Raw genomic sequence first — 144,179 nt, 5'->3', positions numbered from 1 at the left:
AAGCTTTATACAATTCACGGCTTTTGTTCAATACTGAGAGATTGTGTATTTAAATAGTACTGGATACTGGAGGTTGAAATAAAATAAGAGTAAGGGTAAAAGGACCGAATTTAAGGATACAATCGTTTTTATTTAATTAAAAGGAAAAGGCAAGGTGGGTGGTGAATAAAAAATGTGTGGGCTATTTGACTTAAAGACACGTACGTGGCCATAAGCCCATTATAGAAGTGGCCATATTTGGTATTAGGTGAGCATATGCTGAGGGAGGGCGATGAATTTCACATAACTAACTACTGTACAATCAACTGGGTACAGACCATGTAACAGATGCAAGGCTGTTGAGCCAGTTGGTAGTTCTGCAGTAGGAAGATAGATCCCTTTGAGAACAATGTGGCTAGGGTCTGACAAAAGGAAACAAAGCACTGGAGTAATTCAGCAGGTCAGGCTGCATGTCTAGAGAACATGGATAGGTGACGTTTCGGGTCGGGACGTTACCCATCCATGCTCTCCAGAGATGCTGCCTAACCTGATGAGTTACTCCAGCACTTTGTGCCCTTATGTGTACTAACCAGCATCTGCAGTTCCTTCTTTTTACAAAGTGTCTGCCAGCTCCTTCACGTTTTGCAGTTTGTTGAGTTTTACCCCTTTGTATCCCATACATATCACAATACACAACCACATCAAACAGTACAATCTCAATTCTAAGCTGCACCACGTACAATTATTATAACTAGACAGTCTTCTTCAGATTTGGCCAGGGCTCGAGCAGAGGTTTGCAGATACTGTTGAGAAAAATCACATGGAGGGAAAGCATGGAGCACACCTGTGTGGTCCTTCTCTTTGCTGCCTCCAACAGGCAGGCTGATGACTCCAGCAGCCTGCTTTTGTTTTAGGTAGGACACCAAGTTCCTCAGTGGTCGCTGTGGTGAAGTGGCTTGCTCTAGGCCAGAGGACATTCCTTCCACATTTTCCATGCTGTTTAAAGCTGGTACGGCCAATAGCACACAATAACCATTGGTGCCAGATGCTTTGATGCGTCTTGTTACCTCATCCAATTTAGGCTGATCCAGTCGTAAGCGCTGAGTGATTTTTAACTGTGCTACCTTTCCACCAGTCGAGACATCCACTAATAAGTTGGTTGCAACGCTCAGATCACCCTCGAGAAAGTGCATGTTTGTGGAGAACGAACTATTTTTCAGAACCAGCATTCCGTGCCAGGCTACGTTCAGTTTGCGATCATGTTCCTGAAAGTTGTCAGATGCTTTGGCATTGAGATCGGACTTTGATTTGCTCCTCAGGGGGCTCACGCACTCAATAGTTCTATGCTTGCGATCTTTTTCCTTTTCCAGTAAGCTTGTGGCTTTGGCCTCATGTTTGCCACAAGAGACTTTTTCTGTGCTGTTACGCCGGTCTCTGCTGGGTGAATACCGCTCGTTCTTTGCATCACGGTCAGAGTCACTGTGACGCCCACCATCTCGGCTGCTATTGCCCGGGCTGCGATCTGGTGAAATACAACGACGCTTTCTGGACCTATCGTTACTGGGTGAGCAATCAGTCGGGCGCACATCCACAGGTCCTCTCCTTTTCCTTCTTTGGTCCCAAGTCTGCAAGATATGTTCACGGTCACGGTCAAGAGACCAGCTATCCCGGACTTCGCGATCAATGTGCTCGAACGGTTCATGGCTAGTTCGATTCCTTTCCCGAACAGACAGGACATGCCAATCATTGCCTGGAAAAAGGTCCCTTTCTCGAAAATGCATTGGGGGAGAGTTCCTTTCCCTACCCCTCAGACACTCTGCACCACGAGGAAGGAGGCCATCTCCAAGTAAATCAAAATGGGGAAGAGGCAAGGCCTGTAGATACTGTTGAGGGTATCGATGCTCAGTGTCAGCAAAGTCAACTCTTAGCCGCCGATCTGGTCCACCCAAGGGAAAGCCGCGCATCTGAGTGCAAGCAGCTTGAGCTGCATCCAGGCTTTCATACTGAATGTAAGCCCAGCTGTCTCCTTTTCTGTAGTCAATCGATCTGATGGTGCCAAAGCGGTCAAATTCCCTTGCAAGACCAGCTACAGGAACCCAGGCACCTAATCCACCAACCCACAAGCGAGTAGTGGGAGTTGCTTTCCCATAACCAATCTTAATGGGATTTCTTCCAATCACCTTGCCAGACATTGCAATCTTAGCTCTGTGAGCCATGTCTAAATTTTCAAATTTCAAGAAGCCATACGAGTTTCCTTGACCTCGAGGAGGCCTTTTGATATCCACCTCCAAGATAACTCCAAACCTCTCAAATGCGAGCAAAAGATCATTTTGTGAAACAGAAGGATCCAGGTTTCCAATAAACAATGTCCTATTTGCTCGCTTGTCATCTTCTGGCAAGATGTCATCTTCCCTGAACGCAGTTCTCTCAAGTGCATAGGCAGCTCGCCCACGGCCTTCATAAAAGGCATAATCACGTTCTCTCTCCAAGTCTCTCTGGGGAGGTGGTGGTGGTGGTGGAGGTGGTGGTGGAGGTGGCGGCACGATTTGCCGGCCCAAAGAACTACGCTGTTGAGCTCGATGTTCTCTGTACCCAAGCGCGGCTGGTGATAGAGATCTCTGTCTATGACGATTGGCCTGGACACTGGGTGCAGAATACCCATCCAACTCGGGCGAGTAACTTCTTCCCTTTGGTGGAGGATAAACTGTTTCAATTTTTAGAGGACGATCGTGTAGCACCAATCTGCCCTTGGCATGCCTGGCAGCCTTTGCATCCTCAGAGTGCCTGAAATTCACCAGAGCCACCCTTTCATCCCCATCCCTGGATATTTTCACACTAACATCCCCAAACTTCTTGAACTCATGGAAAAGACCATCCTCGATGGCACCATCGCTCAACTGGGAACCCAAATTGCTGATCTTCAAAGTTTTGTATTCACCAGGTTGTCTCTCATTTCTACTAGTCCTTGAAGAAGCAGAAGACAGGCTCAAGTTATTAGCAGTCCGGTTGGGGGCATAGACCTCGTAATCTCGGTTATTGGTCCTTTTGCCGCTGATATTACGAGTCCTCTTGGCATTGCCATGGTTCTTGTTGTTCCTGTTGATGCTGTTGTGGTTATTCCCCATTTTCCTGGGCTGCTGGTGGTGGCCTCCTCGCCTTTCCTCCCCTCGTTTGCCACCAGCTTTGGGCGAGACGTCTTTTTCCTTCATATTCCTTCGGGGTCGCAGTTTAAATCCCGGCCGAGGCGGATAGCGGGCTGAGATCCTGTGTGTGCGGGGATGTGGGGAGCAGAGAGCACTGCGTGGTGCCGCCGTGGCCGTGGCTCCTGCCGGGCCGCCCGTCCTTCCTTCCTTCACTGAAGCGGCTTCATGGCCTTCGGTCTAGGGGCGGGCGGGGTGGCGGGCGGGCGAGGGGGCTGGAGCTAACGCGGGCACAGATACAGACCACAGGTACAGACGATGCCGCCGCCGGCCCTCCCTCCCCGGGGTGAGCGGCCGCCCGATGGCCGACAGAGCTTGGTGTTTACGCGGTATTTTCGGTGCAGATGTTGAGCGACGCCGCGGATCCACTCAGCTCGCGGCCGCCATCTTGTCCATGTCCCGCCCCTTTCCCCCGCGCGCTGATTGGTCCCCGCGCCCGTCACTCACCCGCACAATGGCGGCGGGAACAGGTTTTATTTCTGATTACGCCGCGCGGGCTCGAGTGGGCTTCACATTACGGCTCTCGTTGCAGCAACACCAACAAATAATATATGTGCGACTTGGGCCGAACTAAACAAGTTGCTCGGCTCGTCCCGCCCACACCGCCTGGCCATTGGCCCGGCCCTATGGCGGCCTGGTCTATGACTGGCTGCCTCACACGTCAATCAGACCGCAACCACGCCCCCTCCTTATATAACCCCATTTATGGCACTTTTACCCAAAGACGTGATCTTTGCTTTTACCACATCCTAATCCGCTGTCAATGGAGATGCATCTGTGTCTACTTTGGCCATCCAGCCAATTGCTCACATTCTCATTGTTCACAGGGCTGCATCACATTGAAACAAGCCCTTTGGATCCTACTTGGCATCTTGGGCTAGTCCCATTTGGCCCATATCTCCCTAAACCTTCAATGCAAAAAACTGCAGTAATTCAGAGTCTGGCTGAATTCCTTTTTGTGTCTATCTGCAGTTCCTTTGTACACATTCTTTCTAAACCCTGCCAGTCCATGTCCCTGCCCTTTTCAAAGTCAGAATTACAGACTTTGTAACTTATGTTGAATAATTTCTGCCACTTGTCAAGTCTTGGAAGGTGGGACTAGTGTAGATGGAACCTCTTGGACAACAAGGGCTAGTTTGAATTTCTGAATTTCTTTATCCAGAGGGTGGTGAATCTGTAGAATTCACTGCCACAGATGGCTGTGGAGGCCAAGTCATTGGGTATTTTGAAAGCTGAGATTGACAGATTCTTGATTAGGAAGGGTGGCAAAGGTTATGGGGAGAAGGCACAAGAATGGGGTTGAGAGGGAAAGATAGATCAGCCATGATTGAATGGTGGAGTAGACTCAATCAACCAAATGGCCTAATTCATCTCCTGTCACTTATGAACTTGGGCCAAAAGGGCCTTTCTCTGTACTGTCTGACTGTGACTCCATTTTGTTTCCTCTCCAGAATTACATAAGCTTCACATACTAGAGTAGACCATTAGTGCTGCCATGGTTCTCGTCTTAAATACATTTAGCATCTTGGGCCTTGCTGTATTCAGTGTTGGGTCACACCCCTTGTATGACCCCGTTGGGTCCCGTTGAGGGTTTAGTTTGTAGCGGGTTTTTAAATGTGTATGTGTGGGGGGTGGGTGGGGGAAACTTTTAAATCTCTTCCCTGCATGGAGACCCGACCTTTTACCTGTCGGGTCTCCGTTGCCGTTGGGGCCTAGCGCCGTGGAGCGGCCTCCAACCGGAACGACCTGGAGGCTCAAGTCATGGAGCCTGTGGAGCTGTGGAGCTGCGGACCTACCTTCGTGGAGTTAGCCAGCCTCGGAGCGTGGAGAGCTGCGGAACCCGCGGGTCCCCGGTGGGAGACTGCTTTGCGGGGCACCGGCAACGGCGACTTCTCCCGCTCGAATTGCGGTGTTCAGAGTGACCTGGAGCGGGGCCTTACAACGCCCGGCGCGGCTTTAAATTGCCGCGGACTTGCTAGCGCCCGCCGGGGGCTCCAACATCAAGACCCGGGGCAGGGCCTTACATCCCCCGGCATGGCTTTGAGTGGCCGCGGACTTGCTAGCGCCCGCCGGGGCCTTTGACTTCGAGGATGAGGATCCTCGACTTCCTCATCCACAGACCACAGTCTGTTCGTATTGGTGGAAATGTGTCAGCCTCGATAACAATCAGCACGGGAGCACCTCAAGGCTGCGTGCTCAGCCCCCTGCTGTACTCACTCTATACCCATGACTGCGTAGCGAACCACAGTGCGAACTCCATCATCAAGTTCGCTGACGACACCACTATTGTGGGGCGTATCACTGATGGGGATGAGTCAGAATACAGAAGAGAGATCGAGCAACTGTCCATATGATGCCAGCGCAATAACCTGGCCCTCAACACCAGCAAAACCAAGGAACTGATTGTGGACTTTGGAAGGAGTAGGAGAGGGACCCACAGCCCCATTTATATCAACGGGTCGATGGTTGAAAGGGTCAAGAACTTCAAATTCCTGGGCGTGCACATCTCTGAAGATCTTTCCTGGTCCGAGAACACTAACGCAATTATCAAAAAAGCTCATCAGCGCCTCTACTTCCTGAGAAGATTACGGAGAGTCGGATTGTCAAGGAAGACTCTCTCTAACTTCTACAGGTGCACAGTCGAGAGCATACTGACCGGTTGCATCGTGGCTTGGTTCGGCAATTTGAGCGCCCTGGAGAGGAAAAGACTACAAAAAGTAGTAAACACTGCCCAGTCCATCATCGGCTCTGACCTTCCTTCCATCGAGGGGATTTATCGCAGTCGCTGCCTCAAAAAGGCTGGCAGTATCATCAAAGACCCACACCATCCTGGCCACACACTCATCTCCCTGCTACCTTCAGGTAGAAGGTACAGGAGACTGCAACAACCAGGTTCAGGAATAGCTACTTCCCCACAGCCATCAGGCTATTAAACCTGGCTCGGACAAAACTCTGATTATTAATAACCACTTTCTGTTATTTGCACTTTACCAGTTTATTTATTCATGTGTGTATATATTTATATCATGGTATATGGACACATTTATCTGTTTTGTAGTAAATGCCTACTATTTTCTGTGTGCTTAAGCAAAGCAAGAATTTCATTGTCCTATACAGGGACACATGACAATAAACTCACTTGAACTTGAACTTGAACTTGGACCTCGACTTCGGGAGAGGAATGGAGAGCAGGGGAGAGATAAGACTTTGCCTTCCATCACAGTGAGGAGGAGACTCACTGTGATGGATGTTTGTGAGAGTTGTGTTGGTGTGTGTCTTGGTTCTTTTCTTGTATGGCTGCAGAAACCAAATTTCGTTTGAACCTCATGTGAGGTTCAAATGACAAATAAAAGGTATTGTATTGTATTGTATTGTATTGTAGCGATGGAATTCCTTCTCATCTGACCCCTAAATATTCTGCCTCTTATTCTGAGATAAATGGGCCTGTCCCACTTATGGGCCTGTCCCACTTAGGTGACTGCAGGAGACTATGCAGTCTCCACATGTTCGCGGGTGGTTACCGGGTCGTCGCCTTCATGGTCGTGAGGAGTTCCCGCATTCTGGGAACTAGTCGCGGCCTCATTATGGTCGCCACAAATTTTTCAACATGTTGAAAAATTAGCGGCGACCAGAATAAAGCCGCCAAGGAGGGTAGCGAGAATTCTCACGCCGTAGGTGGGTTGCCAGGAGGTCCTCGTGGGTTGCCAGGAGGTTGAAGGTTCTCGTAGGTTGTAGCTAGTGCTGACCGGTGAAATTCATTGGCTCATTGGGAAAAAAACCCTTAAACAGTAGTTTTAAGAAACAAGGATTGCCGACCAGTAATATTAATGCCCGCCGAGCTTCACAAACGTGTATCTCTGGCTTCTTAAAAGTTGTCTCCACTCCTTCTTCCCCTTTCTACCCCCCTCTCCACCCTTTTAAAGGGCTTACGTGACCCTTCCCGTACACTGTGCTTTCACCGTCTTAATTACAGCGCCAACCGTCCTGTTCATTGCGGTGTGTGTATGTATCAGATTGGCTTTGCACCGTGTAAATTTCACTCAGCGCTTCCCCCACTTGCCCTGTCCTCCGCCTGCATAATGGGCTGATGAAGGAAGCTATGTGTGTGTGTGTTCCACTCTGACAGTCACCGTTCCAGTCGCTGGTTTTTCAGGCGACTGCCGGCGACTTGACAGTCGCCTGAAAAATCGCCAAAGTGGGACAGGCCCATAACACAGCATAGATACAACAGGCTAACCCATTCCTGTCTTTACAAAGGTTCAGCACAAGTACATTGTATATTTGTACGTGTAAAAAATGCTTGGGCAGGTACGTGGATGGGAAAGGATATGAACAAATGAGACTAGGTCAGTTTGGTAACTTGGTCAGCATGATTGAGTTGGGCCGAAGGCCTGTTAATGTGCTGTATAGCTGTTCCTCTTTGTAGTAGCACAAGAATGAGAGAAATTCATGCAGTGTTACTAATGGAATGAGTGCTAAAGGTGGTCCTGATAGCATTGTATTTCTTGTATATGCAATATCCTCTGCCCAGGGTATAAGGCTGCATCTGTTCGTTCATTTGTTTGTTTGTACACGGCAGCCAGCCAACAGTCGCTTGTCTTTTTTGTTTTTTTCTCACTTTTAATTTTAATTTCAAGTTTTTGTGTACCTTGTTGTGTGTTGTGACTGCAGACCAATTTCCCTCCGGGGATGAATAAAGTTGTATCATATCGTATATTCTTGAGGTTTATTGTTAGATGCACATGTACGGTGAGGTACAGTTACAATGAAAATCGTACTTGCAATGGAACTACAGGCACATAGACTCAGAGAACATCCAAAAACACACTGTGTACATCAATCTCACCAACAATTCTTTAAAAAAACTGCAAAAAACACATAATTGGTGCAAGAACAGAATTTTAAAATGACAGTTTCATGACAGTGCAAGAGATAGTCCTTAATGTTCCTTTGCTGAGGTAGCATTAGAGTTGTGCGGGTCGGGTTCAGAACATGACAGTGACAAGAAAGTAGTTGTTCCTGAACCTGGTGGTGTGGGACTTGAGGCCTCTGTATTACCTGCCCGACGGTGGTCATGGGAAGAGAGCACAGCCTAGATGGTGGGCTTCCTTGATGATAGATGCTGCCTTGAGGCTGCGCCTGGTGTCCATGCTTTTGATAGAGGGGAGGGCTGTGCCCATGATGGATCAGGCTGGGTCCACCACTCTTGCAGTCCTGTGTGTTAGAATTGCTGCACCAGACCCGATGCAATCAGTAAGTGTACTTTCCACTGTACATCTATAATAGTTTGCTAGTGTGTTTGAGACAAAGCAAATCTCTTTAAACATCTTTAAAGAGATGTTGGCAAGTCCTCATCATGTTTATATCCATGTGCTGGGCTATATGACATCTGAGATGCTAAGACCCAGAAATGTATAGCTGCTAGTATGAACTTAATGGACAGGATGGCCTCGGCTAGGCTGCAATGAGTCTATTCTGCATATTATGTTTGCTCTGCTTGGATTAGGCAGAGCTGATTGGAGATGGATGTCAGAGTCACATAAGACAGATACAGGCCCTTCAGCCCAACCTGTCCATGCTGGCCAAGATGCCCCATCTAAGCTAGTCCAATTTGCCCACATTTGGGCCTTATTCCCCCTAAACCTTTCCTATCCATGTTTAGTCATAATTACATAGTCATGTTAAAGTAACTAGGGAACAGACGTAGACCATAAAGCCATAAAGCACAGGAATAGCCCCTTTGGGCCGCAGTGTCCATGCCGAACATGATGCCTGCCAAGTTTAACGAATCTCCTCTGCACGCACATGATCTGTATCTCTGTATGAGCATTTCTGGTGGAAGATGTTTCAATGATTAGGGACACAGATTCACACCGAAGGGCAAGAGATACAGGCGGATCTGAGAAAGTTGTTTCACACAGAGATTGTTGTGATCTGGAACTCACTGCTCAAAAGCCTGAACGAATGCAACTTGCTTGCTTTTTTTTAATGTATTTTTATTGAAAGGAAAAAAATACAGCACATCTTTGGGGAGGGTGGGTAAGGGTTATTATTTTGTTATTATATATAAAAACCAAAATAATAACCCTTACCCACCCTCCCTAAACACCCCTTGGCAGCTAATGTGTTCACAATACAAACATATCACAAATACAAATGCACATTTTAACCATATAACAATTACAGCACGGAAACACGCCATCTCGGCCCTACAAGTCCGCGCCGAACACTTTTTTTCCCTTAGTCCCACCTGCCTGCACTCATACCATAACCCTCCATTCCCTTCTCATCCATATGCCTATCCAATTTATTCTTAAATGATACCAACGAACCTGCCGCCACCACTTCCACTGGAAGCTCATTCCACACCGCTACCACTCTCTGAGTAAAGAAGTTCCCCCTCATGTTACCCCTAAACTTCTGTCCCTTAATTCTGAAGTCATGTCCTCTTGTTTGAATCTTCCCTATTCTCAAAGGGAAAAGCTTGATCACATCAACTCTGTCTATCCCTCTCATCATTTTAAAGACCTCTATCAAGTCCCCCCTTAACCTTCTGCGCTCCAGAGAATAAAGACCTAACTTATTCAACCTATCTCTGTAACTTAGTTGTTGAAACCCAGGCAACATTCTAGTAAATCTCCTCTGTACTCTCTCTATTTTGTTGACATCCTTCCTATAATTGGGCGACCAAAATTGTACACCATACTCCAGATTTGGTCTCACCAATGCCTTGTACAATTTTTACATTACATCCCAGCTTCTATACTCAATGCTCTGATTTATAAAGGCTAGCATACCAAAAGCTTTCTTTACCACCCTATCTATATGAGATTCCACCTTCAAGGAACTATGCACGGTTATTCCCAGATCCCTCTGTTCAACTGTATTCTTCAATTCCCTACCATTTATCATGTACGTCCTATTTTGATTTGTCCTGCCAAGGTGTAACACCTCACATTTATCAGCATTAAACTCCATCTGCCATCTTTCAGCCCATTTTTCCAAATGGCCTAAATCACTCTGTAGACTTTGTAAATCCTCTTCATTATCCACAACACCCCCTATCTTGGTATCATCTGCATACTTACTAATCCAATTTACCACCCCTTCATCCAGATCATTGATGTACATGACAAACAACAAAGGACCCAACACAGATCCCTGAGGCACCCCACTAGTCACCTGCCTCCAACCCGACAAACAGCCATCCACCATTACCCTCTGGCTTCTCCCATTCAGCCACTGCTGAATCCATCTTGCTATTCCTGCATTTATACCCAACAGTTTAACCTTCTTAACCAACCCTCCATGAGGAACCTTGTCAAAGGCCTTACTAAAGTCCATATAGACAACATCCACTGCTTTACCCTCGTCAATTTCCCTAGTAACCTCTTCAAAAAATTCAAGAAGATTAGTCAAACATGACCTTCCAGGCACAAATCCATGTTGACTGTTCCTAATCAGACCCTGTTTATCCAGATGTTTATATATATTATCTTTAAGTATCTTTTCCATTAATTTGTCCACCACTGAAGTCAAACTAACAGGTCTATAATTGCTAGGTTTACTCTTAGAACCCTTTTTAAACACTGGAACAACATGCGCAGTACGCCAATCCTCGGGGACTATTCCCGTTTCTAATGACATTTGAAATATTTCTGTCATAGCCCCGGCTATTTCCACACTAACTTCCCTCAATGTCCTAGGGAATATCCTGTCAGGACCTGGAGACTTATCCACTTTTATATTTTTAAAAAGTGTCAGTACTTCTTTTACTTTGAAACTCATAGTATCCATAACTACTCTACTCGTTTCCCTCACCTCACATAATTCAATATCCTTCTCCTTGGTGAATACCGAAGAAAAGAAATTGTTCAATATCTCCCCCATCTCTTTTGGCTCTGCAGATAGCTGCCCACTCTGTTTCTCCAATGGACCAATTTTATCCCTCGTTATCCTTTTGCTATTAATATAGCTGTAGAAACCCTTTGGATTTACTTTCACCTTACTTGCCAAAGCAACCTCATATCTTCTTTTAGCTTTTCTAATTTCTTTCTTAAGATTCTTTTTACATTCCTTATACTCCTCAAGCACCTCATTTACTCCATGCTCCCTATAATTATTGTAGATCTCCCTCTTTTTCCGAACAAGATGCCCAATTTCCCTTGAAAACCAGGGCTCTTTCCAATTTTTACTGTTTCCTTTCAACCGAACAGGAACATAAAGATTCTGTACTCTTAAAATTTCCCCTTTAAATGTCCACCATTTCTCTTCTACATCTTTCCCATAAAACAAAACGTCCCAGTCCACTCCTTTTAAATCATCTCGCATCTCATCAAAGTTAGCCTTTCTCCAATCAAAAATCTCAACCCTAGGTCCAGTTCTGACCTTCTCCATAATTATATTGAAACTAATGGTATAGTGATCACTGGACCCGAAGTGCTCCCCAACGCATACCTCCGCCACCTGTCCCGTCTCATTTCCTAACAGTAGGTCCAGCACTGCCCCTCCTCTAGTAGGTACCTCTATGTATTGCTGCAAAAAACTATCCTGCACACATTTTACAAACTCCAAACCATCCAGCCCATTTACAGAATGTGTTTCCCAGTCTATGTGTGGAAAGTTGAAATCTCCCACAATCACTACCTTGTGCTTACTACTAATATCTGCTATCTCCTTACATATTTGCTCTTCCAATTCTCGTTCCCCATTTGGCGGTCTATAATACACCCCTATAAGTGATGCTACACCTTTCCCACTTCTCAGTTCCACCCAAATAGCGTCCCTAGATGAGCCCTCCAATCTATCCTGCCAAAGCACTGCTGTAATATCTTCCCTGACTAGCAATGCAACACCACCACCTCTTGCCCCTCCAATTCTATCACACCTGAAGCAACGAAATCCTGGAATATTTAGTTTCCAATCACAGCCCTCCTGCAACCATGTTTCACTGATCGCCACAACATCATACTTCCAGGTGTCTATCCAGACTCTAAGCTCATCCACCTTTCTTACAATGCTCCTAGCATTAAAATATGCACATTTAAGAAACCCCCCGTCTCTTCTTCTCTGTTTATTTCCTTTTTTTTCTTTCTCCTCTTGTGTCCGAGTGCTTCCCTTTTCTGCTTCCTGCCTCCCATTCTGTCTACTAGCTTTCTCTATTTGAGTCCCTCGCCCCAACCATTCTAGTTTAAAGTCTCCCCAGTGACCTTTGCAAATTTCCCCGCCAGGATGTTGGTCCCCCTCGGGTTCAAGTGCAACCCATCCTTTCTGTACAGGTCCCACCTTCCCCAAAAGAAGTCCCAATGATCCAGAAATTTGAATCCCTGCCCTCTGCACCAGTCTTTCAGCCACGCATTTATCCTCCACCTCGCTCCATTCCTACTCTCACTGTCGCGTGGTACAGGCAGTAATCCTGAGATTGTTACCTTTTTGGTCCTTTTCCTTAACTCTCCTCCCAACACCCTAAATCCTCCCTTCAAGACCTCTTCACTTTTTTTACCTATGTCATTTGTACCAATATGTACCACGACCTCAGGCTCCTCTCCCTCTGATTTCAGGATATCTTGGATGCGTTGAGACACGTCCGAGACCTTGGCACCAGGGAGGCAGACCACCATCCTGGTCTCCCGACTGCGTCCACAGAAACGCCTATCCGACCCCCTAACAATAGAGTCCCCAATTACTATTGCCCTCTTCTTTTTTTCCCTACCTTTCGGAGCAACAGGGCCGGTCTCTGTGCTGGAGGCCCGTCCGCTGTTGCTACCCCCGGGTAGGCTGTCATCCTCATCTGTACTCAAACAGGAGTACTTATTTGCAAGGTGTACCGACATTGGGGTACTCCCTCGTTCCTGCCTCTTCCCCTTGCCCTTCCTTAGCGTGACCCACATGTCTCTCTCCTGTGGTTTTGGAGTGACCACCTCCCTATAACTCCCCTCTATGACCTCGTCACTCTCCCTGACCAGACAGAGGTCATCGAGCTGCTGCTCCAGGAACCTAATACGGTCCCTTAGGAGCCCCATCTCTCTGCACCTGGTGCAGATGTGGACGTCTGGAGGGCCATCCGACACCATGACCTCCCACATCTGACATCCAGAACAGTACACTGCTCTGACTGTCATTCTCTCGCCTTACCCTGGATCCGATACCAGTATAATACAATAGAAACTGCTGGGAGAAATCAGCAGGTATCTGACTCACAACAGCTGCTCCCTCTTGCCCTTTAAACTGTACCTGAGGTTGCACCCAATCAGCTGCTTCCTCTAGTCTGCTTCCACCAATCAGCGGCTTCCACCAGAAACCCTCCCTGTGGAGTGTGGAACGTTACAGACTTTGGTAAAAGCCCTGACCCTCCTTCACTGTCTCCAACGGTCCCGGGCCTCTGTGAAAACAAGCCCCGTGCCCGATTTAAGTACTCACCGCCCTGACCCTCCTCCACTGTCTCCAACGGTCCCGGGCCTCTGTGAAAACAAGCCCCGTGCCCGATTTAAGTACTCACCGCCCTGACCCTCCTCCGCTGTCTCCAACGGTCCCGGTCCCGGGTAATAAAGTAACAAAACAGAATAAAGGTGGCACGCCACTTACTGTCAAATGCCCTCAGTCAATACGTAGTTCCTTTAGACCTTCAAAGTATGATTAAAAAAATGGTTCCCATTTCAAATAAAACTTTTTCACAGACCCCCTCAATGTCAATTTAATCTTTTCTAGCCTTAAAAAAAATCACGTCTTGCAGCCAAGCAGCAGCAGATGGAGGAGAGGTAGATTTCCAGACCAGCAAGATTCTCCTACAGGCCAAAAGTGATGTAAATGTAATGATATCAGACTGGGTTGTATTTAAACCCAAGGTTTTATCTGCTACACCAAATACAGCTACAAGCGGGCAAGGTCTCACTGTCATCCCAAGGACTTCACTGATGGTTTTAAAAACCACTGCCCAGTAGTTACCAAGTTTTGGGCAGGACCAGAATGCATGAGCTAGATTGGCTGGAGAGAAGGAGCACCTGTCACAGCCAGCACCTGTCCCTGGATATATGTCAGCAAGCCTGGCTTTGCTTAAATGAACCCTGTGTAAAACATTGAATTGTATGAGCCCCAATCTAGCACACGATGACGAGGAATGGACTCTTTTCAGTGCTTCTGTCCAGCATTCCTCAGACAGATCCATACCAAGGTCGTCCTCCCACCTAGCTTTAACTTTGTTCAGGTTTTGATCTCCTAAAGACATCAGTTGAGAATATACTATAGAGATCAGTCCTTTATTTGTAAAGGTAAGAGTGAGTTTATCTAACACTGTGACAGGCGGGAGATCAGGAAAAGAGGGAATTTTTTTCATGGCAAAGTGACGGATCTGAAGATATTTAAAGAAATGATTATGTGGGAGGCCATGTTTTCTGTGTAGGTTGTCGAAACTATCAAATATGTTGTTAGTGTATAAATCCTTAATGCACATAAGACCATTCAAACCCCACTGTCTAAAGGTTGAGTCGCGGGGGGGGGGATAAATGGTTACTATGAATGGGACCCAGAATTGAAGCTGATGTAAACTTATAATTGCAACGAAATTGATTAACATTTTTGATGGTGGATAGTACGACAGGGTTGGATGTAAATCGAGAGGGTTTCAATGGCAGGGAGGAATATACTAAAGCTGGGAGAGACAAGGAGTAACAAGACTGTGACTCAAGCAGACACCAGTCTGTATCTGGTCGGTGGAGCCAGAATAATATCTTTTGGATATTGGATGCCCAGTAATAATGAATAAAGCTAGGAAGGCCTAGTCCAGCTACTTCACGACCTCTTTGGAGAGTGCACATTGACCCTTGGAACCTTGTTGTCCCATATAAAGGAGGTTATAGATTGGTTAACTGAGTTAAAAAATGACTTGCATAGGAAGACCAACAAGCACTGGAACAAGTAAAGAAATCTGGGAAGTACAGTCATCTTCACCGACTGCACTCTCCCAGCCATAGTGAGAGGTAGACTACGCCATCTCTCAAAGTCAGCCTTCATTTGGCTAACGAGGCGTATAGTTAGCTGCAAACAGGGATGTGAAAGAGCGGGTAATGTGTATTCCTAGATATACAAAACCTTCTTGAGATATGGGAAAGGTCAGGGATTCCTGTCGGATCTGTAGGGCTAGGTTGATGGGAAAGCATTTGCTTTTTTGGAGGTTTAGTTTATAGCCAGAGAAAGTTCCAAACTGATCTAACAAGGCCACAATTGCAGGGCCGCTGGCTGTAGGGTCGCTCACATAAAGAAGGAGGTCGTCGGCATATAGAGACACACAATGTTCCCTGTTTCCTCTCCTAATGCCCTGGAATAATGTGGTTGACCTAAGTGCAATAGAGAGAGGCTCAATTGCAATCGCAAAAAGAAGCGGAGACATAGGGCAGTCTTGACGAGTGCCGCGTGTTAATGGAAAATAATCAGATCGCAAATAATTTGTCTGTATACATGCTAAAGGTGAATGATATAATAGCTTAACCCAGGCTACAAATGTTTTGCCGAATCCAAATCTCTCTGAGACGCTGAACAAATATGGCCACTCCACATGATCGAACGCCTTCTCCACGTCCAAGAGATAACAACCTCCGGACGCGGAGAAGCACCGGGCGAATAGACCACGCTGGCCAGTCAGCGGATATTAGAAAAGGAATGATGATTTTTAATAAAACCTGTTTGATCTTCTGAGATTATTTTGGGAAGTTGGCATTCTAAACGGCAAGCCAGCGCCTTTGCCAAAGTGTTTACATTTACATTCAAAAGTGAGATGGGGCGGTACGATCCACATTGAGTCGGATCCTTGTCTTTTTTAAGAAGAAGTGAAATAGATGCCTGTGAAAGGGTGGGGGGTAATTAACCATTTCCCAAAGATTCTTGAAACATTTCTAAAAGAACTGGTGTGAGCTTATCCTTAAATTTCTTATATAATTCTAATGGGTAGCCATCAGGGCCTGGGGTTTTACCACTCTGCATCGCCATAATGACATTATTAATCTCTTCCTGCCCAAGGGCCTGGTCTAGATCTTCTGCCTCTTCTAATTCCAGAGTGGGTATTATATTGGAATATGTAAAAATGTCACCGTTAGCGCGTCGTGTTTTATAGGCAAGGCAAGGCAACTTTATTTATATAGCACATTTCATACACGAGGCAGACTCAAAGTGCTTCACATAAAAACATGTCATACAATAAATGAAATAATAAAATGAAATAAAATAGAAGAACTAAAAGAAAAGAAAAGCAAAATTAAAAATGCATTATAAAAAGTGCAAAAGTTAAAAGTGCAATGTAGTTAAGATTTAGCTGAAAGCTAAAGTAGATGTGAATCACAGATAAACATAGAAACATAGAAAATAGGTGCAGGAGGTGGCCATTCATTGCGATCATGGCTGATCATCCCTTATCAATAACCCATGCCTGCCTTCTCCCCATATCCCTTGATTCCAGTAGCCCCTAGAGCTCTATCTAACTCTCTCTTAAATCCATCCAGTGACTTGGCCTCCACTGCCTTCTGTGGCAGGGAATTCCACAAATTCATAACTCTCTGCATGAAAAATGACACACACGCACACAAATAAATACACACACAAATACATCCACATCCAAGATCAGTTTTAATAGTTATAGGAAAGATAAGATTCTACGGAGGAAACACCTTGTGCTTTCGTCTCTATGGCATACAGCTAATCTAAGAGAGAGAGAGAGAGAGAGAGAGAGAGAGAGAGAGCACACCAGCAAACTTGTGGGTGGTAACCACCGGATCAGCAGTATGGGTGGAGAACCGGACTAGACTACATTAGATTAGATTCCTTTATTGTAATTTAGACCTTTCAGTCTAAACGAAATTATGTTGCCTGCAGTCATACACAGAACCAATAAAAACAAAACATACAATAAACACAAATTAAACATCCACCACAGTGAATTCACCAAGCACATCCTCACTGTGATGGAGGCAAAGTCTTAGTCTCCGTCTCTTCCCTCCTTGTTCTCCGTCTGCGCTGAGGCAATCGATCCAGGCCGGAGATGCCGCCCTCCAGTCCAGCGGACCACCGTGGTGATGTTGCCGCCGCCGCCGCCGGAATGTGCAGTATGCATAACCTGTGTGGTAATATATATATATATAGTATTGACACACTAACCTACATGATCCTATCAATGGTCATGTGGATCAACTGTCAATGCTGTCAATAGATACACACAAAAAGCTGTAGTTACTCAGCGGGACAGACAGCGTGTGACGTTTCGGGTTGATCCACTGTCAATACTGTCACTCAGCCTGTCACTCAACCTTCCTCACAGCAACCTCAGGGCATTGATTCCACCTGAAATGTAAACATGACAGTGAAGATTGGTTTACAAAACTCTAGCAGACTCTGATTCTGCCGGGCAAGTGGGCTGAGGAATGGTTAATGGAGTTTAATGCAGATGCAAGGTGTTGCAATTTGGGAGGTTAAAGCAGGGCAGGACGTTCACAATGAATGGCAGGGCCCTGGGGAGTGACGTAGAACAGAGGGATCTGGAAGTGCAGACAAATAGCTCCCTGAAAGTGGCATCACAGGGTGCAAAAGAAGTCTTTGGTACATTGACTTCATCCTTCTTGATATTGAGTGCAGAAGTTAGGATTTATGCTACAGTTGTGACATTAGTGAGGTCACATTGGGAATATTGTGTTCAGTTTTGGTCACGCTTGCTATGGGAAGAATGGAATTAAGCTGGAATGAATGCAGAGAAGATTAATGAGGATGATGCCGGGACTCGAGGGCCTGAGCTACAGGGCGAGTATGGGGTAGTCTAGGACTCTATTCCTTGGCGTGCATGAGACTGAGGGGTGATTTTATAGAGGTGTATAAGATCATGAGGGGAATAGATAGGGCAAATGTACAGTCCTTTACCCAGAGTTGGGGTATCAAGAACCAGAAGACATAGATTTAAGGTGAGAGCGGCAATAGAACCCGAGGGGCAACCTTTCCATGGTGAGTATATGGAGCAATCTGCCAGAGGAGGTAGTTGTGGCAGGTACTTTAACATTTAAAAGACATTTGGACAGGTACATGGATAGGAAAGGTTTAAATGGATATTGGCCAAACATGGAAAAATGGGACGAGCTTAGATGGGGCATCTTAGTCAGCATGGACAGGTTGGGCTGAATGGCCTGGTTCCATGCTGTATGACTATAGCTGTCTATCTCTTCCCAATCTCAATTTAATTAGCTAAAGAAATTACCCAAGATGATTGAGTTTATCTTAAGTATTGCCACTGATGTCTGCGAGCATCTCCCAATAATGTTGACAACCTTTCTAAAGTAATCGTGCAGATTTTAATACCGCCTTCCTCCACCTTTCAGATTAACCAGCTTTTTGAAATTAAACCTCATATGTTATAGGACTCCACATTTGTTTTTGATTGGGTTTTAACATTTCTTCTATTTATGTATTTGAACCTCTCGTTTATGTGTATTTGCTCTAATGTTCATCCTCTCAATCACATCACATTATCTTGTTGTAAAAGAACTGTTTATTTCAAAGTGTGAAATGAGCTCCAGCAGGACAAGGATACAATGCCCCACTAGATGTCAGTACATGCCAATGAAACACAGCTAGCAAAGGCTTTCGAGGGATATGGACCAAATGTGGGTTAATGGGATCTTGGATGACGTATCTTGGTCGGCATGGATGAGTTGGGCCAAAGGGCCTGTTTCTGTGCAGATTATAAATCAGGCTGGGCCTGTGTGACTAGCTTCAATAATGAGCAGATTGCTTTGCCCTTTCAGTTAAGGGTCAGTATTATCATTTACTTTGGGATTAGTAATGGTGTTACCTTTAGCTTGTAGTTTTCCTCTGCATTGGATATCTCTGGTTCTGAATAACCTGAAGTTGTTCTGGGGATTTATTTAGACTCTGGATGTCAGTTTGCTACAGTTAAGTTAATAGTTCGAGGCATGGGAGTGAATCATGTAAGAAACAAAGAAATAAAGTTCTTTGCCGGTTGGGTCTTAAAGAATATCCAGGCGGTTTTGACAATTGACAACATGGCACATTTGGTACGGTGGCCCGGACACACTTTCTGCTTTGAACGGCAAAAATGATTCCCATTTTTGGAAAACCTCTCAATATGTCTTACGTCCAATAAGACAGTCTCTGAAATCTGAAGAAGGGACCTACTGTGAAACATAGTAGGCTGAAGGATCCCGACCCGAAACGTCACCTTCCATCATCTCCACAGATGGTGCATGACCTTCGTGTTTTTTTTTGTAAACCAGCCTCAGCAGTTCCTCATGTCTACCTTTGACATGTGGTCACTGGCATAAGGCATAGCCTGCAGACCATTTATGAGCAGCAGCAGCATCCTGACTTTAAGCATCAACCGGTTTACTTTCATTAGTTGAAGGATAAACATTGCAAGAAAATTAAATTTCCAACACCCGCTGCACCTGTTTGAACTTCTTTTGATCGGGAAATTTGATTTTAATTTGTAAATTACTGTCTTGCACTGGTTGCAGTCGGCTGTGACAGATTCATAGAACTGTGAACAAAGCAATGCAGACCAGTAGCACGGTAATATTAGAGCATGGCATAACACAGCTTGGAGTGTAAAGTTACCAAACCATCGACCCACAAGCACACAAAACAGAAGGGGTCTTTACTTCAAAACAATGGCATTAATATTCTATAGAAATTACGATCACTGAACCATGATGCAACCATGGTGTGACAAGCAGTAATATTATGTAACCCTAGTAGCTTCTGGAGACAGATACGATCATAGCGTTTAAGAGGCTTTTGAATCAGCAAAATGGATATGCAGGGATTTGGATGCATGAATAGCACGAACATTGTGGGCCGAAGGGCCTGTTCCTGTGCTGTACGTTGTATATTCTTGTACATAATGAAACCATATTCACCACATCAAAGTAAGGATTTTGGAAGACCAAATGAAAACCAAGCCCACTCTTCCATCCTTCCAGACTGCTTGGTCTTTCGGCCTTGTTTAGTTTAGAGAAATAGCGTAGAAACAGGCCCTTCGGCCCACCGAGTCCATGCTGACCAGCGATCACCCCGCACATCAGCACTATCCTACACACTCGGGACAATTTACATTTTCTACCAAAGCCCAATTGACCTGCAAACCAGAACATCTTTGGAATGTGAGAGAAAATGAAAGCATCCGGGGAAAACCCACACTGTCACGGGGAGAACATACTTCCCCATGCAGACAGCATCTATAGTCAGGATCGAACCCTGGTCTGTGGCACTGTAAAGCAGCAACTCTACCGCTGTGTCACCATGCCACCAGATCCTTCGGTGTCCTTCCTCACACCTAATTGGCAATTTAAGGTTTCACATTCCTTCCAAGGCCTCAGAATTACCCTCTAGTTAACCTTTTTCCTAATGAGCCTGTCTCACTTAGGCGACTGCAGGAGACTATGCAGTCGCCACATGGTCACCACATGTTCGCGGGTGGTTGCCGGGGAGTCGCCTTCATGGTCGTGAGGAGTTCCCGCATTTGGGGAACTAGTTATGGTCGCCGCTTCATTATGGTCGCCGTGAATTTTTCAACATGTTGAAAAGTTAGCGGCGACTAGAATGAAGCCGCCATGTAGCGAGAATTCGCGGGCCGTGGGTGCGTCGCCAGGAAGTCCTAATGGGTTGCCAGGAGGTCGAAGGTTCTCTGAGCTTCTCGTAGGTTGTAGCTGGTGCTGACCGGTGAATTTCATGGCTCATTGGGGAAAAAAAAGGTAAGCAGTAGTTTTCAGAACCAAGGAAAAATGTGCATTCACTCTACCTATCCTCCTCATATTATACACCCCTATAAGATCACCCATCCGTCTCCTGCTCTGTTGGAACGCAGAAAGTTGCAGAAGAAGAATTCTAGACCAAGGAAACCCGACAACTAACTGCATGTTGGACCACCAACATGGTCATCGATTCAGCATGGAAACAGGCCCTTTGGCCCACTGACACTGTACTATCTAGTACCCAGGTAGACAATACTCCATTAATCCAATTATGTTTTCCTTGCATTCCCATCATCGAAGCTCACTTAAATATACTGGGACCAATCTACTTTGGTCAGTAACACATCTTTGGAACGCTAGAGGAAATATGGAAATTTGCTTAGTCGCAATGGAGAACATGCAAACTCCACACAGACAGCGCCCAAAGCCAGGATTGAACCGGTCACTGGTGCCGTGAAGCAGCACCAGCTGCGCCATTGTGACTAAGCCAAGAGACGAGGATCCAGGGACCTTGTTGCTGAAAGTGCAATTCTGAATTGTGTTCCCCAGATTAAAATGTTGATAATTCAGAAGGAAGTCCGCTGAAAACGGAAACACAATTGCAGAATGTTTTAAAATGAGAAATGTACATTCTATAAATATATTTCTGCAATCATTTGCAGCGTATCCGTGATCCTTCGGTATTGCAATCAAACTGCCCCAAGTCTCTTTGTACAAAATAAGAACAAATCCGGTTAAACGTGTTTTAAACTATGCAACGGAATCGCAGCTACATCTGAAAGGTCGTTAAGATAACAAAATGAAGACATTTCCAAACAGGGGCAGCAACTGTCCTTCGAGTGACCTTGAGACATCCCATCCCAAGTCTCCGGTGGCGAGAGCCATGTGTGTGGTGAATGGGCAGTAAAGTGCAGACAAGGGACTGCAGATGATGGTTTACAAAAAAAAAGACATAAAGTGCTGGAGTAACACAGTGGGCCCAGGCAGCATCTCTGGAGAGGAGAAATGGGTGACATTACAGGTCGAGATCCTACTTCAGAATTCAGTCTACGCAGAGATGATGCATGACCCGCTGAGTTACTCCAGCATATTGTGTCTATCTTCGGTTTAAACCAGCATCTGCAGTTCCCACCTACACGCCTCATGTTGAATGTAGTTCTTCTCCTGAAAGTGGAATCGCATGCAAAGCTGTTGGTGAAATCCTCTCTGATTCTGAGTGGAACTGGAAACAACGGGTTCGATGATGAAATATTGTGGTTTCTGGGCGAGGGGAGGGGTATTAACACAGGCTCTCCCCGAGTTACGAGTGCCCGAGTTACGGACATTCAGACTGATGAGCGTTCGGGAGAAGAGCGGAATGAATGGGAACAGGCGAGCCTGCTGCTGCAGGGCTGATGCACCGTCCACTAGGTGAGGAAGGGGCATTTCCCTCTCCCCCCCCCCCCCCCCCCCCCCCCCCCCCCCCACACACACACACACACACACACACACATACACAGCTACACAGCTACAGTCTGGGGCCGGGTGGAGCCGAGCAGAGTCAGGGGCGCTGTATGGACTCACTCACTGAGTTAGTGAGGACGAATCTGACCCGACCTGTCCATTCCCTCCACAGATGCTGCCGGCCTCGCTGATTAAACAACAAAGAGCAGGACAGCACAAGGACAGGCTCTTCGGCCCACAAAGTATTCAAGAGGGAGTTAGATATGGCTCTTAGGGCTAAGGGAATCAAGGGATATGGGGAGAAAGCAGGATTTTGGATGATCAGTTACTATAGTTACCCAAACAGATGCAACTAAATTTAAAATAGCTCTTTCTTCCCAATAACCCTTTCTGGCTTAAGTCCTCCCTCCACCACCTCCAGTTTAAATTCCATTTGGAATATTTTGGAGGACCAAGAAACCAAGAATCAGCCATGATCATATTGAATGGCTCGAAGGGCCGAATGGCCTACTACTGCACATATTTTCTATTTTTCTATCTGTGCCGAACATGATGCCAAGACCAACTCTACATCAAGATGAACTGTGAACATAGTCATAGATTTAGTTTTTGTTTATTGTCATCGTGTGCATTGTGTATCGAGGTACAGCGAAAAGCTTTGATTGCATGCAAACTAGCCAAAGGAAAGACAATACATGATTACAATAGAGCCATTCACAGTGTACAGATACATGATGAGGGAATCTGTAGGAGTAGAGATTTAACAGTGTGAAGCGATTGTAATGTGTGATTGTAGATCTGCTTCTGTGGCTAATATACAAATAGTCGCTGGGTTGGGCCAGGCACAGTGATGTAACTACTGCAATCAATTTCAGGAAAACCTAAACTGATTTGAATCTACAAGATTTATGATTTGCACATGTATCTTAGGTCCACACATTCTGTGCACATCCAACAAATAACACCAGCTCCAACTGGGCTGCACAGAGCACATAGAAACATAGAAAATAGGTGCAGGATGAGGCCATTCGGTCCTTCGAGCCAGCACCGCCATTCATTGTGATTATGGCTGATCGTCCCCTATCAATAACCCGTGCCTGCCTTCTCACCATATCCCTTGACTCCACTAGCCCCTAAACCTCTATCTAACTCTCTCTTAAATCCATCCAGTGACTTGGCCTCCACTGCCCTCTGAGGCAGGGAATTCCATAAATTCACAACTCGCTGGGTGAAAACGTTTTTTCTCACCTCAGTCTTAAATGACCTCTTTATTCTAAGACTGTGGCCCCTGGTTCTGGACTCGCCCAACATTGAGAACATTTTTCCTGCATCTAGCTTGTCCAGTCCTCTTATAATTTTATATGTTTCTATAAGATCCTCCTCATCCTTCTAAACTCCAGTGAATACAAGCCTAGTCTTTTCAATCTTTCCTCATATGACAGTCCCGCCATCCCAGGGATCAATCTCGTGAACCTACGCTGCAATGCCTCAATCACAAGGATGTCCTTCCTCAAATTAGGAGACCAAACCTGTACATAATACTCCAGATGTGGTCTCACCAGAGCCCTGTACAACTGCAGAAGAACCTCTTTACTCCTATACTGAAATCCTCTTGTTATGAAGGCCAACATTCCATTAGCTTTCTTCACTGCCTGCTGTGCCTGCACGCCAACTTTCAGTGACCGGTGTACAAAGACACCCAGGTCTTGCTGCACCTCCCCCTTACCTAACCTAACCCCATTGAGATAATAATCTGCCCCTTTGTTTTTGCCACCAAAGTGGATAACCTCACATTTATCTATATTATACTGCATCTGCCACGCATCTGCCCACTCACTCAACCTGTCCAGGTCACCCTGCAACCTCCTAACATCCTCTTCACAGTTCACACTGCCACCCAGCTTTGTGTCATCCGCAAACTTGCTAGTGTTGCTCCTAATTCCCTCTTCCAAATCATTAATATATATGGTAAACAGTTGCGGCCCCAACACTGAGCCTTGCGGCACTCCACTCGCCACTGCCTGCCATTCTGAAAAGGACCCGTTCACTCCTACTCGTTGCTCCCGGTCTGCCAACCAATTTTCTATCCATGTCAACACCCTACTCCCAATACCATGTCCTCTAATTTTAGTCACCAGTCTCCCGTGCGGGACCTTAGCAAAGGCTTTCTGAAAGTCTAGATACACTACATCCACAGGCTCCCCTTCATCCATTTTACTTGTCACATCCTCAAAAAATTCCAGAAGATTAGTCAAGCATGATTTCCCTTTCATAAATCCATGTTGACTTGGACTAATCCTTTTACTGCTATCCAAATGCCCCATTATTACCTCTTTAATAATTGACTCCAGCATCTTTCCCACCACCAAAGTCAGGCTAACTGGTCTGTAATTCCCCGTTTTCTCTCTCGCTCCTTTCTTGAAAAGTGGGATAACATCAGCTATCCTCCAATCCACAGGAACTGATCCTGAATCTATTGAACATTGGAAAATGATCACCAATGCACCCACTATTTCTAGAGCCACCTCCCTGAGGACCCTGGGATGCAGACCATCAGGTCCAGGGGATTTATCATCCTTCAGTCCCATTAGCCTACCCAATACTATTTCTCGCCTAATGAAAAATTCTTTCAGTTCCTCTACCCCCTTAGATCCACTGTCCTACAGTACATCTGAGAGATTGTTTGTGTCTTCTTTAGTGAAGACAGATCCGAAGTACCTATTCAACTCTTCTGCCATTTCCTTGTTGCCCATAATAATTTCACCGGTGGACTGACAGGGTTGGTGATCAGTTGCTTACAGATGCTGATCCATATAATCCGTATCGGTGACTATTCTTTGTGAAGAATGGTCTCGACCCGAAACGTCACATCCATCTTCTCCAGAGATGATGCCTGGCCCTCTGAATTACTCCAGCACTTTATGTCCTTTCCGATCCACGGTACATCATCATATGGGAAAGATCTCCATATTATCTCCCACTGAATCTGCTTTAGAAAGACAATTGGACAGATAAATGAAGGGTTCATAGAGCTACGGGCCAAATGCAAGCTAACAGGACTTGCCCAATATTCCAACTTGGTCGGCACGGATAAGGTGGGGCAAAGGGCCTGTTTCCATGCTCTACGATTTGTATTCACTGGGCCCTTGCCTCCTTAAGAGTGATGCCACCAGACACTTATCCAGAGTCAAAATATCTAAATATCCATCTATTTATTATCTTTAATCTCTATAAATCTGCATTAATCACACGCATGTTAAATGCGCTTACATTTAGCAATAGGTGTCTAATTTTAGAATATGGAAGAGCTAATGTGTGACATAGTGGAACTGCTGCCTTACATTATTGGCAGGGACCCGGACGAATGGGGTTGAGAGGGAAGATATATCAGCCATGATTGAATGGCGGAGTCGACGATGGGCTGTATGGCCTAATTCTGCTCCTATGACATGCGTTTAGTCATACAGCGTGGAAACAGCCCTTCAGCCCAACTTTCCCACATCGACCAACCAATCCCACGGCCATGTGTTTGAAACATGGGCAGCATCAAGTTGCAGCAGTAGAGTTGCTACCTTACAGCTCCAGAGACCCGGGCTCGATTCTGACTATGTGTGCTGTGTACAGAGTTCATACGTCCTCTCTGTAACCGCGTGGGTTTTCTCCAGGTGCTCCGGTTTCATCCCACACTCCAAAGACGTACAGGTTTGTAGGCGTAGGAAGGAACTGCAGATGCTGATTTAAACCGTAGACACAAAAAGCTGGAGTAACTCAGCAGGTCTCTGAAGAAAAAGGGATAGATGAAGTTTCGGGTTGACCACTTCTTCAGACTGAGAGTCAGGGGATCGGGAAACAAGAGATAGTGATATAGAACAAATGAATGAGAGCTACGCACTAAAAGAAACGACGATCAGGGAAAAGTGGAGCCCACAATGGTCCATTGTTGGCTGAGGGCTAGGTGATAACGCGTTATACAGATGACAGGACGACAGTGAAACTAGTACGACCACTAGGGTGGGAGAGGGATGAAAAGAGGGAAGAGCACGTGTACTTGAAGCTAGATAAATCAATATACATACACCTAGCGATTCATTAGCTTTGCTAAACAAATGTAAATTATCCCGTGTGTAGAATAGTATTGTACGCTGGTCGGCACGAACTCGGTGGGCCGAAGGGCCTGTTGCCGCGCTGCATATCGAGAGCCTAAACGGCTGTCGTCTAAAGACCAAAGCCGGAGTGATATGTGTAGGAAAGAACAGTAAATGCTGGTTTAAATCGAAGGTAGACACAAAATGCTGAAATAACTCACCCTACAGGAAGGCTTCTTTCTGTCAGTCTGTCCCGCTGAGTTACTCCAGCATTTTGTGTCGATCGGAGTGATGTGTATGTGGGTGATATTATATGGAGGGTTTGAGTAAAGTTCCGCTGGATGCTGACCTCTGCCAGCAGTTGTCTAATCGCTGCACGAACAGCAGCTTCTAGTTGACAGTGGTGACAGCAGCCGCCACCGCCCGCACAAAGCAGCAACCCATTCACTCAAACGTTTCTTTTCCTTCTGCATCGCCGACAATCCAGGACCGATTGAGAAAACCAAGAATAACTCATGGTTTGGGAGGTGCGACATATTCCCGCTTGGGGAGCTGCTTTCTAAATTGGCAACGAGCAAGATATCGATGCAATTATTATTGATCAGCCGATTGCCCGCGGGCTGACGAGGCCACTGTTTGGTGTTTAAACGTTTATTGTACATGATCGCTTCACACTGAGGATTGGGCAGTAGAAGGGAGAGCCGTCCACAGTCGCTCGCAGCTTCGCCGTTATCGTTACCGCGGACATTGTCCCAGACCGCTGTCCTTCAGATACGGAGCATCCTGACCTGCCCACCCGTGTCCCAGAGCCGGAACCCCGGCCGCCAACACACCCCATCACCCAGATACCTGCCCTTCAGACCGGGAGCGATCCTCAAGCTCCCCCCAGCGCTGAGTCCCGGCTGCCTCTCCTCTCTATCCCAGCCTGGGATCCACGTTGCCGGCCACACCCTTATCGCCAGACACCTGGCCACAGCTGCCGACAACTAGCCGGCGCCACAACCTCCTGTCGGCCGGGTGAGACGTCTGGCTGGGCGGCGAGAGCTGGATACACACTTGTTGGCTGCGAAGACGTACACGGGACGAAGCCCAGGCGAGCGAGCAGGAGGGGAGGGCTGGACAGGGCGGCCGCGTCTCAGCTCAGCCCAGCCCACACCGTGTCCTCGCCGCCACTCCAGCGCACCGCCTCGCCGAGAGAGCGCTCCAGCAAAGCCGAGCCTGCGCCCTCTCCCCGGAGACAGAGCCCGCAGTGTGTGTGTGTGTGTGGGGAGGGGGAGCAGTGAAGCAGTGCCTGACCACCCCAGGGAGAGAGCTAGCTCCAGGAGCCGTCCAACACCGCCTCCCAGCGCTGTGCATTAACAGGTTGTTGAGAGTGCGAGAGGCGACAGACAGCGAGCGTCCTTGTCCGAGTGTGAAGCCGAGCCCTCTCTCTGCGCCATCGACCCCGGCCAGCCCCGCTCCGGTAATGTGAGCCGGCTGTCAGTGACCCAGGGGACGGACGGGACGGGACGAGGCGGGGGCAGGGAGAGCGGGGAACTTTCCCTGGATCGCACTTTGTGGAGTTGGCGAGGAGAGAGGAGCCCGCATGTTAAGCTCGGTGTGTGTCTCATCTTACCGGGGACGTAAGTCGGGCAGTAAAGCTCCGTCCAAGCCATGTGTGAAGGGAGAGATACAGAGAGGCGAGCCGTGCGAGCGCATCACCATTAACGTTGGCGGCAGCCGGCATGAGACTTACCGCAGCACCCTGCGCACACTGCCCGGTACCCGGCTAGCTGGCCTGGCCGAGCCCGGCGCCGGCCGCGACCCGGGCTCCGGACACTTCTTCTTCGACCGCCACCCGGGCATCTTCTCCTACGTGTTGAACTACTACCGTACGGGCAAGCTGCACTGTCCGGCCGACGTGTGCGGGCCGCTGTTCGAGGACGAGCTGGCCTTCTGGGGACTGGACGAGACGGACGTGGAGCCGTGCTGCTGGATGGCTTACCGACAGCACCGTGACGCCGAGGAAGCTCTCGACATCTTCGAGCCGTCCGACGGGGCGGAGAGGGACCCGGAGTCCGGCCCTGACCCGGACTCTGAGCCCGGCTCCGGCCGCATGATGGGACTGGAAGCGCGGAGCTACAGGAGACCACCTCTCGCCGGCTGCTGGCGGCGCTGGCAGCCCAGATTGTGGGCACTGTGTGAAGACCCATACTCATCCCGGGCAGCACGGGTAAGGCGCGGCACACACACACACACACACCCGCTCACCGACACTTTCTCCAAAGTCTAAATACTCATCTCATAGAGCTGTACAACATCATGAGGGGATAGACAGGGTGGACACACGCAGTCTGATACTCGGGGTACGGGAATCAAGAATTAGTTTGGCTCACCCAACTATAGGAAGGATGTCATTCAATTGGAGAGAGTGCAGAGAAGATTTACAAGGATGTTGTCGGTACTCAGGGAGAGGTTGAGCAGGCTAGGACTTTGTTCCTTGCGATATCTAGCTACTAAATCTTAGCTGTTAGTTAAATTTTGTAAAACGGGAAGCGTTGGAGTAACTCAACAGGTCAGCAGCATGTGTGGGATGAATGGACAGGCGACGTTTCTGGTCAAGATCCTTTTTTAGATTGATGGCATCCAGCTTTCTGCACCGACTCCATCAGTCACCTGAAATGTCGCCTGCCCATTCCCTCCACAGATGCCGCATGACACGCTGAGTTCCTCCAGCACTTTGTGTTTTACTCAAGATGCGCATTTCCTTATGTTCTAAGTATTCATGGTTCCAAGTTGAACAGTATAAAACGAGGGCCTCGGGCTTTGAATCTCCCAGCAAATCAACAGGTGCATGTTCCCACACTCTGCAGAATGAGTCTAAATTGAAATAAAAATGATTTAACTTGCCCATAAATAACAACAATTTGTGCAGATGCCAGTCTATGTTTCGAGCGGTGGGGGGAAGGAGAGTGTGTGGGGGTCGGGGAAATCAATATTCATACCGTTGGGCTGTTCGCTGGCTAAACAAAATATACTGTTCCTTCAGTTTGTGTGTGGCCTCACTGACAGCAAAGGAAGCCCAGGCCAGAAAGGTCAGAGTATGAATGGAAATGGGAGTGAAAGTGTTGGGGGACCAGCAAACTGTTATTGGTGAAATGTGTGAAATGTTGCCGCTGGCCTGCATGGTTGCCACCAAAAGCCAAACCTTGGGCACTGGATGTCAGATCCTGTTGTTGAAATGTTTTCACCATTCATTTGGTCTGTACTGGTTGAGTGGGAGAAGGAGCAGATACACGGGTAAAACTGGTGCTCAACTACATACTGTACGTACACCAGGATGGACTTCATTTCATGGGGATGTGCACTGGACCCTCGTCCCGAACAACTGCTGTGGGAACGCGCTCTCCCTCTACTCTCCAACCTATTCCTCTGACCCCAAGCTTGTAAATGTTGTCCCAAATAATCTAAAATAATGGGGTTTAAAAAGTAGAATCAAAGGCAGCTAGAGGTCCACTGGATTCAGCCTATATTCCTCTAAACCCTTCCTATCCATATATCCGTTCCAATGTCTTTGAAAATATTTAATTGTGTCCAATTCCACAGCTTCCTCTGGCAGCTTATTCCAGATACTGACTACCCTCTAGGTAGAAGTACTTACTTTGAGTATTGTGTGCAGTTCTGGGCACCCAGCATTTGGAAAGGGTTCAGAAGAGATTCACCAGGATGTTACCTGGGCTTGTGGGCATGAGTTATGGGGAGAGGTTGGATAGGATGGGTGGCTATTCTATGGAGCGTAGGAGGCTGAGGGGTGACCTTATTGAGGTGTACAAGATCATGAGGGGCATGGATAAAGTGAATGCTCTGTATTCTTGCCGACTTGGAGATTTCTGAAACTGGAGGGCATCAGCTTAATGTGAGAGGGGAATGATTTAGGAGGGACCTCGGGGGCAACCTTTTCACTCGGAAGGTAGTTATTATCTGGAATGAGCTACAGAAGTGATATAATCACAACATTGAAAATACACTTGGGTAGATATATGGATAGGAAGGGTTCAGAGTGACATGGGCCAAATGGGACTAGCCTGGAATGCTAACTTTGTTGGCATGGACTAGGTGGGCCAAAAGGCCTGTTTCCATGCTATACAGTTCTATGACAGCTTGCTGTTACAGTTAATGTAGGGACAAGACCATATGTTTACCTGCAGTGTGCTTACATTATAACTCCAGTGATGCTGCCTCACCCACTGAGTTACTCCAGCATTTTGTGTCTACCTTCGATTTAAACCAGCATCTGCAGTTCTTTCTTACACATGAATTTAATCATTTTGAGCAACTACTAGACTAATGTTGTCTAAGGGGAATATTAATGAGTGCATTTTGGTTTGGTTTGAACTGTTTACAACCACTTAGTGTTGTTTTTGTCACACTGATGTGGTACTGGTGTAATTGGACTCCGGTTTGTGGGTGCGTATATGGGCACTTCATCCTGAAACTTATTAACCCTTGAATGTTGGCGGATCTTCTAACTGTCCACTGGGTTATGTGAAGGGGAAAGGAAGCAGTGCTCCTGTTCTTAATCATGTCTCCACGACCCCACCATGTTCGAGAGGACTGAAATTACCCCAAATCCCTACCCCAAATCGCTCTTGAGTGAATATATTTCTGCAAGCAAGTAAATCAACCAGCAACATGTTCAGTTCATACTTCTGAACACAGTTTGTGACTCTGGAAGGAGTGGAAATTAATAGTGTTGATGCTCATCCTTGGGTTAGAGAATGGAAATCAGCCAGAGTTCATGTCATGGACCATTGGCCCACTGACCCATTGGAGAGAGGATGCCAGCCAGGATTCCTGCCAGTGGCCACTATAAGTGGCAGCAGCTGAATGAGGAAACCAGTGATCAATCTTGGTTCATGCTACCGACTGATCCCTGGGATAGAGTCTCAGTAAATTAGCCTGGTTTCTGGCCCTCGATCAATGCTCAGCTAACCCTGGGATCAAGTTGGGCATCCCGCCACCACTCCCATTCATGATCATTGCCCAGACACTGATAGAGGAAAGCAGCCAGGACTCCAGCTTCTAATCACTATTTGCAGCTTTACATACATTTGCTTCAGCCAAAATTGGACAATTGTGTGTATTTCAGGCCATCCCATTACAGGAAGGATGCGGAGATCTTGGATAAGGTGCAGAATGCTATCAGTGTTTGAGGATATTAGCTATACGGAGAGGTTGGACAAAGTTGGATTGTTTTCTCTGCAATGCGAGGTTGAGGGGAGACCTGATAGAAGTATCTAACTTAAAGATAGTGGAGTCAGCGGATATGGGGAGAAGGCAGGAACGGGGTACTGATAGGGGATGATCAGCCATGATCACATTGAATGGCGGTGCTGGCTCGAAGGGCCGAATGGCCTACTCCTGCACCTATTGTCTATTGTCTATTATGAGGCATAGATGGAGTAGGCAGACAGCACCTTTTTCCACAGGGTATAAATGTGAAAGACTAGGGGGCATAGGTTTAAGATGAGAGGGGAAAAGTATAAAAGTGATGTGCGGGGCAAGATTTGTTTTAATTTTTTTTACACAGAATGGTGGGTGCCTGGAACACACTGAAGTTTAAAAGCTCAGGTCATTTCAAAAATATAAATTACAAAGTATGTGAGGGAAAAGGTAGTAGAAAGAGCGGGGGATGCAGTGGGTGGGGCATAACGTGTGTGTGTGTGAGAGGAGTGTGGACTGTGGGACATAGCCACCAACATGGATCAGCTGGGATGACAGCAAGAAACAAAGAGCTAGATTAACTCAGTAGACCAGGCAGCATCTGTGGAGGAAATCATTAGCTTGTTTAGTTTCTGTAGCGTTTAGTTTCGAGCCACCGAGTCCATGCCGAGCATGCATCGCCCGTTCACACTAGTGGTATGTTATCCCACTTTCTCATCCACTCCCTACACACTACATCAAACCTGGGTCTCTGGTGCTGTGAAGCCACTGTACCCCACTTGTTCAATACACCTCGGGGAGTATGGTCAGTGCTGTGGGACTGTGTTGAGAGGGAGCTAGGAAAATGGCTGGGTCCAAACTAAGAAGAGATGCTGGCAAGTAAATTGTCAGGTTTGAGATAAACGTACAATCTCCCACACATGCCAAAGGAACATACTGTAAAGGACAAAGGATAATTTAAAGCCTCCACTCAACCAGAACAAAATCCTTAGTGTTCATGAAATCACTCGAACCTCAGAAAATTATTCTGACTGCCTGTCCCTGAGCACCAGGCAGCTGAGATGGCAGAGGCAGGGTGCAGCTTCAGGCATGGGTACACCAGCACTTCATCGATGGCTGTGATTCTTCCACACTGACATTTACTCACACCTGCAACAGGCACAAGCACCAAGCAAGGCAGTCAAGCAGGCTCCTGGAACACCTTTAGTTGGAAACAATGCCCTAACCCAGGCAATGTGTAACAGGCATCAAGCCTATATTATACAGGTTTTAAATTTAAAAAAAGATATATTTTAAAATATAAATATTTTTAAGTCTAATCCTTCGGTTTATTTCGGGTGGAGGCAGATACGATAGTGACATTTAAGAACAGTGTGGATATGCAGGGAAAGGAGGGATATGGATTATGTGCAGACAGATAAGAGTTGGCCTTGGCATCGTGTTCTGCATGGACATTGTGGCCCAAAGGGCCTGTTCTGGTGCTGTACTGCCTGAAGAAGGGTCCCGACCCAAAACGTCACCTATCCATGGTCTCCAGAGATGCTGCGTGACCCGCTGAGTTACACCAATACTTTGTGTCTTTCCTCTGCGTTGTCAAGGCTGCCGACATTGGGTGAGAGTTGAGAGTGAGAAATTGCGGGAGACCAAGCCTGAAGGAGCGTAGCGGGAGGGGGGGGGAAGGGAAGGGTGTGGGGGAGGGGGGGGGGGTGTGTCCCCCCCCTCCCACGGTACGAAGCTTTTGCATTTTTAAGCTTGAAATTGTGCAATCTGGTGCATACTGTAGCGAGTCTTTTAACTAACACTTGAATGCAATATTTATGCTTTAAATTGGATTAGCTATGAATAAGGTTAGGCTAAATTACATTCCTCAGTAGAGCCAGCCTCTGATCAACAGGTGCAGCACATGAATGATCTTAGTGTATTCATGTATGGAAATCAGATTATAATCAAGCACTTGGCCCATGTTGACCAACTGGGTCTCACTGCACACCTGGTACTACTCCTGACCCTGACTCTAGTTGCATACCTTCTCTCATTCCTGACTCTGGGTCCAGCCTTGCATCTGTCCCCCTATTCTATCCTGATCATAGCTGCTCACCTGCTTAGGTTCACAGTGCTGAACACTCCCATTGTCCCAGCTTTGACTGCACACCTAGTACTATTCCAGACCTTGACTCTGGATGCACACTTGTCCTTGCTCCTAGCCCATCTGCATTGACAATATATCTGGCCCACACATAAAGCCCCATATCTGACCCCCTGGACTTAATCTATTACGTTCAAGTCCACAGGTGCTTAACTAATGCGGTAATCTTTTATGGGGCAATTCACGGACCATGTTGTATAACAATATTTGCTACATCTATTGGCTTCCTTGTTATTTAACATGCTAGTTACTTTGTCAAAGAAGTCATCAATTGGTTGAACTAAATTTCTCATCCATAAAATTATACTCACTCAGCTGTATAAGTATTCTGTTACCATTTTAGAAACGTATAAAATTATAAAAGGACTGGACAAGCTAGATGCAGGAAAAATGTTCCCGATGTTGGGCGAGTCCAGAACCAGTGGCCACAGTCTTAGAGTAAAGGGGAGGTCATTTAAGACTGAGGCGAGATAAAACATTTTCACCCAGAGAGTTGTGAATTTATGGAATTCCCTGCCACAGAGGGCAGTAGAGGCCAAGTCACTGGATGGATTTAAGAGAGAGTTAGATAGACCTCTAGGGGCTAGTGGAGTCAAGGGATATGGGGAGAAGGCAGGCACGGGTTATTGATAGGGGACGATCAGCCATGATCACAATGAATGGCGGTGCTGGCTCGAAGGGCCGAAAGGCCTCCTCCTGCACCTATTTTCTATGTTACTATTTCTTTCATTTTCCTAACAAACTGTGCTGAAGTCATTTTCATCCCCAATATTTTTAGTATTTTGCTGTCTTTCTCTCAGCTGGGACTTTTCTGAAATGCAAAGTCCAATAAAATTTAAGCAATAATATTCTTGAGAGTACATAATATTTTCTGTGATATTCATAACACAACAATGATAAAAAGATCTTTGTTTTGATTGCACCTACCAACATGCATACATTATTATATTACGGTTAATATGTACCGAGGGCAAATTTGTTCCAATGCTCCCCATTCCCAATTACTTTTCCATTGAAGTAATTGAAATCCAAGTGAACTTTAAATAGCATCAGAAAAATAAAACCTCCGGAATGGATGATATTCATTACGCAGTTGGTTGGAGTCAGTATCAGCATAATTACTATATTAAACTTTGAATCTTCAGATGTCCTGGTTCAAGCTAAAACTAAAGACAAATAATAACCTCCTCACACATTCCCCTGCAAGTATCTTTGTCACTCCTTTAAAATATGCTCCCTTCTTTGAACAAGCTCTTAAACATCGCATTTGAATCAGTTTCCATCTGATTATACTCCTTGAGGATGCTCATCTATGTGTTCAATTAATAAAACAACGAGATTGAGGACATTTCTATGCAACCTATCAAAGGAATTTGGGGGGGGGGGGGGTATGGTTAGAAGTAGTCAGTGAGGTAAACAAACATAAAAGTTGAGTGGCAAATGCCAAAAGTGCTACCTTCCCAATATTTAACTGAAGGAAATAATGGGTTATCGGGGCTGTATGTTGTGACAGACAGCCTGACACCTCGCATGTCATTTTAATATTACACTATCCCATCCCCCTGGATATTCCGGATTAATAAATTAAGGTTTTGTCAACTAATTACAAATCAGGCTAATTACAAATCAATTACATTAGCCAACTCCGAAACAGGAAGCGCTGAGCATTGGGATCCTGATATCACGGACAACTGGCCTCAGTTCCCCGCTCACATCTGGCAGTGTTCTCCGTCTGAACCAGGGGCCACAGAACGTTTTTGAAAGTGTGGGGGCTGAGCGATCATTGATCACTGGCATTAGGGGTATCCGATGAGGGTGGAGTGACCTGAGTGGGGGACTTTTGAAATTTGATGTATTAAAATCATGTTTTAGTGCATTGTAGAAATATGATTTCAATGTTTTTTGTTTGAAGTATTTTTAAGAGGTAACTTTTTCCACACAAAGGGTGGTAGGTGTGTGGAACAAGCTGCCAGAGGAGGTAGTTGAGGCAGGGACTATGCCAACATTTAAGAAACAGTTAGACTGATACATTAATAGGACAGGTTTGGAGGGATATGGACCAAAAGCAGGAAGTGTAGCTGGGACATGTTGGCGGGTGTGGGCAAGTTGGGCCGAAGGGCCTGTTTTCACACTGTCTCACTATGACTACATTATACCTCCACCATGCATGAATGCTTCAAAATCAAGTGGTCGAGTTTTATTGCCATATACTCAAGCATAGAAAATAGGTGCAGGAATAGGCCATTCGGCCCTTCGAGCCAGCACTGCCATTCAATATGATCATGGCTGTTCATCTAAAATCAGTACCTCTTTCCTGCTTTTCCCCCATATGCCTTGATTTCATTAGCACCAAGAGCTAAATGTAACTCTCTAGAAAACATCCAGTGAATTGGCCTCCACTGCCTTCTGTGGCAGAGAATTCCACATATTCACAACTCTGGGTGAAAAATGTTTCTCATCTCAGTTCTAAATGGCCTACCCCTTATTCTTAAACTGTGACCCCTGGTTCTGAACTGCCCCAACATCGGGAACATTTTTCCTGCAGTTACAGTAAGTGTAAATCCAGCAGGTAAGCAGGATGCTTTCTCCAACCACCCCATTTGAAGGCCACTATCTTCCACGCCTTCGTCCCAGTGCTTGATACCTACTTCCAGCAGCCATTGGTTGTCCTCCAGGATGCACCGAGCTGCAGCCTGGTCCATGCCGGTCACCAGGGCGAATTGGGTGCAGAGACTCTCACGGCAGCGGGGCAACGCTTCCGACGGTCCGGGACTCTTGCACTGAGGATGCTCCAAGCCAGAGCTGCAGCGAGCGACTCGCCAGCCCGGCAAACACTCGCCAGCCCCGGCTCCCCGTCCGCATCTGCCGCTGCTTCTGCTTCCCTCCCTCCCTCCCTCCCTCCCTCCCTCCTCCCTCCCTCCCTCCCTCCCTCCCTCCCTCCCTCCCTCCCTCCCTCCCTCCCTCCCTCCCTCCCTCCCACCCACGACCAGGTTGCTCAGAGCTCAGCAGCGCCTTGTTCAAAGCCGAAGACATTGAAACATGTCTAGCCAAAAATGTTGGCCCCAGACCCCCCGGTTCCGCGCCAATGTACCTCTCCCCTGCCGCTCGCCGGCCTCGCTCATGTCAGCCGCTTCCCGCAAATCCTTAAATTCCAACTGCCGCCTGGAGCAGGACATGGCCTTACTTTCTGCGCTGGGTGACACTCATTCACTGCCGTGTCTTTCAATGTAAATTTGCATGGGGACAAGGTGTGTGACGGTTCGGTCAAGTGAGAATAACAGAGAATATGAATGCTGCTGTCTTGTCAACAGACGCGCACACAAGCAGTTGATATCAATTTTGAAATACTCGGTGATCACAGAATTTCTCACTACAGAGCGTGAGAAATTTGTGATCAGCGTGCAAGCGTGAGAATTGGACAAAATGCGTGAGAGTTGGCAGCTCTGGCGGTAGTTCTAAACCATGGTGAAGTTAGGCAGATACTGGATGCTGGTGATGGAGGATGGCGAGAGGAATGTCTCAGACCAAGGTTCTGGACAAGAAAGAGATGCCTGGATATAAACGTGGACCAGAGGTTTCAGCTTAGGAAGAGAAGCCAAAGGTCCAAGAGGGAAGTAGAGATTGTAATGGAGTCAGGTTTGGGGGTACAGATGAGAAAGGGGCTCAGGCAGGGCGCCGTGAGACCACTGATTCCTGTCCTAATACTTGAACCTTTGTTGAATGCAGGCGTGGATCACAGCCCACGGGGACTGAGCTAATGTGTGATTGCACTCAGTGGATCTGTGCCAAATCACAGAATTAGTGTTCATTATCTGAGAGAGCTGTACATATGTGCACAAAGTGCGAAGATTGTGCCTATCGGAAAGAAACGGACATTAATTGTATCTCACTATCCAGCAATTAGCAGCATTTTTCCTGCTCAGGATCCTACACTGGGTTAAATCCCAAGCTCCTATGGAACTGATTCTCTGGAGAATGAGCTGTTCTGGACCACAACAGTAGCTGTGTGTAAGAAGGAACTGCAGATGCTGGTTTAAACCGAAGATGGACACAAAAAGCTGGTGTAACTCAGCGGGATAGGCAGCATCTTTGGAGAGAAGGAATTGGTGATGTTTCAGGTTGAGATTCTTCTGTTGCGTTCTCATTATCCCTTTTATCGTCCTGTTTGCCTCCACAATGCACTATGCTTCTTATTCTGACCAGACAACAATTGTAATTTTGGGACTGCCACTCTTTTAAATCCAAACTACAGTATTCACCTACAGTACTTTTAAGTTGCCTCTCACTGCTGCTTTTTAACAAGTAATGTCCTCAATGTGGGCAGAGCAAACAATGGCAACTGTTTTTACCCATCCCTGAGATTGGGGGAGGCATCTAGTTGGAAAATATGCCCATGACCAGGCCATGAAAACTGCTGAGATAGCGTCATAAGTAATAGGAGCAGAATTAGGCCATTCAGCCCATCAAGTCTACTCCACCACTCAATCATGGCAATCACCTCTCCCTCCTAACCCCATTCTCCTCCCCTTCTCTCCATAACCCCTGACACCCGTAGAGCCTATATTACACGCAGGTTTAAAATATATTACTAAATATATTTTTTACTATCAATATTTTAACTCCTTTAGTTCACTATCTGCCTGAGATTGCCCATCACCATGATCTCGAAGGGGGGGGGGGGGGGGAGGTAGGGGGGGGGGGGGGGGGGGGAGTGATGGGCACCTGCTGTCTCGTAGCGGCTGGCCTGCTTCACCACTGCGAGGAAGTATGGACTGTTCGATTAACATTAGTAACTTTGTTGGCACCTGAAACTTGGTGATTTTTGGAGTACTACCTTGGTGAGGTCTGCTGTATGATCTTACCGGGTTGTATGCAAACCAAAGCGTTTCACTGAACCTATGTACATGTGACAATAAAGTATCATTGAGTGCTTGAGGAAGTGCTAGTTGGCCGTTTTCGTGCATCTCGGCAGTGTTTCCGTCTTTCAGTGCCTCAGGACTGGAGCCAACAGCAAGTGGGTCACTGGGGACTTGACTGTGAAGTGGATAAGAGTTTCTGCCATTTCATCTCTGGTTGAGGGTAGACTAAGAGGAAAGGAATTAATTATTAAAAAAGGACACACAGTGCTGGAGATCAGGCAGCATCTCTGCAGGAAACGGCGAGGTGCAAGAAATTAGTTATACTGTATTTTACTGGCCTTGAATTGTAGTGGACGGGACACACTGGTGTAATTTTGCCCAGTGATGGGTGGATGTCAGGGACTGTGTAATAGTCAATGGGCAGATGTGGGCACAGCTGTATCTGCACTCCTTCCCTCCAGCTCCACAGCTGGACTGTTGTCTGGATCCACGCCCTTTGTTCTTCTATCTCATGCTCACAGCCACGCTTTAGACTTTAGCCTATATGCGTTAGCTTTATAAACAGGCCCTTTGGCCCACTGAGTCCGCTCTGACCACCCTGTACTAGCACTATCTTACACACCAATTTTTGTGCCTTCCACCACAGTGATGAATGCTGTGGTGGATGTTTGTGTTAATTTTTTATTGTGTTTGTGTGTTCTTTATCATTGTACCGCTGCTGACAAATTCATTTCACTTGCACTCTATGTGCAATGTGACGAATAAAACCATATTGTATTGTATCGTATTGTACTGGGGTCAATTTACTGAAGCCAATTAACCTACAAATTTATTTTTTATTTTTATTATTTAAAAAAAAAATTTTTTTAATTATTTATTTCGAACTTGCCCGTCTTTGGAATGTGGGAGGAAACGGGAGCACCTGGAAAACCCCACACGGTCACAGGGAGGACATGCAAACTCTAGACAGACAGCACCCATGGTCAGGCTTGAAACCCAGGTCTCTAGCGCTGCAAGGCAGCAACTCGACCACTGCACCACCCTGCCAACCTCAAATTTCCATTCCGTCATAGAACATGAAGTAAACTGTATTGCCTAAAGACCGGTGTTTGGGGATGTAGGAACAGAGGCCAAGGTGGATTATTAGTTTAGAGGTACAGCATGGAAACAGGTAGTTCGGCCAACTGAGTTCACACGGACCGTTGATCACCCGTTCACAGTAGTTCTACTTTATCCCACTTTCTCGTCCACTTCCTACACACTTGGGGCAAGTTACAATGAAGGGTTCAGGCAGTATTTCTGTTCACCAAGTAATGTGCCGCTGTTTTATACTGGCGGCTGCATCTAACCGCCCTCTAACAGTTGATGTGTTTATGAAAGGCTTCGGAGTTCCTTTTATGTTCATTGCTGATCTGACAGCGTTTCCACTCCTGAGCATTCTATCCTTTTATCTAGTTCACTCTGAAGTCATATTAGGAATGGCTCTTCTCTCTGTCTTTCACCTAGCACGTGTCAGCTGAGCTGTGTGGAGCCAGATGAGAATTAATGATTCCCTTTACCGAACGTGTTGTCCGTGTGTGTGTGGCTGTGTGTGTGTGGCTGTGTGTGTGGCTGTGTGTGTGGCTGTGTGTGTGTGTGTGGCTGTGTGTGTGTGTGTGTGGGTGTCTGTGTGTGTGTGTGGCGGTGTGTGTGTGTGTGGCGGTGTGTGTGTGTGTGTGTGTGGCGGTGTGTGTGTGTGGCGGTGTGTGTGTGTGTGTGTGGCTGTGTGTGTGTGTGTGTGGCTGTGTGTGTGTGGCTGTGTGTGTGTGTGTGTGTGGCTGTGTGCGTGTGGCTGTGTGTGTGCGTGTGGCTGTGTGTGTGCGTGTGGCTGTGTGTGTGCGTGTGGCTGTGTGTGCGTGTGTGTGTGGCTGTGTGTGTGTGTGGCTGTGTGTGGCTGTGTGTGTGTGTGGCTGTGTGTGTGTGTGTGTGGCTGTGTGTGTGTGTGCGGCTGTGTGTGTGCGTGTGGCTGTGTGTGTGTCTGTGTGCGTGTGGCTGTGTGTTTGTGTGTGGCTGTCTGTGTGCGTGTGGCTGTGTGTTTGTGTGTGGCTGCATCTGTGGGTGTGTGTGTGTGTGTTGTAGACTCCATACCATGGAGTCCTTGCTACACACAGCATCTTGCTTACGATCCAGGTACAGATGCTCCTCAACTTACAATGCTTCGACTTACGATATTTTGACTTTACGATGGTGCAAATGCGACACACATTTAGTAGAAACCGTACTTCGAATGTCGATATTTTTCCGGGCTAGCGATATGCAGTACGATACTCTCTCGTGATGCTGGGCAGTGGCAGCGAGCCGCCGCTCCCAGTCAGTCACGCGATCACAAGTGTAAATAACCGATATTCAATGTACTGTTTCCAGCGTCTACAGTGTATTGTCTTGACCCCCCCCCTCCTTCCGTACTGTCCCTTCCACAGAGCAGCACCTCACCATAGCTCATAGACAACTTAATCACCATAGACTAGTTGGGCCGAATGGCCTATATCCATGGTGTCTGACTATGTTTTTGTGCAGCTGGAATTGACCGGGACCCCCAATTCAAGCGCTATATCTGACCCACTGCCGTTGAAACACTTCACCTGTCTCTCCAGAGGAGGGGGTGTGAGCAAGAATGGGGAGAGAAGGTGGGGGAGAGGGGGGTACAGGGTGAGGGGGGTACAGGGTGAGGGGAATAAGAGATTGGGGGAGAGGGGGGTCAAGAGCATGGGGTGGGAAGATGAGGAGAAGAGATTCCATTTTTCGGCAGCTGGTACACGGGTGTGGGGTGCTGTGACTACTCGAGATGGAGGGGACAGTCTCAGTCGACCTGGGACATGGTGGGGCTGGCAGACCGTGCCCCCATGGGTCAGGGGGTATCTGCCGGGTGGGGGAGCTCCCCGTACACGGGCCTTCTGATGGCCGGCGGGGACCCGGTTACCCTCACCAGGGGCTGGGCTGTGGATCGGGCCGGATTTACGTATAAGCCTGACAAGCTTAAGCTTAGGGCCTCGAGATCTAGAGGGGCCTCGCAGAGCTGGATTTACCACTAGGCGTCATAGGCTGAAGCCTAGGGCCTCGAAATCCAGGGGGCCTCCGGCCAAGGCAGGACACCTGCCGTTCAACTCTGGGCGGGCTCCCCTCTCTATCTCTCTCTCTATCTCTCTCTCTCTCCCTCTCTCTGTCTTTCAATCTCCGTCTCCGCCCGCCATCCGTATCCGTGTCCGGGCCGCCGGGTCTCCGCTCTCCGCTCGCTCCTCATCCGCCGGCACGGCAGGCCGCCTTGCACATGCGCATTGCTGCGGCCTGCACATCCTCCCCCTGCACATGCGCACAACCACGGCCCACACGTCATCGGCCGCCCTGCGCATGCGCACTGCCACGGCAACTGGTCGGCGCTGGGCACTTTCTCCCTCGCTTTGAATTGTGGGAGATCTGGCCACCATTGCTGTCTGGTCACCGCCTTGCCGCAACCGCTGAAAACCAGCGCAGAATCACACCCTGACCCTGGATCTGGAGTAACTCCCTGGAGTAACTCTTGCTTCTGCTTTCCTGGTCCTCCATAAATATTCCAAATGGAATTTAAAATGGAGGTGGTAGAGGGCTGAACAATAACAGCCTATTGCATTTTATAACCATATAACAATTACAGCACGGAAACAGGCCATCTCGACCCCTCTAGTCCGTGCCGAACACATAATCTCCCCTAGTCCCATATACCTGCGCTCAGACCATAACCCTCCATTCCTTTCCCATCCATATAACTATCCAATTTATTTTTAAATGATAAAAACGAACCTGCCTCCACCACCTTCACTGGAAGCTCATTCCACACAGCTACCACTCTCTGAGTAAAGAAGTTCCCCCTCATGTTACCCCTAAACTTCAGTCCCTTAATTCTCAAGTCATGTCCCCTTGTTTGAATCTTCCCTACTCTCAGTGGGAAAAGCTTTTCCACGTCAACTCTGTCTATCCCTCTCATCATTTTAAAAACCTCTATCAAGTCCCCCCTTAACCTTCTGCGCTCCAAAGAATAAAGCCCTACCTTGTTCAACCTTTCTCTGTAACTTAGTTGCTGAAACCCAGGCAACATTCTAGTAAATCTCCTCTGTACTCTTCTCTATTTTGTTGACATCCTTCCTATAATTAGGCGACCAAAATTGTACACCATTCTGTGTATATATGTAGGTTAACTTATCAACTGTGTTTATTCTGTGTATATATATGGTCTATGGTATATATACACACTGAACTTGTATCTCCTGTTCTGTATTATGTATTCTGTTGTGCTGCAGAAAGCAAGAATTTCATTGTCCTATCTGGGACACATGACAATAAAACTCTCTTGACTCATGACTTGGGCTTCAGCAAAAAAGGGTTCTTGATGAAAAACGAGGTACCTTAAATTTAGTTGCGTCTGGTTGGGTAACTATGGTAGGGTGAAGACTATTCCATGCTTTAATTGTGCGGGGGAACTCCATGGAGCAGCCAGCAACTCTGGATGGAAGAAATTGCGACTGGTAACTACGCACTTCGTCCGAGCACATTATCGAAATTGGGTGACGTTTCGGGTAGAGACCCTTCTTTAGACTCCCTCTGGTTTTAGTGTTTTTAGTTTAATTTACAGATACAGCCCACCGAGTCCACGCCGACCACCTATCACCCGTACACTAGTTCTATCCCACACAATAGCGGAGTAAGTCAAGAGTCAAGAGTGTTTTATTCTCTCACGTCCCAGTTAGAACAATGAAATCCTTACTTGCAGCAGCACAACAGAATATGTAAACATGGTACTCTGTAAACAAGGTTATAAACGAGAAAACAAAACGGTGTATATTAAAACCCATGCGATCAAAGGGAAAAGGAGAAAACTCCATACAGACAGCACCCATATTCAGGATTAATTCCGGGTCTCTGGCACTTTTAGGCAGCAACTTTGTGGCCAATGTACTGCCCCATAGTCTTGAACTGAATTAAAACATACAGTAGCTGTAAAGGGGGACATAGCGTCACTTGGAGATTTAAAACTGAAAATGGATATTTTCATTTTTTTAGTAACCAAAGTTATCAATGTATAATTGTTTGTGTGTTGGAAAACAAAATATAGTGGCACCGCTGGTAGACTTGCTGCCTCACACGCCAGAGATCTGTGTTCGCTCCTGTCCTCGGGCACTGTCTGTGTTGAATTTGCACATTCTCCCTGCAAGCGTGTGGGTTTCCTCCCACATTCCAAAGACGCATTGGCTTTGTAGGTTAACTTGTCACTGTAAAATTGCCCCTAATGTGTAGGGAGTGGATGAGGAAAGTGGGATAACAGAACTAGTGTGAATGGGTAGGCAAAAATGCTGCAGAAACTCAGCGGGTGAGACAGCATCTATGGAGCGAAGGAAATAGGCGACGTTTCGGGTTGAGACCCTTCTTCAGACTGATGTGAGGGCGGGGTGGGGGGGGACGGGAAGAAGAAAGGAAGAGGCGGAGACAGTGGGCTGAGGGAGAGCTGGGAAGGGGAGGAGAAAGCAGGGACTACCTGAAATTAGAGGTCAATGTTCACACCGCTGGGGTGTAAACTACCCAAGCGAAATATAAGGGGCTGCTCCTCGAATTTACGGTGGGCCTCACTCTGGCCATGGAAGAGGTCCAGGACAGAAAGGTCGGATTCAGAATGGGAGGGGGAGTTGAAGTGCTGAGCCACCGGGAGATCAGGTTGGGTATTGCGGACCGAGCGGAGGTGTTGGGCGAAGCGATCGCCAAGCCCACACTTGGTCTCACTGATGTAGAGCAGCTGACACCTAGAGCAGCGGATGCAATAGATGAGGTTGGAGGAGGCGCAGGTGAACCTCTGTCGCACCTGGAAAGACTGCTTGGGTCCTTGAATGGAGTCAAGGGGGGAGATAAATCGACAAGTGTGGCATTTCCTGCGGTTGCAAGGGAAAGTGCCAGGAGAGAGGGCGGTTTGGGTGGGAAGGGACGAATTGACCAGGGAGTTATGGAGGGAGAGGTCTCTGCGGAAAGCCAACAGGGGAGGAGATGGGAAGATGAGGCCACTGGTGGGATCCCATTGGTAGACAAAAAAGCTGGAAAAAATCAGCGGGTAAGGCAGCATCTATGGAGTGAAGGAATAGATGACGTTTCGGGTCGAGACCCTTCTTCAGATTGATGGTAGGGGGGGGGACACGAAAAAGAAAGGAAGAGGCGGTGACAGTAGGCTGTGGGAGAGCCGGGAATGGGAGGGGAAGGAGGGAGAAAGCAAGGACTACCTGAAATTAGAGAAGCCAATGTTCATACCGCTGGGGTGTAAACTACCCAAGTAAATATGAGGAGCTGCTCCTCCAATATGCAGTGGGCCTCACTCTGGCCATGGAGGAGGCCCAGGACAGAAAGGTCGGATTCGGAATGGGAAGGGGAGTTGAAGTGTTGAGCCACCGGGAGATCAGGTTGGTTATTGCGAACTGAGTGGAGGTGTTGCGCGAAGCGATCGCCAAGCCTGCGCTTGGTCTCACCGAGGTTGATCATACGCTGAATAATCCAACCACATTTTTGTTTGGAAGTGGAAAGAAATAATATAAATTGCATTCATTGCAACGTGTAAAAAGAGTTGAGATACTGCTACATGTCATTGTGGTATATATCATGTCTTGATTGGTGAATATGTTTAGTTTGTGACTTTATTTGAAGCAGAAATAATATGTGAATGCTTCAGTGAGCATAATTCCGACTGGTAATTACGCACTTCGTCCGAGCACATTATCGCACGCGTCATGCAAGCCGTCTTAAATGACCACCTAAACTGTCATTTGTCAACTTAAAAAGCTGCCAAGGTTGCCCGGCTGACAACAGAGACAAAAAATTAAGTGAGAGCCCTGCAAGTTTGACTGTCATTGGCCTTTCTTACATATGCTGTCACAACGCACTGTAGTCTCTAAACAATCCTTCAGTAATTTTCCTTGCCTCCATTTCAGAATAGAAACATAGAAACATAGAAATTAGGTGCAGGAGTAGGCCATTCGGCCCTTCGAGTGGTCTACTCAAGTGTCATGGCCGATCATCCAACTCAGTATCCCGTACCTGCCTTCTCTCCATACCCTCTGATCCCCTTAGCCACAAGGGCCACATCTAACTCCCTCTTAAATATAGCCAATGAACTGGCCTCAACTACCCTCTGTGGCAGAGAGTTCCAGAGATTCACCATTCTCTGTGTGAAAAAAGTTTTTCTCATCTCGGTTTTAAAGGATTTCCCCCTTATCCTTAAGCTGTGACCCCTTGTCCTGGACTTCCCCAACATCGGGAACAACCTTCCTGCATCTAGCCTGTCCAACCCCTTAAGAATTTTGTAAGTTTCTATAAGATCCCCTCTCAATCTCCTAAATTCTAGAGAGTATAAACCAAGTTTATCCAGTCTTTCTTCATAAGACAGTCCTGACATCCCAGGAATCAGTCTGGTGAACCTTCTCTGCACTCCCTCTATGGCAATAATGTCCTTCCTCAGATTTGGAGACCAAAACTGTACGCAATACTCCAGGTGTGGTCTCACCAAGACCCTGTACAACTGCAGTAGAACCTCCCTGCTCCTATACTCAAATCCTTTTGCTATGAAAGCTAACATACCATTCGCTTTCTTCACTGCCTGCTGCACCTGCATGCCTACTTTCAATGACTGGTGTACCATGACACCCAGGTCTCGCTGCATCTCCCCTTTCCTAATCGGCCACCATTTAGATAATAGTCTGCTTTCCTGTTTTTGCCACCAAAATGGATAACCTCACATTTATCCACATTATACTGCATCTGCCAAACATTTGCCCACTCACCCAGCCTATCCAAGTCACCTTGCAGTCTCCTAGCATCCTCCTCACAGCTAACACTGCCCCCCAGCTTAGTGTCATCCGCAAACTTGGAGATATTGCCTTCAATTCCCTCATCCAGATCATTAATATATATTGTAAATAGCTGGGGTCCCAGCACTGAGCCTTGCGGTACCCCATTAGTCACTGCCTGCCATTGTGAAAAGGACCCGTTTACTCCTACTCTTTGCTTCCTGTTTGCCAGCCAGTTCTCTATCCACATCAATACTGAACCCCCAATGCCGTGTGCTTTAAGTTTGTATACTAATCTCTTATGTGGGACCTTGTCGAAAGCCTTCTGGAAGTCTAGATACACCACATCCATTGGTTCTCCCCTATCCACGCAACTAGTTACATCCTCGAAAAATTCTATAAGATTCGTCAGACATGATTTACCTTTTGTAAATCCATGCTGACTTTGTCCAATGATTTCACCACTTTCCAAATGTGCTGCTATCCCATCTTTAATAACTGACTAGCATTTCCCCACTACCGATGTTAGACTAACTGGTCTGTAATTCCCCGTTTTCTCTCTCCCTCCCTTCTTAAAAAGTGGGGTTACGTTTGCTACCCGCCAATCCTCAGGAACTACTCCAGAATCTAAAGAGTTTTGAAAGATTATTACTAATGCATCCACTATTTCTGGAGCTACTTCCTTAAGTACTCTGGGATGCAGCCTATCTGGCCCTGGGGATTTATCGGCCTTTAATCCATTCAATTTACCCAACACCACTTCCCGGCTAACCTGGATTTCACTCAATCCCTCCAACTCCTTTGACCCGCGGTGCCCTGCTATTTCCGGCAGATTAATTATGTCTTCCATAGTGAAGACGGAACCAAAGTAGTTATTCAATTGGTCCGCCATATCCTTGTTCCCCATGATCAACTCACCTGTTTCTGACTGCAAGGGACCTACATTTGTTTTAACTAATCTCTTTCTTTTCACATATCTATAAAAACTTTTGCAGTCAGTTTTTATGTTCCCTGCCAGTTTTCTTTCATAATCTATTTTTCCTTTCCTAATTAAGCCCTTTGTCCTCCTCTGCTGGTCTCTGAATTTCTCCCAGTCCTCTGGTATGCTGCTTTTTCTGGCTAAATTGTACGCATCATCCTTCGCTTTGATACTATCCCTGATTTCCCTTGTTATCCATGGATGTACTACCTTCCCTGATTTATTCTTTTGCCAAACTGGGATGAACAATTTTTGTAGTTTATCCATGCAGTCTTTAAATGTCTTCCATTGCATATCCACCGTCAACCCTTTTAGAATTAATTGCCAGTCAATCTTGGCCAATTCACGTCTCATACCCTCAAAGTTACCTTTCTTTAAGTTCAGAACCATTGTTTCTGAATTAACAATGTCACTCTCCATCCTAATGAAGAACTCAACCATATTATGGTCACTCTTCCCCAAGGGGGCACGTACAACAAGACTGCTAACTAACCCTTCCTCATTACTCAATACCCAGTCTAAAATAGCCTACTCTCTCGTTGGTTCCTCTACATGTTGATTTAGATAACTATCCCGCATACATTCCAAGAAATCCTCTTCCTCAGCACCCCTGCCAATTTGATTCACCCAATCTATATGTAGATTGAAGTCACCCATTATATCTGTTTTGCCTTTGTCGCAAGCATTTCTAATTTCCTGTTTGATACCATCTCCAACTTCACTACTACTGTTAGGTGGCCTGTACACAACACCCACCAGTGTTTTCTGCCCCTTAGTGTTTCGCAGCTCTACCCATACCGATTCCACATCCTCCAAACTAATGTCCTTCCTTTCCATTGCGTTAATCTCCTCTCTAACCAGCAACGCTACCCCACCTCCTTTTCCTTTCTCTCTATCCCTCCTGAATATTGAATATCCCTGGATGTTCAGCTCCCAGCCTTGGTCACCCTGGAGCCATGTCTCCGTGATCCCAACTATATCATAATCATTAATGGCTATCTGCACGTTCAACTCATCCACCTTATTACGAATACTCCTTGCATTGAGACACAAAGCCTTCAGGCTTGTTTTTACAACACTCTTACCCCTTATACAATTATGTTTAAAAGTGGCCCTTTTTGATTTTTGCCTGGTTTTGTCTGCCTGCCACTTTTACTTTTCATCTTGCTACCTATTGCTTCTACCCTCATTTTACACCCCCCTGCCTCTCTGCTCTTGTACCCATCCCCCTGCCACATTAGTTTAAATCCTCCCCGACAGCACCAGCAAACACTCCCCCATGGACATTGGTTCCATTCCAGCCCAGGTGCAGACCGTCCTGTTTGTACTGGTCCCACCTCTACCAGAACTGGTTCCAATGCCCTAGAAATTTAAATCCCTCCCCTTGCACCATTTTTCAAGCCACGCATTCCTCTGCAATATCCTCCTATTTCTACTCTGACTAGCACGTGGCACTGGTAGTAATCCAGAGATTATTACCTTTGAGGTCCTACTTTTAAGTTTATCTCCTAGCTCCCTAAATTCATCTTGTAGGACCTCATCCCTTTTTTTACCTATATCGTTGGTGCCAATATGCACCACGACAACTGGCTGTTCACCCTCCCCCTCCAGAATGTTCTGCAGCTGTTCAGTGACATCCCTGACCCTTGCACCAGGGAGGCAACTTGCCATCCTGGAGTCTCGTTTGCGGCTGCAGAAACGCCTATCTATTCCCCTGACAATTGAATCCCCTATTACTATTGCCCTTCCACTCTTTTTCCCCCCCTCATGTGCCGCAGAGCCACCCATGGTGCCATAAACTTGGCTGCTGCTGCATTCCCCTGATGAGCCATCTCCCTCAACAGTATCCAAAATGGTATACCTGTTTAGGAGGGAGATGACCGCAGGGGACTCCTGCACTACCTGCCTACTGCTTTGCTGGCTATTGGCCACCCGTTCCCTTTCTGTCCTCTTACCTTTTACCTGCGGTGTGACCAACTCGCTGTACGTGCTATCCACGACTTTCTCAGCATCGTGGATGCTCCAGTATGAATCCAGTCGCAGTTCCAATCATTCAATGCGGTCTGCCAGGAGCTGCAGCTGTACACACTTCCTGCAAACGTAGTCACCAGGGACACCGACCATATCCCTGATCTCCCACATGTTGCAGGCTGAGCAAACCACGGGGCCAATCTCCACTGACATATCTTACTCCCAAATTAACTATATATTAAATATTAAAAAACACAAAACTTTATCCTTTAAACTTTACTAATAAATACTAATAAATACTGTACACGTAACTCCCAGAATCCTTAACTCCCAGAATCCTTAACCTGAAGCAGAAATGTAAAAATGTAAACCCGGTCCTCTTCCACCAATCAGAGGCTTCCCCCAGACTCCTTCTCTAGAACGTTGCCGATTTTGGTGTCAGGTCCCTGGGCCTCTGTGAAAGCAAGCCCCGCGATGTATTATATACTTGCAGCGCAGGTACTCCTCCCCTCGCACCAACGGCTCCCTGGGCCTCTGTGAAAGCAAGCCCCACAATGTATTTTATACTTACAGCGCAGGTACTCCTCCCCTCGCACCAACGGCTCCCTGGGCCTCATAATAGTGTTTTAAGGCAATAACTCGACACTAGCACTGGCAATAAATAAATAAATAAATAAAAGCGCAGCTTTCCAGCCCCTTATCTCATTGGCCACGCTCGGCTGCAAATCGGTGTCAATCTGGTGGACCATCTTCCTCTAGTCGTGGGGGTGGGGGGGATTGGGAGGGGCCTCACAAGTGGAACAGCTTAGGGCCTCTCTTCTTCTAAATCTGACCCTGGCTGTGGACCAGGGGCTGGGCTGCGGACCAGGGGCTCGGCTGGGCCACGCAGAGAGGGCTGGGGTAGGATCAGCAGGACGGAGCCTTTTCCCCACCAGTAGCTGGGTTTTCTGGGCTACACTGGCGTTGTACACCCGTGGTGGTGCAGACGTGAATGAGCCCACAGGCACATTTTCGACTTGCGATATTTTCAATTTACAATGGGTTTATCAGAATGTAATCCCATGTATGTTGAGGAGCTTCTGTACTTCACCTGTAGGTGTGGTGTCTGTGAGGATGTGGCTACCATTGGATAGTGCAGTGTGTGTGTGAAGAACCGTCCAAGGCAGCTGCACGCTAATTATTTCCAGGGCAAACAATGTCTTTTGACATTTGAAATAGTTTGATTTATTCCAAGAGTGAATCATTGCTGACCCTTGACTCATTATCACCAGTTTATACTGCAACATCCTACACTGATTTACACCGGCCTGTTATCAAGACCAGAGAAATTACTTTGCGCTTGTTGCTGAGAGCCTTTGTCGTCTGGTAGAAAATGATAAAGGTTCTGATTTAACACACAACATCTGCAGTTCAGTTTTATTTGTTGGTCGACAAAAGCGCTGGAGAAATTCAGTGGGTGCAGCAGCATCTATGGAGCGAAGGAAATAGGCAAACAGGGCCGAAACCCTGAAGGAAATAGGCAACGTTTCGGGACGAAACCCAGAAGGGTTTCGGCCCGAAACGTTGCCTATTTCCATCGCTCCATAGATGCTGCTACACCCGCTGAGTTTCTCCAGCACTTTTGTCTACCTTCGATTTTCCAGCATCTGCAGTTCCTTCTTAAACAGTTTTATTCTTTACTAGACTAAGTGGGACCCATTGGGTCCCTGTCACACGGGGCTGGTTCCCCAACGCAACCCGTTCCCCAACGCAATATTCCGCCACTCGCCCATAGCCCCCAACTGCGCAAATGTGGCTCATTTCCCCTGATCCCCCAGCACTCCCTCCCCCTTCTCTTTACCCTCCCTCTGCTTTCCCCTCTCCTCCTCCCCTCCCCAATCCCTCCTTCATAGCTCCCTCCCTCTCCTTTCCCCTACCCTCAGTCACTCCCTCCCTCCCTCCATAACTCCTCCCCTCCCTATCCCTCTCCTATCCCTCTATCCCCCACTCCTCACCTTCCCGTATCCCCTACTATCCCTCCACACCTCCCCACTGCCCTCCTCTCCCTCTATTCCCCCTCCTCCCCAATGCTCCCTCCTTATTTCCCCCACATTCTCGCCCCCCCTCTCCGTCCCTACCCCCTCCTCTCCCTCAATCCCCCTCCATTCTCCCTCTTCACCTCCCCAGGATCTCAAGGGTGTCGCTCCTTTCACTCCTTGCATGCCCCTCCCTCACCTCTCCCTCCCTCCCTATCCTTTCCCCTACCCTCAGTCACTCCCTCCCTCCCTCCGTAACTCCTCTCCACTCCCTACCACCTCCTATCCCTCTATGCCCCCCCCCCCACTCCTCACCTCCCCCTATCCTCTTCCCCCCCCCCCCCCACTACCCTTCCTCACCTACCCCACTGCCCTCCTCTCCCACAATCCCCCCCACTCTCCCTCCTCACCTCCCCAGGATCCCTAGGTTGCCGCTCCTTTTCCCCAGAGCAGCAGTGGCTCTGGCTTTGGCCCGCGGCGGCTGTGGCCGTCCCCTCCGGCTGCTTCCGGCTGACTGGCTGTGTGGCTGTGGACATGCAACCCTGGGTGAGGCGGGCTCCGCCGGTGAATGTCAGGACAGGAGACCAATCTACGTGCCGGTCACTGACGGGCAAAGAGAGCAATCTGCACATGCATGGTTTTTTAAGATTTTCAAACATTAATAACTTTGAAACTATACCATCGATTGGAACAAAGCTTAAGCACAGGAGACTGGTGAGTAAGGTGGTGGAAATTCATAGTGCTATCGTGTACTGTTTCTGCTCAAAGAGAAAGAAACGGAAGAGTTTTATTTATGTATAGATAGGGTCTGTAAATTATCATGTCCGTAAATTATATTTTTAATTTTAAGTTTTAAAATTTAACAGTTTAAAAACCTTTCCTATCCATGTACCTGTCCAGGTGTCCTTTAAAATTTGTTATAGTGCCTCCCTCAACTACCTCATTTAGTGCATTATGAATGTTTCCCCCTTCAGCTTAAAACTAGGTCCTCTGGTTCTTGATTCCCCTCCCGTGGGTAAAATACTTCACTATTCTATTCAGTTTCATATGCCCTATAGGTAGAGACATTTCTACCTGGCAGGTCAACATTCATAATCACTGCTCAAAGTCAGGAGACATGGAGAAATGTTATTACAGCGGTATATCAGTATTCCAAAGCTTCCAGGCGTAGCCATGGGCACCCGCATGGGTCCCAGCTATTCCTGCCTCTTTGTAGGGTACGTTCCTGTTCCTGCACCAGGCGTACACTGGCCCTATCCCCGAACACTATCTCCATTACATTGATGACTGCATCGGTGCTATCTCCTGCATCCATGCCTAATTCATGGACTTCATCAACTTCACCACCAATTTTCATCCTGCACTCAAATTTAATTGGACCATATCCGACAACTCCCTCCCCTTTCTTGATCTCACAGTCTCCATCACAGGAAATAGATTATTGACTGACGTCTATTACAAACCCACTGACTCCCACAACTATCCCGACTACACTTCTTCCCACCCTGCTTCCTTCAAAGACTCTATCCCCCTTCTCCCAATTCCTCTGTCTACGCAGCATCTGCACCCAAGATAAGGTGTTCCAAGCCAGGACATCTGAGGTGTCCTCATTCTTTATAGAATGGGGGTTCCCCTCTCCCATCATAGATGAGTCCCTCACTCGTGTCTCCTTGGTACTCCGCAGCTCCGCCCTTCCTCCCCCTATCCTTAGTCGCAAGAGAGACAGATTCCCCCTAATCCTTACCTTCCACCCCATCAGCCGTCGCATCTTCTATCTGTCTATATTACTAAAAGTTTGATCTTGACCACTTCATATTGTTCTGTATATTGATTTTAGAAAAAACGCTGCCACTTATGGCTGTGATTTTTGGCCATCTTACTCAGAGTCCCCCTCCGCTGCGCAGGACAAGAGGATGTTTCCCATCGATGAAAAATAAAAGAGTTATTAGTGTTTAAAAAATGTTGAGATTCTCTCTCCTGGAGGCCACACCACTTCCGGAGGGACTATAAAACCCGGAAATGTTGAGTGCCTCAGTCAGTCTCTGCAAGTTGCGGGAGCGAGAGGGTCACGTCTCTGTCTGAGCTGTGAATAACACTGAACACATGTCTACTAAACTGTGAGTGGTTTTACTGACCTGTCAGTGCCCTTAATGTGGTTTGAAAATAAAGTTTGGAAATGCTAAAGCTATGTTGCCTTTGGTTTGAAAATGCTAAAGCTGTGTTGCCTTTGGTTTGGAAATGCTAAAGCTGTGTTGCCTAATTAAAGTTGCCGTGCCAAATTAAAGTTGCCTTGCCTTCTATATAATTAAAAGTCTAATCTTGACCACTTCCTGTTTGCGTTTTATATTGATGTTAGAAAAAACGCCACCATGTGCGGCTGTGATTTTTGGCCATCATACTCAGAGTCCCCCTCTGCTCATCAGGTGCCGAGGATTTTTCCCATCGATGAAAAATAAAAGAGTTATTAGTGTTTAAAAAATGTTGAGATTCTCTCTCCTGTCAATCACGCCATGTAGGCCACGCCCCTTCTGGTGGGAGGGGGAAGGACTATAAAACCCAGAAGTGTGGGCGTTGCTCAGTCTCTGCAAGATGGAGGAGGGAGAGGTCACGACTCGCTGTCTTTAGTGGCCTTGCCGTGAGTGAGCTGCCAGCACAACAGGCTTGAGTGATTGAGCTGCCAGCCCAAGAATCCATTCGGCCCACAATGTCCATGCTAGCCCTCTGGAAACCAGTCCCTTCAGCCCACAACAGCTCCGGGCCTGCGCTGCAGCTCCGGGCCCATAGGGAGGGAGAGAAGTGAGACCCGGGGCAAGGACTAAGCCTTGGCCTCTCCCCCTCCTCCCCTGTTTCCAGGCCGCTCAGCCCACCCCCCCCGACAGCCCCCGCCTCAAGTACAACTTCATCGCCGCCGTGGTGGAGAAAACGGGGCCGGCGGTGGTTTATATTGAGATCCAGGGGAGGTGAGGAGGGAGAGTGGGGGAGGAGGTTATGGAGGGAGGGAAGGAGTGACTGAGGGTAGGGGAAAGGAGAGGGAGGGAGACGTGAGGGGGAGCTCACCTGTGGGAGAGGGGAAAGGAAGAGGGAGGGTGAGGAGGAGGGGAAGAGGGGGAATGGAGGAGGATAGGGGTAGGAAGAGGGATAGCGAGATCATGGAAATATTAAACGCAAAGTTATTAACTTTAACTTTAACTTAATTTCTGTCGTAAGTGCGGGCCCGTCAGCCGCGCATGCGCAGTTTGGTGGAATATTCCGTTGGGGGAACGGGACCAATGGGTCCACACTTGGTCTAGTCCAACACATAATCCTCCAAATTTTTCGGCACCTCCAACGGGATCCCACCACTCGCCACATCTTCTCATCTCCACCCCTTTCCACCTTCTGCAGAGACCGTTCCCTCCGCAACTCCCTGGTTAACTCATCCCTTTCCATCCAAACCGCAGAAGATGCAACACCTGTCGTTATACTTCTTCCCTCAACAGTCCTTTCAGGTTAGGCAGGGTTCACTTGCGCCTCCAACCTCATCTACTGTATCCGTTGTTCAAGATGTGGACTCTTATACATCGGCGAGACCAAACCCAGACTGGGCGATCGTTTCGCGGAACACCTTTGTTCAGCCCGCATGAACCAACCTGATCTCCCGGTTGCTGGACACTTTAACTCTCCTTCCCATTCCTACACAGACCTTTCTGTCCCCTGTCTCCTCCATTGTCAGAGTGAGGCTAAATGCAAATTGGAGTTTATATTTTGTTTGGGCAGCTTCCAGCCCAGTGGTATGACTAATGATTTCTCTCACTTCAGGTAGCCCCAGCATTCCCTCTCTCTCTCCCCCAACCAAGTCGCACTAGCTTCTAATTTTCACTCTACAAACAGCTTACAATGGTCTGTTTCCTTTATCATCGTTAGAATAAACAATAGGTGCAGGAGGAGGCCATTCGGCCCTTCAAGCCAGCACCGCCATTCAATGTGATCATGGCTGATCATCCCCAATCAGTACCCCGTTCCTGCCTTCTCCCCATTTCCCCTGACTCCGCTAACTTTAAGAGCCATATCTAGCTCTCTTAAAAGTATCCAGAGAACCGGCCTGCACTGCTCTCTGAGGCAGAAAATTCCACAGACTCACAACTCTCTGTGAGGAAAAAGTGTTTCCTCGTCTCCGTCTAAATGGCACCCCTTATTCTTAAACTGTGGCCCCTGGTTCCTGCCTCTAGCGTGTCCAAACCCATAATAATCTTATATGTTTCAATAAGGTCCCCTCTCATCCATCTAAACTCCAGAGTATACAAGCCCAGCTGCTCCATTCTCTCAGCATATGACAGTCCCACCATCCCGGGAATTAACCTTGTACTCTTTTACATATCTTCCATTCTTTATTCTTTATCTCTCCACATCACTGCCTATATCTCTCGTTTCCCTTATCCTTAACCAGTTTGAAGATGGGTCTCGACCCGAAACGTCACCCATTCCTTCTCTCCAGAGTTGTTGCCTGTCCCGCTGAGTTACTCCAGCTTGTCTATCTTCCAAAGCTTCCATTGGGAAAGGTGGTAGGAGCTGAGCCCTTGAATAAAACAAAAGGGAGTTTCACAGATTGAGGAACCTTTGAGTTCATGGCCAATAAACTAGAATGAGACAACTTTGGATGAAGGTATTTTGGGCTCTTGGACAAACTGAACATAAGTGACTCTCCACGTTCCATTCTAAATATGAATGAATCAGATAGCATTAGCACATTGAGCTATAACGTGATTTACATTCTGCACCAGAAAATAACGCACAGCAAAGTGCTCTATGATAAATATGGACCATTCTGAATGCCTTAATCCCAGGCTTAAAAATACCAGTTAGTATTGATTGGAGCATGTACTGATTTATATTGCGCATCGCATTTGGTCTTTGTTGTTGCAACTCAATTCCCTCTACCTCAATTTCCCCCCCTGGCTTTGCTTTGAACAATGTAAAGCCTTCACTCTCCCCAGTTCAGAGGGAGGGTTGTTGACCTGAAATGATAAGTGGTTTCTCCCTGAGATTCGAAGGAGAAAGTTGTATCATTCTAGGCGCACTCGACAAGGCAGCGCATGGAGATTGTTTCACCTGTTTGTGGAATCTGGGACTAATGGCCACTGTCTCCAAAATAAGGGGAGATGATTTAGGATGGAGATGAGGAGAAGGTTCTTCATGTCATAGGCGGTGAATCTTTGCAGTTCTCCATCTCGGGCTGCAGATGCTCATAGCATCACACAGTCATACAGCATGGAAACAGGCCCTTCATCTTGTCCATATAAACCAAAATACCCCATCTAAGCTACTCCCATTTGCCTGCAATAGGCCCATATACCTCTAAAGATTTCCTATCCATAGAAATAAAACAGTACAGCATATGAACACATATTCAGTCATCTACTTCTTTCAAAACAGAAACTCATCGATTTCTGGTTGTTTGGAGAATCAAGGGGGACAAAGCAGGAAGATAATGTTGAGGTGATGGAGCTGCCATGACCTTGGTGAATGGTGGGACAGGCACAAGGGGATGAACGTTCTTCTCTAGCCTCTGCATCAGATATTTTAAATCACGCAATGACATAATCAATCAATCAATCAATCAATCAACCTTTATTGTCATCTTGCAAAGCAACAAATGTACAGTGCAAAATGAGAAGACGTTCCCCAGGGAATACCGGAGCATCGCACATAAATCTTAAACATTTCACACATACTAAAACAATAAAAACAATCCCGTCCCTGATGAAACAGTATAAATAGTTAAAAGCAGGTAAAACAGCAACATTAAAATACGGTAAAAACAGTCATTAAAATGTCCAGGGCAGCTGATTTGAGTGGCCAGTGCCAGAGTTCTTAAATTGTCAGTGCAAAGCAGCAGTATCAGGTGGGGTGACTGTTTAGCAGCCTCACAGCCTGTGGCAGGAAGCTGTTTAGCAGTCTGGTAGTCCGGGCTTTGATGCTACGGTATCTCTTGCCTGATGGCATGAGATCCAGATGTGTGTGGAGGGGGTGCAGTTTGTCCTTAGCTATTCTCAGAGCTTTATTACACTTTATTCCAATTCAGCTGACACCAGAAACTCCACGATTAGGCACCTCGTGCATCTCGCATCCCCGACTGGTTCTTGGCTTTTGAGTTGTTGAAAATGTACGTCCTCTTTCAGAACCCTTGACTGGCGGGGTCAGGGAGGGTCTGAGAACGATGTACACATTAGAAAATGTTGACTGAAAGCAACTTTGCTTTAGAGACTGAAGCAATTTTGTAGCAAATTTGCCTGGTTCATCTCGTGCAAATAATTTGAATTGGATGAGTTGAATGGGAAGCTATATACCAACTTTTTGAGTGAACCACTCGGTTACATGCTTCCAACTATCTCCAAGGTCAACTCTATGTAACATTTGGTGGGATGGAAGGCAAACTAATCACTGGTAAAAGAAAAAGTTTCACTCTGGTCATTTTGATCTTGTCCCAAGATTGCACTGTAACAATAGTTTCTGTTGTGTAGGAAGGAACTGCAGATGCTGGTTTAAATCGAAGATAGACACAGAATGCTTGAGTGACACAGAGGGACAGGCAACATCTCTGGAGAGATGGATTGGGTGACGTTTCCTTCTCACCAGAGATGCTGCCTGTCCCACTGAGTTACTCCAGCATTTTGTGTCTATAATAGTTTCCAATGGTTCATCTTTGCTTTGAAAGATAACAACATCAACGTGGAGCGTTTGTTGAATCTGTGAGACAGTCCCATCTTGTACCTGACATCCTTGGAGTGACCTGAATGGCTGGCTACCCTCTTTATGGGGAAAGCTGCTGGCAGTGAGATACAGGAGCTGAGAGAGTGTAGGCATTGGAGAAAGCGTTTGATCAGCTGTGGTTAATACTGTTGATGCCCAATGACTTAAAGAAAGGGCAGCGGGGGCAAGGTCCAAAACTAATAGGTTTGGTTGTTTCTAATGCTCCTCCTCATACTATCTTGCCCTCATTTATGGCCAGCATTGACATATTCTCTCACCAGCTAGAAAGCGGTCTTGACCTCTCATCTACCCAATTGGAGACCTTCTAACTATTTTTAATCGGACTTTACTAGGCTTTTTCTTGCACTAAATGTTATACAAGGCAATACTTTTACCACCATGCCACCCCAGTTGTCATAGCAATCGTCCTCAGGAGATGGGTTGTACTTTCTCTCCAGCCCACCCTCTGTGTAGCCACAGGCACTCAAAGCACAACCATGAATCAAGGGCTCTCTTCCCAGAGACAAGAAAGGTCTCAATCCGAAACGTCACCCATTCCTTCTCTCCAGAGATGCTGCCTGTCCCGCTGAGTTACTCCAGCATTTTGTGTCTATCCGCCGTGAATTTTGATTCTAGCTGTGAGTGCCAGGTTGTGAGTGAGTGAAGTTGCGATCCTGCACAAAACATGAAACACAAAATATATATTTTTTAAATCAGCAAAATATACATTAATGAACATATTGATTACTTCCCAGGAGGAGAGACCTTGTGAAGACAGGAGTTCAACATGCACTTAATTGCAATCCTTCCCCATTTGCCTGTAAATTGCAGGTTATTGATACAGAGTATAGAATATTGTGGCAGATAAATGCCAGCAATGGGCCATCTCTGTGTCAGTTCTACAGATTCCATGCACGGCAACTCACGGCTAATGAAGCGTGAGTTTTCTCCAACGTCACTACAATCTGCAGCCGTCATAGTCCCGTGCTACTGTACTTAACTCCTATATCAATCCTGCATCTGCCAAATGAAGAGAATAGCCATTGTCATTGGTGTTTAAACGGACAACAGTGTGCATGGAGTGTACACAAAATTGCTGGGGAAACTCAGCGGGTGCAACAGCATCTATGGAGTGAAGGAAATAGGCGACGTTTCGGGCCGAAACCCTTCTTCAGACCCGGTGTACCTTCGATATTCCAGCATCTGCAGTTCCCTTTTGAACAGTGTGCATGGAGTGTTTTGTCAAGGGCCACATCCATGGTGATGCAGGAACATACGTGCATGGTCCCAACAGTGGAGCAGCGGTAGATTTGCTGCCATATAGCGCCAGAGACCCGTGTTCGATCCTGACCATGGGTGCTGTCTGTGTGGAGTTTGAAAGTTCTCCATGGCCACCTGAATTTTCTCCGAGTGCTCCGGCTTTCTCCCACACTCCAAAGTTGTGTATGTTTGTAGGTTAATTGGCTTCTGTAAATTGTCCGTAGTGTGTCGGATACAACTAGTGTACGGGTGATCGATGGTCGGCACAGACTCAGTGGGGTGAGAGCCTGTTTCCGCACTGTATCTCTAAACTAAACTGAACTAGACAATACACACAAATATAACAATATTAACTGACAATAAACATTTGGTAGCAGAAGCATGTCACTGTGTCTCTTGAGTCTACTCCACTTTTCCATGGGGTTGTGGTTGATAAATGATAGCTCTGGTTAAACAATAATCAATCATTGATTTAAGGTCAATGGAAATGAAGTATAAAGAGCAGTAGAACATAGAATGATGTCTCCAGACCCATTAATTGGAGATGAATTGCTAGACACATGTTGTCCAGGCAACAAATCTACTCCATCTAAACCACACAAACGGAGTATTCCATTTTAATTGAAGTTTGTGCCATCTTGTTTAGAACAAATTGCGTATTTGCATAACAAAAGTGATTGTTCCTGCAAATAAATCATTGTTTAGAAGGTTCTTTGGGACATGGTGAGGATGCGATATCTTTTATATACGAATGCAATTTCATGCTTTATTATCCTCAGTAGAATGATTTACCAAGTTTGCAGGAGTGCTGGGTTGAGTTGATCCGGGCTTGTATCTGATGGGGTTGTCATTGGCACAGCAGTGTTGCTATGGTGCTGAATGATGCCGCACTAGAGCTACACATGAGGATGCCACAACCGAGCAATGTTGCACAGTAGCAGCATTGGAACAGCTGCCGTGGTGCTGACTCTCTAGTTAGTTACTGGTTAATTAATCCCAGCAGCCAGATGCAGGAAAGATCGTGAGTCAACGATGGCATTTGGACAAGATCACGAATCTGACGAGAAGTCGGGCCATTTCACCCCTGCGCATTGGTTGGCAAATGACACGTGGTCAGCTTTTTGCCCTTCTCCAGCAACGTTTCTAGATTACAAATATCAGTCGTAGATTTACAATTAACAACACAAGATTCCGTAAGTGTGGCCCAAACCACTATGCAATGCCAACGCTCCAGTTTGTAGAGTGTGCCTCTGAATCTGGGTTCCCAAACCAGCAGAACGGGCTTCTCTTTGACCACTCTTCCATTACCTAATCCCTTGAAACATCAAAGCTTTTACGGGTGTCGGGAGTAATGGGGAGAAGGCAGAAGAATGGGGTTGAGAGGGAATGGTAGACCAGCCATGATTGAATGACGGAGTAGACTTGATGGGCCGAATGGCCTCATTCTGCACCTATAATTTTTGAATTTATATATTTATAACTTTTACATTCTAAATTCCAGGGAAAGCAACAATAGTTTCTGTAACTCTCCTCATAACATAACTTGCATAAATCTCTCCTGAAGTTCAATAAATGCTTAACATAGTGCCCGTGATAGATGTAGCTGTGATGTAAGCAGGCTTTCTACAGCTCAGACATGGCTTCTAGCCCACAGTTTTCTAATTATGTTAATAGAATAGACAGACATGTCAAAAACTTCTTTGTTGACTCATTTTGGGTTCTCCAGGTGGACTAGATTTTCATTATTTAGAACATTCAGTTCTACAGTATTTCTATCTACAGTAGATGAACGTAGATTGACCAACATTGAAAACCATTTGTCACAGTTTTGTCCAACACCTTAATCAATTAATTGCAAAACACAAAGTTCTGGAGGAACTCAGCTGGTCAGGCAGCAACTGTGGTAGGGAAGGAGAGACTATGTTTCAGATCGAGACCCTTCTTCAGATTGATTGTAGGGTGGAGAAAACTAGAACAGTGAGGTGGGGATGTGACAAAGCCTGGCAAGTGATAGGTGGAGACAGGTGAGGAGAGTGTTTAACAGATGGGTGGAGTAAGTGACACATTCTAGAGATGAAAAGGAGACAAAAGGGTGTAAGTTAAGTGGAGAAGAGGTGGAGTGAAATATAAAGCGAGAGGGACGGATATGGGTGGGAAGGGGATAGGGGCAAGGGGAAAGAGGGTCTGTGTTACGACTCCCGAATGCAGGTACTTCAGAGCCGCGTAACATAATTCAAAAACCAGGTTCAAGTTCAAAAATAGTTTTAATTTTTCAATGGAACACAAAACCCAAACCTGATTCAAACAACCCAGTCAGGGATATGGATGGACTAACAAACAATTAAACAGTGCTCCAGCCAGCCACGTAATGGACCGTCGAACCAGAGACTCTAAAACCTGCCTAAAGAGATATAACCCTGAAACAAAATACACAAAAACACTAAGGTCAGCCCTTATCCGTCCCAATTCAATATTTGTTAACAAGTAATGGTGAAAGTACACAAAGATCTATGCCATGTGGCCAGGCCTTCCTCAGCTCACACCAGCAGGCTGCTCACAAGTCATGGTCTACGAAGAAGAGAGAGAATCCTGGGAAACTCTGGTATTTAAGCTTCAGATGAGTCACCCGTCACCTGACGCAGCTTGGCCAATCGGGTACAGGAGCCTTTAACCCATTGATTCCAGACTCACAGCCACGAGGCCTGTACTCGGGAGAGAAACAGAGAAAGGTAAGTACATAGCATTCACCGGTGGGGGGGGGGAGCGCCTAACACCCCCACCCAAAGATACTGAATAAGTTTAGGAAGAAGAGAGAAAAAACACCACCAAATCCCAGAAACTATTCAGGAGCTAAAACACTACTGGCGCGACAAGGCGTCAGCCAAGACATTATCCTTGCCACGGATATGCCTGACCTCCAGGTTGTAGTCTTGCAGCTGCAAACTCCAGCTCATTAACCGCCGGTTCTTATTCTTCATATTCTGCAAAAATACCAAAGGATTATGATCCGTGAGTACGATGACAGGGACATTCGAGGAGCCAACATAAACCTCGAAATGATTCAGAGACATTAAAACAGCAAGGGCTTCTTTCTCAATGGTGGAGTACCACTTCTGATGACGATTAAACTTCTTAGAGAAGTACAAAACTGGATGCTCCACCCCATCTGAATCATCCTGTAGAAGAACTCCACCAACCCACCACTCCACCACGATCACTAGCATCCACTGCCAGCTTAAATGGATGCTCAAAATCAGGTGCCGCAAGCACAGGTGCGCGCACCAGAAGACTTTTAGTATGATCAAAGGCTTGTTGACACTCTGCAGACCACACAAAAGCTACCTTCGGACTCAGCAAATCCGTCAAAGGGGCAGCCACCGCAGAGAAGTTTGGACAGAATCCTCTATAGTACCCAACCATAGCCAGATACCTACGGAGTTCAGTCGGAGCAGGAAATGCGACGATATGCCCCACCTTTTCCTCGAGAGTGCGAACCTGACCCCGGCCCACCACCTTACCCAGATACGTTACCGTGGCCTGGCCAAACTCACACTTCCCCAGATTGATCATTAGGTTTGCCTCCGCTAGACGATGAAATACCTCCTTCAGATGACCGATGTGTTCGATCCACGACCTGGAGCACACAACCAAATCATCAAGGTATGCCTCACAGAAGGACAAACCAGACAATACAATGTTCACCAACCGTTGGAAGGTTGCCGGCGCATTGCGCATCCCAAATGCCATTACCGTGTACTGAAGAAAGTCATCAGGCGTAACGAACGCAGAGATCTCCCTCGCCCGCCTAGTCAAAGGAACTTGCCAATACCCTTTTAACAAGTCCAACTTAGACACAAAAGATGCACTTCCCACACGATCAATGCAATCCTCCATCCGTGGGAGAGGATAGCAATCAGGCTTAGTTACACCATTCACTTTCCGAAAGTCCGTGCAAAACCTGTCCTCCCCATTAGCCTTTGTAGCCAGTAGACACGGAGAATTCCATGGACTACAACTAGGTTCAGCAATGCCATGCCGCCACATATAGTCAACCTGACTCCGTAGACGATGACGCGTGTCAAGGTTGACCCGATACGGATGCTGTTTAATTGGCGCAGCACCGGCCACGTCAATGTCATGCTGCAGCACAGACGTCTGAGAAGGCACATCCGAGAACAGTGACACATTTGACTCCACCAAAGCAAGCAGGTCACCCTGCTGACCTTCAGTCAAATGAGACAACCGCAAGGGAAGCGACTCCAAAGCCTCAGAGTTACACAGCTTTCCCTGCGTCACTGCCACAGACAACCGTGCCTCACCCACATCACCACCCGTGTCAGGGGGCAGCACCAATGCAGCCAAAACAGGCTTAGACGAAACCGAAGGACACAGCTCCTCCCCATCAACCTCCACAGGCTCCTGCTCATGGTACTGCTTCATCATGTTGACATGACAGAGCTGAGTCTTGCGCCTCCGATCAGGGGTACCAATAACGTAATCCCTCTCACCAACCTTCTTAACCACCTGATAGGGACCGCTATACCGAGCCTGCAGACTGGAACCAGGAATAGGCAACAACACCAGGACCTTGTCACCTGGAGAAAGATTCCTACTAGAAGCCTTCCTGTCGAACCAGTCCTTCATCCTAGACTGAGCAGAAGCAAGATTACCCATTGCCAGTTCGCATGCCCTCCTCAGTCTAGACCGAAAAGTACAGACGTGGTCTAAAATACTACGTTTTGTATCCTCCTGCAACCATTTCTCCTTCAGGGCCCTCAACGGACCACGTACAGTATGCACGAACACCAGGTCAGCAGGACTGAACCCTAAAGACTCCTGCACGACCTCACGCACCGCAAACATAACTAGATGAACCCCCTCATCTCAGTCTTTTTCAAACTCCAGGCAGTAAGTCCTCAACATAGATTTCAAAGTCTGGTGAAACCTCTCGAGAGCTCCCTGGCTCTCAGGATGATACGCACTGGAGTAACAATGCTTAATATCTAACAACTTCATCACCTGACCAAAAACCTTCGACATGAAGTTGGAACCTTGGTCACTCTGCACAACCTTGGGCAAACCGAACAACGAAAAAAACTTAGTGAGAGACTTCACAATTGCAGGGGCAGTAATTCTACGCAAAGGGACCACCTCCGGAAAGCGGGTAGACGCACACATAATTGTCAATAAAAACTTGTTGCCCACCCTTGTCCGAGGTAGAGGACCCACACAATCAACTAGAATCCGCTCAAACGGCTCACCGACCACAGGGATTGGATATAAAGGCGCAGGAACAATCGATTGGTTCGGCTTTCCTGGTACCTGGCAAATGTGACAACACCTGCACTGCTGTTTCACGTCCTTTTTCAACCCTGGCCAAAAGAAATTCCGTAAGATGCGGTCATACGTCTTATTGACCCCCAAATGTCCACCCAGAGGACCATCATGAGCCAAACAGAGTATCTCGTCCCTATACCGACGAGGTATCACAATCTGATCAACCACGCTCCTATCATCATGCCCAGATATATCCAAGAGAGACCACTTTCGCATCAGTAAGCCCTGCCTTAGAAAATACCCCTTTGCTGTGGAATCCATATCCCCCGCAGGCACCGCGCAGGCGAACAGATCAGATAAACCTGGATCACTCTTTTGCTCCTCAACCAGCTGGTCACGTGACAGCAACACCGTCACATTTCCAGACACTACCCCATCTTGAGATGGAGAAACACCCTTCACAACACAGGATCTATCATCCTGATCCCCAAAAATGCTCTCACTCAGGTCCACCACATCCTCAAACTTCGCCTGGCTCTTAGCCATAGCCCTCGTGACAGCACAAGCTGCGAAGACCCTCGGATGCTGCATAGTCAATCTATCAGGACTCTGCACCATCGGAACAGCCGTCACCTCAGGAGTAACTGAAACTCTACCTCCTGCCAAGTAATTCCCCAAAATCACAGAAACTCCCCCAACAGGAAAACACGGCCGTAACCCAACAGTTACCCGGCCTGAAACCAACTCGGACTCGAGACTCACGGTATGCAAAGGCACTACCATGTCATCCATCCCGAATCCTACCACTGGGACACTTGACCCAACCGATGATTCCCCAGAAAACGGCAGTACACTATCCAATATAAAGGACTGAGCAGCACCAGTATCACGCAAGATGGAAACTGTAACTCTATCACCCCCATCCTCTAGAGAAACAAAACCATTCATGATGAACGCAGAATAATTCCTACACTCATCTGACTCAGGCACCTCAGGAACCACAGGTGTCTTCTGTGTACCCACCAAAGCCACAGGCTTTGCATCCTTCTTTTTCAGCACAGGACACGACTTTAACATGTGCCCTTTCCCTCTACAATAGTAGCACACAGGACCTTCCGTAGTCCTCAAATTTCCGTCAACCTTATCAGCTTGGACCTCCCCCTGTATCAACGTGCTGCCACTTGCAGGCACAGAAACAGCTTTGACACTGCCACCGGCGACACCACCACGATCAACCGGCCGTGCACCAAAACTATAGGATCGCCCAACAAAATCAGATTTATGAGTCAATACATACTCATCTGCCAACACCGCGGCCTTAGACACCTCATTCACTTTCTGCTCATTAAGGTAAATAGCAACCCTCTCAGGGAGACAGTTCTTAAAGTCTTCCATAATCATCAAGGCCCGCAGTAGCTCAAAATCCTTCACTCCTTGAGAAGCGCACCACCTGTCAAAAAGTGCCTCCTTCTCCCTAGCAAACTCCACATAAGTCTGACTATCAAACTTCCTAAAGCGCCGGAACTTCTGCCGGTACGCCTCTGGAACTAATTCATAAGCCCTTAATACTGTAGACTTCACACACTCATAGTCCAGACTGCTTTCAACAGATAAAGACGAGTACACCTCCCGTGCTTTACCCACAAGGACACACTGCAATAGCAAGGTCCACATGTCCCTAGGCCACTTCAAGGACAAAGCCACCCGTTCAAACACTGTGAAATACATGTCCACATCCTTTTCACGAAACGGGGGAACCAGGCGGATGTTCTTGCTCATATCAAACTCCCGTTCCCTAGAAGAAACCCGGGAATTATCTATTTATTTTTCCCGCAGCTGAAATTCAGCCGTTTTGGTTTCCTCCTCAAGCTCAAGCCGTTTCATTTCAAGAACATGCATGAACTCTTTCTCTTTTAACAAAGAGGCAATTCTCTGTGACTCAAGCTCCATCTCCTTCAGTTTAATGACGGCATCCATGTTCTGAACTGGCTGAACAGAAGGTGGGGGACTGTCTGCACAGCCAGGCAAAACCCCACCCTCCACCAATGCAGCCCACAACTCCGATTTAATGGAGTGTTTCTTTGAATGCTTGTCAATAGGCACGGCATAGTTCTCAGCCAGCAAAATCAAATGCTCCTTCGTACATCTATCAAACAACTCCCGACTAGGAGCCTCAACAAACTCTTTCACCTTAAACTCCATCTCTAATGTAGCACCAAACCACCAGCTAAACCCTGGGCACCAATGCTACCACAAACAGGGAAGAAAAAATTCCCTCACAACACAGACTGCCTCAAAGCAGGGAAGAAAAAATCCTCTCACACACACAGACTTCCTCAGTCACCAGAAGCCTACAAAAAACCCCCCAAAAACGTCTAGGGTCCTCAAAACTTAGGACGAGCCCCCATTTTGTTACGACTCCCGAATGCAGGTACTTCAGAGCCGCGTAACATAATTCAAAAACCAGGTTCAAGTTCAAAAATAGTTTTAATTTTTCAATGGAACACAAAACCCAAACCTGATTCAAACAACCCAGTCAGGGATATGGATGGACTAACAAACAATTAAACAGTGCTCCAGCCAGCCACGTAATGGACCGTCGAACCAGAGACTCTAAAACCTGCCTAAAGAGATATAACCCTGAAACAAAATACACAAAAACACTAAGGTCAGCCCTTATCCATCCCAATTCAATATTTGTTAACAAGTAATGGTGAAAGTACACAAAGATCTATGCCATGTGGCCAGGCCTTCCTCAGCTCACACCAGCAGGCTGCTCACAAGTCAGGGTCTACGAAGAAGAGAGAATCCTGGGAAACTCTGGTATTTAAGCTTCAGATGAGCCACCCGTCACCTGACACAGCTTGGCCAATCGGGTACAGGAGCCTTTAACCCCTTGATTCCAGACTCACAGCGACGAGGCCTGTACTCGGGAGAGAAACAGAGAAAGGTAAGTACATAGCATTCACCAGGGGGGGGGAACGCCTAACAGTCTGTTATTGGTATGTGCAAGAAAGAAGGGAACAGGCAATGGGATTGATCGAACCACCAACAATAGTAAGATTAAACGAGAACTTACCAGTTTGAAGTTTGATCTGTATTTTATGAGGAGTTACGATGAGGGATTACGTGAAGAACCCGTCCAGCACGCATGTGCGACATACTTCAAAGCAGCGGTGTGGAATCACAGAAAGACACAATAATTGAAATAAATATAGTAAAGAAAAGGAGAGCTTAGTTACCAGTTTGATCTCTATTATTGAGGGTGGGAGGGTGGGAGCGGAGGGCACGTAATCCCTCATCGTAACTCCTCATAAAATACAGATCAAACATCAAACTGGTAAATTCTCGTTTAATCTTACTATTTTATTTCGGTGAAGATTTTAAAGCTCTGTGATTTCAAACCGTGTAACAGTTCATACTTCACTCGCTGCCAAAGTCATTCGAGGGAGGAAGTATGTTATCGTAATCAACCATGAATCTGTTTGTAAAACAATAATGGTGTTATTAACAATAACAAGACCAAAATGCTCCCCCGGGCTTAAATTATATAATTTTTGCAGATTCTAATACTTTTTCTGCAAACGATACAGGTTCTGCCAGTGGCTTGTTATAAAAGTTTGGAACGTATACTCCCTAGACCACCCCGCTGTAGCCAGGATGTGGTCCATAGGCACGTCCATCCTCTTAGTCACTGATGTGGATGCTGCCCTGGTGGAGTAAGATTTATACACGTTAGTATGTACTCCAGCAACTCCCAGTACCTGCTTGAGCCACTTTAGATAGTTTGGCTCGTCACCCGACCATAAGGTTTCTTGTGGCTGACCCATAAGGCTTTTTCTCTCCCTCGAGGATTACTTATTGTGTCGATGTAGTTCAATAAGTGGGCCATGACACATAATCGTGGTTCAGGTGGGTATGCCCGGAATTCCATGACTAGACCTGATGTTCCTGGTCTGCTCTGTTTGACCAGCCCCTAATGGTAAATGTAACATGGTCTAGTAAACCATATTGTCCAATCGTAGTAGATGGAGGAACTGGACTCTGTGCTGAGACAAGGCCATCAGCATGTCCCTTCAGGGTGGGCTCTTCCAGGGTGAAGGACCTGGCTGGTGACCATCCCCTAAGGTATGTCAGGACCACACTGACATCCCAGATTTGGGTGTACCTAGGTCTGGGGGATTAGAGTTGAATGTGCCTCTCCTGAATTTGATCACCAGCGGGTGGTACCCTATAGCCTGTTGTCCTGGTGCCTGAGTTAAGTAGGCTGACAGAGCACTTCTGGCTGTGTTGATGGCGCAGTAGCTGAGTCCTTCATTGTGGTGAAGACCTGCCAGGAACTCCAGTACAGGTTTTGTTGTAGTTGAATATGTAGTTCCTGTATTTGAATAGTATCTTCCCATTTGTTGATGTTCGGCAAGTATGTTCCCTAGTGGATATGCGATGGGATGCTATCATCGTGTCGGTAGTGCTATTTGACAATCCAGGCCCAGCAGTGGTCTTCCCAATTCTGCAACCCAGGCCCAGTAATGGTCTTTTCAAATCTGCAACCCAGTAGTTTAATTTATCATGGCATGGGTGGCTTATGCCTGAAACTGGGTGAGTTGTTAAGTCTGGGCTATTGGGAAATCATTAGGGTTTTGATGACCATGTCGAGGACCACTGGGAATCATGACTGTGGGTTTGCGTAGTACCCGACTGATGAGGCCGTAGTACCTGACTGATGAGGTAGGAAAAAAGGGGGGGAGAACATAGAGATTAGATTCCCCCCCCCCTAGTTCAGCGGGAATGTATTCATTGCCGCTGCCTCAAAGTTTGGTTTCATGCGACATACATCGGTACGTGGTGATTCAATTGAAATACAGGGAAATCGATATCTGGTGTTCCATATTGCTTTGTAATTTCAGCAAATACTTTGGTTTAATATGTCTGTTTACAGTACTTAGCTCACCTGGTAGGTAAGTTGCTGATGGTCGAATATGTTTGACGACATACGGTTACCAATTGTTAAATAAATTGTCACATGATATCGATTTATTCCGCCCAAGTGGTTGGTGTATGCCACCACTGTGATGTTGTTAATTTATAAACGAACATGCAAAATGGTGCACTACTGAATAATATGCTTTTACCAATAGAACGTACTCAATATTTCCAACTAGGTTTTACGCCCAGTGTCTATAGCGATGACGACTCCAGATTAGTCCATTTGCCACCATGTTCTGGGTATGGGTATTTAGTTTAAACATTAGCACCTTAGCTCTAATGGAAAGGTTCAAGTTAAGTAGCTGGTAATGCTGCTACTAACTCCCAATTACTCTAGCCACTTGTTGAATGGTTGGTTGATTGATACCATTAATTGTTACAGGTTGTGTCATATGCTGACTCTCCTTATGGCAATGTTATAGATGAGTGGGTAGAGTTACTTGAATACCAGATAGTCAATAGTTGTGGATGGTGTCAACGTAGATCTATCTGGATTGTATGACAGGCTCAGGCCAAATAAGTTTTAGTAGCTAATGCTGCTGATTAGCTATTCCCATGGATTTGTCTGTCGTTAGTATCATAGAGACATGCCATGACGATATGTTCCTTAATAGTGTCAGGGCTGGTTTGAATATCTGGGAACAGTTTTGGCTCATATTAGCCATTGTCAATAATTTATACTGCCATAGTTACCCCATCCAGGTAAATTGGTATCTCCGAAATTTTATGAATGGGTACTGAATAATATGCATCTTTTAAGTTGATGTCTACCATAAAGTATCCTAGGAAATCCATGGTTAGCAGTTACAATTTTCCATAAGTGTGTAACCTGGTGAAAATACTCAAGTGGTAAAGTCAATGATGGTGCGACATTCACCATCTTAGGGTTTTTTGGTACCAAAGGTTCATATTAGGCTTCTTATGACCCCTTGTATATCAATGATGGTGCGACATTCACCATCTTGGGTTTGTTGGTACCAAAGGTTCATATTTGGCTTCTTTATGACCCCTAGTATATCTTCTCCAGTTAGCTAGTCCCTCATGTTCTTTTTTAGTGGGAGGGTAGACCCCTTTGGGGTGCATGCTGAACTGGTAATATATGGTCCCTAGATAAGGGACGTATCAGATATTAAACTGAGAGCAGATACTATACTTGATCTTAGCCAAAAGGCCGAGAAGTGATGGGTTTCTTAATTCAATTTTTATCCTTGAATACTTTTGGTATATAACTACCAAGTGTGATAGTTCTTCATGTTCCCAACCCAGGTGTGATTTCCCCCCCCCCCCCCCCCCCCCCCCCTGTTAGTACAAACCCTTCACCTTTTATGTGATGGTAGGAACCATACCTATCTGTCTTCACTGTTGTTTAGTGGTGTGTTCATTTCTTCGGTTTCTGGTTCCTTGTCTGTAGGGATGGTGTTGTTGGGGGGTGGCGCATTTTCCATGGGGCCCGCTCTGGACCCTGAAAGGGCTTACAGGGATTGGCATGCGGGCCCCGAGCTTTCACCAGTACTATTAAGTAGACGCCTACTGGTGGACGCGTGGAGGTACTGCTGTCTGGTTTTGTGTGGTGCTCATTCCAGGCCCTGCCCTCTTGATGCCGAATATTTTGGATACTTCGTCCAGTTTCTTAGGCTTGGTCTGGTAACTTAGCCAGATAGCAGGATCTGTGGTTGTGAGGTCGGCGTTCTCACAGTCCTGTGAATTTTTTAGGTTGAGGGCAGGTTTTATAACCTCCTTCGAGAAGTTGTGGAGCATACTGTGAACAATAGGGTCAGGTGTTTTGCCATACTACCCTGCCCCTGTGGAATGAGCATGCAAAAATGATAGCCGACGTCAGGGGTATCAAATGCAATTTAGGATATTTGGGTTTTAAAAAGCTATGCTCAATGCACCCCCCAATAATGGTGGGCACTTTGAGTAAATGCAATTTAGGGGAGGCGTGATGAAATCCAATGCCTCATGACTACCTGTCTTGGAGATGTTTTTTGAAAAGAACAGGTAGTAAGCTGGCCGTCAGTTGAGACTGAAAAGCCATCTCGCTAGTGGTGGAGCCACATAGCGGCCACACCCAGCAGCTCTTCCTGATCCTGTACCTCAAGCATACTCCCGATGTTGTTCAGCCAGTGACCCCTCTTCTTGACCAGCCCAGCCCAGCCCTGGTCGCCATTGATCCCTCGATAAGAGAGATGGCCAGTGTTGTAGCACTGGAGCGGGAGTGTTATGCTCCCTTGGCGAGCTTGCCCCTGCTCCTGAGGCAAGTCTTGCTGGAATTTTTGACTCCATGACCTTACTCTAGGCTTGGAGAACAGACACTTACTTGCTCTCAGACATCTTCCGTGTCTGTCTCCAGCCCGAGGTTTGGTTGCCGACTTTGCTCCAGTGGCTGCCTGCCGTTTTCGGGCGGCATTTCTGCGGTTCTCGGGCGGCGTGTCTCCTTGTCGGGAGTATGCAGGGATTACTGGCTGTTTTTTTAGTTTCCCTCCAGTCCGCTGCTGTTGGTCAGACAGCTGTTAGCGGACTGGGCATCGGCTCAGTACCCTGACTGTGGACCGCAGCGTGTGCGGTCCCGGTGCCGCCTCTCGCCCCTTCCACTGACGGAACGCTCCTTCCCTGGAGTCGAACGGGGGCCGCTTCCCTCTGCTGCTTTGCTGTCTCCAGTTCCCCTGGAGCAACAAAGAGGAGCAAAGTAGTGAATTCGAACCTGTGGGTAAGCACTTACCTAACGGTCCTTTCTTTCAGGCTTGTAGCGGGAGCGCCCGTACTCCCGTTCGTCGCTGTTGCATCTGCGTGAACGCTATGACGCGCATGCGTGCTGGACGGGTTCTTCACGTAGTCACTCACGTGACTCCGAAGTAAAATGACATGATATGCAATATCACTTCCTTTGAGAACTATATTTTGTCCTCTGCATCATCTCCTTTGCTTTACCTATTGAACTAGAGTTGGATGATTGTGTTTATGTTTGGTATTATCTGATCTGATTGGACAGTATGCCAAACAAGTCCTTTGACTGTACCGCTGTATATGTGACATTAATAAATCTAAACCTCAAGCTGCAAGGAAATATGAAAATACTGTCGTGCCATTACAGGAAGGTTTTGAGGGTTTGGAGATGGTTCAGTAGAGAATGCTGCCTGTCTGTGGAATTCTCTGCCTCAGAGGGCGGTGGAGGCAGGTTCTCTGAATGCTTTCAAGAGAGAGCTAGATAGGGCTCTTAAAAATAGCGGAGTCAGGGGATATGGGAAGAAGGCAGGAACGGGGTACTGATTGGGGATGATCAGCCATGATCACATTGAATGGCCGTGCTGGCTCGAAGGGCCAAATGGCCTACTCCTGCACCTATTGTCTATTGACTATTAGAGGGCATTCACTATGAGGGGAGGGTAGACACAAAATGCTGCAGTAACTAAGCAGGTGAGACAGTATCTATAGAGAGAAGGAATTGGTGAAACGTCACCAATGCTTCCTCTCCATAGATGCTGCCTCACCTGCTCACTCCAGAAAGGGTCTCGACCCGAAACGTCGCCAATTCCTTCTCTCCATTGATGCTGCTTCACCCGCTGCGTTACTCCATCATTTTGTGTCTACCTTCGATTTACCAGCATCTGCAGTTCTTTCTTAAACACTATGAGAGGTTTGAGAAACATGAATTGTTTTCTCTGGAGCTTCAGAAGCTGAGGGGAGATCGAATCGAGGTCTATAAAATTCTAAGAAGCATTGATGGGGTGGACAATCAGAACCTTTATCCCAGGGTGGACATTTCAAAGATGAGACAGCATAGCTTTAAGGTGGACAAAATTGCTGGAGAATCTCAGCGGGTGCGGCAGCATCTATGGAGCGAAGGAAATAGCTTTGAGGTGAGAGAGGCAAAGTTTAAAGGAGGCAAGTTATTTTTGCACACAAGAGTGGTGGGTGGAACACACTGCCAGATGTGGCAGTGGAGGCAGATACGGTAGTGGTGTCTAAGAGGCTTTGGATATGCAGGGAATGGGGGACATGGATCATGAGCTGGCAGAGGAGATTAGTTTATCTCGGCATCATATTTCGCACGGACATTGTGGGCCGACGGGCCTGTTCTTGTGTTCTACAAAAAACACAGCTTTGGACAATTCTGAGATTTGGAAACCGTATGTGCTCATCCTATAAAATTAATTGGCAAATCAGTTCAGTTCAGTTTTATTCGTCACATTGCACATAGAGTGCAAGTGAAATGAATTTGTCAGCAGCGGTACAATGATAAAGAACACACAAACGCAATAAAAATTTAACACAAACATCCACCACAGCATCCATCACTGTGGTGGAAGGCACAGAAATTGGCCAGTCCTGATACCTGATCATTCTCCAGGAATGGTGCCAACAAGCATTAGTAACCACTGGTTAAACTCTTGTTTACTATTGTTTTGATTTCCTGCATGGATTAAGGGTGTAGATTGTACAATGAAATGAATAGTCTGGCCCTTTATTTCTCACTGACCACCTGTCTCCATCTGTCTACACTAGTCCATCTCATTGGAAAACAGAGGACAAAAGACCCAACAAGCTATTCATCGCACCATGGTGCTTCATTTCAGATCAACTGAGTGAAATGTTGATTCCAAGTCCATACCTGTTGTTTGCCAAACACTCAGACAATGATTACAGCGTGTTATTAATTTAGGAAGCGCACAACTAAAGAAACAAAACATCCAAACCGAGTAAGACAATTAGATCTTAATGAATTAAGAGTGGCATTGAACTGTACAGCTCAGAAACAGACCATTCAGCCCACCTTGTCTAAGTTGACATTCTGGCTTTATACCTTTGGTCTGCATTTGCCCCATATTCCTCTAAACCTTTTATATCTATCTATTTGTCCAAATGTCTTTAAAAAGTCATAATTGTATCCACTTCTATACTTCCTTTGTGCAGTCCATTCCATATAAGGACTATCCTCTGTGGGAAAAAGTTGCCATGGTGGTCCCTCTTAAATCTCTCCCCTCCTAAATTAAGCCCCTGCCTTCTAGTTTAAGAGCCCTCTCTCTAGCCTGGGAAAAGACTGAGTGTTCACTTTATCATGCCTCTCATGACCTTGAACATCTCCATAGGATACATTTCAGCCTCAGACTTTAGACTTCAGACATACAGCGTGGAAACTCCCTTCGATACACCAAGTTCACGCCAGTCAGTGATCACCCCATACACTAAAGCCCCTGTCCCACTTAGGAGACCTAAACAGCAACCTCTGGTGACCTTGCCCGCCACCCAAAAAAAAATCAAGGTCGAGGTGACCTGCAACCTCCTACCTCCTCCCGTGCATATGTTGAAAACCTTCCTCGACTTTGAAGAAAACCGGCTTCGAGTAGACCTGCGACAAAAAATGTATTGATTTTTAAAACAGCAACCTATTTTTAGTCGAGGCCGGTTTTAATCATGATGAAAAAATAGCAGCAACCTAGATGAAGCCTCGACCACGCGGAAACCACTTTCGACCATTAGGGAGAGTGGCCAAAACCTCCGGTGACCTCATGGAAACCTTGGGTGGTGGGCAAGGTCACCAGAGGTTGCTCTTTAGGTCTCCGAAGTGGGACAGGGGCTTAACACTGTTCTACACACGAGGGGTAATTTACAATTTTTACCGAAGCCAATTAACCTACAAATCTGTACGTCTTTGGAGTGTGTGAGGAAACCAGAGCACCCAGAGAAAACCCACCTGGTCACAGGAGGAACGTACAAACTCCATAGAGACAGCACCCATAGTCAGGATCAAACCTGGGTCACTGGCGCTGTAAGGCAGCAACTCAACCACTGCGCCACCATGCCGCCAGTGGTGTGGTTATGTGAGGGACTGTTTGATCTGGTTATCAATGACGGGGACATTGAATGTGAAGTGTATTGTTCCCTGATCATAACACCAGGAAGACCTTATCCTCAATTAGTAGCTCTCAGGAGTAGTTTCAGTGGTGAAACATTGTGACTGCTCTTCTTTGGAACATGGGATTGCACTTCAAATTACCGCAAGTGTGGGCATCTCTGTTAAGGCAGCTCAGGTTTGAGTGATGGCATAGGTCATGTATTAGAGTCAGATATATCCTAAAAACCTTCAGCGCAGATAAAATCCTATGAGAAAGGGCCAAGTTTGAACATTGTCATTGTGAGAAAGAACGTGGTAAAAATACATAAGGAAGTAAAGATCGTCAAAGTTGGGTTTGAAGGAGTGGAGATTAAAGAAGGAAGGGAAGACTTGAGTTCAGGAAAAGGGAAAGGAATTAAAAGTCGATAGCGTTTAATTGTCATATGGGCTGAAAACAGAACAATGCAATTCATGCTTGTTGCAGCTTAACACATCCATAAATGTCAATAACTAGATAACCATAATAGTGCAGATGTCCGTAGTGTGACCAAAGACAACGTCCATCGAAGATCACAGTAGCTGTGGCTAGTGTTGTGCAGTGTTCAAGAGACTGAAGGTTACCAGGAGGAAGCTGTTGTGGAGGTTTTGTTTCAGGCTCCTCCTGTACCCTGTTCCATGGTAGCAGTGGAATGAGAGCATGGCCAGGGTGGTGTGGGTCTTTGATGAATTTGGCTGCCTTTTTGAGGCAGCACCTCTGGTAGATCCCTTTGATGGTGGGGAGGTCAGTACCTGAGATGGACCGGGCAGTGTCTACCACTCTCTGTGATAACATACAGGGAGCAGGTGGTACACAATGCAGGACTGTCCCCAGACTCGGAGAGTACAATGCCTCTGCTCCTGCCAAGGGGCTTCAAGTTCAAGTTTGTGTTTATTGTCACTTAGCCAATTAAGGTACAGTGAAAACATCATCGCAACGTTTGGTGTGATCGTCCTGAAACAATCCTCAGGCTCCACAGCTGGCGAGGAGAAGAGCAAAGAACAAGATGGCCATTGAGATTGGAGACTATCAACAAACAGGAGAATTGTGCCATGCAGGTCTTGGGGCAGAATTGGAATCCAGACACTGCTAAATGTAATGTAGTGGAACGATGCCTCGAACCAACTTGTCATGTTGGGATAGCGCTGGAATTTTGATGCAAGTTACAACTCTGTCATGTTGTCCAAACCCATTACCATCTGCGATTGGAAAGATATAACCCGTGATCTATCCGCAAGGCTGGAGGGTGTGAACGGCTGTGAGCATCAGGACTGACAAAGCAGGAGGTGGTACTGGTGAAACTGAGGGCCCGAATCTAATAGTTCCAGTGTAACTAGGTCAAGAGCAAAAGAGATAAAAAGCTGAAAATACCTAGCAGGTCAGGTACCATCTGCGGAGAGAGAAAAACTGAATTAACAGGCAAGCAAAAACTGCTGATGGCGGAAACCTAAAATTAGGTACTATAACAACAATTAAAAAACACTTAGACAATTACATGGATAAGAAATGTTTAAAGGGATTATGGGGCAAAAGCAGGCAGGTGGGATGAATGTAGATGGGGCATGTTGGTCAGCATGGTCAAGTTGGGCTGAAGGGCCTGTTTCCATGCTGTATAACTCTATGACTGTGAAATAAAAATGGAAAATACTGGAAATGCCTTGAAACTACAGTTAAGATAAACCTTTCCACCATCTTATTACAACAGGAAACTACAGGTGAGAAACTGAAGATATTCTTGGCATTAGAGTCAATGTGCTTCGGTTTTGTATTTTTTTCAAGGAGAAATTTCCATGCACTTTCTCTTCTCTCTTCATCACCTGCTGTTACAGGTAGAAGACTTCACCATTATCCTCCCTTTTACCGATTAGCAACAAAAGCATAGGGAATAATGAGCCGTTTTATTTAGTGGGGCTAGAGGTCAGAACTATTAACTCAACATTTAACGAGCATCTCATATAATGAATTCAACTTGCTGTAAAAGTTAACATTTATTGCACTATTTCCAGTGTTTCATGGACCATTTCTCATGCTCTTACATTCCAGCCTTTTATATTTGTTCTTTAACATGTTTCCTCTTAACATGCTTTCCCACATTCCCAGTTTCACAATCTCTGTTTTCTTGTCTTGTCCTGCATTTATTTCTCTGTTTTATTCCGTAGCTCTATATTTTTCTCTTGCTTATTTTGTCTATCTCTATTTCCCTTTCTCTATCATTCTCATTCTTTCTCTCCACTTTTACTCACACATTTTTATTTCTTCCCTCTCCCCCTCTCTCCCTCCTTCCCTCTCCCTCTCTCCCCCTCTCCTCCACTCCCCCTCTCCTCCACTCCCCCTCTCCTCCACTCCCCCTGTTTTTCTCCAAGCTCCTTTGCTGGTGATTCCCAGGTAAGTCTTTATCTGGATATTCAAGTGCTTCATTCCTGGTGTTTTCAGCGTGACTGCTGTTCCCAAATTTCATTTGCCATCCAGAGATATCATACGTTGCCCTTTGAACAAATTCCAATATTAAAAACATAGAAACATAGAAAATAGGTGCAGGAGTAGGCCATTCAGCCCTTCGAGCCTGCACCGCCATTCAATATGATCATGGCTGATCATCCAACTCAGTATCCCGTACCTGCCTTCTCTCCATACCCCCTGATCCCTTTAGCCACAAGGGCCACATCTAACTCCCTCTTAAATATAGCCAATGAACTTGCCTCAACTACATTCTGTGGCAGAGAATTCCAGAGATTCACCACTCTCTGTGTGAAAAATGTTTTTCTCATCTCAGTTTTAAAGGATTTCCCCCTTATCCTTAAGCTGTGACCCCTTGTCCTGGACTTCCCCAACATCGGGAACAATCTTTCTGCATCTAGCTTGTCCAACCCCTTAAGAATTTTGTATGTTTCTATAAGATCCCCTCTCAATCTCCTAAATTCTAGAGAGTATAAACCACGTCTATCCAGTCTTTCTTCATAAGACAGTCCTGACATCCCAGGAATCAGTCTGGTGAACCTTCTCTGCACTTCCTCTATGGCAATAACGTCCTTCCTCAGATTTGGAGACCAAAACTGTACGCAATACTCCAGGTGTGGTCTCACCAAGACCCTGTACAACTGCAGTAGAACCTCCCTGCTCCTATACTCAAATCCTTTTGCTATGAAAGCTAACATACCATTCGCTTTCTTCACTGCCTGCTGCACCTGCATGCCTACTTTCAATGACTGGTGTACCATGACACCCAGGTCTCGCTGCATCTCCCCTTTTACTAATCGGCCACCATTTAGATAAAAGTCTGCTTTCCTGTTTTTCCAACCAAAATGGATAACCTCACATTTATCCACATTATACTGCATCTGCCAAACATTTGCCCACTCACCCAGCCTATCCAAGTCACCTTGCAGTCTCCTAGCATCCTCCTCACAGCTAACACTACCCCCCAGCTTAGTGTCATCCACAAACTTGGAGATATTGCCTTCAATTCCCTCATCCAGATCATTAATATATATTGTAAATAGCTGGGGTCCCAGCACTGAGCCTTGCGGTACCCCACTAGTCACTGCCCGCCATTGTGAAAAGGACCCGTTTACTCCTACTCTTTGCTTCCTGTTTGCCAGCCAGTTCTCTATCCACATCAATACTGAACCCCCAATGCCGTGTGCTTTAAGTTTGTATACTAATCTCTTATGTGGGACCTTGTCGAAAGCCTTCTGGAAGTCCAGATACACCACATCCACTGGTTCTACCCTATCCACGCTACTAGTTACATCCTCGAAAAATTCTATAAGATTCGTCAGACATGATTTACCTTTCGTAAATCCATGCTGACTTTGTCCAATGATTTCACCACTTTCCAAATGTGCTGCTATCCCATCTTTAATAACTGACTAGCATTTCCCCACTACCGATGTTAGACTAACTGGTCTGTAATTCCCCGTTTTCTCTCTCCCTCCCTTCTTAAAAAGTGGGGTTACGTTTGCTACCCGCCAATCCTCAGGAACTACTCCAGAATCTAAAGAGTTTTGAAAGAGTAATGCATCCACTATTTCTGGAGCTACTTCCTTAAGTACTATGGGATGCAGCCTATCTGGCCCTGGGGATTTATCGGCCTTTAATCCATTCAATTTACCCAACACCACTTCCCGACTAACCTGGATTTCACTCAATTCCTCCAACTCCTTTGACCCGCGGTCCCCTGCTATTTCCGGCAGATTATTTATGTCTTCCTTAGTGAAGACGGAACCAAAGTAGTTATTCAATTGGTCAGCCATATCCTTGTTCCCCATGATCAACTCACCTGTTTCTGACTGCAAGGGACCTACATTTGTTTTAACTAATCTCTTTCTTTTCACATATCTATAAAAACTTTTGCAGTCAGTTTTTATGTTCCCTGCCAGTTTTCTTTCATAATCTATTTTTCCTTTCCTAATTAAGCCCTTTGTCCTCCTCTGCTGGTCTCTGAATTTCTCCCAGTCCTCTGGTATGCTGCTTTTTCTGGCTAATTTGTATGCATCATCCTTCGCTTTGATACTATCCCTGATTTCCCTTGTTATCCACTACCTTCCCTGATTTATTCTTTTGCCAAACTGGGATGAACAATTTTTGTAGTTCATCCATGCAGTCTTTAAATGTCTTCCATTGCATATCCACCGTCAACCCTTTTAGAATTAATTGCCAGTCAATCTTGGCCAATTCACGTCTAATACCCTCAAAGTTACCTTTCTTTAAATTCAGAACCATTGTTTCTGAATTAACAATGTCACTCTCCATCCTAATGAAGAACTCAACCATATTATGGTCACTCTTGCCCAAGGGGGCACGTACAACAAGACTGCTAACTAACCCTTCCTCATTACTCAATACCCAGTCTAAAATAGCCTACCCTCTCGTTGGTTCCTCTACATGTTGATTTAGATAACTAACCCGGATACATTCCAAGAAATCCTCTACCTCAGCACCCCTGCCAATTTGATTCACCCAATCTATATGTAGATTGAAGTCACCCATTATAACTGTTTTGCCTTTGTCGCACGCATTTCTAATTTCCTGTTTGATACCATCTCCAACTTCACTACTACTGTTAGGTGGCCTGTACACAACACCCACCAGCGTTTTCTGCCCCTTAGTGTTTTGCAGCTCTACCCATACCGATTCAACATCCTCCAAACTAGTTTACTAGTTTAAATCTGCACAAATATTAGAAATCGATTGATGAGCGATTCTTGCCATACGAGAGCAAACTTTGCCAAACAAAGATTCAAGGAGAGGACTGAACTATAGGAATCACTTTTGCTACCATAGAAGCCATATCTCAATAGGTTTTCTCCAATTTCACACAGCCCTTGCATTCCCCCTCTCGCCCACCATAATTGTCCAACGAGCTCTAGTGTTCGCATCCATGTATCCCTTCATTATCACCCCATCGCCAGCCAACAATGGGCCATTGTGGGCTCCATCCTTCCTTGGTCATCTGTTGCCGGACCTGCTTTGTTATGGCCTTTTCTGACCCCCCTTCTGTTCAATGCGAGCACAGAGCTGGTCCAGGAGTGATGCACTATTGTCAGTGATTCACCTGCCGCCCATTTAGAATTTTGACTTTTACACTCTAGAGATACAGCTCGGAAACAGACCTTTGGGCCATCGCACATGGTTTTGGGGGTAAGGTATTGACATGGATTAAGAACTGGTTGGCAGACAGGAAGCATAGAGTAGGAATTTTCAGAATGGCAGACAGTGACGTGGGGTGCCGCAAGGCTTAGTGCCGACACCCCAGTTATTTATGATATATGTTAACGATATAGACGAGGGAATTAAATGTGACATCTCCATGTTTGCGGATGAAACAACGCTGGGTGGCAGTGTGAGCTGTGAGGAGGATGCTATGAGGCTACAGGGTGACTTGGATAGGTTGGGAGAGTGGGCAGATGCTGTGTTATATGGATAAATGTGAAGTTATCTGCTTTGGTGGCAAGAACAAGAAGGCAGATTATTATCTGACTGGTCAGATTAGGAAAAGGAGCAGTGCAATGAAACCTGTGTGTGCTTGAAAGTCAATGAAAATAATCATGCAGGTAAAGCAGGCAGTGTAGAAAGCTAATGGCATGTTGGCTTTCATTGCAAAAGGATTTGAGTTTAGGAGCAACGAGGTCCTACTGCAATTGTACAGGGCCCCGGTGAGGCTGCACCTAGAGTATTCTGTGCAATTTTGGTCTCCTAATTTAAGGAAGGACATTATTGCTATTGAGGGAGTGCAGCGTAGGTTCACCAGGTTAATTCCCGGATGGCGGGACTGACATATGATGAAAGAATGTGTCGACTGGGCTTGTATTCACTGGAATTTAGAAGGATGCGAGGGATTCTTATAGAAACATATAAAATTCTTAAAGGATTGGACCGGCTCGATGCAGAAAAAATGTTCCCAATGTTGGGGGAGTCCAGAACCAGGGGTCACAGTTTAAGAATAAGGGGTAGGCCATTTAGGACTGAGATGAGGAAAAAGTTTTTCACCCAGAGAGTTGTGTATATGTGGAATTCTCTGCCACAGAAGGCAGTGGAGACTAATTCACTGGATGTTTTCAAGAGACAGATATGCTCCTGTCCCACTTAGGAAACCTGAACGGAAACCTCTGGAGACGTTGTGTCCCGCCCAAGGTTTCCGTGCGGTTCCCGGAGGTTGCAGGTGGTTGCCGGAGGTTGCAGGTAGTGGAAGCAGGTAGGGAGACTGACAAAAACCTCCGGGAACCTCCGGGAACCGCACGGAAACCTTGGGTGGGGTGCAAAGTCTCCAGAGGTTTCCGTTCAGGTTCAAGTCTCAGGTTCCCGTTCAGGGACAGGGGCATAAGATTTAGCTCTTAGGGCTAAAGGAATCAAGGGATATGGGGAAATAGTAGGAACGAGGTACTGATTTTTGATGATCATATTGAATAACGGTGCTGGCTCAAAGGGCTGACTGGCCTACTCCTGCACCTATTTTTCTATGTTTCTATGGGTCCGCACTGACCAGCGATCACCCATACACAAGCACTATCCTACACACTAGGGACAATTTATAATGTTACCAATGCCAATTAACCTGTACGTCCTTGGAATATGGGAGGAAACTGGAGATCCCATGCAGCCACAGGGAGAATGTATGAACTCCATACAGACAGTATATATAGTCAATATCCAATCTGGGTCTCTGTCGCTGTAAGGCATCAACACTACCGATGCAGCCTGTTATAACATACAACCTTGCCACAATCGACGTGTGTCCGTGAGGTTAGACTGGGGCTCTATCTTGTTCTGGTTTAATCTCTTGACATTACTGATCCAGACTAAGCACAGGCAGCAGGATACAGTATATGGGAAGATAGACACAAAATGCTGGAGTAACTCTGCGGGGCAAGCAGCGTCTCTTGAGATAAAATTGCTTCTCTGTTTTTCCAGTTTGAAGAAGGGTCTCAATCCAAAACATCACCTATTCCTTGTCTCCAGAGATGCTGCCTGACCTCCTGAGTTACTCCAGCATTTTGTGTCTGTCTTCAGTATAAACCAGCATCACAGTATTTAAAGGGACGTTGGCATTTAACTTAATGTCTTTGTATTACACCTTGAAAAGCTAAATATTGATTATATCCACAGATGCTGCCTGACCCACTGAGTTCCTCCAGCACTTTTGTGTTTTGCTGAAGATTCCAGCGTCTGCAGTTCCCTGTGTATCGTTCTACTGCATTCGATGGACATTGGTGCAGGCTATGACTGGAGATGAGACGTCCAGTGAATAGTTCCGAATTGGCTCAGCTGCAATCACATGTTCATCATCTCATCTGTTCAGCATCAGCATTTTTTAATGAATATCACCAATATATTTTCTGGCTTGGTGAAAGCAAATTTCACTGGTCCCTTAACAATGCAGGAAGAAGATGTTTAACATCCTGACACCACCGTGAACCATTTGCAGAAGCAGGGACTGGGATACTGGTCTCTTCCACGCCTTGTCCTGATTTGGAGACCCAGGTGATGAGCAGCAGCCTCCATTTTGGAACGAGAAGTGGTGGGGGCCAGTATCTCAGTTGCCACTTCTGCAAATGTTCCCTAGGTACTTTCCCCTGCAATCGCAGGAGATGCTACACCTGTCCTTATACCTCCCCCTTCGACTCTGTCCATGGACCCCAACAGCCTTTTCAGGTGAGGCAGAGATTCACTTGCACCTCCTCCAACCTCATCTACTGTATCCGCTGTTCCAGGTGTGGACTCCTGTATATCGGCGAGACCAAGCGCAGGCTCGGCGATCGTTTCGCTGAACACCTCAGCTCGGCCTGCCTAAACCTAATTGATCTCCTGGTTGCCAAACACTTTAACTCCCCCTCCCATTCCCACACTGACCTTTCTGTCCTGGGCCTCCTCCATTGTCAGAGTGAGGCCCAGTGCAAATTGGAGGAACAGCTCCTCATATTTTGCTTCGGTAGCTTACACCCCAGCGGTATGAACATTGACTTCTCTAACTTCGAGTAGCCCTTGCTTTCTCACTCTCTCCATCCCCTCCCCCCTCCCCCTTCCCAGTTCTCCCACCAGTCTTAAGCCCCTGTCCCACTTTCCCAAGTTACTAACAAATTCTCCCGGGTTTTCCCCTTGTTTCAAACTCGGAGAATGTCCGTAGCGAGTTCGTAGGAGGCCATAGGTGTCCGTAGATATTATGTAGCCCGTAATGCCATCCGTAGGTACTCGGGGCATCAGGTAAGTCGGGACGTTTTTTCAGCATGAGTAAAAGAAAATAGCCCCGATTACCTACGGCTGGCTATTACCTTAATTCATCGAGTTTGAATCGATGGGAAAACTCGGGAGAATTTGTGAGTAACTCGGGAAAGTGGGACAGGGCCTTTACTGTCTCTGACTACATTTTATCTCTGTACCGCCCACTGACCTGACATCAGTCTGAAGAAGGGTCTAAACCCAAAACGTCGCCCATTCCTTCTACCAGAGATGCTGCCTGTCCCACTGAGTTACTCTAGCATTTTGTGTCCAGGTTCTGCAAATGTTTACTATTGATATCGGGAACATAAAGTGTCTTCCATCTGGCATTATTCAGATCTTTCCCCAAACTCTGTTCAGATTCAACGCATGTGCTCAGAATAATTGTTGTGTTTTGATCACTGGGAATTTTTAGCTAACAGGTTTGGCTGAGAAAATTCACAAACCACCTTTCACTACTGAAATTTGCAAGTGTTTGGTATTCCTGGAAGTGTGAATACTTGTCTCACACTATGCTCCTTGTATCTACACACATTGCCTCTGGCCATTTGCACAAACTATACTGACTGTGTGCATACAGTTGCATGTTACCGTACCCTGAGTAATTGAATTGATAGCATGGAAACAGCCCTTTGGCCCACTGAGTCCATGCCGACCATCGATCACCCCTCCACACTAGTTCTGTTATAACACTTTCTCATCTACTCCCTACACATTAGGGGCAATATACATAGGGCCAATTAACCCACAAACCCACACGTCTTTGGGATGTGGGAAGAAATAGGAGCACCGGAGGAAGCCCATGCAGTCACAGGGAGAGCATGCAAACTCCACACATTCAGCACCCAGGGTCAGGATTGAACCCTGGTCTCCGGTGCTGTTAGTTAGCAGCTCCAGTTTAAAAAACTTTTGCTCCGACTACCTCGTCTGATGCTATTGTCCATAGGAAAGACTGCAATGAATAATATGCCTCGGTTGTGAGCTTGGTTCAGGCTGTAAGAGCAATGAAATGCCTCACTTGAGCATAGTTCTTTCACATGGCTGACTCCACAATGTGTAATAACAGGAACATTACACTCGCACAGATCCTAAAGGAACATTTTGCTCCATCTAATTATTTGAAAAGGGCTATTTTGCTATAATTAGGATGCTTTATAAAAGGATATTTTTGTTGTTTGTTACATTATTAAGATAATGAAGAGACAAGTGTGTGAGCAAAGCTGGTCAATTCATTTGTCACACACACACACACACACACACACACACACACACACACACACACACACACACACACACACACACACACACACACACACACACACACACACACACAAACACAGACAGACACAGACAGACAGACAGACAGACAGACACACACATACACACAGAAACACACACACACATAAACACACAGACACAAACAGACACACACACACAGACACAAACAGACACACACACAGACAGACACACACATACACAGACACACAGAAACACACACACACACACACACACACACAGCCACACAGACACACACAGCCACACACATACACACACTGCCACACAGATACACACGCACACACACACACACACACACACACACACACACACATACACAGACACACACACAGACAGACACACACACACAGACACACAGCAACACACACAGGCACACACACACAGACACACACACACAGGCACACACACAGGCACACAGACACACACACACACACACAGGCACACACACAGACACACACACACACACACACACAGCCACACAGATACACACACACACACACACACACACACACACACAGACAGACACACACAGCAACACACACAGACACACACACACAGGCACACACACACAATTTAAAATTCTCAATTGACTCGTCCTCCATAGCCATCCGTGGCAATGAATTCCACAGATTTGCCACCCTCTGGCTGAAGAAATTGCTCCTCATTTCCTTTTATACTGAGGCTGTGCCCTCTGTTCCTAGACTCTCCCACTAGTGGAAACATCCTCTCCACATCCACTCTATCCAGGCCATTTTCTATGTTTCTATTCATTATTTTGCATCATGTGCATATACACACCCAACTAACCTCCTTAAGTGCTGGAGGAACTCAGTGGGTCAGGCAGCATCTTTGGAGGGAATGGACAGGCGAGGTTTCGGGAAATGGTCCAGACTTGAAACGCCATCTGTACATTCCCTCCACAGATGCTGCCTGACCCACTGAGCTCCCCCTGCCCCTTGTGCTTTGGTCAAGGTTCAAGCATCTGCAGTTGCTAGTGTCTCCTCAGTCTCGGATATCCTCCTTGTAAATCCTGCGTACCCTTCAATTAGTTCCCAACCAGGGCACCATTCCAGAGTATCTGTTATGATGACAACACAAGGAACTGCAGGTGCTGGAACCTTGCGCAAAACACAAAGTGCTGGAGTAATGCAGCAGGTCAGGCAGCATCTCTGGAGGACATGTTTTGTGCTGGGACCATGTTTGTTACGATGATGTTCTAAAGCACTTGCACTGTTGATTGTTGCCTCTTCTGTCTCTCCCCCGCAGGGTATTGCCTTTGTATCTCTCTTTTTCATCCTGTTGTCCATCACCACCTTCTGCCTCGAGACGCACGAGGCCTTCAACAAGGTAGTGAACTCAACGAAGAACGTGCAAGAGGGGAACAGCACGCGGGTGGAGAGGGTGTGCAGGCTGGAGACGGAGCCGGCCCTCATGTATGTGGAAGGAGTGTGCGTGGTGTGGTTCACCTTGGAATTCCTCGCCCGCATCATCTTCTGCCCCAACAAGCTGCTCTTTGTCAAGAACATGCTCAACCTCATTGACTTTGTGGCCATTCTGCCCTTCTACCTGGAGCTGGCTCTTCAAGGCTTGACCTCCAAGGCGGCGAGGGATGCTCTGGGCTTCCTGCGGGTAGTGCGCTTTGTCCGCATCCTGCGCATCTTCAAGCTGACGCGTCACTTTGTGGGGCTGAGGGTGCTGGGCCACACGCTCCGTGCCAGCACCAATGAGTTCCTCCTGCTTGTCATCTTCCTGGCCTTGGGCGTCCTCATCTTTGCCACCATGATCTACTACGCTGAGCGGTTTGGCGAGAGCCCCAACAGCCTGAATCCCACTCACTTCAAGAACATCCCCATCGGTTTCTGGTGGGCGGTGGTCACCATGACGACCCTGGGCTACGGAGACATGTTTCCCCAGACGTGGTCGGGCATGTTGGTGGGCGCGCTGTGTGCCCTGGCCGGTGTCCTCACCATCGCCATGCCCGTGCCTGTCATCGTCAACAACTTTGGCATGTACTACTCGCTGGCCATGGCCAAGCAGAAGCTGCCCAAGAAACGGCGGAAGCACATCCCCGGCGGGGCTCCGGACAAGACCGTGGGGCGGTGCAAACCGGACACCAGCTCCAGGGGCAGCAGCACCCACACCGACAGTGCACCACTTGCCGCTGAGCACATACCGGACAGGAGGAACTCAGGTAGGACCGCAATCCTTAAGGCTTTCAGCACTTCAGGGCAGCACAGCACTGGAGACCCGAGTTCAATCCTAACCTCCAGTGTTGTCTGTGTGGAGTTTGCACGTGGGTTTCCTCCGGGTGCCCTAGTTTCCTTCCACATCCGGATTTGTAGGTTAATCTGGCCTCTGTAAATTGCCCCTAGTGTGCAGGGAGTGGATGAAAAAATGGGATAACATAGAACTAATGTGAACGGGTGTTCGATGGTCGGTGTGGACTCGGTGGGACGAAGGGCCTGTTTCCATGCTGTATCTTTCAACCAATCATGAGTAAAGAGGGAAGGCTGAGCGGAACGTGATGGTAATCTCATGGAAACACTGTCCATTCAGAGTGAGAGACGGGAAAGAGCCGACAGAGGTTTCTCATAAGGTCGTAAGTGATAGGAGCAGAATTAGGCCATTTGGCCCATCAAGTCTACGCCATTCAATCATGGCTGATCTATCTCTCCCTACTAACCCCATTCTCCTGCCTCCTCCTCATAACCCCTGACACCCGCACTAATCAAGAATCTATCTATCTCTGCCTTATAAATATCCATTGTATCTCCTGGTGGGCAGAGTCTAGTATTAGGGTCTCAGAACAAAGTGGCTGATCATTTGAGACGGCAGAGTCAACTCTTCTTTCTACGGATGGTGACTCTTTGACATTTGGACTTTCGTAGTGCCGAGTCATTGCATATACAAGACAAAGGCATGTATTTGACTGGAAGGGTCTACAGCGTTATGGAGATCAGGCAGAGACTGAGTTCAGTTCAGCCATGGTCTTGTTGCAAGTGTCTAGTTATCATCTGTGGTAGCAACAGGACGATGAACCTGCTCGCTGTAGCTTTACAGACCCATTTATGCAATAACACAAAAAATATATACAATCATCAGTAATATGATAAATATAAGAATTAGTAACTCTGCGGCACAGAGGCGCAGTGGTAGAGCTTCTGCCTTACAGTGCCAGACCACGGATGCTGTCTGTACGGAGTTTGCACGTTCTCCCTGTGACCATGTGGGTTTTCTCCAGGTGCTCCGGTTTCCCCCCAAACTCCAAAGACGTGCAGGTTTGTAGGTTAATTGGCTTCTGTAAATTGTAGGGTGTCCCTTGTGTGTAGGATGGTGCTAGTGTATGGAGTGATGGCTGGTCGGCACGGGCTTGGTTGGCCGAAGGGTGTGTTTCTGCCCTGTATTTCTAAATTAAACTAAATTGAAGCAAGGCTGCCAACATTGGGTGAGAGTTGAGAGTGAGAAATTGCGAGGGAGCGTAGCGACCGAGGAGGGGAGGGTGTGGGAGGGGGTGTCCCCCCTCCCATAGTAGGCTCCGGAGGCGGCACCAACGCCCCCACTCACCCGGTCCGCTCCTGGCTCCGGGCCGAGGTTAAAACTCCATGGGGTGTGGACAGAGCGGTCGACGGACATAGAGCCGCCGGAGGTGAGGGTGGGAGGTGTGTGCCGTGCCTCAGGGAGGAAGGGGGAGGGAGGTTGGTTCTGGTAGTTTGATAGCCCTGCTTTAAACCAATCCCCTCTAGTGCTTGAATCACATATCCTGGGAAAAAGACTCACCTCTAAAACAATTTTTGCTTTATTTTGAACTTTCAGCACCCGCAGATATTTGAGCGTGAGAAATTTTGTGATCAGCGTGAGAGCATGAGAATTTTGTGAAATGCGTGACTCTCACGCTCAATGCGTGAGAGTTGGCAGTCCTGCTAATAATGCAAACATTTTATGCAAGTTCCAATTGTTTGGACAAAAATCACTTATTACTGATTTATAACAGTTAAGTTACTTTAAGACCATTTCAGAAATGATGGCACTCAACAAACAATCAACTAACAAATTAAAGCAAACTAAAAATAAATAACATGTTCCCTTTCCTGACTCGACCTCATAAATACTTTAACACTGTTAACAGAGCAGAGGGATATTAATCTCAAGAATCAAAATGGGGAAAGTGGGGGCAATTTTGCTTAAATGGTCATTCTAAGCCCATTCAGATCTTCATAGAGTCAGGTTATACAACATGTACGTGGCTGGCACAATTTGTCCATAATGATCAAGTTGGCATTCTGCGTGCCCAGGGACTGGCTGCAATTCCCAGATCAGCTCGCGTCCCAGGGACTGGCTGCAGTTCTCAGGTCGGCTCACCTGCCCCGACCCTGCGAAAACGAATTGAAAAAAAACGTGGTTTTTCGGGTTACGGGCCGGATTCAGCCCGTGTGCCGTAGGTTGCCGAACCCTGTCCTAGATGTTTGGCCTCATTGTGGTCCTCCCCATATTTTACAATCGATTCACCTGGTTAGTTTTATCTCCAGCTGCTTCATGTTGTCGGCGGCTGCACATCCAACCAAGAAAGAAGAGAAGAGAAGAGATGCGACGTCACTCACAGCCGCCAACTGACGCGCTTCCCCAGACCGCACAGATCGTTGTGATATGCCGCTAAAAAAAAAAACTGTGCAGGGACTGGACAGCGTGAGAATTCTGTCATCAGCGTGAGAATTGGATGATATGCGTGACTCTCACACTCAAAGCGTGAGAGTTGGCAGCCCTGTCTAAGGCCAGGATGTGATAACAGACGCACAGGGAAACACATACACAAAGGAAAACACACACACACACACACACACACACACACACACACACACACACACACACACACACACACACACACACACACACACACAGACACACACTCACACAGGGAGACAGACACACACACACACACACAGGGAGACAAACACGCACACACACACACACACACAGGGAGACACACACACACACACACACACACACACAGGGAGACAGACAGACACACACACAGGGAGACAGACAGACACACACACAGGGAGACACACACACACACACACACACACACACACACACACACACACACACACACACACACACACACACACACACACACACAGGGAGACACAGACACACACACCCACTCAGGGACACACACACACACAGGGACACACACACCCACACACAGGGAGACACACACACACGGGGAGACACACACACACACACACACACACACACACAGGGAGACACAGAGACACACACACACACAGGGAGACACACAGGGAGGCACACACACACACACACACACACACACACACACACACACACACACACACACACACACGGAGACAGACAGACACACACACAGGGAAACAGACACACACACACCTTTCCTTCCCCCCCTCCATCCTCCCCCCCATCCCTCCCTCTTTCCTCCCCTTCCTCCCTCTCTTTCCTCACCCTCCCTCTTTTTCCTCACGCTTCCTCTTTCTCCTACCCTTCCTTCAATCCCTTACTACATTCCCTCCCCCAGTCTCTCTTTGCCTCCATCCCTCCCTTTTTTTCTTTCTCTCTCTCTCTCTTTCTCCCCTCCCTCTCTTTCCCGGCCGCCCAATGGGGAGTCTGGCGGGCACGGTGTAGCGTGGATTGGCGGCACTGATGCTGCCGTGTGAGTTGAAAGGCATGAGGGAGGGAGGGAGCGAGGTTGCCGCGGCAGCTGGAAGCGCAGCGCTCGCAGACGGCTCACAAAAGCGCTGACACCCGCTGCCCGGGACCGACGCGCTTCCCCAATCCGTGCAGATCGCTGTCATGTGGCGCAAAGAGACAAACTGTGCAGCAAAGATCCTATAGCTCCGCTACAGCTCCGCTACACACATACACAGCTCCGCTACAGCTCCGCTACACACATACACAGCTCCGCTACAGCTCCGCTACAGGATCTTTGCTGTGCAGGGTCTGAAGTCAGCGTGAGAATTCTGTCTTCAGCGTGAGGGCGTGAGAATTGGCTGAAATGCGTGAGTGTCACGCTCAAAGCGTGAGAGTTGGCAGCCCTGCTGAAGTAACATTTGGTAATCAGACCATGGCAGTGCAAATGCAAAGAACGAATATCGTGTAGACTGAAGGAGCAGCTTTCCAGACACAATGTATACTCCGCTCCCTACACCCCAGTATTACTGTGGGAGAATTTCAAGATGTCTGCATAGTCCCACCCTTACTGGTCTAAAATGAGCCATTCTGGCTAATAACATGTAGAAACAAGGAACTGCAGATGCCTGCTTACAAAAAGAGACACAAAATGCTGGAGTAACTCAACTGGTCAGGCAGCATCTCTGGAGAACACAGATATATGATGTTTGGGTTGGGACCCTTCTTGTCTCTAGAGATGCTGCCTGACTCGCTGAGTTGCTCGAGCACATTCTGGCCTTTTATCTGGCAAATTAATGTTAGTTTATTGCTGTTACATTACATAGTTAACATTGCATAGTGCTGGGAATGTGGGCAGATATTGTTATGGTGAGTTGACTGGAACAGGTGGAATCTACCTCCTTAACTAAAGCATGTGAAAGATAGAGGGACAAATTGTATTAACAGAGAAGGAATAAAAACATAAAATGCTTGATATACTTGGCAATTCAGGCAGTGTCCTTGGAGAGAGAAATAGTTAATGCCTCCGTTTATTACTTCACCAGAACACTAAGCTGAAGTTTTAATTATTTCCATAGATGTCGTCTTAGTGGTCGAGTGTTTGTGGGATTTCATGTTTCCAGAATTTTCAGTCATAAACTCATTGAGCAGTACAGCAGGGAAACAGGCCAATCAGCCCATCTTTTCCATGCTGACCATGTTGTCATCTAGTCCCATTTGCCTGCATTTGGCCCACATCTCCCTTCTTATCCATATTTCTGCCCAAATTGTTTATTAAGTCGTAACCATACCTGCTTTTATCACTTCTTCAGGCAGCTAATTCCAGATACCCATCACCCTCTGAGTGAAAGGATTTTCCTGAGGTCCCCCTTAATTCTCCCCCCCTCTCACTTGAAACCTGTGCCCTATAGTTTTCAAACCCTCCATCTCCCCATAATTACATAATGCGTCATTCACAGCCTGATAGGCACGGCCCTGCTAGGGAGGTTACATAAAAATAATATTTAGTTTTACAACGAACGTTGATTAGTTAAAGAAAGATAAACAAAGGAGGGGATGGTAGTGGATTAAGCGAGTGTATCAAAAGATACTGAAAGCAAAAATGAGAAAGCAAAAAAAAGTAGCAAGCTGAAGTGATTTTTAAAATTGTCTCTAGGGTTGTTTTGTGAGGAGACTGAAGAAGTTGGAATTCAGTACAGAGCAGAGATGGTCAAAGAGAGATTTGAGAATGTTCAAAGTGACATTGTCTGCAGTTGGTAACCAGAGGATGCAGATTTAATCAGTTTGATCAAGGATTCGGTGAAAATATGTTTTTTTACACTAGCGTGTAATCTGGAAATCAAATACCTGAAAGCAGCAACAATCGTACAGTGCAGGAGTACAGTTAGACAGGTTTGGAGGGATATGGACCAAACACAGACAGGTGGGACCAGTGTAGCAGGGACGTGTTGGCCGGTGTGGGCAAGTTGGGACGAAGGGCCTGTTTCCACACTCTATCACTTTAGGACTCTAGGACTCTCAATACTCAGAGAATAAATCAACAGTGAGTGTGATTAATTGCACAACTCTGGTGAAACACCAGCGCAGTAGAATGTGGGATATACGGTCGAATGCACAAAACAAACCCATTGGGTCTTACTCCAAGAAGAGAGCAGGATGTGAATTTCAGAGGGTTTTAGACGGGCACATGGACATGCATGGAATGGAGGGGTATGGATCAAGAGCAGACAGAGATCAGTCTATCTTGGCATTACGCTGGGCACGGACATTGTGGGCCAAAGGTCTTGTGCCTGTGCTGTACTGAAGGAATTGTGGATGCTGGTTTACACCAAACATAGACTCAAAATGCTGGAGTAACTCGGCGGGACAGGCAGCTTCTCTGGAGAGAAGGAATGGGTGACGTTTCCGGTCGAGACCATTCCTCAGTCTTCTGTCTGAAGAAGGCTCTCGATCTGAAACCTCACCCATTCCTGCTCTCCAGGAAGCTGCCTGTCCCGCTGAGTTACTCCAGCATTTTGCATCTATCTTCCTGTTACATTGCACCCCTGTCTTGTCACATGTGTCCTGACATGCATGTTGCAATTTCCTGCCGTTCTGACGTAACACACAATGCACACATGGCCTGAGTATGAGAGTGCACACGTGAGCTAACATACATGTGCTGGTCATTCCCTGACACATTAAGGCTGTAAAATGGAGACACAAGGAACTGTAGATGCTGGAATGTTTGATCTAAAATCAAAGTGCTGGAGGAACTCAGCGTGACCCGCAGCATCTGTGGAGTGAAATGGACAAACGATGTTTCTGGTCTGAAGACAGGTCTGGACCTGAAACATCACCAGTCCTTTCTCTGCATAGATGATGCCTGAGCTGCTGAGTTCCTCCAGCACTTTAAACCAAGGTTGTGTCACCTGATGACTAAGAGTGTGACTATACCACAAAATATTCCATATTGGTTTAGATTTCTTCAAGTTGACCAGGCTAAGATAGGTGTGACTGGGACTTGTGTGGGTTCAAGCATCTGATCAGGAATTGTGTGTGTGTGTCTCCTAGACTCAAAGCAGAATGGCGATGCCAATGTGGCCGTGTCGGATGAGGAGAGCGCGGCGTTGAGCCGGCCACGGACCCCCGACAAGAACCACTCTCTCAAACGCTCCTCCACCCGCAGAGGCCGGACCAAGACCACGCCTGCCTGCTTCTTACTGACGGCCGGTGAGTACCCCCGCAGTGACAGAGGAGAGAGGCTCATGATCATAGACTCACACAGCACGGACACAGGCCCTTCAGCCCAACTTGCCCATGCTGGCCATGATGCCCCATCTACACTAGCCTCACCTGCCCTCATTTGGCCCGTATCTCTCTAAACCTTTCCTATCGTTTAGGTTACACGGGGGGAGAGGTGGCTACTTAACTGGATACAGCACGGAAACAGGCCCTTCCGAGTTCACACTGACCATCGATCTCCCATTCACACTAGTTCAAAGTTATCCCATATCCACTCACTTCATGCTTGAAGAAGGGTCTCGACTGGAAACATCGCCTATTCCTTCGCTCCATAGATGCTGCCTCACCCGCTGAGTTTCCCCAGCATTTTTGTCTACCTTCGATTTTCCAGCATCTGTAGTTCCTTCTTAACCATGGTCTCATCCACTCCCTTCACACTAAGGGCAATTTACAGAGGGCCAATTACCTACAAACCCACATGTCTTTGGCATGTGGGAGGAAAAGGATATGGCGGACCAATTGAATAACTACTTTGGTTCCGTCTTCACTAAGGAAGACATAAATAATCTGCCGGAAATAGCAGGGGACCGCGGGTCAAAGGAGTTGGAGGAATTGAGTGAAATCCAGGTTAGCCGGGAAGTGGTCTTGGGTAAATTGAATGGATTAAAGGCCGATAAATCCCCAGGGCCAGATAGGCTGCATCCCAGAGTACTTAAGGAAGTAGCTCCAGAAATAGTGGATGCATTAGTAATAATCTTTCAAAACTCTTTAGATTCTGGAGTAGTTCCTGAGGATTGGCGGGTAGCAAACGTAACCCCACTTTTTAAGAAGGGAGGGAGAGAGAAAACGGGGAATTACAGACCAGTTAGTCTAACATCGGTAGTGGGGAAATGCTAGTCAGTTATTAAAGATGGGATAGCAGCACATTTGGAAAGTGGTGAAATCATTGGACAAAGTCAGCATGGATTTACAAAAGGTAAATCATGTCTGACGAATCTTATAGAATTTTTCGAGGATGTAACTAGTAGCGTGGATAGGGGAGAACCAGTGGATGTGGTGTATCTGGACTTCCAGAAGGCTTTCGACAAGGTCCCACATAAGAGATTAGTATACAAACTTAAAGCACACGGCATTGGGGGTTCAGTATTGATGTGGATAAGGAACTGGCTGGCAAACAGGAAGCAAAGAGTAGGAGTAAACGGGTCCTTTTCACAATGGCAGGCAGTGACTAGTGGGGTACCACAAGGCTCAGTGCTGGGACCCCAGCTATTTACAATATATATTAATGATCTGGATGAGGGAATTGAAGGCAATATCTCCAAGTTTGCGGATGACACTAAGCTGGGGGGCAGTGTTAGCTGTGAGGAGGATGCTTGGAGACTGCAAGGTGACTTGGATAGGCTGGGTGAGTGGGCAAATGTTTGGTAGATGCAGTATAATGTGGATAAATGTGAGGTTATCCATTTTGGTGGCAAAAACAGGAAAGCAGACTATTATCTAAATGGTGGCCGACTAGGAAAAGGGGAGATTCAGCGAGACCTGGGTGTCATGGTACACCAGTCATTGAAAGTAGGCATGCAGGTGCAGCAGGCAGTGAAGAAAGCGAATGGTATGTTAGCTTTCATAGCAAAAGGATTTGAGTATAGGAGCAGGGAGGTTCTACTGCAGTTGTACAGGGTCTTGGTGAGACCACACCTGGAGTATTGCGTACAGTTTTGGTCTCCAAATCTGAGGAAGGACATTATTGCCATAGAGGGAGTGCAGAGAAGGTTCACCAGACTGATTCCTGGGATGTCAGGACTGTCTTATGAAAAAGACTGGATGGACTTGGTTTATACTCTCTAGAATTTAGGAGATTGAGAGGGGATCTTATAGAAACTGATAAAATTCTTAAGGGGTTGGACAGGCTAGATGCAGGAAGATTGCTCCCGATGTTGGGGAAGTCCAGGACAAGGGGTCACACCTTAAGGATAAGGGGGAAATCCTTTAAAACCGAGATGAGAAGAACTTTTTCACACAGAGAGTGGTGAATCTCTGGAACTCTCTGCCACAGAGGGTAGTCGAGGCCAGTTCATTGGCTATATTTAAGAGGGAGTTAGATGTGGCCCTTGTGGCTAAGGGGATCAGAGGGTATGGAGAGAAGGCAGGTACGGGATACTGAGTTGGATGATCAGCCATGATCATATTGAATGGCGGTGCAGGCTCGAAGGGCCGAATGGCCTACTCCTGCACCTAATTTCTATGTTTCTATGAAAACAGAGCACACAGAGGTAACCCACACGGTCACAGGGAGAATGTGCAAACTGCACACATGCAGCACCCGTGGTCAGGATCGAACCTGGGTCTCTGGTGCTGAGAGGCAGCTGCTCTACTCACCGCGTCACAGTGTCACCCTGAATGTGATGTGATCCACATCCTCAAGCTCACAACTGAGCAATCTGAAAACTATACACACACGGACACACACACATACGGACACACACGTGCACACACGGACACGCACACATACGGACACGCACGTGCACACATGGACACACACGGTCACGCATGGACAAGCACACATACGGACACACACGTGCACACACGGACACACACACATACGGACACACACGTGCACACACGGACACGCACACATACGGACACGCACGTGCACACATGGACACACACGGTCACGCATGGACAAGCACACATACGGACACACACGTGCACACACGGACACACACACATACGGACACACACGTGCACACACGGACACGCACACATACGGACACACACGGACACGCATGGACATTGACACACAGGCACTCCAAACAATCCATGCTCTCTCTCTCTCACACTCTCACACTCTAATGCTCACTCTCACTATAACACATTTTCTTACACTCTCACTCGCACTCTCACTCTCACTCTCACTCTCTCTCTCACTCGCACTCCCTCTCACTCTCACTCTCTCTCACTCTCTCTCTCACTCTCTCACTCGCACTCACGCTCACTCTCTCTCTCTCTCACTCTCTCACTCTCACTCTCACACTCTCTCTCACTCTCTCTTACTCTCTCTCACTCTCACTCTCGCACACTCTCGGTCTTGCTCTCTCTCTCGGCCTCACTCAAACACAAGCAACCATCTTTGCAGTTGGGGTTCCCCTTTGCATTGACTGCTCTTCCTTGACCTGTCATTCACTCCTTGAATTCATGACCCCAGACTTTGTCAGGGGTTGCGATGTCTTATTTACGTTGAGCTGTCTCCTGCTTTACTCTTGAAACACAGAGAACTGCAAAGATGTCCTCACAGCTAATTACTCTCAAGCAGAGGTGGTGACCCTCTCGTAACGGAGTGAGAATGTGATCCGTGATGCCTTGTCTAATGTAACGCCAGGGAGGAGAGCTGGAAGAGGCACGATCTGTCACTCACACCTCGGAAGATCAGAAGCTTCGAATCAACGAACGCCCATAAACCCATCAACGTTGTAATATATATATTTATTCCTGTAGAAGCATGAATGCATTGTGGTTCTGTAAATTATGTATTATGAATAAAAATCTATATATATATATATTATATATAACATTTCTATATGAATTATAGACATTTGTTACCATCCCGATCATAATGTCCAAGATCCTTGAATCGCAGCAATAGATTGATGATCTCATTGTAACAATTTTGTTGCATATTTTATACTGATGTACTGGTATCTAACTAGGTAAGAAGCAAGATGTATAAACTCTACATCCGAGTGCTTTATTGTGATGGCTGTCGTGTTCCAGTTTGTGTCGTATCGTAGCAGCAGAGGTCAATTGTCAAATGTTCTTTGAACCTGATGTTATTTCATGTGATCAAGTCTCTTTCCCACATTGATCCCAGTCACGTCTGTCTTCGTAGAGATGAGCTTAATTTTGGTGTTCTAAAGTGAATCAAAGATGCTATAAGAATAAAGCACAAAGCAAAGGGGGGTAAATCAGGAAATTTGTATGGGAAATTGAAGTATAACTGCGACTGATCAACAGCCCCAGAGCAGATGATGCCACTCAAACACTACACTGCTTTTCACAAGTACACAAAGTGCTGAGGTAACTCAGTGGGTCAGGCAGCATCTCTGGAGAACATGGATCGGTGACGTTTCAGGTTGGGACCCTTCTTCAGATTGGCTTTGAGTTGCTTTTTGGTGCTGGCTGCACTGTGCATTTGCAGAGTTACTCTAGACATGGTACAACTGTGATATGGGTGAGAAGCTGGGGTTGAGCGATTCTCTGTATGGGTTGTTGTACTGTTCAGTGCCTGGTCTCTCTGCTGTGTCTGTTTCATGTCTGTATGTTGTAGACTGTCAATCTCTGTGCTGCCCTGCTGGGAAGAAAATAAATGGTTACTCTTTTCATCTTCACTTTATTTTATTTCTTGTTTATGTTGTCTCAAAATGGGGCTGTGCAGAAACAGTCATAGGATCATCGAGAGTCAAGAGGGTTTAATAGTCACATGTATCGACAATGGACAATTCTTTCTTGCAGCAGTTTTACAGGCCCATAAACACAGTGACACACAGATGAACAGAGGTTTAGGGGTAACATGAGGGGGGACTTCTTTACTCAGAGAGTGGTAGCTGTGTGTAATGAGCTTCCAGTGGAAGTGGTGGAGGCAGGTTCGATTTTATCATTTAAAAATAAATTGGATAGGTATATGGACGGGAAAGAAATAGAGGGTTATGGTCTGAGTGCAGGTAGATGGGACTAGGGGAAAATAAGTGTTCGGCACGGACTTGAAGGGCCGAGATGGCCTGTTTCCGTTAATTGTTATATGGAATATATAATAATAATACAATGAATGAATAATTATGATTTTAGGTAACCATAATAGTGTAAAGACAAAGTCCATAGAAGGTCATAGTTGCTGAGGTTAGTGTTGGGCAGTGTTCAACAACCTGATGGTCTCAAAGTGAAACCAATGATGCACAGAACTGAGTATCAGACTGAAATCTAAATGAGGGGTCTGGCAGTTGAGTTTATAAATAGACGAGTGCTATCTGGGAATGAATCAGAGCTGGAATCTAATCTTGAGGCAAGGGAGTTTATGCACAGACCAACACATATATACCAGCATCAAGTGCAGGGAATTAAATGGTTTATTTTAGAAAAGCAGGTATTTCGGAGTGAGTTATGGGCCGGATTTAATGGCGGCCGCAGGGGTTAACAACAAACGTTCACCACTGAATGACAAGGTTAAACGTCGCAGAGAGTTAAGGTGGAGCATTAAGGTTAGTGTTGAAAATATCCCTCATTAACAGCAGATTAATCATGCCAACAGATAAACAAGTGGAGCAGTCATTGTGGAGACAGTAAGAAGGATGAGCTGGGTGACTATTGGGGATGTGGGCTTGCTGTGAGTCATGTAGATATGGTGGCTGCAGGGGCAGTGTGAGGCAGCACTAATGCAGCCAGCATCGCCGTGGCATCAGCGCATCACTGGCCAGCACCTCCCATTCACTGCCACCAGGCCTCAGCATCTCCATGGTGACCAGCTGCACACCCATGGTTCCTTGAGCATCATAGCTGGCATTAAAATGCAAGTGGGTGAAAACACATACCTCCAGATACAGGGTGGTGCAGCGGTAGAGTTGCTGCCACACAGCGCCAGACACCCAGGTTCGATCCTGACTGCGGATGCTGTCTATATGAAGTTTGCAAGTTTACCCTGTGATTGCGTGGGTTTTCTTCGGGTGCTCTGGCTTCCTCCCACTCTCCAAAGACGTGCGAGTTTGTATGTTAATTGTCTTCTGTAAATTGTAAGTTGTCTCAAGTGTGGAGGATAGTGTTAATGCCCCTGTCCCACTTAGGAAACCTGAACGGAAACCTCTGGGGACTTTGCGCCCCACCCAAGGTTTCCGTGCGGTTCCCGGAGGTTTTTGTCAGTCTCCCTACCTGCTTCCACTACCCGCAACCTACGGCAACCACCTGCAACCTCCGGGAACTGCACGGAAACCTTGGGTGGGGCGCAAAGTCTCCAGAGGTTTCCGTTCAGGTTTCCTAAGTGGGACAGGGGCATTATTTAGTGTACAGGGTGATCACTGGTTGGTGCCAGCTCGGTGGGCCAAAGGTCCTATTTTCGCCCTGTATCTTTAAACTCTGAAGATTCTGTGACAGTTTGTTTACCCAGCTGTTATCGGGCACCTGAACCATCCTCTTACCAGCTAGAGAGCGGTCCTGACCTCCCATCTACCTGGTTGAAGACATTGAATGATCTTTAATCGGACTTTATCTTGCACTAAATGTTGTACTCTTCATCCTTTATCTGTACACTCTGGACAGTTTGATTATTATCATGTCTGGATAGCACGCACAAAAAGCTTTTCACTGTACCTCAGAACACGTAACAATGAACTAAACTAAAGCAAGGGGATTTGTCAGGCTGAAGAAGGGTCTCAACCAGAAACGTTACCCATTCCTTCTCTCCAGCCCCACTGGAGTTACTTCAGCACCTCGTGTCTATATTTGGGGCAGGCAAGGTGCGGACACACACACGCATTCAAACGTGCACACACTTACACTTGCACACTCTCACACTCGCACACACACACACACACACACACACACACACACACACACACACACACACACACACACCTCGTCAGCCCATCAGTGCCTGGCCAAGCTGTTCATGTCAAAACACAATGTCTTCCTGCTGCAATCTTCGAATCAGATGGCACAAAATGAGGCAGCTCAGCCAATCGTGTGCTACTAGCTCTTTGATAGAAAGTTCCAAACACCACTCCCTGAATGTTACCCCAAGCCCTGTAGGTGTTGCCTCTGTATTTTTCCTTTCTTCTTTGGAAAGTTACTGATCAATTTGCTTCGACATGGGGCAGCACAGTGGTAGAGCAGCCGCCTCACAGCGCTAGAGACCCAGATTCGAACTTGACCTTGGGTGCTGTCTGTCTGGAGTTTGCACGTTCTTCCCGTGGCCACGTGCATTTCCTGCGGGTGCTCCAGTTTTCTCCCACTACCAAAGGCGTGAAAGTTTGTAGGTACTGTATATTGGCCTCTGTAAATTGATCCGTGCAGGGAGTGAATGAGAAAGTGGGATAACATAGAACTCGTGTGAACGGTCTGTCGATGCCATGGACACAGAGGTGAGTTTTAAACAAGTGTTTAAACATACAACTGCTTCCTCTGGCCAATTGACTGTTAATCAAGAAGCAACGCTTTATAATTAACAGAAAATGTTTAATTAACAGATAAACGTCTCCCGATTTGTTAAATAGTGGAACTCATGATGTGAATGAGAAGTGAAAATAGATTCCAAAGAGACTTGTGGGTTTGCAGCTGAAGAGAATGAATGATCAGGGTGATGGTGAGATAAGATGGTGTGACAATTCTGCAACGTCACATTTTATGGAGCTCTCACAGGGTTAAGGGCCTGTCCCACTTTCACGACCTAATTCACGACCTCTGCCGAGTTTGCCCTTGACTCATACTCGCAGCATGGTCGTCACAAGGTCGTAGGTAGGTTGTAGCAGGCCGTGATGCTAGTCGTAGGTACTCGTGGCATCAAGTAGGTCGGGGCGTTTTTCTAGCCTGATGAAAAATGTCCACAAGTAAAAAAGGTCGTGAATTAGGGTGTGAAAGTGGGACAGGCCCTTTAAACAATCTCTTCTCATTCTGTGAGATTCTGCAATTCTTTATCAGTTTTTACGGATTATTTCACTTCATAATGACCTTGCATTTCAGTGGGGTGATTTTGATTTACTCAGATAAATGGAACCTCATTTACACTGTTGTACGTGTTCTGTGTTCTTCGATCAATACAACGCCCATAATAGTGAAAATAAACAAGTGAAAAAATAAGTCCACCTAAATTGGATCGTTTCAAATTGATTCGGTGCCAGTGTTTGAGCTTGCTTGAAAGGTGATGGAATTATTCTGTCTGTTGTCAAGGAAACTGGCAGTGTACGCAATACCTGTTTGAAGGGGGGGAGAGAGGGACTGTCAGTTTCCTGACCAGGTTGTGAAAATAATCTGCTTTAACTCTTTCCTGGTCACTCTACTCTGGCAATCCTGTGATATCATCTCCTCTCCACAAATGCTGCCTCACCCTCAAAGGAACTCCTGCTGTTTGAAAAAGGGTCCCAACACAAAACGCTGCCTGTCTATGTTCTCCAGAGATGCTGCCTGGCCCGCTGAGTTACTCCAGCACTTGTTTGTAAAGCAGCATCTGCAGTTCCTTGTGTCTTCCGCTATTTACTTGTCAGTTATGAACAGTAACCAGATTAACCTTCTGGAGAATTATGTTACAGTGTTCCTGCTCCATCCCTGCCTGTGTTGTGATCCTCTACATTCACCCTCTCACTGTTGAGGCTGCTGTTAACCTTTTCCATGCCTTTTCACCTGCCCAAGACCACAAGAAATAGCAGAGAGTTGTGGATGTAGCCCAGTCCATCACACAGACCAGGCTTCCCACCATCGACTCCATCTACTCCACACTGCCTCAAGAAAGCAGCCAACATACTCAATCATCCTTTTCACCAGGGTCTTTACAACAAATGACATACTAAAGTAACTCAGTGAGTAAGGCAGCATCTCTGGAGAATATAGATAGGTTGGGACCCTTCTTCAGACTGATTGTGGGTGGGGGTTGGGGTGGGGGTTGGGGTGGGGGTTGGGGTGGGGGGAGAAAGCTGGAAGAGAGGAAGACTTGACAAAACCTGGCAAGCAATAGGTTAGAAACATAGAAACATAGAAAGTAGGTGCGAGAGTAGACCACCAGGTCCGTCGAGCCCGCACCGCCATTCGCTCATGGCTGAACACTAAACAGACACACTTACCCACAAACAGTAGACACAAGACACAGAACACAAGACACTACCCTCCCCTTTATACCGCTATCACCCCCTCTCCACCCCAAAGAACCGCTGTGATCTCCTGGGGGAGGCAAAAAAACGGATAAAAACCCAGGTCCATTCGGGAAAAAAATCCGGGAAATTCCTCCCCGACCCCAATCCAGGCGATCGACACTTGTCCAGGAGATCACTCAGGTCTTACTATACTAACCATACCTAGGTCCATATCACTTGCCCTACCCCCGTAGCCCTTATATCCCCTTGGCAGCTAAAAAACCATCTATTTTAGACTTAAATATATTTAACGTTTTTGCTTCACTGCTCCCTGGGGCAGGAATTCCATAAATTAACCACCCTCTGGGTGAAGAAGTTCTTCCTCATCTCAGTTTTAAAAGAGCCCCCCCTTATTCTGCACTATGTCCCCTAGTTCTAGTTCCCCGATCATTGGGAACATCCTCGGTGCATCCACCCGATCAAGGCCCCTCACGATCTTATATGTTTCAATGAGATCGCCTCTCATTCTTCTAAACTCCAAAGAGTAGAGTTCCAGCCTACTTAACCTTTCCTCATATGTCAATCCCCTCATTGCAGGAATTAATCTTGAAACCTTCGCTGCACTGCCTCCAGGGCTAGTACATCCTTTCTTAAGTATGGACCCCAGAACTGTACACAGTATTCCAAATGTGGTCTCACTAATACTGTGTACAGCTGCAGCAAGACCTCCGTGTTTTTATACTCAATCCCCCTAGCAATAAAGGCCAAAACTCCATTGGCCTTCCTGATTGCTTGCTGCACCTGCATACTAACTTTTAGTGATTCATGTACTAATACCCCTAGATCCCTTTGCGTTGCATTACAACGCAGCTCCTCCTCATTTAGAAAATAACTTGCCCTATCATTTTTTTTCCCAAAGTGAATGACTTCACATTTATTAGTATTAAATTTCATCTGCCAAGTTGTTGCCCACTCACCTAGCTTATCTATATCCTTTTGCAGACTCTTCCTATCCTCCTCATCCCCTACTTTTCCTCCCATTTTTGTATCGTCCGCAAATTTTGATATATTACACTTGGTTCCCTCCTCCAAATCATTTATATAAATTATGAACAACTGGGGTCCCAGCACCGACCCTTGCGGAACCCCGCTAGTTACCGGTTGCCATCCCGAGTATGAACCATTTATCCCCACTCTCTGCTTCCTATTTGTTAGCCAATCCTCTACCCATGCTAATATATTACCCCCAATCCCATAATTTTTTATTTTTAGCAATAGTCTCTTATGTGGCACCTTGTCAAAAGCCTTTTGGAAGTCCAAGTATACCACATCCACCGGTTCCCCCCTATCCACCCGGGTTGTTACTTCCTCAAAGAATTCGAGCAGATTCGTTAAACAGGACTTCCCCTTCACAAAACCATGCTGGTTCTGTCCGATGAAGTCATGTTTATCCAAGTGCCCCGTTAGTGTTTCTTTAATAATTGTCTCTAACATTTTACCCACCACCGATGTTAGACTAACCGGTCTATAGTTAACCGCCTTCTGTTTACTTCCTTTTTTAAATATAGGTGTTACATTGGCCATTTTCCAATCCACTGGGACCGTTCCTGCCTCCAGGGAGTTTTGGAAAATTATCACCAATGCATCCACAATCCCCACCGCTATCTCCCTCAAGACCCTTGGATGTAATCCATCAGGCCCAGGGGATTTATCCTCCTTCAGTCTCATTAATTTCCCTAATACCACCTCCTTGGTGATCTTAATAGTATTTAGCTCCTCCATTCCTACCGCCCCCTGTTTATCCAGCGTTGGAATATTTTTTGTGTCTTCTATGGTGAAGACTGATACAAAATACTCGTTTAATGCCTTTGCCATTTCCATGTTCCCCACTAACAACTCTCCAGTCTCACCCTCCAATGGACCATGTTGAGCACAATCAGTGTGAAATGGCTATGGTAGAGGATTCCTGAGGAAGGGTCTCGACCTATCTTTTTTCTCCAAAGATGCTGCCTGAACCGCTGAGTTACTCCAGCACTTTGCGTCTATCTTAGGTAATAGATTGATACAGGTGAGGGTGGGCTTGATAGGTAGATGGTGGATAAAAGGGTCGAGATGAAAAGACAAAATGAGGGATTAAAACAGCTAGCAACTGGAAGATCCACTAAGACTTTGTTCCCATCGGGCAGAAGATACAAACGCTTGAAAACACGTACCGACACTCAGGAACAGCCTCTTTCCGCTTGCTATCAGACTACTGGACAGTTCTCTGACAAGATAGTCGCATACTTCCAACCAACTCACTGTGGATGCTGCACTTTGTCCACTGTAAATCTCACCCTGCAATGCTGCAACACTCTATTCTACACTCTGTTCTTTTTGTCTCTGGACTACCTGTTGTACTCATGTACAGTATCAGAGTTGACTGGTTGGCTAGCGAACAAAACCTTTTCACTTTATCTCCATACACGTGACAATAACAAACCAATAATGATTGTGATTAGTGTGGCACAGTGGTGCAGTGGCCCACTTACGCGACCTTTACAGGCAACTGCCGGCACCCGTGATAGGTCGCTGAAATTTTCGACATGTTGAAAATTCAGCGGCGACCAGAAAGATGCTACGACTCTTTGGTATGGTCTGTATGGTCGTGAGAGGTCTCCTATGGTCGTGAGAGGTCTCCTATGGTCGTGAGAGGTCTCCTATGGTCGTGAGAGGTCTCCTGTGGTCGTGAGAGTTCTCCTGTGGTCGTGAGAGGTCTCCTATGGTTGTGAGAGGTCTCCAAAGAATCGTAGCATCTTTCAGGTCGCCACTGAATTTTCAACATGTTGAAAATTTCGGCGACCTATCATGGGTGCCGGCTGTCGCCTGTAAAGGTCCCGTAAGTGGGACAGGCCCTTTACTGCGCACAGTGCCGGAGACCCGGGTTCGATCCTGACCCAGCTGCTGGCTGTACAGAGTTTCTACGTTCTCCCTGTGACTGCGTGTGTTTTCTCCGGGTGCTCTGGTTTCATCCCACATTCCAAAGACATGCAGGTTTGTAGGTTAATTGTAAATTGTCCCTAGTGTGTTAGCGTGTGGGGTGCTTGCTGGTCAGCACTCACGATGGGCCAAATGGCCTGTTTCCATACTGCATCTCTTAACAAAAGACTCAATTTTTCCCATTCCTGTATTAGGCTCCACACACCTTTACCACACAATGCATTGATTGTCTTTTGTACGAATGGTCTCAATGAGGACAGTGCTTTCGCGTCATTTATTAAAACATCAATTTAGTGTTTGCAATGGATAGGCTGATTTTAACCATACCCCGTTAAACGTGGAGTTGGAGTCTGGCGATATGGTCATAGAAGGCAACGTGATGGGAAATGTTCTTGTGGTCAAGGATCGCTGTGGACAGACGTAGAGCAAATGGTTGGTAGAGCTGCTGCCTCACAGCGCCAGAGAACCAGGTTCGATCCCGACCTCAGGCGCTGGCTGTGTGGAGTTTACACGTTCTCCCTGTGACCTTGTGGGTTTCCACAAGTGCTCCGCTTTCCTCCCAGTTCACAGAGATGTACAGGTTTGTAGGTTAATTAGCCCTCCGTAAATTACCCCTAGTGTGTAGACTGTGGATGAGAAAGTGGGATAACAGAGAACTGGTGCGAGCGGGTGATCGATGGTCTACGTGGACCCGGCGGGCCAGAGGGCATCTGTCCATGCTCTATCTTTGAATCAGTCAATCAATGTCCGAGCCAGAGGCCATTTAACTGTTTGCTCTGTGGCAGCCATTCAACAGAGCTGGTCATAGACAATTTGCTCTCCCACAATATCTCTGTGTTTATTTCCACTTATCTTTTTTTTCATCCACTTTTTTTGGCCTTCCATCGCAGTGATGAATGTGGAGGAGTCACTGTGGTGGATGTTTATGTTAAAATGTATTTTGTGTGTCCTGTTGCTTTTTATTGGTGTGACTGAAAATGACAAATCAAATTCCTCGTATGTTGCAAAACATACTTGGCTAATAAAGTATCATTATGATTATGATCTTTAGTCATTTAAGTTGTGTTATTTTAATCACCTTGTGGAAGGCCACCATCTTGTCAAGAACCCTGCTTTCCTTGTCCTAGTTAAAACCAGATCACATCTACCATCACCCCTGTGACTGCACACATTCTCAAAATGATATAACTTTAAAACTATCATCTCCACATCTTTACCTTATTTACTACCACTCACTACCTTTAGAAAGAAGATGAGGAGGAATTTCTTCAGTCAGAGGGTGGTGAATCTGTGGAATTATTTGCCACACAAGGCTGTGGAGGACCAATGGTTATTTTTAAGATGGAGATTGATAAATTCTTGATTTGTAAGGGTGTCAGGGGTTATGGGAAGAAGGCAAGAGAATGGGGTTGAGAGGAGAAGATAGATCAGGCACGATTGAAAGGCGGAGTAGACTTGATGGGCCGAATGGCCTAATTCTGCTCATACGACTCGTTAAGTGTAACTTCCCTCGACTCTACAAATGACCATGATCTTCCTATTCTTCACACTGTATGTAATATCTCCCTGATGTTATGCCATGCCATCAGCCACGGTTGTCCACTTTGGTGTAGGTTTGTTGGAAAAGGAACTGCAGATGCTGGAATCTTGAGCAAAAAGTGCTGGAGTATCTCAATAGGTCAGGCACCCTCTGTGGAGAGAAATGGATGGATGACATTTAGGGTCAGGACCCTTCTTCAAAAAACGTCATCTGTCCATTTCATACCATGGATGCTGCCTGACCCGCTGAGTTCCTCCAGCACTTTGTTTTTTTACTTTATATGAAACCTAATAGATTCTTTCCACAGCTCTCTGATAATGTCAAAGGAATTTTATATTACAAGGTACATTTGAATGTATACATACTAATATTTTATGACCATGTACGGTAATTGGAAAAGTAATGGTTATATTGTAAGTTTATAGATATATGGTTTAGAATTTTTTGGAATGATAGTTCAACAATCGTTCAAAGTCTTTGTTCAATTGATTTAATTTGTATTCGAACTGTGAATTCATGATAAAGTTCCATTCAAAGTTGATTACCATTTCTTTTAAATGGATTCGGTAAAATCCACTGAAATGCAGAGTGATATTTTTCATTGTCTCTTGCTCTCTGTTTTGGCTGCTGCTAAAAGGTTAGGAAGCAGCCAGTCTCTGATTCCTGGATATTAATATTCTGCACTGCACCTCAGCAAGTCTCCTGCGTGATCACCTAGCTCCCGGGATAACGGCACAACAGCCCTGGCAGAGAGACAGAGGCCATCAGTTGCCTATTCAACCTCCCATTATAGAGTGGTGGGGAGTCCTCACAGCAACAAACAACTGAACAAACGGCAGCAGTTCAAGCAAGTAGCAACTGCTGGAGGGACACAACGGGCCAGGCAGCATCCGTGGAGGGGATGGACAGACGCTTCTTTAAGAAGGGACCCGACTTGAAATGTCATTCCCTCCATAGATGCTGCCTGACCCACTATTCCAACAAAAGTTTCTATTTTTGTGGGCATAGATTTAAGGTGAGAGGGAAAGATTTGATAGGGACTCGAGGGGCAACTTTTTCACAGAGAATGGTGAGTATATGGAACGAGCTGCCAGTATAAGTCTGCACAGGTGAGTCTGGATGGATTAGCTTGATGCAATTGGACACAAGTGGATTCAAGTGGGTACAGGTCAAATTAGGTGTGTACAGGTGATTGCAGGTGAAGAGAAGTGTGTGCAAGTGAATGCAGGAGAAGGTAGAAACAGGAGAGTTGGAGATGGAGGTGGAGGTGGAGGTGGAGGTGGAGGTGGAGGTGGGCAGACCTGCACATTGCTGGTGGGTTCATGTCGGTGCCCTTTAAAGTTCTCTGAAACCATGCAAATGCACAATTGTGTTTCGATGCATTTCCAAAGGAAGCAGGTTTCTCCATTAATGGCTGAATAAGTCAACTGTGGTACAAATGACTGCAGGCATGGAAGAAATGCTGAAGCATTTCGGTTGATGTTACTTTGTGTAGAGGTGATAAGGGAGAATGAACAACTGAATAGATATCCCATACACAGGTAACCAAGCCAGCTGTTCCAACTTGCCAAGCTGTTGAAGCTGGTTAACTCACCAACACCTCCCATTCATGTGTATGAAGGAACTGCAGATGCTGGTTTAAACCAAAGATAGACACAAAATGCCGGAGTAACAGGACGGACAGCATCTCTGGAGAGAAGCAATGGGAGACATTTCGGGTCGAGACCCTTCTTCAAACTCAACAACTGAGTCCGAAGAAGGGTCTCGGCCCGAAACGTCATCAATTCCTTCTCTCCATTTCATTCCCCCCCACACCCCTGTCTTCCCTGTGCCCCATCTAGACTTGCTCCCATTTCTCCCCTCCCCCTCTCCTTCCACCAACATTCCTTCCTCTGGCTTCGCAATTTGCAACTCTTCTATCCTTATCGCACATCTTTTGTCTTTTCGTCTCTCTTTTCCTTGTCCAACCATCTGCCTACCCAAACCCCCCTATCACCTGTATCCACCTATCACTTGTCCTGCCCCTCCTATGTTCATCTTTCTCCACCAGTACAATCATTGAAGAAGGGTCCAGACCCGAAATGTCACCTCTCCATGTTCTCCAGACAAGCTGCGTGACCTGCTGAGTTACTCCAGCATTCTGTGTCTTTTTCAGCTGTTTAAACAGTCAGACAAGCCATTGTCATCAGATCTTTGGGATTTGTGTAATCTCCTACCTGGCGATTGCTGCTCTCTGCTCACCGAATCATTCATCACCTGCTTGCATCAAACTCTACAATGAATTGATTTCATTTGAGACATGAAACCAAACAAACAGCGACAAGGTTGACCGATAACGATAGGTGTGCAGGCACATTGTGAGCATTGAGAGGTGTGGACTCAGTGGGCGAAGCGCCTGTTTCCATGCTGTACCTCTAAAACTACAAACAATACCTTCATAAACAATTTTACCCGGTAACACCAGACCATAATAGTGCAAAGCTAAAGTACATAGTACAACAAAAATACTGTCAATAGTAGATCGTGGCAGAACAAAGACCATGGAAGGTTGTTACTGAAGGGAAGGTACACAAAATTACTGGGGAAACTCAGCGGGTGCAGCAGCATCTATGGAGCGAAGGAAATAGGCGACGTTTCGGGCCGAAACCCTTCTTCAGACTGATGGGGGGTGGGGGGGGGGGGGGAGAAAGAAGGAAAAGGGGAGGAGGAGGAGGAGCCCAAGGGCGGGCGGATGGGAGGAGACAGCTAGAGGGTTAAGGAAGGGGAGGAGACAGCACGGGCTAGCAAAATTGGGAGAATTCAATGTGAATGCCATTCGGACGCAAGGTCCCCAGACGGAATATGAGGTGCTGTTCCTCCAATTTCCGCTGTTGCTCACTCTGGCAATGGAGGAGACCCAGGACAGAGAGGTCGGATTGGGAATGGGAGGGGGAGTTGAAGTGCTGAGCCACCGGGAGTTCAGGTAGGTTATTGCGGACTGAGCGGAGGTGTTGGGCGAAACGATCGCCCAACCTACGCTTGGTCTCCCCGTGTTAGAGAGGAGGTTGTGAAACTGTCTCCGGAGAGAGGAGGAGAACTTCTTCAAAGTAGGCATACCTTGAGGAGATATCGCAGTGGAGTAGACAAAGTGTTCAAAAGGGAACTGCAGATGCTGGAATATCGAAGGTACACAAAATTACTGGGGAAACTCAGCGGGTGCAGCAGCATCTATGATGTTAGAGAGGAGGTTGTGAAATGTTACTGAAGGGAGTTAGTTTAACCAACCACAGATATGAACAGGTTTAAGAAGGAACTGCAGATGCTGGAATCAGGGCATCGGGATCTCCTCATTCTTCAGGGAACGGGGGTTCCCCTCTTCTACTATAGATGAGGCTCTGACCAGGGTCTCTTCTATACCCCGTAACTCTGCTCTCACTCCCCATCTCCCCCCCACTCGAACAAGGGCAGAGTCCCCCTAGTCCTCACCTTCCACCCTACCAGCCGTCACGTCCAACAAATAATCCTCCGACATTTTCGCCACCTCCAACGAGATCCCATCACTGCTTGGGTCCTTGGATGGTGTCAATGAGGGAGGTAAAGCGACAAGTGTAGCATTTCCTGCGGTTGCAAGGGAACGTGCCAGGTGAGGGGGTGGTTTGGGTTGGAAGGGGCGAATTGACCAGGAAGTTACGGAGGGAACGGTCTCTGGGGAAAGCAGACAGGGGAGGAGATGGGAAGATGTGGCCAGTGGTGGGTCTTCCCCTTCCCCCCTCAAACCATGTGAACCCAGCTCTTCCCCACCCACACTACAGTCCTCATACCCCCTTCCTCCCTGATCACCCACCACCCCTCCACCAGACATCGCCTCGGCCTCAGTCCACTCACCTGCCTTCCTCTGGCCCCAACCTCCATCCTTGCTGTGTGTTCACCATCCCCCCTGACCTCCCCCTCTTGGATACCGAATGGTCTGTCCTCAGCAGAACCCTCAGCGTTGTTCCCCTCCGTCCCCACCTCAATGAGTTCCGCGCCCGCCTCGATGTGGAGCTCTTCTACAGTCGGCTCCGCATCAAAGCGTTCTTCCATGGGGAGTCCTCACCTCCCAGTGATGACCCCTTCTCCCGTCTCCAACGGACCCCCTCCTCTTGGACTCCCCTTCATGGCCATCTACCAGCTTTAGACCTTTTTATTTTAAACTAGAAACATAGAAAATAGGTGCAGGATTAGGCCATTTGGCCCTTCGAGCCGGCAGGGACATCAACAGCCTCAACTTCTCCACTCCCCTGTCTCACTCTAACCTCTCCCCCCCTTGAACGTACATCCCTCCACTCACTCCGCAACAACCCAGACTGGGTGATCAAACCCGCCGACAAGGGAGGTGCCGTGGTAGTCTGGCGCGCTGATCTCTACAAGGCTGAGGCCACGTGCCGACTCTCAGACACCTCCTCCTGTTTATCCTTAGACCATGACCCCACAGACGAGCACCAGGCCACTATCTCTAGCACCATCACTGACTTCATCAACTCTGGCTCCTTGCCTTCCCAAGCCTCCATCCTCATCGTTCCCCAGCCCCGCACGGCCCGATTTTACCTTCTCCCCAAAATCCACAAACCTGTTCGTGTCCTACCAAACTTATTTCCACATACCTTGACTCCATCCTATCCCCACTGGTTAAATCCCTTCCTACCTATGTTCAAGGCACCTCACACGCTCTTCATCTACTCCAGGACTTCCGTTTTCTAGGCCCCCATTCCCTCATCTTCACCATGGATGTCCAGTCACTACACCTCCATCCCCTACCAGGAGGGTCTTAAGAACCTCCGTTTTTTCCTCGACCGCAGAACCAACCAATCCCCGTCTACTGATACTCTCCTCCGCCTAGCAGAGTTGGTCCTTACCCTTAACAACTTTTCGTTTTACTCCTCCCATTTCCTCCAAATATAAGGCGTAGCTATGGGCACGTGCATGGGCACTAGCTATGCCTGCCTCTTTGTAGGGTACGTTGAACAATCTTTGTTTGAAGCGTATCAGGGCCCTAGCCCCAACCTCTACTTCCGCTACATCGACGACTGCATTGGTGCTACCTCCTGCACCCGCACACAACTCACTGACTTCATCCATTTCACCACTAACTTCCATCCGACACTCAAATACACCTGGACCATTTCCGACATTTCCCTACCACTATCTCCATCGCAGGTGATAGACTTCTGACCGACATCCACTATAAACCCACTGACTCCCATGGCTATCTGGACTACACTTCTTCCCACCCTGCTTCCTGTAAGGACTCCATCCCCTACTCCCAATTCCTCCGTCTACGCCGCATCTGCACCCAGGATGAGGTGTTCCACACCAGGGCGTAGGAGATGTTCTCATTCTTCAGGGAACGGGGGTTCCCCTCTTCGACTATAGATGAGGCTCTCACTAGGGTCTCTTCTATAACCCGTAACTCTGCTCTCACTCCCCATCCCCCCACTCGTAACAAGGGCAGAGTCCCCCTTGTCCTCAACTTCCACCCTACCAGCTGTCACATACAACAAATAATCCTCCGACATTTTCATCAGCTCCAACGGGATCCCACCACTGGCCACATCTTCCCATCTCCTCCCCTGTCTGCTTTCCGAAGAGACCGCTCCCTCCGTAACTTCCTGGTCAATTCGTCCCTTCCCACCCGATCCACCCCCTCTCTGGGCACTTTCCCTTGCAACCACAGGAAATGCTACACTTGTCGCTTTACGTCCCCCTTGACTCCATTCAAGGACCCAAGCAGTCGTTTCAGGTGCGGCAGAGGTTCACTTGCACCTCCTCCAACCTCATCTATTGCATCCGCTGCTCTAGGTGTCAGCTGCTCTACATCGGTGAGACCAAGCGTAGGCTTGGCGATCGCTTCGCCCAACACCTCCGCGCCGTTTGCGGTGGCTCAGCACTTCAACTCCCCCTCCCATTCCAAATCCGACCTTTCTGTCCTGGGCCTCCCCCATGGCCAGAGTGAGGCCCACTGTAAATTGGAGGAGCAGCACCTCATATTTCGCTTGGGCAGTTTACACCCCAGAGGTATGAACATTGACTTCTCTAATTTCAGGTAGTCCCTGCTTTCTCTTCCCCTTCCCAGCTCTCTTCCTTTCTTCTTCCCGCCCCCCCCCCAACCCTCATATCAGTCTGAAGAAGCGTCTCGACCCGAAATGGTGCGTATTTCCTTCGCTCCATAGATGCTGCCTCACCCGTTGAGTTTGTCCAGCATTTTTGTCTACCTTCGATATTCCAGCATGATTAAGAAGGAACTGCTGTTCCTTCTTAATCATATTTCGCTTGGGTAGTTTACACCTCAGCGGTCGGAACATTGACCTCCAATTTCAGGCCGTCCCTGCTTTCTCCTTCTTTCCCTCCCCTTCCCAGCTCTCCCACAACCCACTGTCTCCGCCTCTTCCTTTCTTCTTCCCGCCCCCCCCCCCCCCCCCCCCACCCCCACATCAGTCTGAAGAAGGGTCTCGACCCGAAACTTCACCTATTTCCTTCACTCCATAGATGCTGCCTCACCCGCTGAGTTTCTCCAGCATCTACCCCAGATATGAACACAGAATATTTTGGCTGGCAGACTAATATATCACTGAAGGCTTGCTACCCTGAAAGTTGTTCAGGTTTGGTTTAATTTAGTTTAATTTGGAGATACAGCGTAGAAACAGGCACTTTGACTGGTGATCTCCCACACTAACACTATCCCACATACTGGGGACAATTTACAATCTTTACTGAAGCCAATTAACCGACAAACCTTTGGAATTCTTTGAAATGTGGGAGGAAAACGGAGCACTCGGAGAAAACCATGCGGTCACAGAGAGAACATACAAACTCCGTACATACAGCGGCCGTAGTCAGGATCGAACCCGGGTCTCTGGTGCTGTGAGGCAGTAACTCTACCACTGCGCCACCATGAGCTGTTCGCTCTGGATAATCGCTGCTCCACCCTGGTTGGATCAGGCATAAATCGGAGCTCCATCTACCCTCACAGGTAGATGACATTTGGGCTCTGGGGAGGGTTGTAGACCAGAGGGATATAGAAGCATAGGTACATAGTTCCTTGAAAGTGGAGTCACAGATTAATCGAGTGGTCAGAAAGGCTTGCGGCACATTGACCTTCATCAAAGAATTGAGTTTAGAAGTTGGGAGGTCATGTTGCAGCATTATAAGACTTTGGTGAGGCCACATTTAGAGTATTGTGTGCAGTTCTGGGCACCATGTTATAGAAAAGATGTTGTCAAACTGGAAAGGGTACAGAGAAGATCAGGTGTGATCGAATTGAAGGGGCAAGAGGTGGAGGTGTTGCATTGCTAGTCAGGGAAGATATTACAGCAGTGCTTTGGCAGGATAGATTGGAGGGCTCATCTAGGGAGGCTATTTGGGTGGAACTGAGAAGTGGGAAAGGTGTAGCAACACTTATAGGGGGTGTATTATAGACCGCCAAATGGGGATCGAGAATTGGAAGAGCAAATATGTAAGGAGATAGCAGATATTAGTAGTAAGCACAAGGTAGTGATTGTGGGAGATTTCAACTTTCCACACATAGACTGGGAAACACATTCTGTAAATGGGCTGGATGGTTTGGAGTTTGTAAAATGTGTGCAGGATAGTTTTTTGCAGCAATACATAGAGGTACCTACTAGACAGGGGCAGAACTGTTAGGAAATGAGACGGGACAGGTGGCGGAGGTATGCGTTGGGGAGCACTTCGGGTCCAGTGATCACAATACCAATAGTTTCAATATAATTATGGAGAGGGTCAGAACTGGACCTTGGGTTGAGATTTTTGATTGGAGAAAGGCTAACTTTGATGAGATGCGAAATGATTTAAAAGGAGTGAACTGGGACATTTTGTTTTATGGGAAGGATGTAGAAGAGAAATGGAGGACATTTAAAGGGGAAATTTTAAGAGTACAGAATCTTTATGTTCCTGTTCGGTTGAAAGGAAACAGTAAAAATGGGAAAGAGCCCTGGTTTTCAAGGAAAATTGGACATCTTGTTCGGAAAAAGAGGGAGATCTACAATAATTATAGGCAGCATGGAGTAAATGAGGTGCTTGAGGAGTATAAGGAATGTAAAAAGAATCTTAAGAAATAAATTAGAAAAGCTAAAAGAAGACATGAGGTTGCTTTGGCAAGTAAGGTGAAAGTAAATCCAAAGGGTTTCTACAGCAATATTAATAGCAAAATGATAACGAGGGATAAAATTGGTCCATTGGAGAGACAGAGTGGACAGCTATCTGCAGAGCCAAAAGAGATGGGGGAGATATTGAACAATTTCTTTTCTTCGGTATTCACCAAGGAGAAGGATATTGAATTATGTGAGGTAAGGGTAACTAGTAGAGTAGCTATGGATATTATGAGTTTCAAAGTAAAAGAAGTACTGACACTTTTGAAAAATATAAAAGTGGATAAGTCTCCAGGTCCTGACAGGATATTCCCTAGGACATTGAGGGAAGTTAGTGTAGAAATAGCCGGGGCTATGACAGAAATATTTCAAATGTCAATAGAAATGGGAATAGTCCCCGAGGATTGGCGTACTGCGCATGTTGTTCCATTGTTTAAAAAGGGTTCTAAGAGTAAACCTAGCAATTATAGACCTGTTAGTTTGACTTCAGTGGTGGGCAAATTAATGGAAAAGATACTTGGAGATAATATATATAAGCATCTGGATAAACAGGGTCTGATTAGGAACAGTCAACATGTATTTGTGCCTGGAAGGTCATGTTTGACTAATCTTCTTGAATTTTTTGAAGAGGTTACTAGGGAAATTGACGAGGGTAAAGCAGTGGATGTTGTCTATATGGACTTTAGTACGGCCTTTGACAAGGTTCCTCATGGAAGGTTGGTTAAGAAGCTTCAACTGTTGGGTATAAATGCGGGAGTAGCAAGATGGATTCAACAGTGGCTGAATGGGAGACGCCAGAGGGAAATGGTGGATGGCTGTTTGTCGGGTTGGAGGCAGGTGACTAGTGGGGTGCCTCAGGGATCTGTGTTGGGTCCTTTGTTGTTTGTCATGTACATCAATGATCTGGATGAAGGTGTGGTAAATTGGATTAGTAAGTATGCAGATGATACCAAGATAGGGGGTGTTGTGGATAATGAAGAGGATTTCCAAAGTCTACAGAGTGATTTAGGCCATTTGGAAGAATGGGCTGAAAGATGGCAGATGGAGTTACACCTTGGCAGGACAAATCAAAATAGGATGTACATGGTAAATGGTAGGGAATTGAAGAATGCAGTTGAACAGAGGGATCTGGGAATAACCGTGCATAGTTCCTTGAAGGTGGAATCTCATATAGATAGGGTGGTAAAGAAAGCTTTTGGTATGCTAGCCTTTATAAATCAGAGCATTGAGTATAGAAGCTGGGATGTAATGTTAAAATTGTACAAGGCATTGGTGAGACCAAATCTGGAGTATGGTGTACAATTTTGGTCAACCAATTATAGGAAGGATGTCAACAAAATAGAGAGAGTACAGAGGAGATTTACTAGAATGTTGCCTGGGTTTCAACAACTAAGTTACAGAGAAAGGTTGAATAAATTAGGTCTTTATTCTCTGGAGCGCAGAAGGTTAAGGGGGGACTTGATAGAGGTCTTTAAAATGATGAGAGGGATAGACAGAGTTGATGTGGACAAGCTTTTCCCTTTGAGAATAGGGAAGATTCAAACAAGAGGACACGACTTCAGAATTAAGGGACAGAAGTTTAGGGGTAACATGAGGGGGAACTTCTTTACTCAGAGAGTGGTAGCGGTGTGGAATGAGCTTCCAGTGGAAGTGGTGGAGGCAGCTTCGTTGGTATCATTTAAAAATAAATTGGATAGGTATATGGATGAGAAGGGAATGGAGGGTTATGGTATGTGTGCAGGCAGGTGGGACTAAAGGAAAATAATTGTTCGGCATGGACTTGTAGGGCTGAGATGGCCTGTTTCCGTGCTGTAATTGTTATATGGTTATATGGTTATTTACGAGGATGTTGCCAGAAAACGAGGGCCTGAGCTATAGGGAGAGTTTGAGTTGGCTGGGTCTCTATTCCCTGGAGCGCAGGAAGATGAGAAGTGATCTTAAAGAGGTGTACAAAATCATACGATAAATAGATTGGTTAGATGCACAGAGTCTCTTGCCCACCATAAGGGATTTGAGAACCAGAGGACATTGGGTTTAAGGTGAGGAGGGAAAGATTTAATAGGAACTTGAGGGGTAACTTTTTTCACACAAAAGGTGGTGGGTGTTAGGGATTGAGCTGCCAGAGAAGGTAGTTGAGGCAGCAACTATTGCAATGTTTAAGAAGCAATTAGACAGTTACGTGGATAGGACAGGGTTTTGAGGGATCTGGGCCGAACACAGGCAGGTGGGACACATTGGTTGGCGTGGGTAAGTTGAAGTGAAGGGCCTGTCTTCACTCTGTATGACTCTACCACCCCAAAAGTATTTTGCACTGCAGTTTTTTTCCTGTGGCCTGTCAAACGCTCCGTCCTCAGCCAGCCTTTCTGCCGTGGATGATCTGGTTATCACGTTGCCATTTATAGCAACCGGAAGTGGAGAATTTGGCAAATTATTTTCCTATATCAGTGACAAAAATTACAAGTTTTAAGTCATTAACTACAGTCACTACTTCTGATGCACATATTTAGTTACACGTTTTCTTTCCAGTATATTGACAATTTGCAAACCCTAGACCCTTGGGGCCAACTTGAGATGTTGAGAGGTGCTATGCTGATACAAGCGCATACTTATCTGACGGTAAAGTATTTTGGAGCAAAACACAAAGTACTGGAGGGACTCAGCGGGCCAGGAAGCACCTGTGGAAGGAATAGACTGATGACGTTTTGGGTTACGGTCTTTTCTCATTCCTGGGTAGAGTGGATGCGGAGAGGATGTTTCCACTAGAAATGAGGAGGAATTTCTTTAGTCAGAGGGTGGTGAATCTGTGGAATTCATTGCCACAGGTGGCTGTGGAGGCCATCATTAGGTATTTTTAAGGCAGAGATTGACTGATATTTGATTGGTAAGGGTGTCAGGGTTTAAGGGGAGCAGGCAGGAGAATGGGGTTGAGAGGGAAAGATAGATCAGCCATGATTGAATGGCAGAGTAGACTTGATGGGCTGAATGGCCTAATACTGCTCCTAGAACTTATGAACTTATAGGACCATTCTATGATACCTGCTGTTCTTCTGCTCTTTGTTCATGTTCTGACCTGGAGCAAAATCTCCTCAAGGCATGGATACAAGGAACTGCAGATAGAAACATAAAAACATCGAAACATAGAAAATAGGTGCAGGAGTAGGCCATTCGGCCCTTCGAGCCTGCACCGCCATTCAATATGATCATGGCTGATCATCCAACTCAGTATCCTGTACTTGCTTTCTCTCCATACCCCCTGATCCCTTTAGCCACAAGGGCCACATCTAACTCCCTCTTAAATATAGCCAATGAACTGGCCTCAACTACTTTCTGTGGCAGAGAATTCCAGAGATTCACCACTCTCTGTGTAAAAAATGTTTTTCTCATCTCTGTCCTAAAAGATTTCCCATTTATCCTTAAACTGTGACCCCTTGTTCTGGACTTCCCCAACATCGGGAACAATCTTCCTGCATCGAGCCTGTCCAACCCCTTAAGAATTTTGTAAGATGCTGCTTTACTGCACAATAAGCACAAAGTGCTGGAGTAACTCAGCATGTCAGGGAGCATCCTTGGGGGGCATGGATGTAACATTTAGGGGCAGGAACTTTCTTGAGTCTGAAGAAGGGTCCCGACCCAAAACATCACCTATTATCTCGACAGTTGCTCCCAGACCCACTGAGTTATTCCAGCACTCTGTGTCTTCTCATTGAAGAAGTTCTCCTTTCTATGACATAGATGTTCTGTCAGGCCCACCCTTCCAATCTGGGATTCCTGCTGCTCACCTGACCCCAGAATCTACAGAATGGTCCCAACCCGAAATATTGCCTGTCCATTTCCTCCACAGATGCTGCCTGACCCACTGAGTTCATCCAGATTTTGCTCTAAGTTACTCAAGATTCCAGCTACTGCCATTCCATGTGTTTCCGGCACAGCGGTAGAGTTGCTGCCTTATGCCCCTGTCCCACTTAGGAAACCTGAATGGAAACCTCTGGAGACTTTGCGCCCCACCCAAAGTTTCCGTGCGGTTCCCGGAGGTTTTTGTCAGTCTCCCTACCTGCTTCCACTACCTGCAACCTCCGGGCTGCAACCTCCGGGAACCGCACGGAAACCTTGGGTGGGGCGCAAAGTCTCCAGAGGTTTCCGTTCAGGTTTCCTAAGTGGGACAGGGGTATTACAACGCTTACAGTGTCAGAGGCCTGGGTTAAATCCCGTATACGGGTGCTGCCTGTATGGACCTTGTATGTTCTCCCCGTGACCATGTGGGTTTTCTCCAAGATCTTCGGTTTCCTCCCAAACATTTTTCACACAGAGAGTGGTGAATCTGTGGAATTCTCTGCCACAGAAGGTCGTTGAGGCCATTTCATTGGCTATATTTAAGAGGGAGTTAGATGTGGCCCTTGTGGCTAAAGGGATCAGGGAGTATGGAGAGAAGGCAGGTACGGGATACTGAGTTGGATGATCACCCATGATCATATTGAATGGCGGTGCAGGCTCGAGGGGCCGAATGGCCTACTCCTGCACCTATTTTCTATGTTTCTTAGTGTGTTCAGCTCTGGGGCAGGTGTGTCAGTGGGGCAGGTGTGTCAGTGGGGTAGGTGTGTCAGTGGGGTAGGTGTGTCAGTGGGGCAGGTAGGATCAGGGTGCACCACACCTGGGTGGGTTGGATATGAATGTCTCATGACAGGAGGTGGAGTCTTGACTCAGATCTGATTTCTGTTGAATGCTTCATCAGAGTGAGTCAGCTGAAATGTCATTAATGTCACCATCAATACATTGGGCACACTTCACAACATCAGCTGAATCAGTCTCACAGGCCTCTCCACACTGCCAGCCGCACTTTCCGCAGATAGACAAAAATGCTGGAGAAACTCAGCAGGTGCAGCAACATCTGTGGAGCGAAGGAAAGCGAAGTATTTTTCCTTCGCTCCATAGATGCTGCTGCACCCGCTGAGTTTCTCCAGCACTTTTGTCTACCTTCGATTTTCTAGAATCTGCAGTTCCTTCTTAAGCACTTTCCGCAGATACCTGCGGCAGATCAGTGCTTCATCTGTCCATTGAATTTCAAGCCATCAGTTTACTAAACTCTGAGTTCAAAACTGTCTGTGATTTTTTTTGTATTTACCAATATTTTCACCTGTTGGTTCAGTGCCATTTATGTTGTGTTTCAAAGATTGCTTAAACTGTACACACAGGCATGGCCAATGCAATCCGCCCCAGCATTCAATGTCATATCTGAACTTCAATATCACTTTCCATAACTACACATATTCTTCGGATTCCTCAACGACCAAAAGTCTCTCATGCAGTTTGATTACACAATCATAAACTGAGTGTCCACAATCTTCCCTATCGTATTCTGAAGAAATCACTCCTCATCGGAAAAGAGGTGCAAACATCAAAGACAAGAGGGTATAGGTTTACGGAGAGAGGGGAAAAGTTTAAAGGGAGACAGGTTTTTACAAAGTGCGTGGGGCGCGCTGCCAGCGCTGGTGGTGGACGCTGATACGACAGTGGCGTTTTAGATGGAACGGATATTCAGGGAGTGGGGGGATAAAGATCAAATGCAGCCAGAGGAGGTGAGCTTAACTTGGCACCACGTTCGTTACAGACAGCATGTTCCTGTGCTGTAATGTTCCATGTTTCTATGATGGATAGGAGAATTAGATAGGGAACAAACAAATGTCTTCAGAGAGGTTTGAAGGAGTGGAAAGGTGGGAGATACCATCACTATACAACAGTCCTTGTCATGAGTACACAAAAATGTTGGAGAAACTCAGCGGGTGCAGCAGCATCTATGGAGCGAAGGAGATAGGCAACATTTTGGGCCGAAACCCTTCTTCAGACTTCTTAAACACTTTGTCTACTCCACTACGAAATCTCCTCAAGGTATGCCTACTTTGAAGAAGTTCTCCTCCTCCCTCCGAAGCTCCATAGATGCTGCTGCACCCGCTGAGTTTTTCCAGCATTTTTGTGTACCTTCGATTTTCCAGCATCTGCAGTTCCTTCTTAAACACAAAGTCCTTGTCGTGAGATTACTCTCCCTGGATCTGCCCTCTTCATGTGGTGAAACAAACACCTCTCCTAACCCTGTCAAACCATCGAAGAGTTTTGTGTGATGCATGACTCCATGACTCCAAGAAAGGAAGAAGTTTAAAGGTGACAGGGAGGGAGCAGGTACCTAGGGTCTTGGAACAACTAACAGATATTTTTTTCACAGAAGTGCTTCTGGAAAGTGTCCTCGTGGCGATGGAGTTCGTTGGATGTAGCTGGTGTTAGGTTTGAGCCAACCAATGAGGAACATGCTCTGCTTGTAATTGCGAAGTGCATGTTTGCTTCAGATAACAACCAGCTACCACTGTGGACTGACTGCGCCTGTTTCCCTCGGCAACGCTCCATCATCCTAATGTGAATTGTTGAAACTTAAACGTAGATAAAGGCTTCCACTGATGAGGGCCATGTTTCGGTAGTGGATGTGGGGCTGTGAAGTCACAGATAAGCACACACAATGTTGTCCAGAGGCAGAAGAGGGAATGCAAGATTTAAGGCCAGGAGATGAGACCATGTAGAGGAAACACACAAAGAGACAGAATGTCAGAAAAATAGTCATACTGCACGGAAACAGGCCACTCGGCCCAACTACTCAGGAAGAAGGTACAAGATGGTTAAGGGTGGCACAGTGGCACAGTGGTAAAGTTGCTGTTTTACAGTGCCAGAGACCCGGGTCCGATCCTGACTACGGGTGCTGCCTGTACAGAGTTTGTACGTTCTCCCTGTGACCATGTGGGTTTTCTCCAGGTGCTCCGGTTTCCGCCTACTCTCCAAAGAGGTACAGGCTTGTAGGTTAATTGGCTTCAGTAACATTTCAAATTGTCCCTAGTGTGTAGGGTAGTGCTAGTGTATGCGGTGATCGCTGGGCGGCGTGGACTCGGTGGGCTGAAGGGCCTGTTTCCACGCTGTATCTCTAAAGACTAAAGTCTAAAATGATCTGAAAACTTCCAGGTTAAAGAACAGCTTCTTCCCAGCAAACAGCAAGCTCTTGAACACTTCAAACGATAAACTTTTCAGGACTTCTTGCAATGATATTTTTCTGTTGTTTAATTTATTGAAGTTTATGATGTCATCTATGAATACCGTGTTTACCTCACACCTGTTATGCTGCTGCATGGATGAATCCCATTGTTCCATGTTCAGTACATATGAAAATTGAACACTCTTCACTTTCTTGGTTCTTTACTCTTAGTCCATGCCGACCAAGAAAAGGTTTAGTGGGATAAGGGCTAAAGGCAGGCTAATGAGACTAGCTTAGATGGAGTATCTTGGTCAACATGGACTAGTGGGGCTGAGTGGCCTGTTTGTGTGCTGCATGACTCTCTGACTGTAAGTGGAAAAACAGGAGCAATCAAAGAAAGACTGATCGGGATTTCTAGCGCTGCTGCTTCTGTTGTAGTGGAATAACTCTGGCAGGGGTTGGCAGATGCATAGAGTTTTCCACCAAGTTTACAGCGATATCATCGTGGGAAAAGATCCCAAACAATCCTGGAAGAAGAAGCAGGGATAGGAGAAATAGACTGGATAACAAAGGGTTTACATTCTGACTGTTTCTCAGCTGTGAGTGTGGTGTAAATAGACTAGTTTAGCGGTAGGGTAATCTACAGCTAACATGTACAGCCAATCATTGTGCCATTAACTAAGTAGGTTCCCAACTCAGACAACAGAATTCTTAAATATTTATTGGTGACTCATAGAGTCATGGAGTGATACGGTGTGGAAGCAGGCCCTTCAGCCCAACTTGCCCACACCAGCCAACATGTCCCAGCTGCACTAGTCCCACCTGCCTGGTTCAGTCTGAAGAAGGGTTTCGTCCCGAAACGTTGCCTATTTCCTTCGCTCCATAGATGCTGCTGCACCCACTGAGTTTCTCCAGCACTTTTGTCTACCTTTGATTTTCCAGCATGTGCAGTTCCTTCTTAAACACAAATGCATTTGGCCCATATCCATCCAAACCTGTCCTATCCATATACCTGTGATGATTATGATTCTCTTGTAGCTGCCATGTTGGCAGCGTTTCTACTGTCCAAACATGTCGCAGGAGTTAGAATGTGTAGGAAGGAACTGCAGATGTTGGTTTACACTGAAGATAGACACAAATGCTGGAGTAACTCAGTGGGACAGGCAGCATCTCTGGGTAGAAGGAATGGGTGACGTTTCAGGTTGGGACCCTACTTCAGACTGAGAGTCAGGGGTGAGGGAGACACAGAGATAAGGAAGAGTAAGGTGTGCAAATAATATATCAGAGGGAATACAGATCAAGGTAAATGTAGAATCACACTCACAATCACAATAATACTTTGTTAGCCAAGAATGTTTTGCAACATACGAGGAATTTCATTTCCCAAGTCAGCCATACAAATAAAAAGCAACAGAACACACAAAATACATTTTAACATAAACATCCACCACAGTGACTCCTCCACATTCCTCACTGTGATAGAAGGTGAAAAAAAGTTCAATCTCTTCACTTGTTTGCTCTCCGTTGACGGGATGAACCTGACTCCCGTAGCCGCCGGCGTTTGGGTCCCCCGCATCGGGGCGATCAGCTCCTGCATCGGGGGGGATGTCAGCTCCCCCGCGCCGATGATGGAACCCCATGTTGGGGCTGGTTGAGCCTCTGCATTCGTTGGAGCTCCTGACAAGCCTCTCTCGAGACTGCGAGCTCGATGGTAAAGTCCGCAGGCCATGCTTGGATCGATCCCAGGCAAGGAATCGACTCCAATGTTAAGTCCACACCCCGCGGGGGCCCTCAAGGTCAGTCCGAGGATGCCTCCAGCTGCATCGGTGTTAGGCCGCAGAGCGACCGGAGATGCGATCTGGAAAATAATCGCAACTCCGGCAAGGTAAGAAACTGAAAAAAAGTTTCCCTGCCGACCCCCTCCCCCTCCTCCCACATAAAACAAACCGGAGAACATTTACACAAACTTTTAAAACGCACTAAAACATTTTTTAAAAGGCGAAAAAACAGACAGACTGTTGGTGTGGCTTCCAATCATTCGGCGCCCCTTGGTGGTGGTGAGGAGAAGGTGACAACGAAGACTATAGAGATAACATTAAATCAAGGACACAGTCAGACTGGTCGGAGAACGAGGAAGGGGAGGGATGGAGAGAGAGGGAAAACAAGAGCTATTTGAAGTTAGAGAAGTCAATGTTCATGCCGCTGGGGTGCAAGCTGCCCAAGTGAAATATGCGGTGCTGTTCCTCCAATTGGCCTCACTGACAATGGAGGGGGCCCAGGACAGAAAGGTCAGATTAGGAATGGGAAGGGGAGTTAAAGAGTTTTGCAACCGGGAGATCAGGTAGGTTTAGGCGGACTGAGTGGAGGTGTTCAGTGAAACGATTGCCGAGTCAGCGCTTGGTCTTGCTGATGTACAGGAGACCACACCTGCAACGGTGGACATAGCAGATGATTTTGGAGGAGGTGCAAGTGAATTTAATTTTATCTCTGTATGCTTTGTTGTCACCTTCTCCGAGCTAACAATGATCTATTCTACATTTTCCTAGATCTGCATCCTCTCTGATATCTCAGTTTCACACCTTACACTTTCTTATCTCTGTATCTCCCTCACCCCTGACTCTCAGTCTGAAGAAGGTTCTTGACCCAAAAGATCATCAATTCCTTCTATCCAGAGATGCTGCCTGTCCGGCTGAGTTACTGCAGCATTTAGTGTCTGTCCACAGAACTTAGAAGTTGCATCATGGCCTATTTTGCCAATTCAATTGCCCAGGAATTTAGACTCTGTCTGGTACTGACCCCATCATCGAAGGGGATGTCCCTGCCTCAAAGGGGCAGCCAGCATTATCAAAGACCCACACCACCCTGGCCACACTCTCAGCTCACTGCTACCACGGCAAGAAGATATAGAAACCTGACAAAGTGGCCCTTGACAACATGTTCAGCATGGATATTGTGGGCCGAAGGGCCTGCTCTTGTACTGTTCTGTTCTATTTCATGGTTCAACCCAAGGAGCTGCGTAGCAGACTCACTCATTTACTGGCTGCTCCCAGGGACACATTCAAAGACGGATATCAAGTGGTGCTGGAAGATCATGAACTCATTGAAAGAAACTGTTTGGTCCGTCTGAAACTTGTCGACATCTCAGCAGAGCGGGATGTCCATCGGGGAATGTTGGCCATAGGCCTGCTCCAGACTGCAGGAGTACGTGCTGAGAGACGCACTGACGCTCGGTGCAGCCAACGCTAAGCCTCGGTGGGGGAGGACCACCGTCTATGGTCCTTCCGCTGCTGGACATGGGGGGACAGGGTGTGGTGGAGACGACTCTCAAACAAGGGAAGGGATATCACCCCAGGGAGAGCACATGAATGGCAAGGGTGCTCTGTACAATACAGAGATAAGCGAACACTACTATATATAAAACCAGCAACACTGATTATGTAGACTAATACTAACAATGTGGTACAGCCTTGCAGTGATTAATTTTGTATCTGTATTTTGTATACATTTTTAATTATGAATGGTTTATTTTTGCAATAAAACATTCTGTATCTGAATGAATGATGAAGACAAAAATATTTTATTAATGGAAGGATGGATGTGTGGGAACACTGCAGCATGCTCGGCTTCGGAATCATTTATCTGTTTCAGAGAGAAAAAGTGCCAATCTTCCTTGTTTATGATATTGTCACACAAAGCTAAACCATTTTTATCCTTGAGATTTTGAATCATTCATAAAAATAACTTGTTGGATTGAATTCATTTTATAATAGATTTGAGGTGATTTTCTCTAAATTGCTGTGCCTTCCTTGCTTAAATTTCATTAAATTTTTAAACAGATTTACTTCCACAGGTAATAAATCAGGTCGGAATATTTTCATCCCTTTGAACAACTGAACTTCGATTTATAGCCATCTCTCCAAAGTAAAGTAAAGTATCCTTTATTTTCATTCAGGCATTTCAGTCTGAACGAAATTGTATACCTTGCAGGCATAGAATAAATTAACAAAACACACACTTAACACAGTTTAACATCCACCCCAGTGAGTTCAGCAGGCACCTCCTCACTGTGATGGAAGGCACAAGTTTTAAAGTCCTTGTCTCTTCCCTCCTCGTCTCCCTCTGCGTTGAGGCGATCCAGCTTTCGATGTAGGGACCCCGCCGGGTGATGGTAAGTCCAGCGGCCGCATCCGAGCTCAGCGAACGGGCCAGTTCAAACTCCGCGGCACGGGGCGGTCGAAGCTGCCGAAGCTGCCACCCTCCAGTCCAGCGGACGAAGCTGTTGTTGCGGGAGCTCCGGACGTTGTCGTCCTGGGACCTGCGAGCTCCCGACATTGTCGTCCACTGGGCCCGCGGCCGAGCCTCCGAGGCTCCGAAGTGGGGTCCTGGCTCCGATTTATCTCGGAACTTTGTGGTCGGTCCCAGTTGGAGACCGCCAGCTCCGCGATTAGGCCTCAGCACAGACGGAGACGGTGACGGGGATACGACAAGAAAAGGTTGCATCCCCCCCGAAGGATGAGACTAAAAAGAGTTTCTCCCACCCCGCCCCCCACACATATGCAACTAAAATCAACGATATAAACTAAACAACAGGACAAAAGACTACAGAAAACAAAGAAAAGACAGACAGACTGCAGGTGAGCCGCAGCTGCTTGGGCAGCGCCGCCACTTCCGGATGACCCTTATATTTGTCTCTCCATGACCTTTATGTTTTTAGAGGTTTTGTTTAGGTAAACAGCATGGAAACAGGCGCTTCGGCCCATCAAGTCCATGCCAACCATTAGTCACCCGTTCACACTAGTTCTATGTTATCCCACTTTCTCATCCACGCCCTACATACGAGAGGCAATTTACAGAGGCCAATAAACCTACAAACCCACACGTCTTTGGAATGTGGGAGGAAACCGGAACATCCGCAGGAAACCCATGCAGTCATGGGGAGAACTCCACACAGAGGTCCGGATCGGACTTGGGTCTCTGGTGCTGTGAGGCAGCAGCTCTACCCGCTGCACCACTGTGTCTATGTCGTATGCTTTCAAATAGTGGAGAACGATGGGAGTGAAGGATATTGAAATTCTCTATTGGAGTTGGGTTTGTTCAGAGTGAATGTGGATATTAAGTGGTAGTGAAAGACTCAAGGAGATGCTGCCACACTGCACATTAGGCTGTCAAATGATTGATGCTAGGTTCTGAAAATATAAACTGCCATCACATACATATTAGCATCATGAACAACAATGATCGACATTTAATTTTCACTCATGAATCATAAGATTCCCACTTGCCTTTTGATTGAAACCCATTTTAAATTCAGCATTGAAGCAGTGGTTTTGTTCACATGCTTAAGAGCTTTATTCTCCAGGCAAACAGGCCAACTGCCTTTCAAATGGTCCTTAATTGAAGCAACTTTGAAGAATAAAAGCCAACACCACTCGATGCTCAGTGTGTCGGGCTGGTTAATGTTACATTAACGGTCCTTTCGGACAGGCTGGTCTAATAGATGTCCACAGTGTGATGATTTCACCGCACCTTTTATGATTCTATATACATAGAGTCATAGAGTGATACAGTGTGGAAACAGGCCATTCAGCCCAATTTGCGCACACTGGCCAACATGTCCCAGCTACACTAGTCCCACCTGCAGGTGCTTGGTCCATATCCCTGCAAACCTGTCCTATCCATATACCTGTCTAACTGTTTGGGATAGTACCTGCCTCAACAACTTTTTCTGGCAGCTTGTTCCATACACCCACCACCCTTTGTGTGAAAAAGTTACCCCTCAGATTCCTATTAAATCTTTTCCCCTTCACCTTGAACCTATATCCTCTGGTCCTCGATTCCCCTACTCTGGGCAAGAGACTCTGCATCTAACTGATCTATTCCTCTCATGACCTTATACACCTCGATAAAATCCCCCTGATTCTGATTCAGCTTAGTTTATTCCATATAGACCAGGTTGCAATGAAATTCCACGTTTCCATGAAGTTCACAGAATGAATAGTATACACACAGCAAGGATAAATACAACATAAATACAATGATGAGCGTAATAGAGCAGGTTGGTGCAAGATTGTAGTGCAATCTGAGGTGGTGTCAATTAAGCTAAATTGCAAGGGAAGAGGGAAGTTTCGAGTTAGAGTGCATGGCAGCACCTCCAGGAATGGGGTGTGACCCAAAGTGCTGCAGTGACTCAGCGGCTCAGGCAGCATCTCTGGGGAACATGGATGGGTGACGTTTCGGGTCGGGACCCTTCTTCAGACTGATTAATGAGGTGATTGGTTCAGAGTTCTGATAGCTGTGGGGAAGAGGAGTCAAGAGTGTTTCATTGTCTTGTGTCCTGAAGTCCCTCTGCTGGGTTGATTAGTGGTCTGTGCCAATGCGTTACCAATGGTCCCCAGAGCCTGCACCATTGACTGAGCATCGCCACAGAAGCAGCTGTCTGCACTGGATGAGCTGTTTTACAGCCTGTACATCCATTACAGACACCAGTGATCAGTAGCAGTCTGGGCTGTACTGGGCAGTCAGCTCTGCCAACATACACCTCACATCCGCATCTCAATGATTTGCTGTGGTGCTGTCAGCTCCAGTTTACATTGCGTCTACAGGTTGCTGATTTATAACATATATTGGCAGTAAACAGTCTGCTCTTGTGACTCTTGGTCTCTGCTGTGAATTACAGCCTTTGTTGATGAATCACAGTCTGCAGGATGAGTTCAGACCTGAGGCGTTATCCGTCTCACTTTCCACAGATGCTCATTGGAGCCCTTCGTACTTTACTGGACTTTATCTTGCACTAAACGTTATTCCCTTTATCCTGTATCTGTGCCTGTGACTGTACACTATGGGTAGCTCCCTTGTAATGGCTCGTTCTGTACGCTCGTTCTGCTGACTGGATAGCACGCAACAAAAGCTTTTCACTATACCTCGGTACATGTGAAAATAAACTAAACTGCTTTATTCATATACTCCAATGGCAATGCATAGTCTGAAGAAGGGTCTTGACCCGAAACATCACCCATTCCTTCTCTTCAGAGGAGCTGCCTGTCCCGCTGAGTTACTACAGCTTTTTGTATCTATCTTTGGTAACATTGGCGATCTGCAAACTGCACTTGTTACTTGCAGTCTAGATCAGTGCATTAGTTACTGTTGACCTGGAGTTTTCTCTCAAAATTTAATATGTGGATTGACTAATTACATCCTGCAACATAGTTTTATTCATTTGTAATTTGTAACAGTGGCTCAGTCAAACCCTGTTTTTGAGATCTCCGCAGATACTTCAGTCACCCTAGAAAGTGCATTTGTCGTGAGTAATGGTAATTTAAGAGCTTCTATGAAAGCGTGGATAGGAAAGGTTTCGAGGGATATGGGTCAACCATGGGCAAGTGGGTCTAGTTTGCATGGGGCATCATGGATGAGTTGGGCCAAAGGGCCTGTTTTTTGCTATTTGACACTATGACTCTATTTCTCCCTTTTGTGTCATGTTTTACAAAAATGAATGAATGAATGAATGATACTTTGTCATAGTGCGATTCTTTATTTTGCGTACACAAGTATGCAAAGAGTCACCACATACAGGGCGCTGACGAAGTTACAGGGTATTGCATTTAGTCCCCATTGATCCATCTTTGTTCTCTCGGTGGCCCCCAATGCCAGGTCACTCTTTGTTCTCACAGCATGTGACCTCCCAAAATAAATAAATAAATAAATGGTATCAGGACCTGGCATTGGGAGATAAAACAACAAAAACAGACTTGGTTGGTAGTCTTTCTGCGGAGTTTAATGTTATAATAGAGCGATTGTCCTTACTTTCTTTTTCTTTCTTTTCTAGGGTCTACTTTCTTACTTTACTTCCTTCTCTAACTTCTTTTCTAAGGGGCTTTCTTTTCCCAACACTCTCCTGCACTTCACAACTCTTGCGCACCTTCTTTACTTTCCTTACTTCTATCTTTTTCTTAAAGCTTTAAAAAAAAAAAAAAAAATGAAGCGGTACAAAAAATGTATTAAGATATATGTGTTGTGTGTTATTGTAATTTACCGTACTTCTAATAAAAAAAAAAAAAAATAAAAATAAAAATAAAAAAAGCATGTGACCTCCCTCCGGCACCCTCTGCCGACCCTTCCTTGACCGCGAGTGTCCGTCCTCGCCCTCGACCGCAGGCGCTTTCCTAGACCGCTGCCGGGTCCTTTTCCGACGGTTCTGCCACACCGACCATGGGTCCGTCTGTGGGGACCCGCTGCACAGCTTCTCTAGGGCCGCGGCCTCCTGGGAGTGTCTTGTTCTCTCGGCTCCCCACCACCCCCCCACCCCCGATCAGTCTGAAGAAGGGTTTCGGCCCGAAACGTTGCCTATTTCCTTCGCTCCATAGATGCTGCTGCACCCGCTGAGTTTCTCCAGCTTTTTTGTGTTCCTTCGATTTTCCAGCATCTGCAGTTCCTTCTTAAACATAGATAGATTCATGATTAGTATGGGTGTCAGAGGTTATGGGGAGAAGGCAGGAGAATGGGATTAGGAGGGATAGATCAGCCACGATTGAATGGCGGAGTAGATGATGGGCCAAATGACCTACTCCTGTTACTTATGATCTTAAGTAAGTGAGGCAGAATATCTCGTGAGGAGTTTCCTAGCTGACAGTTTCTACTAAAGTGTCAATTGAAACCGAGGACCCATAGGAGATGAAGCCATTATCTCTGTGGCAGGAAGTATATGGGCTTGTGTTAGCATGGGGATTCTGTAATCAATTGTAGAATATGGGGAGAAATTGTGAAAAGGCCATAAGTTAATTAAAATAATCAAATTATACGAGAAACTGGCAACTGTGCAGCTGCAATATCTCTCACACTGTCTCCAAAATGGAATAGAACCATGTAAATAATTCCCTGCAACACTTTTGAATATTACTGAGTGTAGCAATATATCAGAATGTGTAGGCACAAGCGAGTGGAGAGCATAGAACTCCAGGAGAAATGCCGCTGCCTCAGTGACTGGGGTTTCATCTTCATCTGGACATTTTTCATCCATATATTTGTTTCCGAAATGATTTACAATTGTTTCACTCTTTTATTCATCCTAGTGTCATGCAGCATGGAAACAGGCCCCACCGGCCCAATTTACCCATGCTGAGCAAGATGCCCCCCATCTACACGTCCCACCTACCTGCATTTGGCCCATAGCCCTCTAAACCTGTCCTATCCATGTACCTATCCAAATGTCTTTTAAATGTTGTTATAGTACCAGCCTCAACTACCTCCTCTGGCAACACGTTCCATACTCAACACCTTCTGTGTGAAAAGTTGCCCCTCCAGTTCTTCCTTCTCTATCCCTTCTCTCCTTAAGTCTATCCCTAATCTCCTTAAACCTACGTCCTCTGCATCTTGATTCCCTTACCTGGGTAAAAGTCTCTGTGCATTCACCCTATCTATTCCCCTCATGATGTTGCACACCTTTCCAAGATTATCCTTTACATTCCTGCGCTCCAAGGAATAAAGTCCAAGCCCACCTACCCTCTCCCTGTAGCTCAGGCCCTCGATTCTCGGCAACATCCTCGTAAATCTTCTCTGCACCCTTTCCAACTTAATGACATCCTTCCTATAGTAGGGCGACCCAAACTAATTCTTGATTCCCGTACCCTGTGTAAAATACTCTGTGTGTTCACCCTGTCTATCCCCCTCATGATGCCATTCACCTCTTTGAGATGACAGGGTTTAGACTTTGGAGAAAGTGTGTGATAATGGCAGTGAGCAGGTGTGCGAGCCGTGCCTTACCTGTGTCGCCAAGGATCAGTAGGGGTCTTCACAGAGCACCCAGTCCTGGCAACATCCTCGGAAATCTTCTCTGCAGTCTTGTGTCCAATTATCCAGTCATCTATCTATCTATCTTCTATATAATATTAAAACTGAAGTGGCATGAAACTGCACTTGAATTCGGTGGCCTTGCACCCTGCTTGAAGTGGTAGGAAACTGCACTTGAATTCGGTGGCCTTGCACCCTGCTTGAAGTGGTAGGAAACTGCACTTGAATTCGGTGGCCTTGCACCCTGCTTGAAGTGGTCTGAAACTGCACTTGAATTCGGTGGCCTTGCACCCTGCTTGAAATGGAATTTCAAGAAATAGCCATGAGTCAACTGCCAGCCACCAGCCGTGAGTGAGCTGCCAGCACATCAGGCTTAAGGGACTGAGCTGCCACCCCAAGAATTCATACCAGTGCTCCAGAAAGCCCCCCCCCCCCCCCACTGGCCACCAATATTGGAATTGGTGGAGAGGTGGAATATTGCGTCGGGGGGACCAGAGCCCCCGTGTGAACAACGGATCCCACTTAGTCTAATATATTACTAAAACTCTCATCTTGTTCGTTTGTATGTATGCGTGCGGGCGTGTGCGCGATATTCCAAAACCGCACCAAAATGGTACATGAAAATGCTACAATTCTTGGCCCACCTTGCTCACCATTATCCTGACATGTAAAAGAAACAAGTTTCGTTTGGATTTAAGTTAATAGTTTACAAGTTATTGACATTTTAAACTTTACAAAAAACATCTTTCAAACCACTTTTCCACTTGCCCTGCCCGTCAGCCACGTTCGACGTCACAATTACGTCACAATGGGATCTCGAATTTCATTTACATACAAAAACCGTGATTAAAAAAAAATCAATTTAAATCAAATTCTTCCATTTTCATTAACAGCTTTATTTTAAAGAAAAAACACGATTTTCATTGAGAATTTCATCTTTTTAAAAACATCACAATTTTCATTGGATAGGGGGGAGTTGGCTCTGACCTCCCTTTAGCTCTGTAGCGCCGCCCCCGCTCCGCCCCCGCTCCGCCCCCGCTCCGCCCCCGCTCCGCCCCCGCTCCGCCCCCCCCCCCCTTATGTCCCCCCCTCCCCCCCCCCTCCCACTCGAAGCCCAATTGGTCCAGGCCAACGCCACAGCCCCCCCAAAAAATCACAACTTTCATTGTGGTGGGATGGGGATGGGGATAGTGGGGAGGTGAGGAGTGGGGGAGCAGGGGGATAGAGGGAGAGGAGGGGGGGAGGGAAGGGAGAGGGGTTATGGAGGAATGGAGGGAGCGACTGAGGTAGTGGAAAGGAGAGGGAGGGAAAGGTGAGGGAGTTGGGGAGAGGAGGAGGAGAGGGGAAAGAAGAAGGAGGATGAAGAGGAGAGGGAGGGTGATGGAGGATGAGGGGGAATGGAGGAGGATAGGGGTAGGAAGAGGGATGGCAAGATAATGGAGGAGGGGAGGGGGAAGAGAGAGGAGGGGATGGAGGGGGTGAGAGGTGGAAGATATTTAACATTACCGGTTGATTATCCTTGGTTCTGAAAACTACTGCTTACCTTTTTTTTCCCCAATGAGCCAATGAAATTCACCGGTCAGCACCGGCTACAATCTACGAGAACCTCAGAGAACCTTCGACTTCCTGGCAACCCACTAGGACCTCCTGGCGACCCACCTACGGCTCGAAAATTCTCGCTACTCTCCATGGCGGCTTCATTCTAGTCGCCGCTAACTTTTCAATATGTTGAAAGATTCACGGTGACCAAAACGAGGCCGCGACTAGTTCCCAGAATGCGGGAACTCCTCACGATGATGAAGGCGACTCCCCGGCAACCACCCGTGAACATGTGGTGACCATGTGGCGGCGACTGCATAGACTCACCAGGCATCTGCCACTGTAGCGGGCTGGAAGAGTCTGTGTTCCACGTGTATATGGAGTGTGTGAGGTTGCAGCCCCTGTTCCAATATCTAAAGGGGCTGCTCCTTGCCTTCTGGCTGCACTTCATACCCACCAACCTCATCCATGGACACCCTGTGCGTAAGGGAGAGGGTAGGGCTGAAGATGTCCTGGTTGGGTTGCTCCTAGGCCTGGCCAAGCTGACCATCCACTAGTCACAGCACCAGGCTGAAGAGGGCTCTGCCCCTTTTCCGGGGTTACGTCCGTGCCCGGGTGGCACTCGAGAGGGTACCCACTCTATCCATGGGTGCCCTGTGGGATTTCCGGGACCGCTGGACACCGCGGAGGGCGGAATATATTCCCAATAAGGATGGGGAAATAGTGATTTGAAAATGCAGTGTCTTAGATAATTTGGTGATTTTGTATTGTGGTGGTGGGTGTGTTGACGTGATTTTCGTTTGTAAATATTATTTTGCATCGTAAGTGAATAAGTTATTTTGGATTTTTTTTTAAACTGAGTTTCGGCCAGACCATTATGGTGAATGCTCTCATTACTTTCAAACAAACACAATTGATAGCTGTGAATGTTTTATGGCTTCCTGCCGTGCTCTGGTAATGATGGCTGCACAAATGTCCACAGGGGAGTCTGCAGAGTGAGTGTATTCTTCCACATCCAACCTCAACACAGTGCTGGCCTGCTCTGTGAAAGTGGCTGGGAGTTACTGCCTCCCATACCCTGTGTCCACCTTCCACATTCCACCCACCACCGTCCGTCCGGTACAGGAGGTACAGCCACCTCACGTCCCACGCCACCATGTTCAGGAGCAGCTCCTTTACAACATCTATCAGGTTCTTGAACTGACCCACACCACCCAAACTCTAGTCTGTCCATCCCTCCCTCCACTGATGCTGCCGGTCCAGCTCAGTTCCTCCAGCACTTTGTGTTTTGTGAAACACAACAAATACATTTTTACTTGCAGATATGTAAACATAGCCAGAACAAGAAAAGTTCAGTATATTCTTTATATTCATATATATTCTTTTAAAGTATTATGCAAGAACAAAAATAATGTCCCCACGTCTATGTAGGTCAGAGCCTATTTGGAGGTTGTAGTGTTTAATAATCTGATGGTTGGAGGGAAGAAGCTGTTCCTGAACCTGGACGTTACAGTTTTCAGACTCCTATTCCTTCTTTCCGATGGCAGAAGTGAACTGTGAGCGTGGCCTCTATTGTCGGTCTCTGATGATCTTAGAATCTTATTTTCAAGTCCAGTCAAGTCAAATTGAGTCACCAATACTAACCTCTACAGATGTACTGTATAAAGTATCTTGACTAGTTGCAAAAAAGGCACCAGTAACTCAGTGTATCGGGCAGTAACCCAGTGGGTCAGGCAGCATCTCTGGAGAATGTGGATAGGTGAGGTTGCGGGCTGGAACGGCAATCCTAACGCACAGGAGTGCAAGAGGCTGCAGAGAGTGATGGATATTCAGCCTGGTCCATCCTGGGAACAGCCCTCCCAACCATGGAAAGTATCTGCATGAAACGCTGCCTCAAGAAGGTGGCAAATTGGGCCAGTTGGATATTCCATGGGAGGTACACAAAATTGCTGGGGAAACTCAGCGGGTGCAGCAGCATCTATGGAGCGAAGGAAATAGGCGACGTTTCGGGCCGAAACCCATGGGGTTCTCTCCATTTTACTGACATACCATGTCTAATGGAGAGAGATTTAAGCGGCTCAGAGCAACCTTTTTCACTCAGAGGGTAGTCCATATCTGGAATAAGCTGCAAGAGGAAGCTGTAGAAGCGGGTAGATTTACGACTTAAAAATACTTTTGGACAGATATGGACAGGAAGGGATTAGAGAGATATGGGCCAAATGCAGGCAAATGGAGCTAGCCTCAGCAAGGACAAAGTGGGCCGAAGGGCCTGTTTCTGTGCTGTACAGCTCCATGACTCAAACATGTGAACTGCTCAATGAGAATGTTAAGATTGTTAATGGTTGTCACGGCAACTAATAGCAATTTTGCCAGGCACTTATCTACGCTCATTTTAAATTGGCAAATGCTACTATCTCACACCATGACACCATCTCAGCAAGGCAGCGTTTCAGATAAGAGGGGAATGGAATTCTGCAGGGTCAAGCGCCGCCAGGCTGTGAGTTTGTAGAAAGGTTGTTGCTTGCGGGCTGTCTGGATAGTGAGGAATCGAGTGGCCCGTGAATGGCCGCTGGATATCTCTCATGCAAATGCACAACAGTTTATGAAGGAGATAGTTAACTCCCTGCAGACGTAGACTACTATATTATGTGAGTGTCAGTTTAGTTCAGCTTCATGCACTTTAATTTTTTCCAAAAACTAGGGATGTTCTCCTTGGAGCAAGGATGATTAAGTCTTCATTTGATTGAGATAGAGTCATACAGCACAGAATACGGGCCCTTCAGCCCAACTTGTCTATGCTGACCCACCAAAGCCATCCAATCTCCCCACCTTTAGCCCATATCCCTTTCCTATCCATACACTTGTCCTTTAATGTTTTTTTTAATAAATGTTGTTATTGTACCTGCCTCAACTATGTTAAAAAATGTAATTGGATTGTGATGTCTAGGAGGCTTTTAGATTGGCACTTTTTTACACAGAGGGAGGTCAGAGTCTGGAACGTGCTGCCAGGGCTGATTGTTAAGCCAGATACAATAGTTGCATTTGGGGGACTTTTGGATCGGCACATGGATATGAATGGGTTATGTACAAGTAAACAAGAGACGGTGGCATCATGTTTGGCACAGACATTGTGGGCCGAAGGGCATGATTATGTTTATGTTATATGGCACATAGATATGCAGGGATTGGAGGGAGACAGACGCGATTAGTTTATCTTGACATCATGTTCAGCATGGACATTGTGGGCCGAAGGGCCTCTGCTGTACTGCTCTATATTCAGCGGAAGAAGTTTATCTGCCTTTTATGAATGACAGCTGGCCACAGGACACGTCTACCTCCATTGGTAATGTACCTCACTGTGTTGCACTACCTCAGCATTCCAGCAGGGTGCAGTGTCCTCATCGCTGTTGATTATTTTGAGCTGTAAAAGGAAAGTCACTGCCAATAATCATGAGAAGCTAAAGGTAGCTGAGAGAACTTCTCTGTACCGCTAATGGATCCGGCAATAGGAAGGAGCTGGTCTCTGAGGCAGCTTCAGGGCCCAGGGTTGAAAGGGCAAGACCACAACACACTTCTCTGCTCAACCACTGCAGTTACATATTTCCAGTGTTTAGTTTTGTTTAGAGATAGTGTGGAAACAGGCCCTTCAGCCCTCTGAGTCTGCACCGACCAACATTCACCCCGTATACTAGCACTATCCTACACACTGGGGACAATTTACAGAGGCCAATTAACCTACAAATCTGTGTGTCTTTGAGGAAACCTGGGAGGAAATCTGAGCATCTGGAGAAAAGAATGTGCAGACTCTGTACAGACAGCATCCGTAGTCAGGACAGATCCCGGGTCTCTGGCTTTGTGAGGCAGCAACTCTACCGCTGTGCTACTGACTGTGCCACCCATTAACAGCAGACACCTACTGATGGGAACCACAGGGATCGTGTAAGGATTCAGGATATTGGGATAGGGGATGAGTCTTGATGAGATGGGATGGTCTTAAAGGGAACTTTTTAAAATGTCCAGTCTGAAGAAGGGTTCCGACCCGAAATGTCACCTATTCATTTTCTCCAGACATGCTGTTTGACCCGCTGTATTACTCCAGCACTTTGTCTGTCTTTGGTACAAACCAGCATCTGCAGTTCCTTCCTACACATTTAAAATGTCGTCCTTACACATCAGAAGTGGGGCAGAAATCACACTGTTTCCAGGCACAGAACTGACAAGGAATACGCGCAGGGTGATGGGGTGCTAGAGTAGGGATGGTCGCCAATGAAGATGGAACCAACATATGATTGAGGTTCTGGGCCAGCATATGTTTCCAATGGTGCAAGGTACCAGTGTGTGTCTTGTCACAATCACAATATCACAATAATACTTTATTAGCCAAGTATATTTTGCAACATACGAAGAATTTCATTTGCAGAGTCAGACATACAAATAAAAAGCAACGGAACACAAAAGCACATTTTAAAATAAACATCCATCACAGTGACTCCTCCACATTCCTCTCTGTGATGCAAGGCAAAAAAAGTTCAATCTCTTCCCTTTGCTCTCCCGCGGTCGGGGGCCTTGAGCCCTCCGTTGACGGGATGATCCAGCGGCGTTTTGGATCTCTGTCGGAGCGATCTGCTCTGCGCCGGACGTTTGAACCCCGCTTCGGGGCTGGTCAAACCTTCCGCTACGTTGCAGCTCCCGACAACCATGGCCCCTCCCGAACTGCGAGCTCCCGATATAAAGACTGCAGGCCGCGGTTGGAGCGATCCCAGGCAAGGGATCGACTCCAATGTAAGTCCACGCCCCGTGGTGGGGCACAAAGTCAGTCCGAGGAAGCCTCCAGCTCCATCGATGGTAGGCCGCAGAGCGACCGGTGTATGCAAACCGAAAATTAATCGCATCTCCGGCAAGGTTAGAAACTGGAAAAAAAGTTTCCCCCGACCCCTCCCCCCCCACATAAAACAAACCAGAGAATACGTGAACTTTTAACAAACACTAAAAATATTTTTAAAAGATGAAGAAACAAACATGCTGTTGGCGGGGCTGCCAGTCATTCAGCGTCCCCTGGTGGTGTGGTCAGTGTGTGCAGAGAGGTTAGTGTGTCCTTGTTAATTCACAGTGCAGTCAGCTCAAAGGCAAGAGTAACTAACAAGCACGTTTAAGGTTTCTTAATGAGTTATTGATCGCATGTAACTGAAAGAAAAGAATAGGGACAAGAGATTGGTTGGTGTGATGCTGATGAGAAGGCATGTACATTAAAGGACCATTACATTTGTGAAACTTCAGTGATTAACATCAGTAATTATCAAGTCTAAAAAACTAATCTGTTGGGAAAGTGCGTGAGGCAACAGTTACCCAATTTGAGAATGATTTTATTTGGCTCTTTTACGTCATCCTGTGTAGAGTTTGTGATAAAGTCTGCCTGAGCTGGCGAGGGAGCTATTAGTGTTCATTCCAGCTCCGCAATAATGCTTCATGACCATCACGGCTCGGACGCTGATAGTGAATGGACCATAAACAAGTTCATATGCTGGCCAGACGACAAAGTTCTGGAGGAACTCAGCGGGTCAGGCAGCATCTGTGCATGGAATGGGCTGACGATGTTTTGGCTTGGGACCTTTCTTTAGACTTTAGAGCTACCACACAGAAATAGGCCTTCCGATCCACCAGGTCTGTGCCGACCAGCGATCACCATGTACACTAACACACTAGGGACAATTTACCCAGCCGATTAAACTACAAACCTGTACATCTTTGGAATGTGGAAGGAAACCGGAGCACTCAGAGAAAACCTACACGGTCACAGGGAGAACATAGAAACTTCATGCAGACAGCAACCGTAGTCAGGATGGAACCCGAGTCTCTGGCGCTGTCAGGCAGCAACTCGACAACGGCAAAATATCTTCAAAGTATTCCCAATCTGCAGAGGTTCTTCTCATCTCCCCGACGGTAGTTTGGGGGACCCCCTCTGTTGCACGCCTGTTCTGTGATCATGTTCTGATCCAGGCTTGCTACCTCTGCTGCAAGGTGTCTTCAGCACCCCCTTTCACTGCCCATTCTGCACAAGGTTCATGGAGTCATACAGCGTGGAAACAGGCTCTTCGGCCCAACTTGCCCACACCAACCAACATGCCGAATTTACACTAGTCCCACCTGCCTGCGTTTGGCTAAACCTATCCTATCCATGTACCTGTCTAAATGTTTCTTAAAGTATAAAGTATAAAGTATAAAGTACCCTTTATTGTCATTCAAACTTGTTAGTTTGAATGAAATTACATACCTTGCAGTCATGACAGAGAATTAAATAACAAACACACAATGAACACAGATTTAACATCCACCACAGTGAGTCTACCTGGTACCTCCTCACTGTGATGGAAGGCAAAAATCTTAAAGTCCTTGTCTCTTCCTTCCCTGTTCTCCCTCTGCGTTGAGGCGATGTCGGGACCCCGCTGGGTAATGGTAAGTCCCGCGGCCGAATCCGAGCTCCGCGAACGGGCCAGTTCAAACTCCGCGGCCCGGGGCGGACGAAGCTGCCACCCTCCAGTCCAGCGGACGAAGCTGTTGTTGCAGGAGCTCCGGAGAATCGGTCACCAACCTGGGACCTGCGAGTTCCCGATGTTGTTGATCACTGGGCCCGCGGCCAAAGCCTCCGAGGCTCCGAAGTCGGGTCGCCGCTGCAGCGCCACGACAGCCCCGAAGTCGGCCAGCCTCGCGATGGTAAGTCCTGGCTCTGCCTCCGGAACCTCGAGGTCGGTCCCAGTTGGGGACCGCCAGCTCCGCGATTAGGCCTCAGCGCAGACGGAGTCGGAGACGGAGATACGACAAAGAAAAGGTCGCATCCCCCTGAAGGAAGAGACTAAAACAAGTTCCCCCACCCCCCACACATACACAACTAAAAATAAACTAAAACATACGTCCAACAAGACAAAACAAAACAAAAAGACAGACGGACTGCAGGTGAGCCGCAGCGGCTTGGGCAGCGCCACCACTTCCGACCCCTCCTCGTTGCGATAGTACCAACGACAGACACAAAATGCTGGAGTAACTCAGAGATGTCTGCTCGATTGGAGGTCCCTGGGTAGAGCTCTTCCTGAGGGAAGGAGAGCCATTTCAGTAGTGCAATGTACAGCCATGCCAGCTTCTTGTAATACTAGTTCAGGTGTTGCAGGAGCCCCGTGATTCCTTCCCTTCAACCACTGCCCATCTCCATTCTGAAACCCACCATGGATTCGGCTACCACTGATCTTTCAAGCAGTGAACTGCCAGTGGCTACAACTGGCTGGACTCTGTTTCTTTGACTCTTGAGTGAACATGGAGCAGTATAGCACAGAACAGGCCCTTTGACCCACTAACTGTGCTAAACATGAAGCCAAGTTAAACTAATCTCCTCTGCCTGCATATGATCCATGCGGCTCGGAGAAAAGACGCATCTCCGACCAGGTAGGGACTGAGAAAAAGTTTCCCCCCTCCCCCCCCCACCCACAACATAAAAAAGATTAGACCTCCAAAACAAAACTTCTTAACAAGATACAGTTATTTGTCATAGAGCTCTAGGGGCTAGTGGAGTCAAGGGATATGGGGAGAAGGCAGGCACGGGTTATTGATTCGGGACGATCAGCCATGATCACAATGAATGGCGGTGCAGGCTTGAAGGGCCGAATGGCCTCCTCCTGCACCTATTTTCTATGTTTCTATGTTTCTATGTCACATGTGCCAGTTGACACAGTGAAATGTGATCACCATACAGCCATACAATAAAATAAAGAACACAACACGATAGAGTTCAACATAAACATCCTCACACAGCAGAATCAAAGTTTCCCACTGTGAGGGAAGGCACCAAAGTCAGTCATCTTCCTCCGATGTTCTTGATATTCACCCGTGGTCGGGGCCTCCGGAGGCCTCCGCAGTCGCCGCTACGGGCGACCTGCCGCTCAGGCCCGCTCGCCGGGATGTTGGAACTCCGACGTCGGAACGGGAGGCCAATCTCAGCGGCTTGGACCTCCGAATCGGCCGCTTCCCATCGGAGTCCGCAGCTCCCGACGTCCCCAGGCTGCGCCGGGCGGAGATTCAACACTGGCGGCCCTCGGCAAAGGGCCCCAGGACTCTGCGATGTCGGTCAGTGCCGCCCGCACTGGGAGCTCCGCGTACCACAGCCCCGTGATGTCGATGCTGCAGGCCCAACACTCAGGCTTCAAACGGCGATCCAAGTAGGTATCGCCCGTTCCACGGTGAATCCAGCACCGCGTTGCTGCTGCCAAAGCTCTGGTCCGGTCCCCGGTCTCCGGTAGGAAAGGCCGCGCCAATCCATATGGTAACATACTAAACATTTTATAAAGGGTGAAAGGACGGACAGCTGCAGACTGGGCAGCCATACTCGATGGTGCCCCCACTCGCTGGTGGTCCATGGTGTTGGGGAAGAACTTTGGTCGGGCAAGTGTCCAGCCTGAGCGCTTGATTGAAGCTCTGTTCCTCGAACAGCAGGGACAGGCATCCCACACCACCCAGTAATGTCCCTTCCATCAATCTCCTCATCATCTCTCACTTTCTGCATCCCAAGGTACTTAACGCAGAGAGTGGTGAATCTCTGGAACTCTCTGCCACAGAAGGTAGATGAGGCCAGTTCATTGGCTATATTTAAGAGGGAGTTAGATGTGGCCCTTGTGGCTAGAGGGATCAGGGGGTATGGAGAGAAGGCAGGTACGGGATACTGAGTTGGATGATCAGCCATGATCATATTGAATGGCGGTGCAGGCTCGAAGGGCCGAATAGCCTACTCCTGCACCTATTTTCTATGTTTCTATGTTAAGGAAGTGGCTCTAGAAATCGTGGCTACATTGGTGAATGTTCCAATGTTCTATAGATTCAGGATCAGTTCCTGTGGATTGGAGGGTAGCTAATATTATCCCACTTTTTAAGAAAGGCGGCAGAGAGAAACAGGGAATTATAGACCAGTTAGCCTGACATCGGTGGTGGGGAACTTGCTGGAGTCAATTATAAAAGATGAGATAGTGGCACATTTGGATAGCAGTAACAGGATCAGTCTGAGTCAGCATGGATTTACGAAGGGGTTATCATGCTTGATTACTCTTCTGTATATTTTTGAGGATGTAACTAGGAAAATGGACAAGGGAGAGCCAGTGGATGTAGTGTACCTAGACTTTCTGAGAGCCTTTGATAAGGTCCCACATAGGAGATTAGTGGGCAAAATTAGGGCACATGATATTGGGGGTTGGGTATTGACATGGATAGGAAATTGGTTGGCAGACAGGAAATTAACGATAGGGATTAACGGGTCCCTTTCAGAATGGCAGGTAGTGACTAGTGGGGTACCGCAAGGCTCGGTGCTGGGACCGCAGCTATTTACAATATACTTCCATGATATAGATGAAGGGATTAAAAGTAACATAAGCAAATTTGCAGATGACACAAAGCTGGGTGGCAGTGTGAACTGAAAGGAGGATGCAGGGTGACTTGGACAGGTTGAGTGGGTGGGCAGATGCATGGCAGATGCAGTTTAATGTGGGTAAATATGAGGTCATCCACTTTGGTGGCAAAAACAGGAAGGCAGATTATTATCTGAATGATGTCAAGTTATGAAAAGGGGAAGTACAATGGGATTATGGAGGTCCTTGTTCATCAGTCACTGAAAGTAAGCATGCAGGTACAGCAGGCAGTGAAGAAAGCTAATGACATGTTAGCCTTCATAACAAGACGAGTTGAGTATAGGAGCAAAGAGGTCCTTCTGCAGCTGTACAGGGCCCTAGTGAGACCACACCTGGAGTATTGTGTGCAGTTTTGGTCTCCTAATTTGAGGAAAGACATTCAGTATTCAGTATTTACTTTAATGTCATTTTAACTGAGTACTTACATACACAGATGAAACGAAAAAAATGTTTCTCGATCAGTTACCATCAGT

At 46.8% G+C, this 144,179-nt stretch overlaps 2 protein-coding genes and 1 pseudogene across 2 annotated transcripts in view; 1 reads left to right on the top strand and 2 right to left on the bottom strand.

Moving 5' to 3' along the window:
* Nucleotides 1-3,637, bottom strand: part of rbm15 (RNA binding motif protein 15) — a 25,094-nt gene extending 21,457 nt beyond the window's left edge. Inside the window, exon 1 of the mRNA XM_033042257.1 lies at nt 1-3,637. This exon is cut by the window's left edge and continues 593 nt beyond it. Coding sequence (XP_032898148.1) covers nt 702-3,188 — 2,487 coding nt within the window. The 5' untranslated portion in view covers nt 3,189-3,637 and the 3' untranslated portion in view covers nt 1-701.
* A 23,728-nt stretch (nt 3,638-27,365) lies between these two features.
* LOC116986688 (potassium voltage-gated channel subfamily C member 1-like) lies at nt 27,366-98,853 on the top strand. The gene is made up of 4 exons (XM_033042256.1): nt 27,366-28,657; nt 86,852-87,776; nt 94,301-94,459; nt 97,740-98,853. The coding sequence occupies exons 1-4, from the start codon at nt 28,031-28,033 to the stop codon at nt 97,799-97,801; spliced, it is 1,773 nt and encodes a 590-aa protein (XP_032898147.1). The 5' UTR covers nt 27,366-28,030; the 3' UTR covers nt 97,802-98,853.
* On the bottom strand, nt 70,774-70,884 carry LOC116987110 (annotated as a pseudogene).
* Nucleotides 98,854-144,179: the final 45,326 nt, after the last annotated feature.

This window comes from Amblyraja radiata, chromosome 24, assembly GCF_010909765.2.
Source record: "Amblyraja radiata isolate CabotCenter1 chromosome 24, sAmbRad1.1.pri, whole genome shotgun sequence".
Classification (NCBI taxonomy): domain Eukaryota; kingdom Metazoa; phylum Chordata; class Chondrichthyes; order Rajiformes; family Rajidae; genus Amblyraja; species Amblyraja radiata.
The sequence above is the reverse complement of the archived record's forward strand: the minus strand, read 5'-3'. Positions and strand labels throughout refer to the sequence as shown.

Excerpts from the sequence above, each read along its gene's own strand:
- LOC116986688 (XM_033042256.1), top strand. The coding sequence starts at position 28,031 with ATGTTAAGCTCGGTGTGTGTCTCATCTTACCGGGGACGTAAGTCGGGC. Across the intron at positions 28,658-86,851 it reads ACTCATCCCGGGCAGCACGG|GGTATTGCCTTTGTATCTCT; the intron begins GTAAGGCGCGGC and ends TCTCCCCCGCAG. Across the intron at positions 87,777-94,300 it reads ACCGGACAGGAGGAACTCAG|ACTCAAAGCAGAATGGCGAT; the intron begins GTAGGACCGCAA and ends TGTGTCTCCTAG.